This window comes from Hydractinia symbiolongicarpus, chromosome 15 (assembly GCF_029227915.1).
Source record: "Hydractinia symbiolongicarpus strain clone_291-10 chromosome 15, HSymV2.1, whole genome shotgun sequence".
NCBI lineage: Eukaryota > Metazoa > Cnidaria > Hydrozoa > Anthoathecata > Hydractiniidae > Hydractinia > Hydractinia symbiolongicarpus.
In genome coordinates this window covers 61,819-165,019 of record NC_079889.1, presented here as the reverse complement: position 1 = coordinate 165,019, position 103,201 = coordinate 61,819, and the positions used below count along the sequence as shown (strand labels likewise).

The following is a 103,201-nucleotide window of genomic DNA, read 5'->3' as shown; positions in this document are numbered from 1 at the left end:
AGCCCTTGCGTTGTACCAAAAACAGGGAAATGATTTATATTTCACCTATTCTTCCCTTTCTCTATAACGGCTTTGTTATAGTATCAAACAAGTTAAATACGTTACCTGTAACCGTGTTGTCAATCCTAAGAAAACCCTTCTTTATATATGTCGCTGTGTTTTGAAGCTTTTCAACTCGGTTTGTAAACTTTTCTGTTCTCTCCAACAATTTCTTAAATTGTCGATCGAAATCCGATAGATCATCCGAAAAATTAGTAACATTATAATCCGATGGTAAGTATAAAGAACTTCTGTTACTAACAGGTTGACTCCGATAACCCGATACTCTATACCGATCTCTATAAGACATTATTTGATGACTTATCCAGTCTTTCGGTAACAAGTTCTTTCTATGAATTCATATGCAGTAAAGTTTATAATAAAATGTATGGACCACAGTACACCTAATAACAAAATGTCTATGTCAGCAAGAATATAACGAACTATATAAAAGCGAAACAACTTTTATATTGTTTTTGTAAACACGTTGTGACACTGTTTTAATTGGAGATAACACGTGGTCTGTTTATCATGAAAACCTTCAATTCGTCGCATGAAATACCTGAACAGTCTTTTCTCACTACTCACTCGTCAAGTCTTTTATGAAATTTCAAATTTTTAATTCTTACAAGAACTTCTTATTAAAGTCACTAATCGTGTATTAAAAGATCTTTTCGAATTCAATTTTTGAATGTTTTCAATAGCATGATTGGTGGAATAAAAAGACGTGATTATGACGCGGCGTTTATTGCGTTTTAATTCCATTGATCAAAATCACTTGATACGTTCTTTTGTTTGATGGCTTTTAATTAAACTTTTGTTTTATCATTGGAGATGCTATAGCGATTAATTATCTTTTGAATTTCTCAATTAATATGTATACATAAACAAAAAATCAGTTAACATCCATTCGTTTGTTTGAATAAACTTTGATTGATAAACTTTACATATCTAGCAGTTGTTAACGAAATTATGAAAATTAACAAAAGTCTAAGTCTTTTAAACTAGTTCTTAGATCTTATTATTTTTCTGATCAATACACTTATTCTCGTCCCCGGGGCATCTTGTATCTTTTTTTGATATCAGGAAAACAGGAGCTGGGTACGAGGTTGCAACACACTAAGTATTTGGTCGAGCCTATAGTTGGGTAAAATTCTAGCTAATTAATCGAGTATCAAAATGTTTTTGGTTTTTTATAATTTGCCCCTTAATCTATTATAATACCCGTATACGTCTGTCCGTCATGCAAAATGGTAGCTTAGCTGCGCAAGTAACGAGACGCACGCAATGCGTTATAGAAAGGACGGGCGAACCCGTGGATTTTTCCACAGGCTAACGACTAGTATACATCTAATTCAGTACAACATTTTATTTATACTTCATAAAGCAATGGTTTTATTGTGTTTCTCCTGTCTATTCAATGTGTAGTTTTCTTAATGTTGAAGGCTTTCTCCGCCTGCTAAAGTTTCTTTTAAGCCTTTCTGAACCTTAGTTTCCTGATAGACTTGTGTCTGTTATTTTTATGTATAAAAACGTTTAACCAGATTATTTTAACAGACTGACGATGAAGAAAATGAGGAACAACTTTGAGTTTGCACTTAAGTTTACTCTCTCGGGATTTTTAGCATTTTTTCTATGCAAAAAAAGTACTGGACTAAAGTTGCTCATTGCAGACTTTCTATAGACCTCTAAAGGCTCCTTTCCATTTGACTGCATTCTTCGCTAGAGCGGAAAGGGCTTCCCATGTTTTTTATTAGCACTGTGAGCACTTTAACAAAATTATAGATTTGGTCCAAGTAACTTCTTGTTAAGGTTTGTGGAAAATTCACTCACACAAAAAAACAATAGAAAATATAAATTAAAATCAAATTTAAGACGTCAACAGTATTTTAACCCGTTAACGCTTGAAAAATTTACTCACGTCAGCAAAGACGCGTCAATGTGCAATGTTATACCACCCTATGTAGCGCCCAAGCTGATGCTGTTGACAATTAAGAAAGGACAGTATTAAACATATCCATCTTAACCAACACAACTCAGCCGCCTCAAACAGATGCTTTTTGGTAACGTTTTTGGTATGAGGTCATCTTCGGATCAAAAAAGAGTATGGCCAAAACCGCGAAGAACAAAGAAGTCGACGTATACTTAAGCCAAATACACGAATAAGAGATCCTCTATGACTGTATTGCTGAGTAATTGTAGCGCTGATTAAGGACGGGAGTTAATCAAAAACAAGATTATTTTCATCTTATTTTATCACACCCAGTTTGCTTTTCAAATATAAATGCGGTGATGCCGAATGAAATCTGTCTTTTACAATTCCTTCATTGATGTAAAATATACCTGGTTTTTCCCTTTTCGGGAATACATACTTTCCCTTTCGATCAACCATTGAAGACTTCTTTGTCCTTTTAAAGCAAGTTACTGCACCTTTAGCAAAAGTGACTAAAAAGACAACTTCAAGAAAGCAAAACAGTGATAGACAGATGCATTTATAATCGGGTATATCTGTCATGCTTTCCTTCTCTCGTCCAATTGTAAACAATACTAAAAGCCATTGGTAGAAAGAATTACCAAAATTTAAATTCGAACTGGTATAAGTATCAAATGTGGTAACCAAACATGTAAATATGACCAACAACAAAAATGACGTCAGCAGTTCCATCCACTCTGTTTTTCGATAAAAAGGTAGTCCCAGTCTATGAATTTTAGTTGTCATATGATGCAATAGACTAAAAACAAGACTCGATGTCAAATGAAGCGTTGTAGCAAGTACTGGAATTGAAATAAACGTGTAAAAAGCTGTGAATATTTTTTCGCCATCAGTTCTTGGGCGCATCTCATCATTGTAATCTAAAAATAAGAAAGAACTTTGTCATAAAAATGCTGATGCTTCTTGACACATTGGTCTTAAAGTTGCTGGTTCGTTTTTTTAAACTCGACTTGTTATGTGTTTCAGACTATTTGAAGCTGTTGACAAGAGGGTCTAGCTTTGAATTAATGATTGTCATATTTCTCACAAGGAATAAATATTTTTGCAAATGGTCGACGTATGTATGATTTTTTCTTTTATGTATAGCTGCAATGACATTATCCAGTGGAAAATCCCCGGTACTTCTTCCGTCGCTACTAGCAGTTGACAAGATATATCGCATTTGCCATTTGTAACTTAAAGATTTCGTGTATAGTTTAACATGACTCGGTTTTGGCCCACAGACAGACAACAAGTATTATCAAAATAATATTTTTTCATTAATCCATGGAATGGAACACAGAATGAAACTGCATGAAATTATTTTGAATACGCAGATTACGGCTATTATAGAGACTTATCGTTAAACCGTGGAAAAAAACACGGGCTCGTCAGTCAGCAAATTATTTAGAAAAAAAGAAGGAAAAAAAGTTAAAGCTTCTTCATTTTGCAAATATGCCTATCCTAAAGGGATCACAAGAATAAAATTAACCCTACAGCACCAAATCTTATTGGATAGATAAGAAACAAACAAGAAAACAGTGCGGCCTACCTATTGTCAACACGAGGCTAGTAACAAAGTAAATCCACTGAGCAAATGAGTGACGTTTTAAATTGCTTTTTCTCTCGACTACAAAGTTTTCTTTCAGAAGCATTAAAATATCATCTACTTTATCTTTCGATAGATTATACTTTGTATTTTGCAGAATTCTAGATATGGATGTATCTTCTTCTGATTCACTGCTACGTTTTTTCTCCATGCCATGAAAAAATGTTGCACCGAGAATGATAATAATAATAGAAGCAAAGATAAATGCACAACATCTGATGACCGCCATGCTTTTAAAATGCCAAACAGTAAACTTTCCTCCTCACATTTTAAATCCAACAACAACTTTCAACTAGTTTCTCGTACGCAAATTAAGACACTTAATTTAAATATTTTATCTTTAGTTTTATTTATTATTCTTTTCTTTTCCTAAGGGGAACAATAATAATCAAAGCTAGTTGATATAATTTAAATTAATTATGATAAATTATTCAAGCATGCAAGCTATTTGCTTAATGACGCCTTGAAATGTCCAAAAATTTAGCACGTGATCAACCTGGGATAACAACGACCCTAAAAATTAATTATTATTCTTTCCCAGTTATTTTTTGTCTTATGAAGACCATGAGTAAAAGAAACACGTTCTTTTAAAGAAACAAAATTTCAACTTTTCAACAAGTTAGCCTTTATCTCCTAACGCCATTGCCAAGAGACTGTAAAAGCGTAGACAAAAAAAGAAAAAATAGCCTCTCAGGTAAGAAGAAACATAAATCAACGCTCAAATTTTCTGAACACTAAGTATAATTAACGATGAATCAATTTTACCCAACGCTTATACAAAATATATGTCTGCCAACTGTCATCAACTTTTTCTCTAAATTTTTAAGAAGGAATGGAAATATGAACACGTTAATGTTTGTCGAACACTTTTTGTAAGCATAATACTTTTGAGCTCAGCCTGAATGTTTCTTAACTTTAAATTTACAGACCCTGACCCTTATACCTTATGTCTTATACCCATAAACTACTGTTCAACAAAAGTCTTGGGAATTTATCAAATTACATCTCCAAACAAACAAACAAACAAACAAACAAACAAACAAACAAACAAACAAACAAACAAACAAACAAACAAACAAACAAACAAACAAACAAACAAACAATCAAACAAACAATCAAACAAACAAACAAACAAACAAACAAACAAACAAACAGTGCTTTAAATTTTAAGTATACAAACATTCCACATCGAGCCTTTCAATCATTTAAACATCTCACAGTTGATTCCACAAATTTACAACGATTTTGACTACATCTTTACTCAGCACTATTAAAGGGAAACTTAATTTGAATCAACACATCGTTATACTCAAGCAGGAAACTTGACAATTCCTTTTTTACCACGCAAGAAAGTTTAACCACACAAATTGGCACGTCGGTTCGTTTGATGTTGATTTAAATGACATGCTGTGATTTCTAAAAACAAAAACATTTTAGTTCGAAAGAACTAGAGTGCAAGCAGTTGAAGTTGTCGCCGTCGTAGTTGTTGTTTTTTCCGTTGTCGTCACCATCGTTATCTTCGTTGCCGTTATTTTTCCGTTGTCGTCACCATGGTTATCTTCGTCGCCGTTGTTTTTCCGTTGTCGTAACCATCGTCATCGTCGTCGCCGTTGTTTTGCCGTTGTCGTAACCATCGTTATTGTCGTCGCCGTTGTTTTTGCTTTTGTCTTTACCATCGTGATCGTCGTCGCTGTTGTCGTCACAACTTTGTCGTAGTGTTGTTTTTTCCCGATAATGTTATTTCGCACATATTTTATGACAACTCAACTATTACATAAACTTTCCTCAATCATATCTTCTAAATGCTTTTTTCACACAAGTCTCCAATTACCGTTGCGCGCCATAAGACATACTGTTTGTTGTCATGGTTTCGTTAATGTGCAACATCATGGCAGTGCTACACACGTGAATACACTTACAGTTAACCTCTAAACAAGATTTATGAAAGAACTCTCGTTTAGTCTTGTAATCTTACGAGTATATAAATTCATACCAGATCTGGAAAAAAATATGTTCCTAAAAGTCATTTATGCATTGACTACACGCTTTTTTTGTATGTAGGAACATTTCATTATTGTTTCAAACAAAAAACCCATCGTTTCTAACCTCAGATACCAGGCTCATGTTTTTATGAAACATATTCTTATAGAGAAAAGCATTGATATTCCATCTTAACTAAATAATTATGATATGAACCACACTCCGACCTTTGTAAAAAACTAATGTCAAGAAAATATGTCATCAAAATTTGATTTCTTTTCAGCATAATAACAATTCATAACAACGCTTATTTGTAAGAACAATTTTATAAGAACAATGAGGCTGGGAATGTCTGAAAAAAAAGAACCAAGAACAATGGCAAGGATGAGATTTTGTTAATATTTTCTTTTACTGAAAAAAAACACATGGGAACTGAATAGATATCTTTCAAGGTATTGGTTTAATACAACAAAAATATAATACCAGATTTTGAAAACATAATTTTAAAGTACCAAAAATTTTATTAAAATCTAGCACATTTTCAATTAGACATAGGGGACCACACCTTTGGAATACTTTTTTATCTGATGCAATTTAAACAAACAAAACTCTCAAATTTTCAGTCATTTTTTTAATCGATATCGTTACATGATATCTATATTTAATATTATTTTAACCCTCTTACTTTTTGCCTAAAAACGGGGTTTGGTGATAACTCGTGCCTTCTTTTTGCTCCAGCCATTTTTGTATATATTAAATCTTAACCTGTAACATTTATATAACAGCGAAATAACTATATCTATTTATCTAAAAAAAATTAAAAATAAGCTTAAAATAAACGAAAAAAGGAAAAATAATTTTAAACATTCTCGACCCCAGAGATCTTTAAGAAAAACCTCGAAAGTACTTTCGAGTACTTTAAAGACGTCTGGGGACGAGAGTGAATTTTAAACTGAAAATAAAAACGGTTCAGACTAAAGTCAAAGTTTCTTACAGTAAAAAGGGGTTATTGAATAAATAAGCCAATCCAACCACATCAAGCTTTTCTTTTGTGCAATAAGCTAGTAACCTCTTGATTTCAGTGTCTTTTATATCTCTATGTTTAGATCGACACTGTTGTTAAAAAAAGTATTTTAATTTTTAATCTTTCTTTTACAGTTTTATAAATATATTTATATGTTTAAAGTTATTTCGGTAAGAATCATCTAAACTAAAATCTTTTCTTTGAATGTGTTATGCATGCAATTAAGCATACAAATCGTAAACGATATTAAACGCATCCATTTTTTGGACAGATATTCCTTAGACGGTTGCCGTATAATTATGCGACACAGAAGTTTAATAGAATATTTTTATTCCTCTTTACTTTTTATATATGCCTACTTTCTCCAAGATGCATCTACGCACGTGGTATCAACCTCGTTCCCAGCGCCTGTGGTCTTTTTGCGATAACCGGGACGGCGTCCCGATATCAGTAAAGATACAAGATGCCCTGGGGACGAGGTTGACGTCGTATATATTTATTTTTTTTCATCCTTTTTCAACCTCAATTGTTGCTATTTGTGTACTTTAAAACAAAAATGAAAATTTATTTATTTTTTTTAAAAAATGCTCCAACTGAGTAATTTTTTAATATTTTCTTAAATCTGAGTTTCAACATTTTTTATTGCCACACTGTGTCTCAATTTTTTGAACGCAAGCGAATTCAAAATAGTTCCGTGATCGATGAAATAGGCTATTGAATAACAAACTAAACGCATTGATTTGTTCACGAAATCTGGATGTTGTTTTGGGAAGAACAATCATTTTTAGAGGCAGTGAGGTCCCAAATTCCATTTTCAAATTTTGCCTTCATTACCCCCATCACTATCCGATGGTGATAATGAAGGCAGAAAAGCGTAGAAATGAGATCACAACAATAGAATAAGATATATAGCTATAAAAAAAGGTAACCAGAAAAAAAGGTAACCAGAAAAAAGGGAATTGTGTCAACCTCGTCCCCAGGGTTCTTTGCCATTTTGCCGTCCTCTCTCATATCAAACCGGCAAAAACCCTGAGTACGAGTTATGTTTTACTGTTCAGCAAGGTATACATTAACAGTCCCCCTCTTCTTCTTCTACCTCTTCTTCTTCTTCTTATTTTTCTTCTTCTTCCAGACTATGACTTTATATTATATATTATTTAACCAAGTTTTAAAGGGAATTTTTTTCACAATTTTTATATTAACTCATGTGAATCACAATAAATACTTCATTTTGTGTTTGTTTAAGTTCAATAATGTTTACACTTTCTCTCAATTGCAAATAAACTAGTTCTTTACAAATTCAATTTCCATCATGATCAGGCTCCAGTAAAAAACGCTAAGCAAAATGTGACCATGCTGGTCAGTTATATTAAAAATATAATTTTGTTTTTACGTAATTATTGAAAGCTAGAATCAGGTTGGTCAATAACACTAAAAACTGTAACTAGAACCACGCTGATCAATAATACTAAAAACTGTAATTGACATGTGCATGTACATGGTACAACTAAAATTTATTAAAAAAACTTAATTTTTGAAAAAGTTGTCAAGACTCACATTTCATCCTGCTTAGCTTTTTTCTGTAATAAGAATTAAAAAAGAACAACAACTCCAGATCAGCAAAAAATACTTCTCGTGATAATTTTGACTTTTCATACGCTTCAAGTATTTCATCATCTTGATAAATCTTCTGATTTTTTGGATTGTATAAGAATCTAACATTGCTGAAATCTTCACTTAAATCATTTTTCTTTATCTCATGCTTTGCACGCAAAGACAACCTTTAGCCCAAGCTTTCTGACAATACAGTATCATAAGATTTATCTATGTGGCCTGGGTCCTAATTTTGTTTTCTTTGTTCTTTTTAAAGTTTGTTGGGATGTGGCGCTATGTTTTTGTATTCATAATAATATGGATAAAAAAACTAATTAGTAAGTAAATAAAAAATATATAAGAAAATTTCTTCAGCTGTTCGGTTTTTAAATTCGTGCTTAGTCTTCTTAAAAAATTCAAAACTCACCTTTGTTGTTGAAATGAAAAGAGCAAGCTGTAAGGAAGTCAATAAATCATCTTTGGAAATTTCCCAGCGCTCTTCCACGCCTATGATATCTGACGGGACACGAAATAAAAACATTGGCGTAAAAGAGCCCTGGGGATGAGGTTGTTGACTAACATGTTTAAAAGTACATTTTGGGTTTTACTTTTTCGACATGTAATAAATCATCATTTAAGGACCAACTTTGCTCCCAGATTCTTTTACACCGTTCACGATATAAAAAAATCTAGGAGGCGCCGAAAAGGAGTTTGGTCAAACACTGCTAAGTTTTTTCACTTAAGCTTAACAAAACTTTCTATGTTGATTTCCATAATAAGATAGCGAGGCTTAGGTAAAGTTTTGACATCTTTACCATCATCTCTTCTTGCCCAGACTACCTTGTGCAAAATGTCAGGGCACAAAGTTGGTGAGAATTCAACTATTACCGTTCATGAAATCACAGCTTTCATTAAAAGCAAAGATAAAAAAATTTCACAATGTTTATATTACAGGTTTCTTTAAAATCAATGTTGAAATATTAAAACGAAATATAAAGAAAACAAGCTTAATATATTCATATGCTTACGTCACAAAGTATTTCGTCATTTATATATATCAACACGCGTGAAAAAAAGGAAATTAAAATTCTGAAGGAAAATTCACTTCTGCGTTCTAACTGCGCACATCAACGCCTTGCATAAATGTGACGTCATCCCCACCCGCAAAAAACATAACTCTTTTAGTGCATCCATTTTAGCAATTATTCTAAATAAACTGAGAGTCAGCACATGAATCTCCGAAATTTCATTTAAAAACAACAGAAAAAGCCCAGCGTATAAAAAAATACGGATTTTGAAATGATAAGAATTTGAATCCAAACAAAGATTGATTGAAGGAATGGTAAATATAATTAAAAATACGTGCACAAAAATAAAGGTGGGTGTCTTAGTAAACGCAAGCGTTGCATACGAAATGGCGAATTCCGTGAATACGTACATCTATGTGGGCTCCTGTTTTACGCTAAAATGACTGGACTAGCGCTTTTGAACTCAGGAGTTTTGGTGTGACTGCGTGCATATTCTTAGGCCGTGTTTGGAATTTAATTTATGGCAAAAAACATGTCACCAAATGATGACAACCATATTTATAACAAAGAACGAAGGTAAGCAGTTGCAGTGGTATATATTATGACAAGCATAGACAACTTTTCAAGATCTTTCATATCAAATAAACTTGTTTTTTCGGGGGAGGTAAGTGGGAAAAATGCTAAAAAAGAAACTACAAACCACCAAAAAGACAACATTAATTTAACTATATATATTATAACTAAAATACACTAAAAATCAAGCATTGATACGACTCAATACATTTCATAAGCATTGCGCCTAACTCTTTCTTCTTCTGCAGGGTATGAAGAAAAAGTCGACTCCAAATCAACAGTTCGCAAACAAAACATATCAACATGTGTAACAGCACGTATATCGTTCTTCCGAGGGACGTTGATAACAAGAGAATCGTCACCGAAATGTCCACCTTCTATTAATATTTGTGAGCTGTGTTCTTGAACAACTTCCACCTGAAGACATTCATAATAAGCTTCTGCTAATAAGACGAAGTATAGAATTCTTCCCATTAAATTTGGGAAGAATAAAAAATAGACTGTCGTTTTTTCAGCAATTAATCTCTAATCCACGAAACCCTTAAACTACAAATAACAAATGCGAAATATTTCTATTGACTTTTATTGTGACAGGCAAACTCCGGTGAATTCTCCACAGGCTAACGAGATCTCTATATTAATAACCGTTTTCTGTCTGTCGGCAAATAACAAGTCATGCTGACTCAAGCGCGAAATTTTAAGCTAAAGATAACAACTGTGATAAATTTTTATCGACCTTGCTGCAACGTTCGAATTTCGATGAGTCATAAAATAACTCTTGTCAATTTTTTATTCTTGATAATTGAGATCACATTTTTGAACACGTTTTCTTGATCATGCTAACCACGTGAAAATAGTCAGTCAGCACAATTCCACTCAAACCCTTTAAAAAATCACTCGCAGTTCTGAGAAATTCAGAAGTACAAAAAAAGGGTAAAAGGTACCCGACATATCCCCAGATTAAAAAAGGAAACAGTCCAGAACTATGCGTACCTTTCCACGTTTTACAAAATACATTTCATGACCTATATCGCCTTTACACGTGATCAACTCTCCCTTATGGAACTGTATAAGCTCAGCCTTGGTACACAACTGACGTATAAATGGCAGCTCGCAGCCTTGAAACAGCGGTACATTTTTCATGACGTCACCAGTCAGTTCCAAACATAACTCAGCGTGTAAACAGGGCGGCAAATTGTTGAACAAAGCCTCGTTACTTGAGCCGCTAAAATGATAAAAACATATGCAGAATTTAAGTAAGTAACATATTATTTCCTGTTATCAACAGTGTCGCTACAACTCCGGAATAGTATTTGGGAAATTCTCCGTTTTTTAATCCTTTTAAAAATGGGCTAACAGCATCACTTGACTAGTGCTCCGCAACCGACAGGCTGCAAAAGTTTTACATGGAAAGGCCAAATTATAGAACACTCCGCTCCACAAAGGGTCGAATTATTGTGGAAATGGAACAGGGTGAGCCTCTGGAGAAATTAACATTTTTAAAGATTTTAATTCTAAACAAATAACTTAAGATGCTAAATCTGCTGTTTATATTGAAAGGGAAAGTTCGGAGTTGATTGCTTACGGCTGCAGTCATTGAAATCCCCCCTTTTCTTCCAATATATTATGTCGGGGGTTGCAGTAAGATGTTTTCTTTTTGCTGGGATTTCCCTGATTTTAGTGAAAAGTTTTAAAAGATATGACCCACAATCTACACACTGCAAAAAAAAAAACATCCAGTATTTTAGGTTTTGATTCAACAACTCAGCTTAAAGATTATCATACGGACAACAATTATGCCCAATTGCTCTGGACAGTATTTTTCTGCCTAATAGCTCACAAGCCTGTAAGGACTGACGTAGTGTACCCAGAGGCGCATGGAAATTAACTTTTGTTAGTAAGATTTAAGGTCACTTCTTTTTTAGTCAATATTTACATTTAAGTTGCTTGAGGGTTGCTTAATGTTATACAACTAATTTTCGTAATTTGTGTACGGAGGGAAAAGGATAAAAGAAGTCATATTTTTTAGTAAAAAAAAAAAAACGAAAATATACTTATGGACCCGAAATAAACGGTCTAGTCTAAATAAAGTCTTTCCCAAGATCACTTTCTGGCTTGTATGCTGCTTTGGCATTTATTCCTGAATTCTCTGTGTTTTCAAGGTTCTGTGGCAATATTGCATTTGGTCAAAGTTTATATTTTTTGGCTAGGGTCGGTCCAGAAACTAAGATTAACATATAGAAATACTAACTGGTTTCGCCTCCAGATGTATTCAAAGAAGTTAACTACTCGAGCTTGAAGGTTTAAGGGCATTTTCTGTTCTTTCATGTGATGCTGCACAGCCGCAAAGCGTTCTTCAAATTTCACACGCAACGCTTCCGCATTGGCCATGGTGGACGCAACACTTCCCAATACAAAACCGAATACCAGCTTACCAGTCACCATGGTAACAGCTGCAACCACTAGAAGAAAATGGATACGAGTCGAAACTTAACATTTTTACATACAAAACATCCACGTGTAAACGTGTCACGTGTCGCATGGGGTTTTAAAACAACTTTTGTAGCTACCTTTTTCAATGTTGTTTGTCGCATGGATATCACCATAACCGGTTGACGTCATCGTAGCCAACGCCCAGTACAAACATTCAACATAGTTGTCAATATAAGTGTACTTTTCTGCAAAATAAACAATTTTTACTCCGAAAAGAAGATGTAATTGCGAACATTTTATTTTCCCGCATGCGTAGATAAGGTCGCTAATGATCAGACTCGAAGCAAACAAGTAAAAACTGTAGAAAATGCAAAAAAGCATTTTAGGAGTGTGCACAAAAATGAATTCACACGATTTACTGAATGGCCGAGAAGTGTGGGTGGGAGCACCATTTCCTTTTGTTATAGTGAACTTTTTTACGTAAACGCCCCTGCACAAAAATTTACCGAAATTACACTTGCCGTGCGAAATTAATGCGAATGGAGTTAAGCAACAGGTCCATTGAACTGGAATTAATATATGCAATAACTAACACGAATACGAGACTTCTATGGAATATACCTGTGTTTTCTCTATCTCCCACCCAGGAATCTTTACTGCACACAGCGCCTGGACATGCAATACCATACCACACACAAGCCAATGTTTGAAGCGAAACAAAGATTTGCACCAAATTTTCAACCATACGAATCAGCAACACGCTATTGGAAAACAGTATAAATCATAGAAATGTATTAAGGGCTATCTCGCACCTAAATATTACCTGAGTTGCAAATAATATTGATACATATTGTCCCTACACAAATGGCATAATTCTAGCGTAAGTTAAACAAAGTGTAACTGCCAGGCATGGTTAAAAAACACAATATTTGTCTTTCCTATATATGAGCGAGGCCTAGTGGTTATAGAGTTCGCTTCGTAATCAAAAGGTCCTTTGTTCGGTCCACAGCGCAGGCACGTTTAGCGAGTACCTTTATCACAGTTATCAATTTTGACGAATTCGAGATATTACCTATCACATTTAGTAGCTCTTAGAAAAAACTATCAAAAAAAAGAAAAGAAAAAAAAGAAAATAGATTGTTGCCAAGCTATCTCAGAATGCAAATGGTAACAGTATTAGCTGCTTTTGACGCACTACCTGGTCACATTGTCTTAAATGGATCTTGTGTCAATATTTTAGCATGTTTATTTAACTAATCAATCTGGCTACTAAAATCATATATAAACTGGAAAAGTTATTCTCGTAAATTTCAAGAAGTAAATTCAGTGAATGTGGTAAATTGAACTGGTTATATGCAGGCATACTTTTTAGTCAGCTCTATTGCAATATTTACTCAAAAGTAGAAGATATCCCCTAAAAGCCAGAGCTTGGAATAAAGAGCAGGGGGGAAACCATAAATCTTAAATAGCGGGCGTTACATCCCAAGTGAGAATGTCATCAAGCAGATCCCAGGTAACTACCATGGTAAAACCCAGAGGAGAAATGATTTCATTTACTCAGACATTTGGAACAGTGGAATTGAAATAAATTACTTCAATGCAACATCAACTGACAGCAAGTCATTATAGCGTTTTTAAAAAGTTACCAAGTTTTGTATGTTTTATGGGAGTTTGATAGGACAAAACACACATTACAGCTGTTTTTAAAAAAATTTGCTGTATCCTCAAGAAGTAATGACAGGTATTACTGACATTTTATTTCTTCACTCATTCTAGAAGATGGGTTTAACATAATAGACGTGTCAAAGGTAAAATTGCGTATTTAAAAGTTAGATGCGACACCCATTCAACGCCCCCTTAATACACATGTTTAAACTGTTAGGGCGCATATGAAGGGAGGAAATAGCTATCACCATTTGCTCAGACTCACTTGATGTTGAGTTTCTTTAAGTAATCTTCAAACCAGTCTCGGAGTCGCTTGAATCGTAACACGTGCAGAAGATTGAAATAAGAATAGTACTTGAGTCGGTTTGTTGAAGAGGCGAAACAAAACACTTGAAGCGGAAAGTTGGCGACGGCGTCGAAACGGAATTGCCCATGAAGGTAGTTTTTAGTGATTTCGTTGAGCAAAGTAATTTTTTCACCAGTTGGAGTGTAAAAACTCATATGAAACTTCAGGAAGATCTAAAATAAAGGAAATAACGTTTTACATCATAATTGTCAATGTAAGCCACTTGTTGATGACTCTTGTTTGAAATTTGAAAAATCCTAACAATCTATTTATGTCCATATTAATTTTAATTACCAATTACAGTTTTATTGATAAAGATGTTTCCCGAAATTCACGAATATGGACAACACCAGTCAGTAAAATGTTCGAACATTTTGTTTTTATTTATTCACCCAGCTTTATCGAATGGTTCTTCTTTGCCGCTATCATGACTTCACACGTAAAGATGAGACTGGGCATCTCAAGATTTTTCTGTTCAAGCTGACGTTGAAGTATTAAACGTGAAAAGACTTGTTGTTGTGATTTACTTGAAACTCAGTTAAATGAATGGTTGAATTTTGAATTTTTGAAATTGGTTAAAATAAATCATAATTTTCAAGAAACGGACATAAATATTCACGGTTCAGTTATTCTTTTGTCAGTGTGGAAGCTAGTGCTCTTCATTCCAGAGAATAGTTTTTCTGTGACTACAGAGAGATTCACATTGAAGAAGACTTTTATTTAAAATAGGAAAATTATCATATATCTCACATATTTTCTAGATTCTTCACCAACTTATGTATGATTCTGGCGAGAGAACATTTTTTAGGTTTTGTTAGGCGTGACTGAGGTTAGAAATTTAGATTTTAGGAAGTAAAATAAGTTACCTCCACGTAAAAGGAGACTTCAGTAACTAAATTAAACACAATTAAGAACGTTGGGTGGTGTTGGAAGGTAGCCTAAAAACAACAATGGCACATCATGCGTAAAGTGAGATTGTGTAATTCTAAAATCAACAACAGTAAAATATACTCACCATGTAAGTCGAAGTTAGAAAAGTCACGAATATTAAGAAAGCGTTTACTTCCGCAATGTGACGTGCCTTGCTGTCGGTATCTATGACAAACTTCATCATCTCTCTTATTTGTTTCTTCTTTGTTCGAAGCAGCTCAACACATCTTTGAAGTAGAGTAGGTGCGGATTCAACATCGATTTGCTCAATATCCTGTGAAAAATAAACTTGTTACATACTGACTATGATAAGAAAAGTATCACGACACACCTACATTCTACAAGGAAATTTATCTCAGAAAGTTATTTAGCTTTTCTTCACCTTTACCGAGCACGCAGAATCTCCACCCAAAATTTTTTCCTCAGTTACGCATACAAATATATTTCAATGAAAAAAATATTAATTTGTTTTGAAGGCGAAACTTTCAACTTACTTCAGTTAAATCAGATCCTGAAGCAGCGTTGTTTTCTTGATTCTCACTTTCCTCTTTTTTTCGATCTTCTTCTTCTTTTTTCTTGGCCTGTGCAGCCAGCGCACGTTGCTTCACCATGTTTTGGCGTTCTTCTGCTGTTTCGATGATCTGTTTTTTGATTTGTGGATAATAACTCAACACAACGTCCAAATCTTTTTTCTTCAACACAAACACGTCTGCGTTTGTCTGCGCCCTGTACAAACGCAACAGAAGAGCAGTTTTATAAAATTCAGCAAAACCTTTGTCAATAAAGCCGCAATTTCTTAGTCTATTTAGCTCATTACGGGGCAAATACTTTCACTTTAACAAATTTGAAAGCAAACACAAAAAAGGTCAGTACACACCAAAAACAAATAGATCTCACCAAATTTTAATAACAGATTGCCGATTTCTATAAGTAAACCTGCACATTAGCTTCCTTAGCGATGCATAGATGATGAATCGATCTAAACCACTGTCACTTGCCGGGCGATTGCTCTACCGACTGATCGATATCGATCCGATGCTATCTCTCTAGCACATGTAGTAGACGAGACAAGGATACTACCTCCTTGCAAAATACCATAAGGGCAAGACGTAAGTCCTCCTTGCAAAATACCTCTCTACTAACACGTACCCACGAGATATCACAAAGACAGCCGGAGCTGTGCATCAATTTGTGATATCTCGATATCTCCACCATCTTTGCAGCATTTGAGAAGCTAATGTACAGGATAACTATACTAATTAACTTACATATATGCAAGGCTATTTTTATGATTTATCTTTTATGAAGAATTTCCAGGTACAAGAAAAAATATGTTTTATTTAAAAAACGTTTGGTCTCTTTTTGCCTCTATTTCAAATAATCAGAAAACGGAGAAGAAAAAAGGACAGCCAGTATAGTATCTTTTTATTTGATCTCCTTGTCTGTTCAGGTGTCGAAGCCACAAAGTTATACCTAATTGATGCTGTTCTTGGGCAACTGAAAATTGTGCTGATCTCTCCAAAGAATCTTCCAGGAGACATGGTATCGAAAACGATCGGTACTTCATGTTCCGAAACAACTTCCACCACGCCTTTATTGATAAAAAACATCTAAAACAAGGGTAAAGAAAAATTGCATTGATAACTTCTTTTATAAAAATATCCTAAAAATATGCTGCGTCCATAAGAGATGTTAAAAATAAACAACATCATTAAAAGGTGTATTCATAATAAACTTACTTCTTCTCCAATGTCGCCTTTACGCACAATGTATTCACCTTTTGGAACCAGGAGTGGTTGGATATACAAGGATAGCATTTTCGTGAAGCCGAGTTCTGTCCCTTGAAATAGTGGTACCTACATAACAAATACAAAAACAACTAGTCGGAAACAAGTGAAAACTAACATAAGATCGAGAAAATTTTCCAGGATTAAATCGATTTTTTAAGATTGTTTAGGCGTCATCCTGTTGTATAGTTAGTCTTTGTTGTAAGTCATTTTCTTAAACTTTCCATAGTTTCGTTTTTTTGTTAACAATCAGCAATCGCATAGTTAAATTTGATTTGAACGTCTTCGCGACATCACAGCAGGCATTAATTGCGAATAATAACCGAATTGCACAATAATCAAACACAATTCAACCAATAAGACTGCTTACTTTAAATGTTATCGCTTATTGTCTGCTCGCACAGGTAATAACTGTAATATCTACCAGCTGGGGCCGTTTACATAAGAAAAGAAAGTGAACTGAAAGTGGTTTGAGACACTTTAGTCCATATTGTGTTCCTTACGACTCTTTATAAGTTTTACTACTTCGTGCAAAGTGAATCTCACTTTATGCGACATTCGCTTCAACCACATTGAACAAAGTAAAATTTCAAATTAGTGTGAAATTTTCAAGTGCATACTTCCATGCGCATGCTGGTCGTACGAAGGCGAAATATTTTGTTGCACTTTTCTACCGTACTAAGGAATTTCACTTTGCTAGGATATTCCTTCAGTCTCATGCAAACGAATTCTAACGAGTGCTATGGAAGATCAATGAAATGACCTTAACGGAGTTATATTTTGACAGAATGAACATCACGTGGCAGATATAATATAAAACAAAATATCAAAAAAATATTTAGCACGTACAGATTCAATAATATCTTTGTACAGGGAGAGTGTGATATCAGCTTGCAACGAAATGGGTAATCCTTGAAACAAATTTTCCAAGTCGACGCCCTTATTTCTGCTCCATAGAAACTCATAAAACCTAAAATCAATGCGAGGTATAGGTCATTTCAGTTAATTTAAATTCAACAAAACAAATAATAAAAAAAAAAAAAAAACACACAAAAAAACCCAGCCAATAATCAAACAAGTCTCCAACTAAAGCTTTAAAACTAGATTAAAAGGAATTTACAAACTCTATTATCTAACTCAAAGTAACTCAAAAGGTGAAAAAAATGAACTTAAATTAACGACTATACTAAAACACTAAAGAATTACCCTTTTACTCTCTTTTCTAAACTTGGTGTAACATTTTGCTCCTAAAATTTAGTAAACATTAAAACACATTGCTCGCTGCAACTAGACAGAATGTTACGCTCAAGATACAGTGCAAAAACTGGTTTGAATAAAGATTAGGTTCAGATTAAATTGGGCATGTTTAAAAAATCAGTTTTTCGGAAAATAGGCTTCTGCATTAAAGTGTTGTTTGAATAACGCAAATGTAAAAAAGTTTATTTCAAATTCTGCACTGCGAACAAAATTGCTGGTGAACGCATACACAAAGTGTAGCTTTACGTCCCCTCACATGCTAAACTGATCTCCCAGCTTGCAAAATATACTAACTTAAGAGAAAAATTAGATCAAATTTTTATACGCACATGTGGAACCAACCTACCTTTAGAAACCGGTTGATTGTGTCTAACTTCTGTTGGTACCTTGATCTCTGCACGTCAGCATTGGCTAGAGAAGCAGCTGCGCTGGCAACAACGTAACCATAGAAAACAACACCCACAATCATGCAGATCAGGGAGACACCCATCTAAGCAAAGATATCAGTAGAAACACCCATTTACACTCAGACGCCCATAAAAACCCTCTAAACAGAGACACCCATCTCAACAGAGATGCTCGTGGAAACACCCATCGCAACAGAGACACCCATAGAAACACCAATTTTAACAGAGACGCCCATAGAAACATCCATCTAAACACAGATGCCTGTAGAAACGTCTATCTAAACAGAGAAAGCTGTAGAAACAAACGTCTTAAGGCGATGACACACGATCCAATTTTTCGAATTCGACATATCAAAGCCGATTATTCGAATCGTGTATTATCTACAGCCCTTAAACTTAGAGACACCGAGTTAAATGAAAACACTCTTAACACATCCGGTACAATTAGATTAAATTATTGAGATCTTTATATTTTCCATATATATCGACTATATTAAATTGTCGCTAATTTTGTTGTGTGATTGGTTGATGGGTAGAGTTGTGCAGGCGCGCTGAAGTATGCCAATAGCGAATCTTATACGCTAACTACAGAGCCTACATGTGTGCAAACCCTTTTGTCCACGTTAAAAAAATGACTACAAAGCTGCTTTTGTTTCATTAATTGTGTCCATGATTATCCAAGCAAAAAATGTTGTTCTAACTGGCATTTGCCCCCAGACATTTTGGTGGATTTTTTCACATTCTGATTTACTGGCGCGTTACCTTGTGGTTATGGAGTTCGCTTCTTAACCACAAGGTCCGTGGTTCAGTCCACAGCGCGGGCATTTTTAGCAAGTGTATGTAAATTGTGGGGTAAACTCAATACCACGTTCGTCAGTCTAAGGGGCTGTTTATATGAGCCGGTTGGCGGGATGGCTTGTTTACCGAGATCTCGCTTGTTCCTCATATTCCTCATATTTTTGCTCATCTGTTTATATAGTCAAACGGGCTGGCTTGGTAGGCGAGGTCTCGTTTCTGAGAGGCGGGATCCCATTAGGCGAGATGAACATTTTCTTATATAAACAGTGACAAAGCGGGCTAGCCTGCCTAGGCGAAATAGTTTATTATGCTCAACTAATGAAAATCTTTTGTTATGAAAAGTATTTCTTTTGTTCTACATTATTTAATATTTTTATTGTTCAGAGCCAGCCCGCCTAACCGAAGTAGTTTTTTTTACTTCATATAAACGCAAGTTAAAAGCCAGCCCATCCTATTATCTCAGGTATAAAAGATACTCTAAAAAAATCCTTAAAAAATAAAACATTGGATCCTTTGAAATCGCCATTTTGGATTTTTAAGTAGACCACGAAAAATAACACAAGTAGCTGTAGCCTTAACAAAATTACAATTCGAGCTTACTAGAATACTGGATGACTTTCCTTAAGGCTAGTTTACATTTCCTGAAAGTAAAAAACACAAACTACTTTTAGTGTTTACTTTCGTACTTACTTCATTGACAAGGTACGCGTGTATATCTCCGTATCCAACAGAACATGTTGTAGCAGCTGCCCAGTAAATACTTGTGACATACTGGTAGAAAAAATCTTCTCTACCTGAAACATTAAGAGAAAAAAAAAAGGTTTTTAGTTCATTGTCACAGGTAGTTTCCCTTTAAACTAAAACACAACAATGTCAAAGGTAGTAAGTTAAGACTATGAAAATGACACTACTCTCACGTTGTGATCACTTACCAAGATTTCTGCCATTTTCAACAGCCCATGAATTTGCATTACATATGGTGTTGTTATTCGAATCCAGATGTCCCAGAGGCAATTGCTTTGAATGGTCATGGCCGTGCAATACATCCGCTGCACTACTAACTTTGATCTCGCCACGATATGGACATCCCATCAAAAACCAAGTACATGCACATAAATGGGTTAGTAAGATCATGTAGGTTGCAAATTTGATTTTCCTAAACAAGAGGATTTTAGGTCAGGTGCTTTTCAAACATTACAATACAACAGCTAGTGTTATAAAAACAAAACGTTGCAGCTACATGAAATCTCTTACTGCTTTGTCTCTCTTACTTTCTCCCAATGTTTCTTACAAAAAGCTACGTTTTGGTCTCATTTTGTGACAATCTACCTAACAAACGTCACAATCACTGCAAAAAGAGCCTCTGATTAACCCTTTTTTAGATGGCCACAAGTATTTCAGTTATACACACGAATTTTGAGAAATATACAGAATCGTATATACCTGTATAGCGAAGCGTGACCACTTATTGGTTCATTAAGATAATTGAAGTATTGCACCTAATACGAAACGATAAAAGAATTAAAATTCACATTTCACATGAAATGGTTAAGTAACGTAATTACTATGGTAATATTTATATTATTCAATTCAATGCCAATGTCAATGCCAATGCCAATGCCAATGCCAATGACTGAACAATATAATTATATTTTCAAACTGAAATAAGGTTGTAAAAATTGGCGAAGTTTGGTGCTATTGAAAAGTAGCTAATGGCAGTATATTATTACGTTAAAATAACTCTCTGTGCAGCATATGAAAAACATATCTTACCACTCTAATCATATGTAAGACACGATTCAACTTTGTGTAACCAAAAGCCACTAAATGATACAAATCATAATTAAAAGCGCACAGAAAATTATATTTACACCTGAAAGCCAAAAATATAAGGTGTAGTAAAAACAATAAGCATACATAAGAACACACAAAGGACAGTATAATCAAGGCTTTCAATAGGAGGATTGAATACAAGGGATATCCTGTATTTTTAGTTTCGCAATCAGTAAAATTCTTTTTTCCAAAATAACATATTGCACAAACATGCAAGAAATAAACAAGTCCATGGATATATGCAACGTTATATGTCAATAAAACACATTACATTGTTTAGGAGCCCCTACAAAAATTTGCATAAAACTTATGGATGATTTTTAGCTGAAATATTACAACACATAAAAAGAAAACTAAATCAAACCCATAACTTTTAGGCAATAAATTTTTACCTTTATTCCCAGAAGCTAAAACTACCACATCAGCTGGAACACAAGCAATGAAATCCAATATAAAATTTGTTCTAAATGAGAGAAAGTGATGAAGACGAATAAGAAGCCGGAAAAGCATTTGTATTAGCACATGTTTTGATCAACAACTGCATACACTCTTTAAATTGTGCAGTTCCAATGAATGCAGTGGAATGTTAAATAAAAATAGAAAAAAAATTCTTTCTTTTTTTTGTCATATTTGTTGATGGCATTTGTTGTTATGTGTTTCAACATTATTGTTGTAAGGTAATTTTGGCAATCAACTGTTGAGCGAAAATGCCATTGTTATAAGATGCTAAAGTATATTAACAGCTTAAATGTGAAAAAAGAATAAAATAAGACATTGCACCATACTTAAGGTAATTTTTTGCAGTAGCAGTCGGGTGAGTGACCAGTACTCCTTCAGAATTATAAAAACTGACATGAAGCTTGATGTACCTTAAATAAAACATGATCATAATACGTAACTGCCATTACAACTATAGGAGCTGGCGTTATGAGAATATTGATACCTTCATATCTACTTCACAGTAAATCAAAACAAGAACTATTTTTAAAAACAAGGCAAGTGCTGAGCATTTCATTTTAAAAACACAAACAAAGAAATGTCAAATGCTTAACGTTTTAAGCGTAACTGTGAATTTTTTAGTTATTTAAACCCGTGCAGAAATCCATTAAAAAAATATTTAAAATTATTTAAGATTTATTGGGCTTTTGTGATTAAAAAAAATTTAAAAACATTTAAATGAAATAGATAACAACAATAAAGATAACTAATTAACCGTGACTTTTCCCGTACATTAATTTATAACAAAGCAATTACTTTTCTGTGGTTTTAAAACCCGCCAAGGCAAATTAAACCACCATAGCAAAATTTTGAAATTATTTTATTTTTGTCATATGATTTGTTCCAGGCAATTAAAAATATAAACAAAAGTTTTATAAAATATAGAATATAGTTTTTAGAAGATGTTTTATATAATAATGTAACCTATGCCTGCCACAAATAATCAAAACAAGCAACGGTTCTCTCCTCTTATCAAGACTTTCATCAGACAATTTCCTACTAAAAAAACCAATACTCTTAAACAATTTATTGCCTAGTTCCACTAAAAACACATAATAATCGGTCCAAAACTATGTTCTTCCTAATAAGTCTTATTCCATCTCCAAGTAAAATAAATTACATTCTACTGTTTTTCCAACTTAGTAGCCGAAATATATTAAACTTGTCTCCTGCTGATTTTTCCTTTTGGGATATACTCTCGTGCTTCCATCATCTATTTGCCCTGAACCAATTTTGTACAGTATCAACAGTAAAAGAAAATATATTAACATACTGCCTGGTAGTGAACGGTATTCGATTCGCGGTCCCAAGAACTGGGAGCCGCAGACGAACCCACTACGCTATGTGCAGCAATATGATAGTGATGCAAACATGCAGGTAATCCAGATGGTGTGTGTGGTTATTTATCATGGTAAACTCGACCTTTTTTACGACAGTTAAAGCAATTTAGGAGACCATTATCAGCTGAAAAAATATTAACTGAACTGTCTATACATAGTTCCAACATCAATTATAAAGTGAACTAGAAGCAACCGTTTCACTGAAAGCATCTGTTTATATACAACAAGCTCAACACTTTCCTGTTTTCAATTAATACAATATAAACTGTTTTGTCTATCTAGACTTGTATGTAGCTATGTTTTCACGATTCTCTTGCAATGTTATTTGTTTACATTTATAGCTACCATTGTTAAGACGTTTTATCCAATCAGCGCTACGGATTTTCCGTATTAACCGGTTGAAAATAGCTATCAGTTAATAAAACACAGTATTGTTTTCATTTACTGCAAAATAGATATGGAAATACTACAAAAGGATGCCAAAATAAATCAACAATTTGAGAGCTCGCTTTACCTAATAATGTTTTATAAATGAAAACGATCTGTCAGGCCATCCATAGTAGATATAGATACTAAAACAAACTTTTTTCTTTACTTACATATCAATAATAAACATCACATCAAATGTGTAGTTGATTATCCAGAGTATTTCTTGATCTTGCAGAAATGCAACTTGTAGACCCAGTGTAAAGAAATAAATGCAAGATGTTGCAACTGTTAGACCAGTCCACACACGAAAGAAGTAATTGTGAGGATCAAATGTTGTTCTGAAAGTAGAAAATATAAAATAAGCTTGGTGTGTACCATAAGTGATTCTCTTTAGAGAGATGAAAACAATAAAGAATTGTGTTAAGCAGGTGAGCATGAAGATTATATCTCTTCAAGCAAGGAAAACAAAATGTTGACAATTATATTGTTTGTTGACAGTAAATCTGTCGAGCTAAAACTACAACTACTAGAGATGGAAGATTATAACTGACCTTAATAACAAGTACGATAGATAGTACAAAACAGGATGCAACTTTTCATAGGGAGCTTTAAATTCTAAATTAAGTTCTTCATTCACATTCGATTCTTCCTCTGATCTAAAGGTAATAAGTCAAGATTTTATTATAATCATTTGAATAAAACCAGCCATTTTTCTAAAACACAAGAACAAACAAAAGTTAAAATAGATAATCTCTCTTTACATATGCATTTAAAATAACATGTGTACAATACAAAGGGTCCACGAAAATTTGCTCAGACCGAAGCTAAAAAACAAGGATTTTTCAAACACCAAGTGTTATGTAAACATCAATTCCTCAGGATTTTAACACTACCAAGCAAAACCTAGGTTTTAAGTAGTGATGGAGAGCAAAAATTTACTTGCAAATCAATCTTGTTATTAACAGGAGCAATAGGAATAATAATGCTATTTTTAAAAAGTGACAGGAAGCAGAAACTCATTTGTACATGAACAACCAACAAAAATTAATATAATGAAAACGTGTTCTCAAATCGCAAAAACGTAAACAATTTTTTCTTTATTTCTTATTTTTCTTATCTCACCTGAAGAAAATAGTTGATAAATTACACTTTCCTACATACTAAAAATTCCATTCTCTTGCCTTACTTTTAGTCTTCCAACTTAAAATTCAGTATAAAAGAATAAATGGACAAGAACCCTTGTTGTCAACACGATTAATAATAAGAAGAATTCCACTAGAATAGAAACAACATGTCAGCATATTTTGCAAATATAAAATATCATATCGGATGAAAATGACGATATTTTGCGCAGTTAAAGTTAGATAAATAAATTTCATGACAAAGCTAAATGCATTTGATTATCAGCTATGTTGATTTGTCGATCAAAAGTGTCCAACGGCAGTGCAAGTTTGTGGTACTTTCTTCAACATTATGCAGGATAAACTTACAGATGTTTACTTAATGAAATTCGTCGAAAAACAGATTTGCTTCTCAGCTTTCGACTTCTTTCAATAAGATCAATACGCTGGGCTGCTCGTGGTGCACCAGCTACTTTAGCTGCTTCCCTGATTTTCTGCAGAACAATTTTGTTATCACTGGTAGATTGAAGTTGTCTAGGAGAAGTAAACAAAGGTATAAATTAATCAATTTACATTTTTAAAAAATTGTTACTCTTTCATTCCAAATTAAAGGGATCCCAAAGTGAAATAATGTCGAAATAATGCTGTACAACTTAAAATATTGTTTAGCAAGGTTATTTAAAATTATTTGGTAACTTTCCTTGTCAATATGTTTGCATTTAATGATTTAGTTTTCCTGTATAAATCATGTCATACTTGTGTTATAGCAAAGTTTTAACATAACATAAAAATTATAACCTAGTCCCGTTCCTCTTTTGGATGACAAAATCCTATAATTTGTGATCTACACGTTTGTTTTCAATAAACACAACATTTTATTTAATTCTACTGAAAAAGAATAATTTTTTTGCAGGTTTTTTGCAGGTTTTTAAAACAGGGTGGACAAGAAAAGTGTGATAAAAAGAGTATAACAATTGATTCGTTCAAAACATGTGTTTAGGTAGTAAATGAATATTCAACATATTCATGAAATCGGGAATTTAACTGAACTGTGGTTTTGCAAATGAAGACATAAATTACGTGGCCCAAAGTCTTCGAGTTGAACAATGTATATTTAAGTGCTTAAGTTTATATTCAGGGATGCTATATTTATGTTTGTATATTCTATAGGTTTAAAACTCAATTACAAAACCCTATCGTATTTTAATGATTGTGCATTACTTGAATCAATAATAAGCATAAAAAAACTGTATAAAAACATATACTTTACTCGGAGACACTTTCGCGAGAGAAATTTTCGAAATTTTTTGGATAAATTTTCGCGAATCTACAAACTGAAAGATTTTCGCGAGATAAACTTTCGCGACATCTGAAATTGGGTAGTTTTGGTGGCATAAACTTTTGCGATTCGTGATTTTGAACTTATTTTTTATGTTCTTATAAAAAAGTGGCATATATTTCTTATGATAGAAAAAAAAGAAGTTTTTTTTTTAATGATATAATTTTCTTTCTTATGGTATGTAAAAACTTCTATTTACGAATTGGGTTTATCATCAAAATCACAAAACAGATCAACACATTTCCCACGCATAGCCGTAGTCGTCTTCTTCGCCAGTAACTGTTATAAGCATTCCGTTCCTCTTCATCAATTCTTCAAACGGCATCCAGATCTTTGATTGATTTTTTTTAAATACATACGTTTGAAGCATCGCTTTTGTTTATTTCTAAGTTTATTCCAACCTCGTTCCTAGCCTAGCGCCAGTTGTCTCTTTTTTAAATCAGGAGGGCGAACAAAGTGAGGGCGAGTCAAGAAATAACTTTTAAAACCAGCAATTTTTTAAAAAAATTTTAGTAGATAAACTTTAGCGATTGTCCATTTTTGAAAGTTTCACGAGAGTTTCGTGAAAAAAAGCCAAAAAATGCGAAATTCGCGAAAATCTTCTCTCGCGAAAGTTTCCCCGAATAAAGTATATGAATGAAACAAATAATACAACCAGGCTTTATTTACAATCGCATTTCATTTGCACGTATGAATAACAGTACTCTACCGAAAAAATAAGACAAGACAAACCTTTCAATAAGTGGGAAATTTACAAGTACTTGATCTAAATCATTTTTCCGTAACATGGCTACCTCACAGTAGGTTTTTGCTCTGACATCAGCTGTGCGACTCTCACCAAAAATTAAACCAACCTTTACAACAGATTAAAAAGAGCAATCAGAATATTCACTTTGCTATTAGTATACCTTAGTGTGAATAAAATAAACTCCATAAAGACCTGATTTAGTGCTTTGCAATTAATTTTATTAAAAAATCATTTTTTTTTCATACAAAATTTTTAGTTTACCTCACCAAAATAACCACCAGGACCTAACGTAGCTACTACGTAAGATTGATCTTTTGATAATACTTCAACAAGACCTCTTCTCATAATGTACATCTCTCTTCCAACATCACCACTATAAACAATCATGTCTCCTAAAATATAAGACAAGAATGTAAAAAAGTAGGAAGTACTTATAGTTTGAAATTCCATTCGTAACAGTTCGTATGCCAACCATATGTATCAAGACCAATAACAACAGAATAGCTAAGATACCTAGCATCAAACTAGCACTGTACGAACAGGACAGTTTTTAGGTTGACAAAAAAGGCTTCGAAAAAAGCCAAACAAAGGATGATATTACGAATAATGTACAAGCCCAGACCTGGCTTTAAAGTACACTTAAACATTTAAATTAACAAAACAAACCTGGCATAAATACATAGGTGATTAACTTGGCAGACAATTGCTTAATGAAGCTGATATCTGTATTCATGAAAATGGGAACCTGTGAAAAAGTTATTAAAATAACAGAATACTGTTTTAGCGTAATTAACTAGTCAAACTGTGCCTGCTGCAACAATGAAGTATTTTTTTCTTTGCATAAAATAAAGCACAAAGCAAGCCAGAGATATTTAATCAAATTGGGTTAGAAGTATTAGAACAAAAATAATCTACCTTGCAAATTATTTCATTCATTTCTTCAAAAGAAACATCCTGTTGTAGGCGATTTGGTATATCACCCATTAATAATTGCGCACCTGGAATGGCTTCTCCTCTAAAAAATATAAAGTTAAAAGTACTTTTATAAACCAAAAGCTGTTTTTGTTGCCAAAGCAATATTATACAAATTTACAGAACACTAGTTTCATTATAATAAACAAATTTCGTAATAAGTATCTAATTAAGGAAAAAAAACTGGGGTTGAAGTTAGTCAGGGAAAATTAATAGTCGGGAAGAGTCTTTAATACATGTATATAGTCACTTTCCCTGCCTAAAGTTAGGTGACTCACATGAAATCATTATTTTTATTTTTTAATGTTTTCTTTCCTTCTCCTGTCATCACCAATATTCATTACATAGTATAAAAATTAGTTGATTTGACTTAAGCAGGAATACAATTAGAGCATATAGTTGAGTCAAAGTTAAGGACTAAGCTGATATGAGAAAACTTTTAGCTGAAGGAGACTTCAGTCATAAATCCTTAGAATTAGTCACGTTTCTTGGTTCCCGCCACCTCCCCCTATGTATATTAAATCCAGTGAAGTATCACAACAGTACAAATGTTAACTTATGCCTCTACATAGAAAGTGCATCAAAACTTTGTCAAATTGATCTGCAATAAAGACACAAAATACTATTTATAAAATAAAATATTAAAACGGTTATCAATCGAACCTGTGTATCCTCCACACCAGTCCAAGATAACGATCAACTCTTTCAATGAGGTTGTGACTAAGTTTTTGCTCCGTCATGAAAGACAATACAGCATTGATGCGCCCCATAAATTCAACTCTAAAACAACTATGCCTATTCAGTAAAAGCTTAAATAAACTTAATAGTACAAAATTTAGTTTAATGATAGTGTTTACATTATGAACAAAAAAAAGAAACAAACGCAGACCTGCCAGCTCTTGCAATTATTGCAGGATTCAACGGAAGACTCCAGCTTTATGAAGCTTTTATCCCCTGTCCGATTACCAATTAAACCAAATAAAATTCAGATAATCTTGTACTTTGTCCTGAGTACTTGTTATTAATGCTTTTTACCTAACCTCTGACAGAATAACTTATTAAATTGTAACCAAGCGATATCGATACACCTTGTGCAAGCACCATTTAATTCCTGTATGTACAACTGATTGTACAAAATGCTTTGATTCTTTATACAAATCAGTGTCCTAAATTTTTTAAAACCAACCGAATTAACACGGCAGATTTAGAGAAGCTTGGAAAGAGAAGAAAATAGTTAAAAGCAACGATTCTTGCTACATTTTTAGAGCATTTATAAGACTAAATTCTAGATAGGAAATATAAGTCTACCTATTTCCATATTTTCGATGTTGGCATATCTGCTAACAAAAAACAATTACATACTTTGGAGACATCATGTTTGTAAGAATTGCAGCAATCGTACTCAGGCAATATCCATAGAGCAGTAAACCGTTGATCGTAACAAATATAACTATGAATTCACCCAAAGAACTTGTTGCGTATACATCCCCATAGCCAGTTGATGTCATTGTGGCTGCAGCCCAATATAGTGTTAACACATACGTTTCTAATGTATTGCTTTCACCAGTTATGCCTGTATGTACTGCCCAGCTGTTAGGTGAGCATCTAAATAATGTGTTATCAAGTTCATAAAATTTTGCAATAAGTAATCAGACCTTATGCAGGGAAAAACCTTTAATAAGCACAGAATTATAGATTGCAAGTCCCAAATACAACTCAATGTCAGCACCGTATTGGCAAAAAAATAAGGTCTATCCAGCCGGCCAAGAAATTTTAGAGGGGCCACGTAGCAACCCGAGTCTGACCTCCAAAATTATTATTGCTTACAAGATAAATGTGTAGCGAATAATGAACATTCCGGTCTTTGCTAACATATAAAACAGATCCCTAAACGTTTATTGGAGTGTTTCATTGTCCACCATGTAATTTTGTTAGTGTTCATCAAATTTGTCCCACAATCTATACACCAACTTGTGACACAAAGTTTCCTTAAAAATAAATCTCATTATATACATACTCCTCTCCAAAGCAAGCTTGAAAGTACCACACACAAGCACAGATATGAGTGGATGCACTAATGAAGATGGCTAATTTCACAATGCGAATATTTATGATGTCATACACAATGTTCGTTTCAAATTCGTGAATCAATCCAATTGGCTTTAAGAAAAACAGGTTAAATGTATACAATATATCTCACAAAGTAGCATATATTAAACATATCATTCATGTATACTTACGTTTTTACTAATTAACATGAATGTCTGAAGAGAATTGTTTACCTTGTAAAGTTTTAAAATTCTGTTTCCCCGAAGAAAAGTGGCTGCAATCCAGCGAGAGTATGAGCCAGTAAAAGTAAATGCCAGTAATTCCAATGGAAACACTGCTATAACATCCACAATAAATTGTCCAGAATGGAGATACTGTTGCAAGAGCACTTTTTTGTCATTAATAATATCTATATAAAAATACAATAATAGACAAAAGCAGATTCAGAAAATCATCTACAACGGTCTACCACTTTTACGATTTTCATGCAGATTAACTTGGCAAAAGGTTCACGTTCATGAAGGTCCGAAATAGGGGCACGTAATTTTCTTCAAAGCATACAAAAAATACCTTGATTCTTATCTTCAACAGTAGTTCTTGACTTTATAAACATATCTACGAAGTGAATAATGTCAACAACATACAACAATCCAAATAAAAACTTCATCGTACTTGAGCTGCCATATCCGGCATTACCGAAACTTGTTTTGAAAGATGTGATATAAGTGTGGAGAAACGCATGAATGATCACAACAAGTGCCACAAAAATCTTCCAGATTAACAGAAATCGGCTTTTATCATTAAAAAGTAATGTGTTGCTGAAAATAAAACAAAGAAAAATTTGAACAACATGCATACTTTTTAATAGTAGGTTAAAATCATTATAAATAAATTAGTGGGAAGTTTAAAGTTCTTATTATTCATTTCACGGTAAGTCCTCCATATCTAAACTGTAACTAATATTTTTAGTATATTCTACTCTAAAGTAGCATGCTATCTTATTAAGATCATGCATACTTGACAATTCATTTAATGTCATAATAGCTGTCATTAAGCTTCTTATCTTTGGTTTCATATAACTTGTTGCAAGTGTCAAAACATGCTAGTATATACCACCAAAAGGAGTCTTGTGCTTAAAAGAAAGCTGATCTTTCATACAGTATATAAAAGATAAGTAAGTGCATTACTTGGAACCAACAAATGAAACTCGCATTTTGCCATATTGCGACTTCTATAACATAAATAAATTATTTTACCAAAAAATAATATAAAATCCAAAATAATTTTTCTGCTCCTAATTTTCTAGTCGAATGACTATGCTATTGTGGGTAGAAAAATTAGTTATAACCACCTGAACTGAACTGACTCTCAGCACTAAAAACTAAAGTGTTCTAAACAAATGCTTTCAATATTTGATGAAATACCATAGTAGCAATTTTAGGAATTTTTTTTAAAGGCTAAACCTTTTCCTTGGGTAATCCCAGCATCATTCTTCCTAAAGCAGTACAATGTCAATCGTTCTCAATTCTGTAAGTTTTTTAACACACAAAAATTGATTGCCTATTATGTAGAGCTTAAAACACTGTTTAAGAAAATGTACAATTTTAGAGATATTGAGGTTTAAAAGGTTTTCAATGATTTCAATGACAAATTACCACTTTGTTTCAGAACAGGTGGATTGATTATGAATTTTGCCCCATGTGGTCGCCAGTTACCCACACAGGAGAAAAGAAATTATTTGGCCTCAAACTTATAAGAGCACTGCAATTGCTTCACAAACCTTAATAATGTTACTGATAACATTCCTTGTAATAACACCAAAGCTTTGTAAACAACAGGACAGTTTTATAGGTAATATTTTATTTGTGAAAATTACAAAAAGACAGAATTGATTCCAAGAAAGCAGATTTTTTTTTATAATAAGACAATCCAATACCTGTGTGTCATTGTCATTAAGAACATTGGTTTTGATGATAGTATGTGGTTCAGAGCTTTCGTTAGTATTAACTTCCTTGGTTTTAATATAATCTGCAGCTTTCTGACATCGATCTTCAATAGCATCATTTAATTGTTGTGAAACTGGAAGAAACATAACAGTACATTTCTAAGAACACAGAGTAAAACTTTCAGCTATAACATTAAAAACTACCATTTATAATAGTTTTTGCGTTTTAAAATGCTATACAAGTCAGTTTTTATTAAAAGTTGACGCGAAAAGTCAGATTGCAAATGCAATTATTGGAATATAATTCTAGTTGAAAAGACTGAGTTTTATCATTTACAGTAATGTGCAAATGTAAATATTATTACTTTAAATATTACTGTAAATATTATTACTCTGGGTTATATATTAGAAAAGCAACAAGCTTCATTTAAACATTTAATCTGTCAGCATAAGCCAACAACCACACATATGCCTTTAAAGGAATGTAACAATCTACAGGGGCAATTTATATCAGCTTTTACAACTAGAAATTCTCTAATGCAAATCAATTTAACATTATTACCATCTATTATATTTAACTGAAAAAATTAACCAAATCCCTTAAAAAATATTGTGAATAACTCATTTGTATTTCCCTGAACTTTGAAGTTGAAAAAACAAACCATCTGGAAAATGCTTTAACACTTTCATTAAGTCACTTCTGTCCAGCATAAGAAGTTCACAGTAGGTAGCTGCTCGTACTGTTGCACAGCGTGGCAGGTTCAGTAACAATGATACCTAAAAAGGATGGAAGTTTAAAAATTCGTGGTACTTTTTGAACTTCCAAGGGAGAATGTTTTTTAGCAGGAGTTATTTAACAGAGCACACTTATTCAGTCATTTAAGGTACCTTAAAATAGCCCCCGAAATTAACTAAAAAATATGTTGGAATAAAATTCTGACAACAGAGTCATGACGGCAGAGTCATTTACAGCAGCAATTCCAAAAGTGTTGGTAGTTTCATGAAAAAAATATTACAAGAAAAAAAAATATTCCAAGAAGGCAATTAATTTACCTTCTACAATAAAACTATAATCAAAAAATCAATTATCAAATTGTTTGTTTCAAATACATAATTAAAAACATTTTAGAATCAATTGCGGGTAAATTAAATTTGACAAAAAAACGCTAAAATCTAAATTGATACTAATTAATAATATGTTTTTTCCTCTCATGGAAAAATTGAATACTCTTGTACTCTTGTTTAACATTAACATGATGTAATAAATGACACAGACGTAATGAAATTACTCCAAGCTCAAACTTAGTCAAATAATTTAGAGAGATTATTCTTCTATTCATCATTCCACAGACAGGTAACAACAGACACAAGCTTCCTTTCAATGTATATGCTTAATAATAAACTATAATAAACAATACTATCCATTTAAGTCAAATTCCTTACTACTGAATTCTTTGTTATTAAAATATGTTTGGTTTCTTTGTATGGAGGTATTATTGCTGTTAGTAGTGAGGTAAATAATTATATTAAATATTTGCAACAATTTTTTAATCAATTTTTAATCAACATCCTATTTTTCAGACACTTCCCAGATAGTTTAACTAATTCTGACTATTGGCACATACGGCAACCATGCTAAAACATCTTAGTGATACCAATAACTTTACCTCTCCAAAAAAACTCCCTTCTTTTAAAACTGTTACTTCAACATCATTGTCCTCGTCATCAATAACCTTTGAAAAAGGCAAAAAACAAACATAAAAATGTACAAATACAAAAAAAGATTAATGTTAGTGCCCATGTCTGTACGAAATTTAATTATGTCTACCTAAAAATCTTTCTTTGATAAAAAGGTAGCCTGCCAAAAATGTTTATGATTCTTTGATACTTTTTTATAATACAGAAACATGTATTTTTAAGTTTCTACCATAATCACAACAAAAATTGTTTTATATTTAATAGCAATTTAAGGGTAGTTCCGAGTAACAGAAAATATTTAACATTCTAGGTGTAAGAACAAGAAATTTCGCAGGTTGTCAAACAGACAAATAAAAAGCTACAAATTTTACCAAAACATGTCAGAAGAAAGTTCCAGGGGAGCTAAGGTGCTAAGTGTTAAATAGCACTTTTTTAAGATTTCAGTAGAAACCTTTGAATAACATATTTGGTGAGATCAAAACTGAATAACTCTTTAGGTTCAGAAAACTACATTATATATGTATGTATATATATATATATGAATTTTACCCAGTGCATTATAATTTACTATCAAAAATGCCATTAAACAACCCAAGATATTCACGTTTATCCTTACCTCGACCAGTCCACGCTTGACATAAAACAGCGTGTGTCTAATGTCATTTTTCATAAAAATAATCTGCTTGGGGAGATATGTTGCTGGCTTTATAACAAGCGATGTCATTCTCATAAACTCTAGGCTAACATCTTGAAATAATGGTGCCTATGACAAAAAAAAAGTTTAATGCAAATTAATATTCAAACATAATGGTTGAACTGAATTAAAACCTTTGACACTTTACTGGTTCTGAAAATATAATTCCTTTTGCCTTTTTCCTGATTTTACAAAAACCTATGTTTAATTTAAAAATTCTTATACAAAAGTCATGGGTAGTGAGCTTTATTGTTCCCTTGATGCAGTTTCTGTTATCAATATGTGTATGGTCAAAGTTACTGCGTTGTCTATTTTGTTAAAAGCTTTAATTATTTGCGCCTTTTAAAGGAAATTACTAAAAGCAAGTTTTATGATAAGAAGAAGAAAACCACAAATTTTAAGAAGATTTTGTAAGTAAATTTTGTGTTTGTTCTTAACATGAATTCGAATTTTCGTAACTTTTATTTCATCTTTAACAATTTACACGTTTTGGTTGTGTTTTTTTTTTTTTACTGAAATTGTCCTTATTATGTTTAAGCAAAAAGTGTAAGAAAATATCAAAATTAGCTTTTTAAACGCTATTTACAAGAGGAGCCTCTTTCTTAACCGCTAACGGGTCGTAAAAATGCGCAAATTTTGGGTAAATATATGAATTTTACGAGAAAGTGGCGTAACACTACTTTCCATAAACTATGATCTGAAAAAAGAGAAATGTGTAGCTTAGACTGGTTTCTATAAGTGTATTTTTTCAGGGGCTGTCTACCAGTGTAATTTTATAACAGGTTCGCGAAATAATTACGACAGTGAATTCCACCGGTTAACGACTAGTCTATAAAATAATACCGGTATACATCTGTCTGTAACGCAAAATGGTAACCACAGTAGCGAGACACACAAAATACAGTAAATAAAGGGCCGGCCAACACATGGATATTTCCACAGGCCACCAACTAGTATTTCTGACCTACTAAAGTAAAATATACAAAAATTTAACATCATTTTTAACACATATTGTCGAACACTCCAAATTTTTGGAAAGTTTGTGATGGTATTTAGTGCATGAAGAATTTACAGATGAAAAAAATTCCTGAGATTTATAACATTAACAAAATATATATATACCAGTCATTACATGTGTGAAAATCCACAGGGTCGTCTGTATTAACATACACCCTTATGAATAAAAAAGACTTGAAACATGTCCTAACCTTTTCAAGAATGTGTTTGTTTAATACCATTGAAATTTCTGCTTGAAAAGTCATTGGTAACTCTGAAAACATATTGTGCTTTACAACGCCTTGATGATGTGTCCACTAAACAAATAGAAGGGATGTTACATTTGACTTTCTAATTCTCTAAGCAATTGCCCATGCCAATGTTATTATCTGTGATTTATTCCCAACGCGAAAAGAATTGAATAATAAAAGATGTTACATTATGTATAGAAATTTTAGATATCTAGAAAGAAGTTGTGCGTGTTGATTGTCTTTCTTGAAAGTATAAAATATTTTATTAATTTTCAAATGCTTTTACCCCAAACTGAAACATCATGTATCATATAATCCTGTGAATATTTCTCTTTGTGTAAGTATCCAGAATTGTTATCACATACAAATTTTGGTTCAATGTGTTATAAGATTTAACTTTAACTCATTTGCTATAACAGAATACCTTCCTCATAACAAATGAATGGCAAAGGTTTTTTGAATCTTCTTCGCATAATTATGTTGTTGCTATACATAATATTGGGTGAAAAAACTTTTGTAAGTAATTATTGTTAATCAACCTTGTATTTTATCAAAGTTTTTTGTATATACTGATCCGATAATATGCAGCATTTTATAAAAATGCTTCAGCCAAAAGTTTTGAGCTAGAGAAATTTTAGAAAAAGCCTTAAATTTGCTTTTCGAGTAGATTCGTGAAAACCTGAAGTCATACGAAGTGAATTTGAGTTTTTTTTTATCTGAATTCGTCGAAGAACCTAATATGCTTTTGTTGAATTTGTAGAGAAAAACATTGTGGATGTTGTGCAAATCCAAAAAGAAAAATGAAGTTGCTTGAGCAGATGTCACAAAAGATTTACTTTGTTGAAGTATACTCATAAATCTGCCACAGTTTCAAATAAATTACATAGTAAAGGAGTTTATTAAAATCTGAACTTAATAACAACATTAACTGATACTAACATAGCATTACAACTTACCAAGTGGTCATAGTAACCAGTAACCTTTTTTCTTGTTGCCATTGTAACAGATTTATCTTTCTATAAAATACAAGTATTTCATGCTTAACCAAAAGCTGACTTGAAATCTTGACACTTCACTGCAACATACAATAAAAGAAGGTTTTACATAATTACAAACATACCAGATGCTTCTTGATGACATCAATGCGATGAGTGTAACGTGCACGTTTGGAGTCAGCATTGGTTAAATTTGATGCCATATACCCAAGAATGGGGCCAAAGAAAAAGCCAATACCAAGCAACATGCTCACAACAGAGTACAATTTTTCAGATGTATTTACAGCATGAATATCTCCATACCTACGCAAAAACATAACAAATAACAACACTGAACTTGATAATGTTAAAAAAGCAAGTTTAATTATGCAGCCGACTAAACTAGGTGCTTATTTTAAATTGTTGGTGTTAACTTGTTATCCAGCAATTTGTTACTTTAATTCTGAAAAGTGCCCTTTCTGAATAAGCACCAAATATAGTTTAAAAGTAAGTGCTTTAGGTTGCCAGCTTAAGGAAATTGACCAATTTATGTCCCAGGTAGTGACCCTATAGTTACCCACAAGATGATATCATTTTTTTTTACACGTTTTATTTGGCGTCAAAATTAAAAGTGCAGTGTAATAATGGCTTCAGCAATCTTATTTATTGTATTGACGTAATTTTTAGCTGTACAAATTGTTCATGGTAGTAATTTGTATTTTGTGTGGTTAGCGTCCCTAATTTCAATAGATATAGTTTATTGCTTCTAGAAGGAACCACAAAAACTACCATGTTTAAGGCTCCTGCTTGATCTCTGAAATTTCTGTCTAACAAGACAACAACTATGGGGATCAAACTCACAACTAAAATATGAGTCCAGTGCTCTACCAATTGAGCTACCCTATAATAGGTTTTTATGGCATTTTATTCCAATCTTTTTTCAAGAATTCTTTAAGATGGTTTATTTTAAAAGCTTTTGTGAAAAGAATGGTTCTACCCCAAATCATATGAGCTTTTAGAACCTAGTTTCCATCTCCTTTAACAACATCCCTGTTTGACTAACCCATCTAAAAACTAACATGATTACGTTATCCAACATTTCTGACAGTGATGGTATTCCTCTAGTTTACAAGTCTAGCATGAACTTTATAGCCATTAGGCTTCTTGTTCAAGTTAGCATTTAAGTGAAACTCTAAATAAAATGTGACTTACCCAGTCGTTGTAGCAGTAATAGTAGCCCAATATAAACACTTAACATAACGTTGAAGTGTTGACAGGGATTCCATGCCTGTTAAAGTAAAAAGGGCACATAGATAAAGTAATAACAGGTCTCATCAGGACTTTTTAATCATTTTGAGGTGTGCGATGTTCGCACAACATAATTTTCAATGGTGTGCGATGATGTGTGCTCATTTTTGTTCCATTTTTTCTCAAGTTAATCATAGAACTCGCATACAGCAACACTAATTTTGCGATGTTTTGAAAAGCAGGTAATTTGTTGTAGCGAAACAAAAATGTGCAATGCGTTCATTATTCATTATTTTTGAAAAAAAAATTATACAACGTAGCAACAAAACGAAGAAAAATTATAAAACATGCATTTATAGTCATAAAACTCTCTCAGTTAACAACTTTTTTGTAAATATTTTTTTAGATGTAAATATTTTTTATTTTTATATTTTTCAAAAAAAATATATCATTAAACATTAAACTGTTTTTTTATAAAAAAATCCCTCACGTTATTATTGTTGCTTCGATGTTAAAACATCCCCCCCGAAACAAAACAATAACAAGCTTTGTGACGTCATGTTTCTATCGCAATATTTTAAACTTATACAGATTGTTGTCTGAGTTATAAAGCAATGTTTGTTGAAAAATATTCAGAAAGTAAAGTCTGATGTGGCAATTGATCACCAACACTATTCTGTGCTTGAGAAAGAACATGCTGGAAGTGATTTTATATAATGAAAGTAGCGAAAGCATTTAAAAAAGTAAAAGACAAAAAAGTTGAACTTTAAAATTTATTTATTAATTTCAAAAGAGCAACTAAATTAAAAAAAAATTAAATGGTGAATTAAAATTAATGTCTTATGTTTTTCTTTAACATAACTCGCGAGTAACATGATAAATTTTTTGAAAGATTTACTTGCGAGTAGTTTAATTATTGCGTACTCGCGTTATTAAAAAGATTACTCTTATTTATTTTACTCGTACTCTCAAAGATGTGTAGCTTCACTCCCGATCAGCACGGTATATTTTTCCCGTACTCCTTCATTGAACAGAATATTATTTATTTTGGCCTGAGGTATTTAGTGTTTTTTTGGCGTGTGAAGATTGCACGGGAACATTCAAACATGGCGTGTGTGAGCATGTGCGTGTGCGATCGCACGCCATTCTTGACAAGGCCTGAATAAAGTACTTTTGTCTCCAGGATCAATTTTATCATATGGAAATCGTGCTATTAGTTTTTTACATCATTTCATAATTGTACCATGAAACAAATTGAATTTTTCTTTTTTAAAAACAATTTTATACAGAATATAAAAAATTTAATGATTTTGAAAAAATGAGTTTTAGCATGACGTCATCTAAATTTTTCAGAAAAATTGAATCCTGCGTTTTACTATTCATAGGTGGCTAATAAATTATGCCAGATTCTTCATAGATAGATAGATAGATACAGTACAGACCAGATGTAAGCGTACGCGTACGCGTACGCTCAAGTTTCACACCTTTTTCTCGGAGGCGGTAGTTGTTTGTCTTTTGTTCTTATTAATTATCTTGCGAGTCTTGTAAGTAAACAAAAGATTATTGAAGAAAAAATAGCTTATTATAACTGCGTGTAACTATTGTTAAATAGTGTTAACATAACTATTCCCAATAGCATAATTGCAAATGTTATCAACTCTATCAATGTGACACGAAGAGCCATTGTTTAATATTTTTATTAAACAAATGTTTTGCGTGGAAACTAAATAAACTAGCAAGAAGGCATTGTTGGTTGCGCGGGTTAAATGAAGCTTTTAAGCGATAGAAATTATTATATTTTAACAAAGATTGAAACTTTAATTTCAATAGAAATGTTTTTTTAGATTGCATTTTAAAACTTTAAAAACGAAAAATGGCGATAATGTTTTTTTAGATCGCATTTTAAAAGTTTAAAAACGAAAAATGGCGATAGAAATGTTTTTTTAGATCGCATTTTAAAAGTTTAAAAACGAAAAACGGCGATAGAAATGTTTTTTTAGATCGCATTTTTAAAGTTTAAAAAACGAAAAACGGCGATAGAAATGTTTTTTTAGATCGCATTTTAAAAGTTTTAAAACGGAAAACGGCAATAGAAATTTTTTTTAGATTGCATTTTAAAAGTTTTAAAACGAAAAACAGCGATAGAAATGTTTTTTTAGAACGCATTTTGAAAGTTTTAAAACGAAAAACGCTGATAGAAATGTTTTTTTAGATCGCATTTTAAAAGTTTAAAAACGAAAAACGGCGATAGAAATGTTTTTTAGATCGCATTTTAAAAAGTTTAAAAACGAAAAACGGCTACAGAAAAGCTTTTTTAGATCGCATTTTAAAAGTTTAAAAACAAAAAACGGCGATAGAAATGTTTTTTTAGATCGCATTTTGAAAGTAAGAGCTTGTGTTTTTTAAATATATCAGATTAAAATCGCGTTACTATAATTAGTTTCGTTGTTAAAAAAATTAAAATTCAATGGCCTTCGCGTTTAATTTATTCTTGCGCAGAGAATTGTTTTTAAACAATGTTTCTTGCTATGCTTTTGTTTTTAACACGAAGCAATTATTTTCGCGCAATTTGAAAGGAACTTGCTATCCTATTGTTTTTTTTAATGAAAGCAATTGTTTTTGCAAGTTAGGGTACGTACACGTACGCTTACATCTGGACTGTACTGTAGATGTGCATATTTTACATGGCTAACCTTACAAATATTGAGGGATATACGCTGTCCAACCCATGCTAGCATGGAAAACGGACGTTAAGCCGAGAATGATGATGATGATGATGATAAATACTTTTGGAAAAATCCACTTAGGCAGGAGATTAACAGAAAAGAGAACCATCACTTAAATTTTGATGATGTCTGTCAATACCCAAAAAAATCTTGTATAGAATATATAGAATGATGTGCTTTTAATGGACGCCTAGGAAATTTGTATATCCGTTGCCCTCATCATACAGATCTTAAAATGCTGATCACAATAATGTATAGGATCATGTATGGTTGCAGAAATAATGAGGTTCAAAGGTTTTTTGTTGACGTCATCAACCTGTTCATTCTGAATGGGATTCAGGGACCCAAGTTTAAGAAACTTACCCCATTAGGTCCCAGATTGTCTCTAGTTACCTATGTGGTAAAAAAATGACTGACATCACAACCTTTGCAAGTTGTATGGCCTTAAAGCAATGGCTTCACCAATCTTATTAAACACATTGACGTAAGTCTAAATGCACTGACGTTGTGCCGTAAAATCAGAAAGATTAACAAATGAGACATAACTTTTTCGACAACATGAAAGGAAAATAAAGATATTTACTTGGCCTGTTACAGACAGACACATACACACAGTCTCAGTATTATTATATAGATGCTATGGTTTTTATGGTCAATAGTATTATTTTTACTTTTGACCCCTTAACCCAACAAAGTAAGTTATAGGACAATTAGGTAGATTGTATTACGTCCTATTATTCATAAATATGCAGCCAGATTTATTATATTTACAGGTGTATTAATAGAAATTTAAGGCCACCACATTTTAAGAAAGCACCCCGGAAGGTAGTATGTGTTTCAGCAAAACACTTTTTTGAATTTGCAACAATAAGAATTTTGGCAAAAAATTCAGTACAATCACTTGACTAGTAAGATATACCTTAATTTGCCACTGAAACCACAATGATATAAATGTGATAAAATACAGTAAGGGATATGTATAACCCTAACCCTAACAGCTATGTCTCTTTGCATATAATTTTAGACACTGTTAATGTCAAAACATCACAGTTGGGTAGCTTATTATTAAATTTGTTGTTTTGTGTTTAACAGGCATTTTGCCCTTGCATTCCTCAGTTCATTTTTGCAGTTAGGTCCACAAAAATTTCAAGGGTTTATTTTTTCAAGGTCAGGAAATGAATATGTATAAACCTGTTATTTCACCTTGCTTTATTTTGATTAATCATTGTCGTAAAACTTGATTATAAAAATTAAACATACTTTGATTTTTATGTACAGCCCAGCCATGGGAGTAACAATGAAAATGGTTTTTGACTTCTGCTTCATTAGGACAAGCAAATGAATACCATCCACAGGAGATTGTGTGTATAAGGGTGTAAGCCACCAAAACATACTTAAACGAACGAATAGCCTTTGTGTTGAATCCAAGCTGATCTTCATATTTTCCTGTTAAAGAAATTGTTATGAGTAAGAAAATTATTAAGACAAAACAAACTAGCATAGACACAATTAAACATCAAAAATAGAGGCTAATATGAAGGGAATGGAGTATAAAAGATACTCAAGAAGATTAGCCCTTAGCTATACACCTTTTAAAAACAAGCTTTTGTGTGTACATGTGCAGAACACATGGAATTTTAAATGCAGCAATACAGCCCGCCAATTCGGACAAAATAGACGTCGTCACCAGACCCCAGTTCTCGCAAAAAAAACGTCAAAAAAATTTCAGCATCGACGTGTAGAAAACTCCCCCTCACCACTTGATTGTGTGTGAATTAATGTGGGCTGGTACTCACCAAATTTGACCAGCGATGAACAAATAAACCCTAATCAATCAAAGCAGTGATACTTCGTTATAAAGATTGAAGTTTTTTTTATGCGCTGCTTTTCTCATTGGGGTAAATAACACCTTAATCCAGGAACACTCGAAAGAACAGTTCCCAACCCTATTTTCCCGTTTAAACTGGTCATCGCCAACAAAAATACGCTGATTTGATCATTTAACGACACAAAATAAATTCGTTTTTTTAGCTAAATAATATAGACTGCCGCTTTGTTTTTATCCAATCAGGAAAGTTTAGAGAGAGCGAGAGTTAAGCCGAAGGAAGCGCTGGAGGCCTTCTTTTAGAAATTTCAGCTGTATTTTTTTTTTCGATCATTGGGAAATTACAGATTAATCACGCAAATATTTTTAGGGGATAAAACCTTACCGAAAAATGCTGTAGTTGAATAAAATCGTAAAATTCTGTTTAGCTTTCCGATTCTTATAACATATTGCCAACCGTGCACATAATTTCCCTTGGCTGCAACGAAAATTAACTCCAGCGGAAATACAGAAACAATATCTAAAATGAATTCCTTCCTCGCATACTTTCGTTGAATTTCTTTCCTGCTTGTTATCAAATCTCCTTCGCGAATAAAAGCAACAAAGAATTTTACTGCAATGTGAATGAGATAAACACAATCACATGCGTAAGTTATGGCCGTTAAACTTTCCAAATCTGCTTTAAAAGCTGCTTGAAACGAGACGGCCAGTGAACAAAGAAAGCACGATAAAGCAACGAATCCTTCCCAGACTTGGTACGTGATGGAGTTCGGATGAATAAAAAATTCTTTATCTTTTTCGGCAGCAGTAGCACACGACACATCTTCGACTTTGTTGTTCATAATAAATCAAAACACAGAAACTACTACATCGTTTTGTTTACATTTTTTTCTCAGCATCTTATTTGTAAACGTTGTTTTGATGTGCTGTGGAAAATCGAATTAAAAATTCGAAGGCACTGTAACGGCATCTAAGCAACTCCACGAAACTGTCTAAAAGCCACCGGAAGGCATTGAGATGTTAAAAGAGTAATTTAAACAGGAATTTGTAAAGTTTTAGTAAATTTTAGCCTAACGCCATGCTTTGAAGAGACAATGCATGAGCCGAACATGAATAATCGTAATCTGAACGAAAAATTTATTTGGAAATACAACGATGTGACGTTAAAACTTAGGAACCAAAAACGATTTTTTCCCACTTGTGCAAAAATCATAAAAATTCTCTTTATTGAACAACTGTGTATTTTAAAAGTGACTTATGTGTTTCCTCATTCTTAAACAGATCAGCACAAACGAAGCACTGATCCTCCACAGATAGGAAACTTTAGAAAGTGAATCCAACGCCAATGACATAACTTTCAGAAACAAAAAAAAAATGTTATTAGAAAATCATTATTGTTGAGAAAAATTATCCCTTCATATTTTTAGATTCGGATTCATGGCACACAACTAACAATTACTCAAAGATTAACAACATGATTAGCAAATAAAAATTCTTATTGAATAAAACGCACAAAATACAAGTTTCTCGTCTATCTTCTTGTCAATTCGCTAATACGATACACATCACATAAATGCATTCTCTGTAAAAAGACGAACTTGTATTGCTGCGGTCGGCGAAGTTAATTTACAGGTCCTTCTGCGCCCATTCGATGTGGATCTTGTGACGGATAATGCACTGCATGACGAGGAGGCGGCGGCTGTCTTGGCGGTGGAGGCCCGCCCTCTGGCCTACCATGAGAAAATTGTGGATTTGGTCCTCTCTGCATTGGTGGCATTCCTGCTGGGGGTGGAGGAGGATATCGTTGATCACCCATCAGTGGACGAGGTCCACCTAAAGGAGCGCCAGTACTACCCATTAACGGCGGAGGACCATCCATGCTGAGTGGAGGTCCTTGCATGTTAGGCGGGGGACCTTGCATGTTAGGTGGTGGAAACATTGCTTGATATTGATATCCACCCTGTAATGGGATATTTGGCGGAAGATGAGGCGCAGGTGGGTTGGATTGATCTTCCGTAGATTCCGCAAACAGGTTCGGCGGTTCCGGTATCACATCACCACCAGCTCCAATATTTGTGCTGGGCAATGCTAAAAAAAGAAATTAGTAATGTTCCTACTGTGTACGAATGTAACTCCTGAGTTACTGCCGTTAGCGTAATAAAAAATGAATTAAAACACAATCTGCAGAAGTAACGAACGAAAGATAAACAAAGTGAGATAAGTGATACCTAAGGATAGCTTTAAAATGGAGAAAGCAAGGTGCGTTTTAGTTGCGATGCATTCATTCATGAAATTTTTGGTCATATCTAATTTTCGCACAGAGTCGCTGCACCAAAAATTGGTTGCGTGAAAATTTGATTTGATTTTCACTGCGTGAAAATTTGATTTACGTGAAATATTATTTCTTAAAACGTGTTCATAGATCAGATTTCGCGAAACCGAAAGAAGAACTTTTTCCACACAAAATTAATGATGAAATTAACTATCGTCAACAATCACAATATCATCATTGTTGGTCGGCGTAAATACAAGATTGATGCAGCTTTTAAAAGCGAATATGCAATACGTTGATATAGAAACAAAACTTAAAACTTTATAAAATCTTGAAAGAGGTGCAGGACATTTAGGTGTACATAACAAAACGGAAAAAAATGTGCGCTAAACTTGAGTGTGCTAAAAACTGAATACGCACAAAAAAAAAAAAAAAATGCGCAAAATTTAAACTTGCGCAAAAAAATTCATGAATTAAGGTAGTAGTTAGCAAAATTTTGAAATTTCAGATGGGAAAAATTCTCAAGTGGAACATATTCGCCGCATTGGAAATCAAAAAAACAGGATATTTTACATACCTCCAGGCAGGCCGGGAACGGGTTCATAGCGATGTTCATTTTCCGTATGATCTTTGGTTGCGCTTCTCTCTTCCTGCGATTTACCCCATAACACTTTTAAGCGCTTGCCTTTAATGATAACTTTATTGAAGGAGCGTTCGGCAGCAAATTCGGCAGCTACACGAGTAGTGTAACAAACAAAACCACAATTCTTTCCAGCGGCGATGTTTATTGAACGAATCTCACCGAACTGATAGAAAAAATCTCTAAAAGTAACAAGAAAATTTGTGAGTTACGCGGTAAGGTAAAAAACAAGTTAGAGAACACGGTAGAAAAAAGACTCGAATTACTTCAGGTTTTCCTGAAATTTTTGACAAGCTTTTCAAATAAGCTATATGGTAATACTCGCCTGTTTGTGAAAATATCTGAACGGTACTACTTTTAACGGCCATCAATTGTTACGCTTTTCGCGGGTTTTAGACAAATTAGCAAAATTATGTACTCGCGAAAAAATATACTTCAAGACGTTATTTGCGAAAATTAATATCCACGAAAAAATTCTAACCAGTGAAGAAAGAGGCAAACACATAGAACACAAAGTGAAACGATATCGCCCAAACCCTAACTAATTATCATTCAAAGCTTACGCTTTCTTTACAACAACTCATTAAGTAAAAATCAACAAAACAAAAACTAAAAAAAAAAATCACCTTAAATCGTTTTCGGTTATCTTATCGTCCAACCCGCCCACGTACAAAGTCGTAATACTTTTGTCGTCTGGAGGTTCCAACTTCGGCATGGTAGATGCGCGCTTCATCATTTTCTCGGCTACCGGATCATTAACACCGTAAAATCTGTCTTTGATGTTTTGACTAGCAAGTGGATCATCGGGAGCGTTTGGCATTTCATGTCTAAAAAATTTAAGACACATAAAGTTTATTTATTAAAGAGATATATGTAAGAGATTCTAATAAACCCGCCGTGAATGCAAAAATTCCAACACAAAGACGCAACGTCGCTTAAGTTTTTCTTTCATTCAGACTAACTCCGTATAGCCTAGTGTGATAGTCAAATTAAACTTTACGTGTAAGTATTTTTTCGAATAAAAACCACGAAAATTCTTGGAATCTGTAATCCTGGAAATAATATTTGAGAAATTATCCACCTTCAAGCTATTTCTCAAAATGGGAAAACAGCATCACTTGACTGGTGCTCTTTCCACAATGTCTGCTTTATAGAACAACCCGCTCCATGACCCGGAAAGGTTCAAAATATCGTGGAATTGGGGTCTGCTGTCGTCAGCAAAAATTAGTAGCCTACACATACAATAGGTATTAATTATTTTAACGTTAAAGTTTGATAAATTACAGAACAATTTTATGAGTGATGTTTCACAGACTTTATCAAAAAATAGTGAAGAATATAATCCACTTTGCAAAAGCCAGACAGACAGAACTGGCGTATTATTATAGAGATAAACATTTTGGTCCACATACCTGTAGGGACACTCTTCGCCTCGTTTGCATTCACCTTTTACCCAAAACGAACAAATGTGGGGACGATTTCGCTTGTAGTAGGGAGTTGTTCGTGCTAGCTTTAACAAGAGATCACTAGGTGCTTGTGCTTTTCCGACAGCACCTCCGGCTACCGTACCATCGGTATTAGCAAGCTAAACAAAACAGGTTGGTACAGCAAAGAAAAAAAATTCTTACATAAGTTTTCAAAAATTTAAAGAAACTTAGTCGACTCATAATTTTTTATTGATTGAATTCTAACTTTTCCAGACTTTTTTACCAATTTTGTCAAGTTTTTCAACTGAGTAGACACCCTCCTTGAAAATTTTTTGAACATAACAAAAACAAACATACACAGCATCAAAAAAATAATAACAAGACACTTGTCAAAGTTTACAAGAATATAAAGTGGTAATTTCCTACCTCCTTTTCAATGTTTTGAGTAAAGAATTCTCTATTAACATCTGATCTTGGGAGGTTATCTTGGATTGCCAGTGCTTTGTCACGAACCTCAATTGGCAGACCTATGACAACGGCATTAATATTTATTTCATTTCTAAAGTTTAACAGGTCTGCTCGTTATGTTTTTACAATTTTATGCAATTTTATCTATTTAGTAAAAAAGGTTAAAACAAAATAATTGAAGACATTAAAAGATGACATACAGAAAAATGAAAAAAGAATTAAATGAGCATTGTTTTTGTTTTTTTTAATTTTTGAGTTAAATTTCTACCGGTGCCATCTCTAGTAATCACAAGAATCTAAAACGAGTGCACTATTTTATCACAACAACCAAAGGTATAGAATTATTATTTGCACATACCATATTCCAAATCCAGTAAACACGTCTGACAAACATTTTTTAGTTTCGAGCAAGTTTGACATATTTCAGTCTTCTTGTACCTCATTTTGGCGCCAGGACACCATTTGAAGATTGTGAATGGTCGCTGACAAATCTGGATAACAAAAATATTTAAATATTTCAATCGAAGTCTGTTGCAGAACACAATTCACATTATGCCCAATGCGAATAGATATATACAGATTATTGTGCACACAAAAAATAAATTTAGACAAATATTAAAAATTTCTTCTTTCCCTAAAATTTTTTACAGTACAGGAAAACTTTCACAATCATTGTCTTGAAAGTAAAAATAATAATTTAAAACAAAATAGTGTACCTTGCATTCTTTTCCATATTTGTCTTTTAACTAAACATAATAATGCAGATTAGCCTGACTTGCACCCTTACATTTTTCAGCAATTTTTCAATCACTTTTACAAAGTCTAAACATTGACTAATATCACCAATATGACCATGAGCATATGTTAATATAATACTCAGTTATAACTGTATTTTGGGTATCAAATATCTTCCCAGAAGGTGGTTTTACCTACCTCAAGACCATGGTGAGTCAATTGGCTGACATCAGTTATCTCAACACATTTTCTTTCTTCTTGAAACACTTACTTTTCTTTTAGGACAATTCACAAGGTGAGTAAGAACAATGCTCAAAAATCAAATTTTTTTGTTCTAACACATTTCGCAACACGGTGGATATATACCTCAGTAGCGTTATAAGTTTATATACAAATATTTATGTTGTGTTTATACTCCATACTAATGAACATTTAACAATGGTTGCCATGACAACTCAAAAATAGGATTTTAGAAAACTTAAATGGAAAGTTGCTAAATAGAAAAACATGAAAAACAACCAAGTATAGGTCTATTGAAAAATCAATTGGCAGTAGTATCTCGATAGGATTAAATCAGACTCTTAGACTAAAATGCAAAATGAACTACAATTGCATATGAAACTCAAGTATGTACTGATCAGATCATAGATGTATATATAATGTCTGGTTAAACAGTATGCTTCCATGATGACACATTTGAATCTGTTCGCAAGACATTATTGACAGCGACAAAGATTAACAAACTTACCATTCGTATGTAGGGGTTATCACCAAGACATGTTTGGCAAAGAATTGGAAAGTCCTGCAAGTAGAAAATAATTTATTGAATTCAAACATCACATACATAATTAATGTCAAATACAAACAAACTAAATAAACAACAGTATCATTTTTTCTAAAACAACTGCTTATTTACAAAGTTGTCTGCATTCACCCTTATCCATGCAGGCATTTGTGGCGTATTATGTATGAATTAGGGGTCGTCTACAAATTTCGTATGGTATTTAATTTCTAAAATTGTTGTCCGTTGGACCTGAAACTTACCACAAGTGTTGCCCAGGTATTAATAAACAATTTGATGAAAAAGGACGACGACGTCATCAAATTCAGTGACATGGAGAAAAAAAGCTCTAACTTTGAATTTTGTTAATTGTTGCATAATTGCGATGAATTTAGTAACAATAATAATAGAAACACAAAGTAATATAACAATATGAACTAAGAAGTGACATAAAACTTTTAAAAACATGTAAAAAAAATTTTAGTACAAAAATTTTTACTCAACATAAAAATGTGCCTAGGGAATAAAAGCATTTAAAATATAACACAGCATAGTTACGCTCTAATACACTTATGTAAAGCTATATTATTGGACGTTTAATTTGAAGGTTACATACCAAATTTTATACAATAACAGCATATTCAAAAGTATTCCCTGTCCGACAGTCGCCAATAAAGTCAGCATGTTTTCTGTTTACTTATTTTACTTTGCTCACCCAAATTAATAAACAAGACCCATGGGTGCAGGTTCAGGATAGCAGTATTTTAATGATAACTTTAATAAAAATGGCAGAAAAATAAAGCGAAAACTGTTCGCTACTACTCAGGATTAAATCCTCTGTAGTGTATCAATTTGCTATGGTCATAACGTCAACACCCTCCACCCCCCAATACGACGTTATGCATGGCAACATGAGTATGAAAGGCACCGTAAGTAAGTATATACCTTAATTAAGGGAAATACACCTTTACGATAATTCAGGAAAACTATCACTCCATCACAGCTTATTTTGCAATCGGAGGAGGTAAACATCACACTTTTAAAAAAGTTTATTAAGGAGAAAACACCTTCTTTTGGACAACTTTTCTTGCCGCATTTTGTTTTTATTGAAAAGTACACATAAGTTGTATCTTATTATTAGCTGAAGGAAGTCGTACATCAGTTTACTGTCGGCCGCCCGCATGTATATTTACCACCGCATGAAAAATTTCATTATTTAAAAAAAATTCTTTGTTGTCTAATATTGTATAATAATCCCCTCTGACATGCTTCGCACACCACCACACCATCATCACTGAGGATTTCCAACAACAACCCGAATCCCCGCACATGTCGTCATGCCTTATATATGCGGGCGTTTGCGGCTTATCGGCACCCTCTTTCTCCAGAGGTTGTCTTTCAGTGCTGTAGTTCTGGTTCAGGCTCCAAGGGTTTCGAGTTCAAGCTAGCTAGGCAGAGGGGCAAAATAGTGAATAATGAAAATTTCCCGCATAGTACACCTGAGATGCAGACTTTGGCCTTATTAGCGTTTCCTGAACATTTGAAAGAAATTGATACAAAGGAACTGGAGAAAACACGCTTTCGTCTCTAACAAACTCTTATAAAAACACGTTTTTCACTCCCTTTCTTCCAATTTTGTAAAGTAGGAACGCATGTACAACTGAATTATTGTAAAGGTGTATTGGAAATATGCACAACAATCCTGTTGCACAACATAGAGATGTTAATGGAAACCAAGCTTAAAATTAAAGTTTCAAAATAAAGGATAAATTAAACTATGGTATGCGCTAAAACATGTTATATTAATTAATGTCCTAGTTAAAATAATTAAACATATTTTACCGCCTGTTCCCAATTTTGTCTGTTATATGTATTCGCTCCCTTCGAGGTCGCCATTTTCTTTTAAGTAATATTGCATATGTCAGCATATACTTCAAGTTGGCTTTTATTCCGACGATTAATAAGTTGGTCAAAACCGATATTGCTAACCTGGCGCAAACAGGGCTTTCTTTTTTCCCTCTCTGAATCCTGCGCCGTGCTTTGGCTTGGCTTGGTTTGCTTGTTGTTGTTCTGTTTGCCCTCAAAGAAACTTATTTTCGCCTTATAGCTACTTCTTTGGTAAGATTTTACTTGGAGATTAATTTTGACAGATCTGTTTGACATGAAGTATATAGTTAACTGTTTCTTTTTCTTGGAACAAAATAGCTAGCTAGCTAGCTAACCACACAACCAACTATTTTTTTCAGTTCTTTATTTCATCGTAGAAATTAAAAGGTAAATATTCTCAATGCATGGAAATCGTTTTACGTCAGGCTTAAATTCATTCAGTGGCCCCAGTAAAATATATATTATCATTTATTTGTGCTGTCAGAAAGAAAGAGAGAGATTGATGTGTGTTACACTGCTCCTTTTTGTACAGCCATTCACCAAAAACGCTGTATATGTAAGGGAGGCCTCAGTCATTCTTTCGGGTTTTTTTTAAGGTTTTCGTATGGGTCCACCCGAATTGGGCCCAGAATGCAATGCGCGCAAGCTCATTGTTCTCATTTAAATTTTGTCGAGAAGAACGAAGGTGCTATTTTGTTGTTTTACTCTATGTTTATTTTTTGTGGGATTTTATTACAGCTATTTATCAAATAAATGATATAAAAAACAGTTTTTTCAGAACTTTTTTTACTACCACTGTAGTGGCGCCGTAGATTAGTGGTTATAGCTCTCGTACTCTGTGCGGGAGACCGGGGTTCGATTCCTCTTGACGGCGATTTAACATGGGCGAGTGAATGTTACCATAGCCCAGGGTTAACCCAAGCCATGTGAGGGAAATTAGGGAGATGGCTCCATGTGCGGGCCGTTTGATGTTGCCGGGAGTTGTCTAGTAGAGCACGGCCCTAATTGGGTCTGCGTAGCTCAAAACGAGCATTAAATACTCTAGAACTCTCCATCTAAGCCATGGCCCTTCCTGGAAATAATAGATAGGGTACATCCCTCGATATTAGTGAATTTTAAATATTTATTATTATTATTATTATTTACTTGTTACTGTTTCTATGCACGCCGCATACAGGTCAGGAAACTATTTCAGATGTAAAATATGGTAACGAAGTCGCGAGAAGAAAAATATATAATTTAGTGGCCCCCAGTGGAGACAATCCACTAACTATAGGTTTTTGTGATTTTCTGGGCTAGCCACTTTAAATATTTATTATTATTATTATTAGGCTAGCCATGTAAAATATGCACATCTATCTATGTATCTACCACTGCTCGGCATTAAAAGAATAAATTATATATACATGGTAATAAATGTTTAAAAAAATGTTGTTTCAGGTTGATTCAGGTTTCTCCAGGCAAAATTTTAATTGTTTTTTTCAAACGCCAGAAGTCGTCCGTTTTTTGCAAAATTTCCAGTGAACCGGCACCCTCGTAGCCACGGTTGATTCCAGAAAACAGCAAAGGGCCTGCGATTTGCACAAATGTTTTGCCGTTGCGCATTAAAACATGTATTTTTACAGCATAGTAAAAGTTTCATAACTGTTAACATCGCTTCGTGACTTCGCCGCAGCAATGAAGCCATCATGCAGCACTGTTGCGCTAAATTTTTTTATTAGTTATTTCATTTTTGCGCTGAAGATTAAATAATTTTTTAAAGAGTTATTTACAGCGCTTCTCAACTTCGGTGCAGCGGTGAAACTGTTGCGCAGCGTAACGTTGCCCTAAAAACTAAATACATTTTTTGATACTTCTTTACAGTGCTTTGTGACTTTGTTAGGGTTAGGGTTAGGTTGCGAAACATTGCGCAGAGCATTAGCTTTCCCCACTGCACCGAAGTCGCAAAGACCATTTTCAGAGGTATATTATCTACGAAATGTCAAAGGACTATGACTGCGAAACATTGCGCTGCACATTACCTTTCGGCACTGCGTCGAATTTGCAAAGGCCATTTTCAAAGGTATGTTATCCAATATAAAACATATGAATATACAAACGTGAAACACTTTGTATAGGCGTGCTGCAGCGAAAGAAATCACCGCCCTCCTCGCAAGCAACTAAATTTTCTATAGAACTTTCCCAACATGGCTGCGAGTGTGAGATACATATATTAGTTGTAAAACCTTGTTCCACTTTCTTGTAGCTGGATACCATTTTGTTTTGGGTTAAGTCTACACCAGTTGAGTCTGGTATCCAGCTTTCCCCAGTTCCTATCAAGTGCATTTCAGTATACTGTGCCTAATTGAGCTCACATCTGGGAGGCTAGGCCCAAGTAAGGAAACCTATAAGTAGAGGTACAGTAAACAGTGCAGGCTGGTTGGTTGTAACAAAGAAATATGTGTTAAAAAAGTATAGATGACAAGAAAGTAGTCTTTTATTTGGACCCACCCTGTAACACGAGCATAGCCTTAATAGTCAATCCTTGCCAAATAAACTGATCTAAAACTTTTGACATATATATAATTTTTATTCCTGCAAAGCAAACTATACAAAATTTTAGATAGATGCATATTTTACATGGTTAGCCTCACAAATATTGAGGGATATATCCTGTCTATTATGTCCAATTTTAGCAGTAAGTAAACGTTGACTAGCTGTTATTTTAAGCCCTGTGGCATTCAGACCGAGGATGGTAGACAAAGATGTATAAATCACTTAAGAATCTCTCACACTTTCTTTTAGATACTAAAATGGGTGAAACATTTGTGATAAAAGCTCGAGGTTTGCCATGGTCAGCTACAGCAGAAGAGGTGGTAAAGTTTTTTTCAGGTAAATCATATTGTGGATTGTCTGAGTGGAAGATCAACTTGGTTGCATTTTCTGCTATAGCGCAAAAGGCTTGAGCTTTTAGAACATGTGACAAAACTGTTGCTGGTTGAGAAATTCTTTAGCTTAGTGACAACAAAGTAGGAATCTCAAATTATGCAACATATAGCTTTTGTAATTTAACATTTGTATGAAAAGTACTTGTTGTCACCAAACGATAAGAAACACAGAGTATTTGTGAAGGATCTTTTGCTTACAGCTTCATTAAATGCTTCATGCATGGGTGTAGGGTGCAACTTAACTACACTTAGAAAAAAAGTCTATATTATTCTTTGTTAGATTTGTGGCTTCTTTATCATGTGTGCAATCACACTCTCTCATTTGTGTGTAAAAATAAGGGCTTTAGTCTTCTCAAATTTTCCTTCTGTCATTATTGTAGGAACAACAGTGCATGTGAGATTAGACACTAACAATATTATTTTAAAGATATTCTTTTGGTTTGTCTGTTCATTTATCATTATTAGTGAAGGTTTAGCATTTTGAGAGATCCTTCATTCATCATTAGGCAAAATGATGTTAGACATCTATTTATATAATTGCAGAAGATTGAAATTCTTAAGAATTAATCAATTAGAAACATGCTGCCAATTATTGTTAATTACTGTAATTATCATTTTTCGGTCAGGATTCAATGACTACTTTTTTCATAGAGTTGGTAAGCAAATCTGGCGAAGTTAATGCGAGATGCTGTTTATATGTTTCTTACGATTACACTGTTGATTGCATCCTTTAACTTCCTAGCAGGTTCTTTGTCAATGTTTTTCTTCTCATTCCAGTTGAACTGGTGAATTGTGCTCTTGCCTCAAAGTTTAATAGTGTTTTGTTGGCACAATTCAATTATAAAAAGATGATAATTTCTTTAGTCAGATATCTGAAGGTTTGATTGGTAGTTCGGGTACTCATCAGCGTTAATAACTCTATGAACACTGTAACTGAAATTGTACCATTTTTAACGTCTGATCAAGGTTGTAAGGAACACGATGCTGTCATCTGGTTTAACCTAAATTTGATTTTGATTTGTCATCAGGTCGTTGAGGTGCTCATAAAATTCTCACTAAGATCTTTTAACTGGGGCAAATATGTCGTCAATAAATATTTTTTAAATCTTTAGAAGTCTGTGTGATGTCAGCAATGCTGTTGCCTCATGGGCTGGCATTACTGACAATGCAGAGTCTCCCATGGCATCTTTTGTTTGAGTGTAGAAGTAGTTTATTTTCGTCAACACAAGTTCCACCAAACTGTGGAAATGTGGTGATGATGTTTAAGGTATCCTTTATGGAAACATTTGTATAGAGTTATATTACATAAAATGACACTAACTTTGAGAATTCTTTTTAGTTCTTCCTATAGTTACTTGCTGTAAATTTGCTGAGAATAGAGAAAAAACAAACTTTGACAGGTTTTATAAACTTGTCATTATTATTAATTATTATCTTTTAGATGTTGATATTATAAACAGAGAGGAAGGTGTACATTTTACATACAACAACGAGGGAAGACCTTCTGGCGAATGTTTTATTGAAGTAACCTCCCCTAGTGATGTTGAAAGGTAAAATTTCACCAACAAAATTTTTTTTAGTCTTTGTTGTTCACAGCTTTGCATCTAAAACTGATGGAAACCATTGTTAATAAAATAGTGATGGATAGGTCACTTGACATTTGTAACAAAAACCTAAAACTCCAGGAAGCATGTTGGTCAAGTGCACACTATTATGCATAACCAAATAAACAAAATTTTATCATCTCCCAGTAAACTTTTATTTTAGCAGTGATGATTAGGTCATCCTTTAAAACTTACTTGTTCGCTGTTTTTTCACCATTCAAGTTTCTTGTCAGGATTCTTCACTAATGATTTAGCCAGCCTTTACATAAAGTTTTCTTTTAAAAAAATTATCTTGGTCCTAAGCTAGTTTAAAATGTTTAAATATATTTTTTACATAGTTTCAGGTGAAATAAAACTCCATTGGACCAAAAAAATTGCATTTCACCATCAAATTGGTCATGTTATAAAAATTCACATAAGACGAAGCTATTATGCATGTTTACAAAGCTTTGTGTACCAACTTATATAGCAAGTGTGTAAACCTAATGAAATTTCATTGCATTTTAAATCTTATTTCGAGTTAAGTTTTATATCAATTTTTGTTTTTTTACTATAAATATAAGAAAGAGAACATTGATTTCCATGTAGGATGAATTGATATTACTCAGCTAGAAATTTTTTTTTTGGAATTGGAGGAGCAATTAATGGCTCAGGTAGTTTCTTATTTAAAAGAATTGGGCGAGCCTTTGCGTGAGCAAGAGCAATTGCTCTCCCCTTATTAATAGGCCTGTACTGTCATATTTGTTTATAATATATCAGTACTGTATTATTTGTGGGTATCAAAAGAGTTTATGCTTACTGTAAAGCTTGCGAAACAACTAACTTTAATACATTTTAAAAATAACTTACCGTACATGGCATTTAATTAAAATTTTTATTTTGACAGGGGTTGTTAATTCAGCAGGGGCACAAGAGGGGGGGTCCTATTAGAGCAGGGGAAACGGAAAACAACAATCTTTAGAGTAACTGACTGTGCAATAAACTACAAGGCGAACAGCAAACAAAGAATGTATTACAGAGTACAAATTCCTATTCATTTGTTTTTAATAAAGTTAAAGCGGAATACAAATGTTGGTAGCAGTCATCCACTTATGGTAAATAGTCTTTCCAACATTTAGGTCTTCTGTGTAATAATTTAATTTTCTCCAACGTTTTTATAGAAGCAGTTAATAAATACTTAATTAGCCTAGCACATGCTGATATGACTATCAAGTTTATACCTTAAATAATTACTTATTTTTGTGTTCTTGTATTTGTAAATTGTGACTAAATATGCAACAAATGATATCTAAGAAAATTAACTTGAAGACATAATTTGTTAAATAAATACATACAAAATTAATCAGAATGAACTATTTTTAGAGCACTTGCACATGACAACGAGCATATGGGAAGGAGATACATTGAAGTAAAAGAAGCAAAACACTCTGAGATGGAGTGGGTTGTAAATCGCATGTCAAATTCTGATAGTGAAGTCACATCAAGTGATGGTGTCATTAGACTGCGTGGCCTACCGTATGGGTGTAGCAAACAAGACATAGCAGATTTTTTTGCAGGTATGTCTCAAAGTTCTGGTTGTTAAATCTGTGTTATCTTTGTTTCTTATTGTCTCGCCTACCCAGAAATTAAAAATTTGTAAAAATGATTGTGGCACCATCAATAAGCAGTAGATTATCTGAATACACGACTATGTCACCAGGATTTTAAATTTGATTTTACAAATATTAGTATTGGTTCAGAAATTTTGAAAATCTAAAAAAATATTATTGAAATTAAAGCATTGTTTTAAGTATTTTGTTTTTGGTACCATTCCAGAGTCCAGGTTTAAAAGATTTTAATATTTTTCGTAAGTACAAAGTCTGTGTATAATTTTGGCTCCCTTGGCTTTAAGCAAATTGAGAACTATATGTGAACAAGCCTTTTTAATTCCAACAAATTCACTCTACAACTGTTAGTATGTGAGCATGTAATCCATGTTTATGTGTGTATAATTGTTAACATTGTTCTTCTTTGGGTTGGTTTTAAGGGTTGCAGATTTGTCCTTACGGGATAACCATAACTATGGACCAGGATGGAAGGCCTTCGGGGGACGCTTACGTAGAGTTTGCTACACCAGAGGATGCAGAGAAGGCTATGGGAAAACATAAAGAAAAAATCGGGCACAGGTGGGATATAAAAATGGTTGGACGGTTTCGTTTGGTTCGTTGTCTTCTTATTCTGATTTTCCATCCCTCGTACAGTTTGTTCTAGGGTTGCTTTGCCTAACGGGTGAGTAAGGGTTAACCCATATGTAAGTGTGATAATACAGGGTGGCTACTCCTAAAATATCCTAATGAACGTAAAATTTGGACTCAAAATATTGATTTCTGCTAAAATCTCTTAAAATTGACTAATGGTAACATCCGTCTTTTTTTTTAAACATTAACTTTTTGTTACCACATTTTATGTGAGAAAAAAATTCGCATATGTTCTGGTAACAGGACTAATAAACTATATTTACATAATTACTGCACTTAAAAAAACCCAGCTCCTCTGACATCCAAAAAAGAAAAGACTTTATTATTAGTAACCTCATTTCCTTCTAAAATGGTTTGTACACGTTTATTTGTGTTTTCTCTTAAATCTGACCCAAAAACCTCCTAAATTCTTCTACAATCTCCTGAAATTACTCTGTAATAGACAGGGCTAAATTTTTCGCATTGAGTGGTGAAGAAACAACACTGTAGTCTGTGGTCCAGGCAGAATAAATCGTCGTTAGCCTGAAAACATTTCATATAAACTCTTTATTTGATGTTTAAATCAGCCATTTTATTCCATTCTGTTTCTTAGAATATATTTTTTATTTTTTAACATTGGGTACATTGTATTGTTTATTAAACTTTCGCAACGAGAACTACAAATTTTTTGGTTAGTTTATTTTGTTAGTAAAGTGATATTCGAATTTGCTCACACTCAAACGTCTTAAATAATTCTTTTTTTTCGATTAAGAGCCACCATGAATGTATCAATTTTTTTAAACAAAAACAAAGTTAAATTGGGAGCAACGCAAAAAATATAACAGTATAAATTTTTTTAATACAACGTGGTTTCTGTAACCATATGGTGTGAAAAGTATTACTCATTTTACAATTAAATCAAAAGATATTTGTTTGTTTGTTTCACCCCCTAAGAACAATATCCATCATGTGAGTTCAGTTTTTATTTATAATTTTAATTTTTTGTCAAGCTGCTTTGCCGAGGTGTGAGTATCTCTTTGATTTTCTTCTCGATACGTTTTCATCTGCCGTTATAAAAACACTAAAACACGTATTTTTTTGAGTGCCCCACAACCGCTTTTATAACCCTTTATTTGTGCTTGTATTGCCTGCCTCTGCGACGTTGACGCCACTGGGCACTCGCATCATGAGGCAATATTGATCTCAGTTGTTTAAGTAGTGTTGTTATTTTGTGCATGCGAATGATTGTGCTGCATTAATTGCTATGTTTCTCCAAGTTGTGAAAGTTAATTGAGAAACTATGTAGTGGCTACTTTATCATATGTTATATAATTGATAGCCTAAACTAACAGAAGTTGAAATACGATAACTGTGGAATATACTGAGCGTTACACTCTGATACACGCTGTTTTTACTTGCATTTTTCTATTGTATTCACACGCGTTGTCTTTATTTTGCAGATACATAGAAGTGTTCCGAAGTTCTAAATCAGATATAAAATACGTAGTGGGCAGACCGAACAATTTTAAACCGCAGTTAAATTTAAGACCAAGTCCGTATGACAGACCGCAGCACTTCGGCGGAGGTTCGAGGCAAGTGTTAAAAACTTCTTTTTCGACAAAGTGTAACGTTTAGAAAAATCTATTTTTGACTTGTTTGTTCTGTCAATCATAAGGTAAGCCTTGCTAAGCCAATTTTAAAAAAGAGTTAAATCAAGCTGGTTAAAGAAGACGTGCAAAAGAAAAAAATTATAACAAAACTATTAAACTGTGAATCGAAAAAGAAAAAAAGAAAATTTTTCGTCTCTGTATACATTCGTTTCATAATTTTGATTGGCTAGTAATTTAATCGTGCTTGGTTTTAATTGGGTAATTATTTAATTATGGCAACGGAAGAGTTATGTTTAATTTGTTGGTAAGTATAAAAATGTGGGAACTTTACTGTTTATTTATTTCTGCGCAATGTTGTGCTTGTTTGTGTAGAGTAGAGACAGGAACAGTTTGGTGTAGTTGTGTTTCTTTTTTTCTGACCACGTCCACAAATGGTACCAGTAGCGGATCTTGTGAAAAAGTTACTTGTAGAGTATTTCATCAAAATTCAACTAACTTTTATTGGCCATACGGAACAGATTTGAAAGCGTATCTAAAAAGTACAGTAAAATACTCTCAAAGATAACCGAAGGCAAGGCTTTAGAGCATTATTAAGAACATCTAAAATTTTAAGGTAGTTTGAACTCTAGACAAATCTAATAAGAATTGTCCATGAAATCGTCTCGTTTGGCAGGATCAAAATAGGAGGCTTAGTAAGTTACAACTCGCATTTGAAACTCTCATTGTTCAATATTTGCGAACATGGGCTTTAATCTACTAAATTTGCATTTGTTTATAGTGATACTTTCGACATCTTTCAGTGAATATAAAAATACTAAATACTAGAGAATATATCTGGTATGTCCAGGTTTTCATCAGCGATATGGTAGTTATTTTGTGTTCATGTAAAATTGAAGTTAATTTTTTTCTCTTTCATAGGGCTCGAGGTCGAGGCGGAATGGGCCTTGGTCCCAGTGGTTTCAGTTCAAGCAATAATTTCGGTTCGAATTACGATGGTGGTTCACGCAGTTCACGAGGTGGTAGGGGTGGACCCATGCGTGGCGGTAGATCGGGCGGGATGGGCGGCATGGGTAAGACAGACGTGATTAACAGCAAAACCGGTCACAGCGTTCACATGAGAGGTTTACCTTTCGAAGCGACCACCGCTGACGTGTTGAAATTTTTTGCGCCCTTAAATGTCGTGGATGTCCGCATACTCTACGAGCCGAGTGGTCGCGCGAAAGGAGAGTGTGACGTGGATTTCGCTTCGCATGAAGACGCAGAGATGGCGATGAATAAGGATAAACAGAATATGGGTAAGAAAAGGATTTTTACTGACGGATCTTGTAAATGCAGTTTAAATTATACCATTTGTTTAGGATTAACCTTTCGAGGACATCTTTAGGTCAATTCATTGGTTGACTAACAAAAATGAAGGTCTCTTTATGTATTTTTCCATCTTAAATAATTTCCACAAAATTGGCGAGATGGATCTTGTGGCTAGCAAGCCCTCTGGTTAGCCCACGTTTAACTGCGCGGGTGTAGATAAGATGAAGGGAGGAGGGTTAGTTGTGATGAAAAAAAACACCCCTCTAGCCTGCTGTTAGAAAAACACGACGTTTCACTATCTTGTTTACTTTAGGTCGTCGCTACATCGAGTTGTTTTTGAAGTCCACGTTCAATGGTATGGGAGGCGGTGGCGGTGGCGGCGGCGGTTGGTCCAATAATAACAACGACATGCAAAGAGGTGACTTATCACTTTGAAGTCTCATTTCCACAGAGCGTACCTCTTTTTAGCAGCTGTTATATCCTTGTTCCGTTTGTAATATAACTGATTCGTGTTGCAACTTCCCATGTGCACTCGTGGCTAAACCCTGGTTTCTGTATTAACCCTAAAAACATTTCACTCCGATTTTCTCCCAACAACTAAAATTATGGATCCTTTACTTTGTTTTTATTTAATTTAATTCATAACCCTGTCTTTGTTTTAGGTGGAGCACCAATGCCCTTAATGGGTCGCAGAGGTAATATGGGAGGCGGTGGCTATGGCGGTGGTTATAACGCAGGTAGAATGCAGGGCGGTGGAAGTAACGCATATTCCAGCCAACCGGATAACTACGGTGGACAAAATGATGCATATGGAGGAAATTACCAATCTTTCAGTGATAATGTTATGTACCCCAATGTGCCATCAGCTGGAGGAAACTTCTATAACGTGTAAATAAAAAAATCGTTGTTTTAGAACATAGACTCGAGTACCACTGGAGCAAATTAGAAGTACAATTCCGATACGTCTGTGTATATATTTAACGCTTTAAAACAGCATTTGTAAGGGAGATGTTTTTAGTTTATGAAGGGGCGAAATGTTCATATGTTGGGTTTGTTTATCAACTTTACAGTATTTTAAATTGTGCGAAGAACTATTACCCACGGATGAGCGCAGCTACGGCGGTAAATATTTAGCTAGCGTGCTCTTCTACTCAGAGGTTTTGGTTTTTATTTTAAGATCTGTTTTATGACTAAAAGGTGTGCTAACAACAGAGGGTGAACATATTTTGTTTGTAGTTTTTTAAGTTCTTCATCGCGTTTTTTAAAAAGAAATATCAAGAAAAATATTTGACTAGCGTTTTTAAGCAGACGATACACGGTTTATTTTTTCGAATCTAATTTGTCGAATTCGACAAGTTTGTGTTAGTCTTTTGTGATTCAAATTGTCGAATCCAAATTGCTTTCAGTTTTGAAAGGTTGTACATGTTCAAGATTGCAACCAATCAAACTCGAAGCAAATAAAAAAGGGTGATATACGATTAAATTTATCGAAATATGATAAATAGAATTGGACAAAGTGCATCTTGTATCGCCTCATTACTTTTATCTGCAAAGTTAGCATTTGACAAATTGGATTCGACAAAATAAATCGTGTGTTACTTCGCAATGACGGCTTGAGCAGTGGATGTTAATTTTTATCAGATAATCCTGACAGTGAATCGTACGAATTGCCAGACTGAATTTTATCGTGTGGCAATCTATATCCAAAATTCTTATAACGAAAAGTTGCATCTTTCTGCGGAATTTTTTGTGCGATTTAACGTTTAACTCCTGCTAAATTACGTACATAGTCCAACCTTTTATAGAAGACATCCTTTATAGCATATACCTCTCTACAAGCACTTCACAGACCTCGTGTGGCAGACACTTTATAGCGGCCACTTTTTAATAGCGTACGTCATTTCGAGGTCGAACTGACATTTCTGTAGGGCCTGGCCTATTTGTATAAAATATTTTTGGTAAGGGGACTGATTTTCGCAAGAACTAAGGAAGGCGAAGTAAGTCCTCGTTACTTCGCGAAAGTTAAATTTTCGCGAAAAAATGGATTATATATTTTTCTCTTTATATCGTTCGCCCGTATGTACGTGTTATAAACAAAGACTGAAAAATTTATATCTATTAGACATAGCACCAGGTATATCGACACTAATTAGTATTTAAGAAAAGGAAGAATAAAATCCAAACTTTCGCGAATGTCATAACTAACATTTTTCGCATTTTTAGGTATTTTAAGTGTCTGTATTTTCGTTCAAGGATTCATTGACTTTCGTTTTGTTTAGTTTCAAGCTTTTTCTGCACTGTAAATGAAACAGAAAGATCAGATAATTTCAGCTATAGGTAGGATTCAATGCAGTCTAGTAATGTAATGCATGTCTTCCCAATATCTGTATATGTCAACCTTGTCCCCAGGTCTCTTATTGCTATATGATGTTCTGATTGGATGGCTCTGTATCTTAACCTCATTAATTCCATAGAACTGGAAATTGTATTAATTTCATAGAATTGTAAAAATGATAAAAATTTGCGAGATCTAAAGCTCGCAAATAGTAATCTCTAAATTTCAAGCTCTGCAATTTTTCTCGCAAAACTTTGAGAAACTGCAAAAGTTATTTCTTACGAAAATGTATTTCCGTAAGACAGATTATGAAAAAATAATGCTTCTAACAAAACAAAAACGTAGGCAATCTAGCTTCGTCACTTTTACGTCCTATCATATCACACAGTTGAGAAAGCGCCCTGTTGTAGAAATTCAAAAAAAAATTTTAATACACTTCGTTTTGTTTACATTTGGGCACCTTATGCTGCAGTGCTTGTACATACTAATGTATTTCTCCCTTTGTTACTAGGTCTCGTTCCAGGAGGTGTCATTTATCTCTAAAACACAGTTTTTTCGTCTACTGTAAAATGAAGACAGCACGTAACTGTTGTTTTTAAACCCGTTGTGCAATGTAGTATGTAATTGATCAACAATCTTATCTAAGCGATGGAGATTGTTTGGATCGTAATTGAGCGTAAACAACTCCCTCCACTGTAGGTATTTTTCGTATTCTTTTTTATCATTAGCAGCATATTTAATGTACTCTGCAAGAGACTTTGCGCTATGGAAAGATCGTGCTTGTATAAACGATCCAGGGATTACAACTTTCTCGTCGTACTTTCGACCACCCAAAACAATCGGGACATTCCCTCTGAAAATGGCGTCCCAATACTTCTCAGTGATGTAATCGTCACAGAAGCTGTTTTCAAACGCAATCACAAATTTATACTTTTGTAACTCAGCCTCGCATTGGTAGCTGTCTCTCTCGCATCTTTTGGCTTGATTGAACTTCACTGAGCATCTTCCATAGATGTCTATTGGTAAATATTTTAAAAGAGCTGTGATGAAATTATCTCGACGATGTCCGCAATTACTCACAACCCATGCCACTAACAGAGGTTTACTTTCGAAAGGTATATTAATACCATGTTGTATTTGCCTCACTTTCAATTTCATTACATCAGTTTTGTGGACACGTTCTTCTTTTCGCTCATAATACCCATAAGGAGCAAAAATATCCGAGTTTCGCAGTGGAGTGATGGTTAAGTTAAACAAATGGTCAAACTTCCCATTTATTAAGTTTATTGTATTATAAGGACTTTCTTTGTTATAGTACGCCCTTAACTGACCGTGGGGCCGTGACAAACTAACCTCACGTAACAGTCTGGGTCCGGGCATATCTTTTACATGAAATATTATCACACGATACGTCCTTATCCAACGAATGAGGTAATATTTTTTCATCCGAAACCTTTCTTTTTTGTTTTTTCCTTTTCCTGCATAAATTCCACCGAAATGTTTCTGATGGAGTATACAACAAGCTTGTCGAAGCGAAGAAACATTAACGGATGAAGTGAAAAACAAAATTTTCAATTTTTCGTCATCTTTGTAATTCGTTTTAAACTTTTCTCGACACGTAGCACAACTTTCTTTAGAATATACACGTAAGACATACGCCGTAAAAATATTCACGACTAATCTGTACATAATAACGACGCCGATTGCGACAATGAAGATATAAATATGGCGTCCATGCAGTATACCAATTCGCCGTGTCATTTTGCGGAAGTAAAACCAAGTTTCACACAAATTTGATAATAATTTTTGTATGATTTTCTGATTGTGAACCTTTTACTAATTAATATTTGACCGCAGAGTTGAATAATACTGTATTCATATACAGTTTTCTGTATCCACACATTCAATCACTCTTGTTTTTTATTTGAATATAAAAATCAAGCTACGTGGATGTATAATTGACGTAACAGTGCACATCAGCGATATTATTTTTCGCGAAGATAAGTAATACGCATATTTTCGCTAAGACACATTTTCTAATTATTGAAAATAAATATAAAAAAATGTTAAAGGGATTTGTCATATACAAATTACAAATTTTGGAATTTGCAAATAGTGGAATTACTCATAGAATTTTCTGGAAGATTTATCATCGCCAACATTTGTCCATTGTCATTTTTCGCAAAGACTTAGTTTTACGAAATTGGTTAAAAATCGCGAAGGTGATCTAATTGCAATAGACTCACAAATGAACAGTTTCTGTACTTTGTATCACACATTGCTATACGAAGAGCGCTGGGTACAAGGTTGGGCGTCTACACAAATTTAACCATTTTTTTTTTTATAAAATATATTTATTCCCATTTTCAATTCAAACATATTATACATCTCAGTAAAATGATTACAACAAAAATGGCAAAAAGCACAAAAGTAAAGATAAAGTAGAAATATGATTAATCAACCTTCTTCATCAAAGACCAAAAATCCTCGTCCCCATACTCCCCAGAAATAAATGATAAAAAACTAGTACCAGTCTTCCTTCCTTAGTTCCCTAATTAATTCTGAAAATCAGAGTACATACACTAAACAGTCACCGAAAAATACAAATAATTAAAAACTAAAAAAAAATCACTTCGTTGGACATGATTATCATTGTTAGTGTTGAATTTTTTTTATTTTTTTTTATTTTAATGTTGTCTTTTGTAGAATACTACTCTACCGTTACAGACTTTGCTAAATTCCTCGGGAAGTCCACCTAAAAGTAATGAAAAATAATTTGAACCAACACAACAGTATTTTTTAAATTTCTAGCTAGTATAAAAAGCAGTTTTGGGTAATTTCCCCAAATAATAAAAGTAATAAATAAATAAAATACATTTATATCGCCTAATTAAGCATACTTATTACAAGCCGCGCCTAACTTAATAAAATCTTAACAGTGTTTTTTCAGAAACACGTATTGGTCTATTGATTATTGATTAGAATTTATATGTGCCCGTGTCAATATGGCGTAAAAATTGAAATATTGAAATCATGTTAACAAGAAAACAAAAACAAACAGGAGCTTACGTCGTATCCTCTTAAAACAGCTAAGTGAAAGGAAAGAAGTTGAAGCGGGATGACTGTAAGAACACCAGCTAAACAATCTGGTACTGTTGGAATCTCCAAACTAGCGTAGCCATGTTTTTTTGTTTCTTCGTCCCCTTTCGAACAAATGATGATAGGTCGACCTTTCCGAGCAAGCACTTGCTGCAATGCGTTCATACATTTCTAGAAAATAATTTACGCACAAGTCACAACTTAGCAAGGATTGTCTGGGAATAAGAAGGGTCACTACCATACACACACTACATGCTACCTACAAAAGATAAGACGACATTTAAAAACTTCCTGCGCAAATTTTTTTCTAAATGTTAATTTCCAATTATTTGTTGTTGTCTTTTTAAATAAAGGAAAAGCTAAGTTCAAAACACAAAAATACTTTGCTGACAATGGTTATGGTTGCACCAAAGTGTACCTTTGTAATGTAAAGTTGTAATGCAACAACAGATTGCGGAATGCTGTTGACAAATGTGTATTCTAGCGCATGACGGCAGACAATTAACTGACAAACAAGGACAAATACAAGGTAAGCTCACGTCATAAGTTTTATCCCTTAATGCTATCATCAACACTGGCATGTCTTTATCAACCAAAGCTAGCGGACCGTGTTTTAATTCTCCAGCTAGAATCCCCTCTGAATGCATGTACGTTATTTCTTTAACTTTCTAAACAACAAAAAATGAGATACTTAACGTATCAGTATTAAATCATTGATTTGGCTGAAAATCAAAATCTGAAGAAGGAAAAGACACTTACCAACGCGCCTTCTAAACAGGTTGCAAACTGGTAACCACGACCCATCATTAGCAAGCTCTTTTGGTTACAAATGCGTTCAGCAATTTTGTGAATTTCCTCGTCTAACTTTAAGACCTCAGATACTTTTTCTGCAATAAAGATTAAAAAAATTGTTTCTACCCAGGATAGCCTCTTCAGTTGAAGACCGTTGCTGGTAAAGACTGATATCTGAAGGCTACCAATTTTATATACAAGATAAAAGAGCTCCAAAGACAGGTGAAATTCTGTATTACCTGGGAACGTTTTCAAAGCTTGTATGATATCTCGAACACGGTCTTGTTTAGAGATTCTATCTTCAGCCATCATCACTCCGAACATGACAAGAGCAAGAAACTGACTGGTATAGGCTTTCGTACTGGCCACACCGATCTCTGGTCCAGCGTTGATGTGAACACCACACATGGTTTCACGAGATATGCTGCTCCCTACTGTGTTAGTGATACCAACAAGAAGCGCGCCACGAGATTTACAGTATCGAAGAGCCATCAGGGTATCAGCTGTTTCGCCTGTACACAGAAAATAGCAATTGAGAAATAGAAAAGTCACAAAAAAGTTGTTATAAGAGATCTAAGTGAAAGGAAAGCCCTTCAAACTTATTGTGCTACGTCCATAAATCCTTAACACGACATGTAAAGGTGAACGCACACTTTAAATTAACACAAACATGACCCTGCGATGTAACCCCCTGCCCTGATTCTTCAAACTATTAAATTTCACACCTGACTGACTTATGAAGAAGCATACATCATCACGAAAAATGGGCGTATTTCTGTCTAGGAAATCACTGGCAAGTTCCACCATAACTGGCAACTCAGTTAGTTCTTCCAAAAGTTGTCTGGTCTAAAAAAATAAAAAATGATATTTAGTTCAAATTCAAAGTTTAGCATAGGCTGCTTGGTGCTTAACACTTTCATGGGAAACCGTGATAAACGCAGAAAATTAAAAACAAGATTCCAGGAAATTTCAAGACATTTCCTTTTTTTTTCAGGACAAAAGCTATTGACTCTTTATGCCATTTCAGGAACAAAACTTCAACCCTGCTAAATGTCCAGGAATTTCAGTATTTAAAAAAAATATTTGATTACTTATCAGAGAAATTATTTATGTAGTTGTAAGCATTTCGAATTGCAAAAATCAAATTACTTTCCAGAAAAAATTCAGGACGTCTTCAACACTTCGTCAAAATTCCAGAAATTTCTGGAGTTTTCTAGAAAGAATTTACTTTTCTAAAACTGATAACCATGGAAACGATAAAGCAAAAGTGTGAACGAGAAAAAAACATCCACAGTTAGCTACTATCTCAGATTCTCAAATTCTGCAATTTAAATAAAAATGTACTATTCGGAATCTCCCATACCATTTGCAAACGTCAATTCTGCAACGAATTTTTTGCAACTTTCGCAAAATTAAATTTTCACAAAGAGGTTTTTGTTTAATCCGTGAGAATAAACTTCTACGGACTTTCTAATGAGGTGATTCCCACAAAATAAACCTACATTTAAACAACAGTTTATCCGACAAGTAATTGCGAACTAAGCATATTAACTTACCTATGCGATTCACTGAGGTATATTATCGCGAAAAAAATTATCGCGAATTTTATAAAATTTTGCGACAAAAAGTCCTGCTATTAAAGTATTTTCTAGAAGTTATAACCAGATAACATACCGCAACAGCACTGTGGTAGCTTGTTCCACATGCTATGAAGATTAACCGACGACACCGCTTGATATAATCCATGTGAGACACCAACCCTCCAAGAATAACTTTATTTTGTTCAAAGTTAACTCTTCCACGCATCGTATTGTAGACACTTTCTGGTTGTTCCATGATCTCCTTTTGCATAAACGTACTATAGCTTCCTGTGAAAAAAGAGAGAATAACTGTTAAGTTAACAACACCATTATGTAATCAACACCTATACACGTTTTAGCTATTATGTATGGAGTTCACTTCGCAATCACAAGGTCCGTGGTTCAGTCTACAGAGCAGGCATGTTTAGCAAGTGTCTTTACCACAGCTACGGGTCAACCATGCCATGTGAGGGAAATTGGGTAGGTATTACCGGTGTATACTTAATGTATACATCCCAAACACAGGACCCACATTAATAACAGTGTTTCCAACACTGAAGTGCCTATATCCTGTATTAATATTTGGAATAATAATAGTCTCAAACCATAACGACAATTTATTACGGTTGCATTTTAGTATACTAGTCGTTAACCCGTGGATTTATCCACGGGTTCGCCCATCCTTAATAGTGTGTCTTGCTACTGTGGTTACCATTTTGCTGGACAGACAGACGCATACAGGTATTATAATATAGACTAGCCGTTAACCCGTGGAAAAATCCACGGGGTCGCCCGTCTTTTATATATCGCGGACAGACAGACAAAATACGGCTATTATTAAAGAGATTAGACAAAAGTATCGAAAGTTTCGACCAATCAAACTTGTACATTATCATCATTTTATCCTTAACTAACCCTTCATGAGTTCTTGAATTTCAATCTGCAATGTTTGCACATCACGTGTAGGTGGTGTCGAGTTGTTCATGCGTGCAATTTGAAGATCTGTTGAGGATAAAAAGTATAGCATAAAAATTAATACAACAATGTTGAATTGATTGGTGTTAAGGTAAAAAAAATTTCAGTGTAAGGTAAGAATTATTTAAAAAAAAAATGCAATTGTAAACTTGAAAAACTAAAATTAAACTTAGTAAAAACTTACTTCCATTTTTAACCCATGCAAGATCACCATCTTCAAGAAATATAACTCTCTTTGTATGCTCTACAATGGCACTAAATAAAAGAAACCATGTCTAATTTTATACTACAAGTCTCAGGGGAGACTTCCTACTTCCTTACAAAAAAGGAAACATGCCAAAAAAGTTTTATGATTCGATTAATATCGCCTTGAGAACATTTTCAAGACTTTGTCAGAGAAGGAAGGAACAACTAACAGCATTTCAACAGATAAAATTGTACCTTGCATCTGAAGCAAAGAAATATTCCATGCCAGATTCGTCATCGGCAACACAAAAGTTTTGAGTAGTGGAAGAATATTCAATTGTTGATCTTTCATCTGATGCAAGTTCTAAATTAGCCAAGAGTTTAAACTTGTAAAATAATATGGATGATTTATAAAGCGGGTATAGCAATATTTTTCACTATAGTGAAATAATTTTAAAATATTGTAATAATGCTGGGTAAATTCCATACACTACGCATTGTTCGTCTTGTATGTTTAATGACATCAAAACACAAAAAGATATTTGAAATAATGTTGTCTATACCTGTGGGACATTTTTGACTTGACAGTACGGGTATTTGGTCAACAGTTATAGGCTTGTCACTTTTTACACCAATCAACAATGGACTTCCTCTTCTTGTAGCTACACATTGATTTGGAAATTGGCAGCTCTTAAACACAAGTGCAAAAGCACCTTCCTAAATATAGAAAATGGGGCACAATAATTCATAGTGTGGTACAAGTTGTATATAAGTAAGTAACAGGAAGTTTTATGTCCTTGGGGACTCCATTCTAACAGTTAATTCTTCCTCCACTTTAACTATAACTATGTTACATTCCTGCCTGAAATGCAAACAGCATTGCTATAACTTAAGATGAGTTGATAACCATCAAAACATCACCGATATTAAATAGGTTAATTTAAAGTGTCATTAAAAACTTACTGGAAGACATTTTAAGATTATAACACTGGGTTTAAAAAGATCGCTCTCAAGTTCAGGATTAGGAAAAAGAGTTTTAAATAAAAATAATGTGCAAAATTATATCAATTAAAATAAAAGCAAACAAAAAGCCCTGCGGTTTAAAAATTTTCGCCATTAGCAAGAATCTGAAAAATTACTGAACTTTGAAGAGGACTGAGTAATATTGGGGAACAAAATCATTGAATATTCTAAAATTTTAAAATTTAATTTTTGATTATTATTGAAACTGTAAATCATAGCTAACTTAACTTACATAAAATTCATTTCTCTATAAGAACAATTTTAAAGGAAAAATAATAAACCTGAAAATTGATGAACAATAAAAACAAAATAAGCAATGAATAAGCAATTGCACAGAAGAAACAGACCTCAAAGAAGAATTGAATTATATACAAAAAACTATGCAATTAAATGAGTTTGACAAGAACATCGTAACAAAAACGATAAAAGAAACATTAAACAAAGAATGTAATGGAAGAAACCAGACAGATGACGACACAAATTCAATTCGATTGTTTTTACCCTATGAAAAAGGCATCTCAGAACAAATCGCCAGAGTATGCAAGAAATTTAATGTAAAATTAACACATACGAAAAACAAAGCGCTAAAAAATGTTGTAAAAGGCAACAAAATATTGAAAAACGGAAACCAAGACAATGAATCAGGTGTTGTATATAAGTAACGTGTGGAGATTGTGGAAAATATTACATAGAAGAAACAGGAAGGAAGTTGACAACACGAATAAAAGAACACAAAAATGGCGCAAAAAACGATAAAGAAAACGTCTCTGGAATGTCCAAACACATAAAAGAAACAAAACACGAAATGAACTTTGAGAAAATAGAAATTCTCTATAGGGAAAACAATTTTAATAAAAGAAAATTTAAAGAGGCATTAGCGATTAAACAACACAAATCGGATTTATTGAACAAAAAAGATGAAATAAGACGATTATCTGAAATTTGGGAAAACATACTATAATTTTTAACGACTTTTATTGTTAATAAACGATTTTTATACATTTTATTTTATCAAGAGAATTTTTTAACATTTTGTACATGCATTTTGAAAGACGTTTTTAGTTATGATCTGAAGATGCTCTGACAAAGATCAGGGAGAAAATTTATCAAACTTAATTTGTTATTTATTGCCTTAAACCCAAGAAATATTTGCTAAAATAAGCAAGCCTGAAAATTTTTTTTTACATAATCAATTATGAAAGGTCTTTTTCAGACTACATATTCAAATTTTTTTTATAACACACTTGTCACGATTTTATAGGGATTTTATAGCTATAATACATTATCTATCACCTAAAATAATCAGCCTCAACAATTCCTTGTTAAATTAAAATTCATGAATCATTAATTAGTTCTGCTGAGTATAGCTTTAGTCTACATGCTTACAAAATTGTAGTACAGAAGAAAATGATGTAATTATTAAAGGGAAGAGTTAATAACATCAAATATGGCGCATTATAAGATGATCTTCATTATGCTACACTGAACAAATTTTTGATAGCATATAAACTTTAAAATAAAGTATTGTTTAATGGATAATAAAACAATTTGTTGCACTCTTAGGATTTTTATTAGCTTTAAACTCATTTTAGCAGCGTTTTTAAAAAAAACTGTCAAAATAAGGATAAGTTTTGGGCATCCAGCCTACCTGCACTGTCTCAATCTATCTCTCTATCCCCTTCAGCCCATTTTATAGATTCCGCCTTCGCTGGCGGAAATCAACAAGTTTATGAAAGTTTTTTTTTAAGCTGATTTTATTTTTCATATGCTTGCGCCTATAACATTTCGTTTTGCACAGCTTTCTATAATTTTTCATATAGAGATAAAATAGAATAGAAAAAAATATTTTTCTGTTCTTCCTTGCATGAAAATGTTTAATTAACTTTCACTGTACACACAAGAAGAAAAACTTATTGCACGAATGAGTTTCAGTTTTCAGTTTTCAGTTTTCTATTTGGTTGTGCAAATACACCAGGTTTTACGATGCTAAAAAAAGATAATTGGCTAAAAACGTACCAGTTGCCGAATAACTTGCTCCACTAATTCTTGAAAAGTAAGTTTATTTTTGTTATCACTTTTTATATCCCGGTCATAAAGAAATTTTAGTAGTTTCGCAATGACTTCAGTATCTGTTTCTGATTCGGTGAAATAACCTTTCTTTGCCTAAAGATAAAAATGAAACAATATGGAAACATTACAGAAGATTAAATTTCACAGCTCTAACAAGTTGAACAATTGTTATTCTATACAATTCCCTTATCTCATACAAAAGAGTCCTAAAACCTTTTTGTTTAGCACACTATGATGAATTGGTTAAGTACCAGTCTGCTTATGAATTTTTTTCTTGAGTACTTATTTTTCAAAGGGTAATCTTGTGACAAAATTGCTTAAAATGAGAGGTAAATAATCAGGTTTTTTAGGAACATTTCGGAACATGAGCTACATTGGTCAACCTTAAAATTTGGCATTTTGTATGTGTTATGAATAGCATGCCTCAATCAATTTGCGGGTGTGGAATGTGTGTGCATCGACTATCGCACACCTTCCTGAGAAAGCCTGATTGTAAGAAATAACTCTTTAACCATGATAAACATCATTTTTCTGTTCTGTACACACACTTTCCTTCCTTCCTTTTTCCTTGTTTTCAGTACGCTAGAAGATCTCATTATCTTAAGAATTACATTTAAAAGAATAAAAATAAACATTGCTAGATTTTATAAAATATTAATTTCCAAATATTCAAAGGTTCAGGACTTTACAAAATATTAAAAATAAAATATTCCCATCGCTGTTTCTCTACCTAAGGTGAAATTCTCCACCAGACTTACCAAGTATTGTTTAATGTCTTTGTAATTTGTTATGATACCATTGTGAACAACAACAAATTCTATGAAAAAGATTTCAATGATTTTTTAAAAAACTTTGCAGATGTTATGTGCCATGTGTGGTTGTTTAACAACTGCTCATCAAGTCCTGCTCACTACCACACCAGGGCTTGAAATTCAACCCATTTCGGGGAAGTCTTTTCAGACTCGCTTCAAATACATTGCGCATGTCCACCTAGTTTTTATAGACTCCCATAAAAATAAGTAACAAGGGTTTAATTTTATTTAATGTTATTTTTTTACTTCATGCTTAAAAAAATGACATGATTAAACATATTTAAAATAATTTTAAAGTAAAAAAAAAAAAATTTAATTTGCGGAACATGTTTGGATTGTAATACAACAATCATTTTCAACTAAATAAAATATACAATTTTTATGGATGATATATATACAAAAATCAGCAATCAAATACAAGGCTTTATTAATAATACAATAAAAGTAGTGTAAGTGCAAAAACAGTTGTAATGAATCTTCTTTTTCTATTATAGACTATGTGCCAACCAAATATCAATTAAATGTGAAGGAAGGTTTGTATATAGGTTGGCAACAACCCCTTCTTAACAAGCAGGTCTTGCACCTAAGTTGAACTTTATCTATTTAGTTATGATTATTAATAAAGCCTTGTATTTGATTGCTGATTAATCATCCATAAAAAAATTGTATATTTTATTCAGTTGAAAATGATTGATGTATTACAATCGTAACATGTTCTGCATATTAAAAAATTTATTGTTGGTTTTGTGCTAATAAGATCATTTAAAATAATATTATCTCTACTAATTTTTTTTATAAACTTAATACTTTTTACACATGGAAATACAGTATTTAACCTAAATAAGTTTAGTTCAAGGAATAACTAAAACATTTGTAAATAAAGTAAATTAAAAATGCACAATAAAATATCCTTGAAAAAATCTAATTAGCTAAGCTTCATCCTAAACCTTTTGCGAGAGTCCCTTTGGACTCCCATGACCCTGACTTAAGCGAGTCTCAGCGCGAGTTGGACTCGAATTCCAAGCCCTCCACACAGAATGTAAACAACACAATCAGTACTGCTCCTTAGTATTCTTTTAAGAGTTTGATGAAGATAATTTTTTAAATCAGCATTAGCTTGATGTGTACTGTAATGCATATGTGAAAATTGTCAAAAAACTGTCTACTGTAATATAACTTTTTCTCACAATTTTTGTATTGCAAACCAATGCACAAAATTATTTGGGCACCAAATGTAAGTCTTAAAAATTATTAATTATTTATTTATCTTTATGATTATAATCGCAAATAAATAATTCATGATTATAGCATTAAATCAGTAAACTAAATAATTATATGACAGGACACCCTCTATAGCAAAACAACAAGAATGGTGTCTAACAAATTAAATATATATAGTTGGATTCTTTTATTTTGTTTTTTGGACTTAACAAGGAAAATAACAGTTGGATAGTTAGTTGAAGGAACTAATCAATACTCTCTGGGAAACTGTTAGAAAATTAGCTTGGTACATCAAAAACACCTGGAAAACAAACATTATGCAAATTACAAAAAGTTCATTTTAGCTGTAGAAAGCTATTTTGGTAAAAAGAATGAAATTTTCAGTGACATGTGCAAACAATATTTTGGAGAAGCACCTTAATCATTTTTGTTTGTTCTTTTTGTTATTATTGTTTTGGTTTAAAATTAATTGAAATTACTTTTAAAACACTTGAATAAATCACTTTTCACACTCCAAAGTTTAAGGAGTTTTTCAACTATAGCAGATTATATAACATCTTGCTATAATAACTATGGTGATAAATCAAATGTGTGAAAGTTTTTTTGATCAAATAGAAACATGTTGTGCTAACCACATCAATAACAAATGTTTATTTTTTTCTAGTTGGGAGTAATTTATACACGATTATACTTTACTTTCTTTTTCATTCTATTCTTTTTAGTTAATCTAAACCTCAATCTGTTAACCAACAATGGTACTGTAACTCACCATTTTTGTCATCTGATCTTTGAGGATGAGCATTCAAAGCACTTGGTTCTCCATGAGTAGCCCATCGTGTGTGTGATATTCCCAAATGGACATTAAACTCCTTTTCAAATACAATATCTTTTTGCGCTGTATAAGCAAAAAAGAAAATGTTTGATACCCACTTCCAGCTTGGTATTACAGTCACAAAGAATGCTTATTATTAGCAATAGAGCTATCAAGTTCTTTTGTCAATAAGGAGCATGAATAAACTCTGTTGCTGTCTTATGACACAACCTCCAAAAGAAAAAAAATAAATGATGTAGATTGAAACTATCTCACATGAGTGATATGGCACTTTTAATCACATGACTTAAAAAGACTGCTAAAATACAGCTAAAAATATTTAAGAACTTTTTATATGCACTAGTTGGTATTGGACAGTAAAGGACTCATTTAAAGACAAGGTTGTTTCTTGACCCTAATAAATATTTTTGCACAATAGAGAGTAATAATTTAAAACATTAGTTTTGATAACAAAATTGCATTGTAATTTCTTAAGCAATTTGACATTTCTTTTGTAATTTCTTAAGCAATTTAACCACTCAACAAAACATTTAATTATACACAAGGCATAAAATGAATGTTTGTAATGATGTCTGTTACTAAATCAGATTTTGTTTAAACAATATGTCATGTTTAAAATAAAGATAGTTACATTCCCTTCTTATTATCCAGTTATGCTTTAAGATAAATATTTTTAATAATAGCATATCAAAGTTGACATTTTCTATGGATAACACTTTAGTTATAATTACCCAGTATAAACAGGAAACAACAACATGGTTATAAATCATCAATTATTACAGAAAAAAACTGAGAAAAATAGCACAAACATCCTTACCTAAAATTTTATCATTAAGGCATTTGACTTTTCCTTTATTTTTGATTATACTAAAAATATAAGCAAACAAAAACACAACTCAATTATTATGTTTTTATTTGGAACCTAAATATATATCAAATAATTATACCAGCTCTTCTAAAATTTACTAACAAAAAGGTGAACCTTATTTGTAAAGAATCAACTCCAACTTGGTCATCAGAGTCAACAGCTAAGCCTAAAAGTAAACAAAGTAAATGATTGTCTTTCATAATCCTCTTTCATTTAGCCTCGCAAAACAAATAATGTATATATTATATGATTTTTTAATAAGGTCTTACCAGCAGAATCATAACCTCTGTATTCAAGTCTCTGTAAGCCATTCACTAATGTGTCTAGTATATGTTTTCGACTACGAGGTATTCCATAGTTTAAGTAAGCAAAGATTCCTAGTAAGATTTTAAAAGTGCAGAAAATACACAATTTCCATCTTTTCAAATATATATCATATACTGCACAAAATAGACATGACTTCAACTCACAAATTTCGTAATGTGTGTGCATGTTTAAAGCAGAAAAAGCCAGGTTGCATAGGAAAACATTGGTTAATTATTCAGGTATACAAAACAAAAAAGTCACTGTTAAAGGAAAAAAAGGTTTCTTTGTTTAATTAAATAACCTTGATCATAGTGGTCATTTGTTTAATTTTTGTTGCCCCTTTGAACTACATATCTATTGTATGTTCCAACTACACAGAATTTATCTTTGCACTTGTAGGATAAAATATATCTATAGCCATATAGCTATATAGCTAGCTAGCTATAAGCTACACTTCAAACCACCAGCCCAGCTAAATTTGCTTGACATTTTAGCTAGCAATATCTTAGATTTGGAGAAAAACATTATAAGTTCGTGTAAGATAACCGTCAAATTTGAAGCTATAGCCGTCTAGCTAGCTATTAGCTACTCTTACTAGCTAGCTAGCAGCTAGCTACAGAATATTTTCAACAAACAAAGGTTAAGATGTTAGCTAGCTAATAGTTACACTAAATAATATTGAGTTTAACACCAAAGGCCTGAATATCTAATAATACTAATAAGAAACAATAATTAATCAATTTAGAGAAAAATAAATATTTACCACACATTTCTTCTTGCTGAAGTTACCAAGGACGAGAGAAAAGGAAAGCGAAGTATTTTGTTGACGCATTTGTCTGCCATTTTTAACAAACCACATGAAGGGGATTCCCATACTATTATGATTTTATTGCTGCTAATGTTTTTTAACATTATGTTATTAGGTTCCTGTCCTCTCAAATTCCATAAAATGTTATTTAAACACAATATGTGTGGAATGCACAGTGTTTACCACCTTTTCCACAGATGGCAGATAAGCAATGTTTCTCTTCCAGGGAATCGTGTAAGAAATCGGTGCCCGGTCCCGGTATTTTAAAACGCAGGCTACTTCAAGGGAATCTTTAGCAGCCATTTCTTTTCGTTTCTTCCACAGACAGTACACTGCCTCAAAAAAAGGTAATTTTTTTTATTTTAATCCTCTCATATCTATGTAATAAATGTTTTTTATAGGTCCTTGAAATATAATTTTATCCAATAGTTACTACTTCTTCTTTCCACTGATATTTTGTAATGCGTCCGATTGATGAGCAAAAAGTGATTTCCGTTCTACTGAATTGTCTTCTATGATGGTTTTCTACATGATCTGACGGACGTTTTACAAGACCTAGCTGTATTCTTGTTAGCATTTCAGCCTAAGCATACAGAATCATATTTTTTTACTTTGCTTTTTGTGAAGCTTTTATCTCTATAATAATACGCTAAGCGTGTCTGTCTGTCTGTCTGTCTGTGACTGGCGAAGTGGATGTCTTTATTTTCCTTTGATGTTGCTGAAAAATGCATGTCTAATATGTTAAAATTTCTGACGTTACGGCAGGACGTCAACAACACTACTTTAACGCCAATATCCTATATTAAATTAATAAAGCCATTACAATGCACCTAAACTTTAAGGCGAAATAACTTGGAAACAACGTGGTGACGTCAATGATTTTTCACCCCGTGGGTAACTAGGGACCACTTAGGACCAATTTGGGTAAGTTTCCCAAACCTGGGTCCGCAAATCCATTTCACAATGGACGGGTTAATGACTTTGTCAAAAGTACATGATCCTATACATTCTCTTGATCAGCGTTAAGATCTATAACATGAAAGCAACAGATATGCAAATTTCCAAAAAAAAATTTAGCTTTTGACGGGCTATTGCTGAATCGTCAAATTTTTAAGCCCTTATATCTCATTAACCACTCATCAAAATCACATGATCATATACATTTTCTTGATCGGCAGTTTAAGCTCTACACAATAGAGGCAACGTGGAAACAAGGTCAAATTTTTTTGGAGATGGATTGCTGACGTTATCAAAATTCAAATGACACTTCTTTTTCATTTTTATCCTGCCTAAGTGGATTTCTCCACGGGCCTTATCAACTAGTCTATATTATAATACCCGTATACGTCTGTCTGTCCGTCTGTCTGTCTGTCTGTCACGCAAAATGGTAGCTTAGCTGCGCAGGTAGCAAGACGCACGCAATACAGTATAAAAAGGACGGGCGAACCCGTGGATTTTTCCACGAGCTAACAACTATTCGTGTATTTTGCTATCGTTTTGGTAGGCAAAACAATCAACCTCTTCTTTACCCTGGTTAAATAAGCTATAAAAAAATTCTGAGTACAGATCTTTCCCAGATCCTGGTAAATTCCTGATCGAATGAGTGCAACATGTCATTGCGTATTATCATTTGACCTTTTTAAAGGGGGTATGGAACGGCTGTGGGTTTTCCACTTTCAGTGACTTACACGAAAGTTCTCACTGATGGCAGCGAGAAACAAAAATTGCTATTTTTCCAGCATGTATGTAATTTACAGTAGCATATAGATATAACTAGAATTTTTATCTTCTCCAGCATTGGTCATGTTTTCATCCAGAATGAGTCTTGCTGAAATATTTCTTTGTAATATATATATACTTTTCGAGAAAAATATTGAACCAGCGAGCAAAGTGCGTCTGTCTGTTCATTGCGCAAAACGCGTTTGCCGGATTTTTAATATGTGTGTGATTGCGGAATGTGAGCATTTTAACCTCCTCGGAACCGTAAAGACTTGGGGTTTTATATATATACAACCTCGTCCGCAGGGTCTTGCATCCCCTGAGCCCTTATTATGGAATTTGGTTCTCATAGCAGAGTCGATGGAAGAAATACATTTGAGAAGTGGAGGAAAGGACTAGAAGAGAAAGGGCTAAGGGTGAACACAGCAAAGTCTAAAGTCATGATTAGTAGCATTGCAGCCAAGTGTGACCTTGTAGTTGGAAAGTGTGGAGTTTGCAGGAAGGGGGTTGGTAGTAACTCAATTTTTTGTCAGACTTGCAAGCATTGGGTACATAAGAAGTGCATTAGTATTGGTGGAAGGTGCTTGTATGCATAAGTTTGTATGCAAGCGTTACAAAGGTGAGATTATAGAGAATGAAGTATTTCCAGCTTTTCTGATGTACAACAGTGGCTCGTTAGACATGGTTGATAACTTCCGTTACTTGTGATGGGGGTGTTTGAAGAAGTATTATTGCAGGATAGCTTCTGCTTGGAAAAAGTTCAGAGAGTTACTTCCTTTGTTGACTAGAGTCTTTGCAATTGAGGTAAAAGTTAGTTGAATGAGGCCTGTGTAAGAAGTGTTATGTTGTATGGTAGTGAGACATAAGCAATGAACCAGGAAGATCTTGACTGTTTAGAAAGGAATGATATGAGAATGGCTAGGTGGTTGTGTAATGCCAGTCTGAAAGACAGAAAGAGTTCAGATGAGCTAAGAAGCAGGCTAATTATCTGTAGAATTAAAGATGTTATCTGAATAAGAAGATTGAATTAGCTGGGGCACTTGGAAAGAATGGAGGAGGATAATTGGGTAAGAAGTGTAGAGACTTAATAGTTTCCTGGGGCAAAGCCCAGAGCCGACTGAGAAAGACTTGGTAGGAGGTTAAAGGACAGACTTGGTAGGAGGTTAAAGGACAGACTTGATACAGAGGAAGTTAAGTTTAGATCTAACACAGTCTAGATCAGATTGGAAGTGGGTCATTAATATACCCCGTCCATTCCATGCTAGCATGGAAAACAGACGTTAAGCCGAGAATGATGATGATAATAACATTTTGTAATGCTAAACTTCCGATTGATGAGCAAAAAGTGATTTCCGTTCTACTGAATTGTCTTTCATGATGGTTTTCTACATGATCTGACGGACATTTTACAAGACCCAGCTTTATCCTTGTTAGCACTTCAGCCTTAATCATACATTTCTTTACTTTGCTTTTTGAAAAGCTTTCACATCCTTGTATTTTGCTATCGTTTTGTTAGCCAAGCCAATCAACCTCTTCTTTAGCCTGGTTAAATGAGCTTAAAGATATTATATTTCAGTTTTTCCCATACAAAAGCTTAAAGGGGCACTCCAGTGAAAAAAAAATATTTGAAAAAAATGTTATTTTTATAAGACAATACATAAATATGTCAAAATAAACCTTTTACAATCGTTAAAAATCTTTATTTATACCTTAATCGCGTCCGTAAACATCTTCAATTTCAAATAAATCTGCAAGGTCGCGTAAAGTCGAGAGGACTAGGTCCGAATAAATTAGCATACGTCACATCGTGCAAAAAGTCCGTGAGCTCAGCAGCACGCCTTCTAAAAGTTTTGTTTACTTACTGTTTACATTGTTCGTTGATAAGATGTCTTGTAATAATGACGAAGAATATAACTTGAAAGCTCAGAATCGGATAATTCTCTTCATGAAAAAGACTTTACAAAGCTACAGCCATACGAATTTGAACCTCTTGTGTCTGACGAGGAAGAAGTTAGTAACGGTGTAGAAAATGACGAGGTTTCTTTTACTGATGCAGAGCCACGTACGGGTAATGCAAATTGGTGTGAATGTGGAAATTGTAGAGCAATGGAAACCGATACTGAAAGCGTGTGCTGTGTCGAGTCAAACGAAATTCCTGATGAGTTTTTCCAAGGTAGGTAGGATATATACTGCAAATATAATTTTTTTCTAAGCGAAATTTTCCTTTTTAAACAAATAAAAAATATATTTCATCGCTTTTCTTTTACATTCTTTTCGTCAAAAACTTTATCTTTTGCTTCAATAAAATAATCTTTCATCACTTTTTTTTTACTTCACAAGCCAATTTATTTTTATTTCACGGTTCAACAATCTAATTCCTCCGCATGCGCTTTTTTTTGCACACAAATGCAAAGAAATCTTATGTAATGTTACATTTTCTCCGTGATGGAGAACATTGAAATGCGTGATCGAAAGATCGAATAAGGTTCGTGTGGAAATGATAAGTTAGTAAAACGGGGGTATAAATATTGTATAATTGAAAATCACTCTTATCATAGGTCATAAATGCGTTACAGAAGCTGCTGATTTTCAAGTGGTTGTTTTGACAAAAGCTGTTTTAGAAACTGCGTTATCTGCATTGCATGATTTGAGAGGAGACACTTTAGAATTAAAAAATGAGTAAGTAGCTCAACCTCGTTTCCAAGCCCTTCTTTTGTCCGAGAAAAAGAAGGTAAAAAACTGACAATAATGCCTCCCTTATTTTTCTATATAGATCTTATCGTTACGCTGGTTATAAACAGTTCACTTGGTGGATACACAGTCGATTGGGAAAAGGGGTGAGAAGAGTGATTCCTTCTTGTGTAGTATGGGCAATTCGAAGAAAATATCCGGCAGAAGATGAAAAATATGTTTTATTCAAAGAAAGTTGAATAAAAATAAAAAAATAAAAAAGTCACGTTTTAAATCTTGTCCTGATGGCTTTAATGGCATCGCTTTTGTTGGGTTTTTCAACCTCTGTTATTCTTTCAGCAATTTCTCCTGTTTGTGGTAACTTATCTTTTTCGTTGTCGATTGGTTCCAAAGTAGCCGTCATTAATTCTGCTAAATACGCCTTTTCTTTCTTCTCGGTAATTTTTTTTACGACCCAGGATTGTGTTACTCGTGAAAAGACTTGTTTATAGCGGAGTACTCCTTTTTTGGTAACAGCCTGTTCACAATTAGTCCCCGAGATAAACTGAAGCCTCAAAATACTCATCATTTCGGCAATGCGGGCGTATGTGTTTCCGGAATACAATATGGCTGCAGAAAGTAATAAGTTCCCTGCTGCTCTTCCATTTACGATAGGTTGAGACTGCCAGCTGAAAACATGTTTATTTGGACAAATACTAGTAACAATGATAAGAGTTCCACGTTTTACCACACGAGTAATGCACGTTTTTTGTAAACACGTGAAACAAACTTGAAATAATGTCAACAGACAAGACCAGAAAACAAGAAATTGTGCGTCGCTTTTGAGCCCTGGATTACATTCAGCAGTGTCAAAAGACTCTTCTTCGCTGATATTTTCATCATAACTGTCGTCGATGTGAATTTGTAATTGCGGTGAGTATAAAGAATCATCAGAAGGGCACTCATCACCAGAGACGATATCATGATCACTTTCCATATTTGCATTCAGCAAGAATGTCACGTCAGCTTGCGGAGGAAAGGATAGGTCGGTGTTAGTAGACTTACATCGTCCGTGCGGAAGAGTAAATTTCACTTTTAAAACATCCTTCGTTGGTTGTATCTCAGGATGAATTGCCTCTAAGGGATCACATTGTGTTCTAACGGACCTGGTAAAAGTATTGGCACCAACCGATTTCTCTACCGTTTCCACAATTGCACTAACGCCTTGTTCCTTAACCAATGAAATTATTTCTTGTTCAGCGTATACTTCAAGGTCAACATCATCCTCCACACTTAAAGCCTTTGCAACACACTAGAAAAAAAATGATCAGAATAACTTCCAAGAAAAAAGACAGGCACAACTCACATTTTGGCAATAGCATAAATTTTAAAAACACACTTGTTTTTTAGCGAAAGTTTCCAATCTTTTTGATGTCGATTCTCTTGAATTTTCAGGCTTACTAAAAGAAAAAATTGTTGGAACAGCATCCTCGGTCAGCTGTCTCTTTCTTTTGATACCAGTAAGTTCAGCCTAAATAAACAAAGATTAGAAGTAGCGCCGATGAAATGATGCTAATAAAATGGGCACATTTACCCCCTGAAAATATTCGGCAGGTCCTTCCATCAAAAAGCTTCTTTTTTGAAAAACAAAGAATAGAAACTTACGAGCGCTACGAAAGATACATGTCTAACTAGATAACTTTGTATTGGAAATTGGTATAATGTTCTTTTATAATATAAATATGTAGAAAACGTTATTTGGTTGTGTTGTGGATATAAGTACAAATAATGAAATGAAGAAGAAATAAGAAACTTTGATCGCGTTGACTAGCTAAAATGGCATTTTTACGAAGTGGCAATATTTTAATATGGAAGATTATTACCTGGAGATCCCTTTTAAAAGAACTATCTGTGAAGTGCGACGAACAAATATAAAAACTTCGATCGCTTGGTAGATCACCTGTACGACGTATTTTGTTTAGCCATTTTTGTCTGAGTTCTTTCTTTTTCACAGACGGGATTCTGTGAAAACTGACTTCTTTACACTTTTCTGATCGATTGGTACATCCAAACGCAGAGCAACTAACCATTTTTTAAAGATTTAAACGTAATTTACATACAAAAAGCGATTTAAATGTAAGCCAGAGGTCTTAACATGAACGTTCTCTGCGCTCGCTTAAACTTTCTGCACGATGTGATGTCATTGTTTATAATCGGGTCCAGTCCTAAATGAAATCGCGCCTGTCTGTTTTTTTATAAGAAAAAAATTGAATATGCGAAGGCTAGTACAACGATTTTAAATAAGGAAAACAAGTGAAGTAAGTTTTTTTTGATTTCTTATGCTTTTCTGAGTACGTATAAAACAAAAAAGAAAAAAGTGATTTTTACTGGAGTTCCCCTTTAATGCAGTACAGGTCTTTCCCAGATTCTGGAAAATAACATGATTGAGTGAATGTGCAACCTTTCATTGCGTATAATCATTTGCCCTTTTAAATGTTTAATATTGCACAAATTTTAAAAAGATGTTTTATACACAAAAATAAAAAGTTTCATACATGTATAAATAAAATTAGTTTCAGACAATCAAAAGTGACATACTACAGTTTTTATTTATTAATCATTCCCATAAGAAACAATTAAGTCGAACTTGTTATCAACTGTATTTAACTGATTTGCGTCGGCAATATTTTTTGTAGTAAAATTTTTATTAGGGCTAGACCTTTCAATTCGATGCATTGATCTCCTAAGACGATGACAAGTAGAAATAGAAGTCTTTTTACATACCTTACAGATGGTGAACTTCGTTAGGTTAATAGTTCACTGCCAACTTTTTATGTTTTAAGATAAATTCATTAGGTTAGGGCATCATTAGGTTGTATATCACAGAAGTCGCCAGTGGCATGCTTTAAAAATGCTTGTCACTGGCACAGTTTAACGTAAAGCAAAACTGTACAGGAGACCCAATTGCCACTCTCCTTACAAAACCGAGGGCAGGGCTGACTTATTGCCTGCTGTGTTGTGTGGAAGAAATAACTTCTGGACTTCATTTCTGTAGACTGAATGATTTTAGTTAGTGATAATGGCCTAACTTACTGGAAATCGAATGTCATTATCTTGTAGTCGCAAGGAGTGGGAGCAGCTTAAAAATTTCACAACAAAATTACGTCAGCAGTTTTTTTGCCGACGCAACTACGGTATCTTAGTATTTTACATCAATTACGTCGGCAGTGCCAAATGCGGACGCTAATTTGGAAGGTTGCTTTAAGTATTCAGGTTTCCTGCTGGTAGAAAAAATATATACTGGCTACCTCATCTTTACCTAAAGAATTTTATGTTTTCACATAAATTTATTTCGTATTTCAACAGGCTATTTTGTAATTATGATACCATCTTGATTTTTTTATCATTGTGCAGCAACCCTTTTCACCATAACGGAGTATACAGAAAATACGAAAATGGAGAGGCTCTAGTGGGATTTACAGCTTTCGTGGAGTGTTTTTGCACTTTTAGCAGGAGGCCAGGGTTCCGTTCCCTTCACCGCCATTCAAATTGACAAGTGAACCATAGCCTGAGATTAGATAGTTGAAATTCTAGCGAGTTGTCTACAAAGATAGCCACGACCCTTAACAGGGTTGTGTGTTGTGAGATAAAAGTGCTTATTTTACATGGCTAGCTTCATAAATATTGAGGGTATACAACATATTTCCAGGAGGGCGATGAATTGGGTAGTCCTAGAGTATTTATTACTCACAGACCCAATTAGGGGTCTGCACTATACCAGACTGCTCCCTGCAACATCCAAAGGCTTTAAACTGTCTCCCCAATTATCCTCACATGGCTTGGTTTAACATTATTGCTATTTGCAAACTTTGCAAAAATTAATTCTCACAAATTTAGGTTTTAGTGAAAATGTTTTTAAAATTGGGAAAACCCAGGGAAAAGTTAAACAGTAACAACATATATAAAAAAATAAGGATGGGCAATGGTAATTAATCCAAAGTAAAAGTGAACTATCAAAATTTTTAGTTTGTTATTTAAAAGTAAACCCTTTGTAAAATAAAGTTACCTCTTTCTTTCAGGTGCGATGGGTGCTTACAAATACTTGGAAGAGCTTTATAAAAAGAAACAGAGTGATTTGCTCAGGTTTTTGTTCCGAATTAGATGTTGGCAACTCCGCCACTTAAGTGCAATTCACAGAGCTTCACGACCAACACGTCCAGACAAGGCTCGCAGATTAGGTTATAAAGCCAAACAAGGATATGTTATTTACCGTATCCGTGTCAGACGTGGAGGACGCAAGAAGCCAGTCCCAAAAGGTATCACTTATGGTAAGCCAAAGGGAGAGGGTGTTAACCAAATTAAATTCCAACGCAGCATTAGATCCGTGGCTGAGGTAAATCTTTTTTTTTGTGTGTGTGTGTGTGTGTGTGTGTGTTTTTATATACAGTGATACACATCTGAAAAAATGTTTCAAAGACCAAATCAAAGTGTTAGCAGTTTTCACGGAATTTGCAAAAGTAAGGTCAGTCGTTAACTACAAAAATTCCCCATTTAAAATGGTATCAGAATCTTGCCACAAAAATCTCTTGTGCAAACATTTCTCGTTAGCAAATGTTTAGATTAACAAATTCAAATTTTGGTGGATATGTAACTGGTATTCATAAAAATTAGGTCTTAAGAAATATGGATTGATATTTGTCCAAATGATGAACAAAAAGTGATTTCCGTTCTACTGAAATGCAATCAGTGATGTTTTTTCTACATGATCTGATGGACAATGAAAAATTAAAAGTTCGGTTGTTCCAGTGCAAGTATTGTTAATTTTGCTAATTCATTTATTTTGCGTTTAGGAGCGTGCAGGTCGTCACTGCGGTGGGTTACGAGTATTAAATTCATACTGGATTGCGCAAGATTCGACATACAAGTATTTTGAGGTCATCATGGTTGATCCACATCATAAAGCAATTAGAAGAGATCCTCGCATCAATTGGATATGTCGTGCTGTCCATAAACACCGTGAATTACGCGGCCTTACTGCTGCTGGTAAGAAGAACAGAGGAATGGCTAAAGGACATGGCTTTAATAAGGTCATTGGCTCCTCTCGACGTGCCAACTGGAAAAAGCATAATATTGTATCGCTAAGACGCTACAGATAATTGTACTGGTCACAGTGAGAAGAAGAAAAATAAAATATTTTGTTGCGTTCTTTGATCGTAGTTATGTTTTTTAACTCGGGAATCCAGAGGATCTACTGTATCAGGTAGTGAGAAATTGTTGAAATTTTTTAAATATTGTCGGTCGGGGATACGTCTGAAGCAACGTGCTTTGTATGTACATGGGGGATAAAGTGCTATGATTTCTGATAGTTATACTTCAGACAAAGCTTAGCAAATCGTGAACATCAAAGAAAACGGGTTTAACAGCAAATTTTTCGAAGAAAGTTACAATCTAAAAGCGGGAGCATACAAAAGTTCACCTTCCTAGTCTAACGTGAGTAAAATTAAGATATAAATTCTTACAACTTTTCCAGCTCTTCATATGAAATTAAGTTATTTTTTCAAAGAAGGGAGGTAGACTTTAATTAGAGATCTGAAAGATAAGGGTGCAATAACTAACGTACTGGTCACCCGCTGTCACACCAGCTTCTTGGATATTAAAATAGGTTTTTAATATCCCAAAAGATAATTTAATAAATGGGGATGGTATTACCGTAATTTCTTTTTTCAACCCACTCCTTGTATTTAGCCCCTTTCCCGTCTAAATAATGTCTGTTGATTCTTTGGAAGAGAACTTTTTCAGTTAGATGGTGACGAAACATGTAAAAAAGTTAATAACTTATTCCAGAAATTTTTGCGCAGAAATGCTGATTTTTTGCGCATTTAAGTGTACACAATATTTCTGTTTAAAAGGTCCTCAAAATTGGTAAAAAAATGACGAGACTTTTTCTGCACAAAATTTTCATAAAATTAATTATCAATGTCAAACTTTTATTAAGTGCTATTTCCTATCTCGTTTTATTTTTTTCTGGTGTAACTTCTGCATCTTGTTTCGCATATCAATTTCTTTAGAAGGAAAGAACTCACTATCACTGAATTTTTCTTTATCGCTTTCATCGCGTTTTCTTATAACGTTTTATCTCGGTACAACAATATTTTAAAAACATCTTCAATTTTAAAAATACCTCGCTGTTAGCGTAACTTTTGCTTTTTGTCTCTCACAAACGAGCTTCCCAAAATCCCACCTTATAATTCATAAAATAGACCCACGAGCGTGATGTGTCCAACTGTTATCAGTATGTTTCTATAGTTTGTCTTTTGTATGACCATTGCGCGAAAAGATCAATTTTTCCTTCCTCGTGTTTCACATGTAATTATTGACCAATTTTCGGCTTCTGCGTTATTCTGTAGACGTAAAATCTACGCGATGCACATTTAATTTTGAAGCGCTCTAGAGCCTGGTACTCATTGCGTAGCCTTAACAGGGTCTGTGTTAAGCTGGTGCCTATTTCGTTAAGCGTTAACGCCATGGTGTCTAGAATGAAATCGATTTCCAATGTCAAGCTGCGCTAAGAGTATTTCGAACTTCTTTATACAGCCTTTGACTGGCGGCGTGGAGAAAACCTTTTTTTCTTTTACTTGTAAATCATTTCTGTGTTATTTTTTACAAGGCTAACCCTCAACATTTCAAAAGTCACAAGAAGTGAAAAATGGAAGAAAAGTGACAAACCCGTAAATCAACAAATTGATAAGTCGTTAGAAGAAAAAGAACTAGAGTTATCAAATTCAGTTACAAAAATAAAAGGTGAAGAAACAAAAGTTCGAAATGCTGACGTAGCTTTATAACTACGTAGTTTATAACTTCGAATTGTAACTTTCTGATGATATATATGTGGAGTCATGTACTGGACAAAAATCGCTCTACAGTTGCGGAAAAGAGTGTCGAGGTACAGTATACATTAAGAACTAAAATTTGCGGCGGAAAACTTTCGGACACAATTTTTTATTTCAGCGGAAAAATATCGGACAAGATTTATAAAGTCAAAAAATGTATGAGTACGTCCTTTGAACAAATTTTAATCAAATTTCAAAAGTAATGATTACGGGAAATGACAAAAAAAGAAGGCTAGACTCATTTATAGTGTACTTATATTCAATTAAGATCTAAGAAAGGGTCTTCAGGATCCAACCTTATTGATAAAGCCTCAGCCAAATGTGAAAATAACAAAAATAAAAGTTCAAAAATTGCAGTTTTTATTGATTTTCTGATTACCTTATATATAATTTCTATGCACTGTTCCTATTTAAAAAAATTTTGAAAAACCGATATTTTCGGACAAAAAAACTTTTGGCAGACACAAATTTCGGCCGGAACAATTTTCGGACAAAAACAAATCCGAACGTTTTTCCGTCCGTCTGTAGATGGCGTCGGTACAGCAGAGACGCGTGGCGGAATAAAAGGACACGAGGCGTAATAGAGAGGAAGAAAAACGATGCTAGCGACAGAAATCAATACGAAAGTTGTGCACATGGTTCGAAGTATGCGTAGCGCAGGTGCAGTGATTAATTTCCATACCATTGTCGGCTTAGCCACTTGTATAGTTATTGCTAACGAAAAAATTGTTTTGAAAGAAAACGGGAGTAGTGTCAAATTCACTATCAAAGGGTGCCAGAGTATCTTCAAAAGATTAAACGCTGTAAGACGTAAATCAACATCTCTAAAGCCTTTAAAAGCCCCTGGCTTGATTGAAATCAGATTTTCATTTTACAAGAAAATTAACGATCAAACGGTCAAAAGCAAGAATGGTTCCATTTCAGTTTCAGTGTATCGTAAACCAACACACAATGACCAGTACCTGAACTTCGAATCAAACCATCAGAAATCTTGCAAAGAAAGTGTCATATCTTCATTACTGAATCGTGCCAACAGCGTAGTCAGTGAAAAACAGGAGAGGAAAGAAGAATTTCGACATGTAAGAAATGCATTAATCGCAAATGGATACAGTCAAAAAGTCATCACGCAAGTAGAAAATAAAATGAAGAGAAGATGCAACGGAGACAACAAGAAAACATCAGAGGAATTTATCGCATCACCTACCCTTCGTACCAGGTACCAGCGAGATCCTTCGTCGAGTTTTAAGACAACACATCTCCCGAAACGTCGCCTGCTAAACTATCATGTTCAAGAAATGATAAACTTTCCACAGTAATATGAATACTGAACAGACAAACCGAAATAATATCTTCAAAAATTAACGATCTCGTTGGGTGGTTCAAAGTTACCAAAAGAATTGGTAGTTAACATCGACCAAGCTTCCCTTTCTTTTGTGCTTATCAGCTCATACACCTTGGAGAAAAAAGGCAACCAATATGTTCCTGTATCTGGTACAAATGACTATGTGCAGAATTTATGTCACTCAAACCAAAAAACATTTGGCAAAGGAAGGTACCAGTATTGAGTTGCTAAAAAAAATCCTGTTTCTTTATATTTAAAAGACAGGAGAAAAACAAATGATAATTATTATTTTGTAAACTTTTAAATTTAAAATCATCAATAATACATTGATGTGTTCATTAAGCCTCTCTTTTATATAATAAAAGTAAGGGGTGCGCAAAAATTAAGTGTGCGTGAAACCTAAGTGCGCGAAAAAAAAGCGCGAAAATGTCTTTTCAAAATGTCCCGTATTTCATATTTGTGCAGAAACACGTGTCGTTATCTACTACTTCAACTTTTACTACAGTATTGCATTTTATAAGTCGCAAAAAATTGCAAATATATTAGCACAAGCTTCGCCACTGTTGTCATACACGCTGCCTCCAAGAAATGCTTCACTGTAGTGCAATTTCAGCTCTTCTCCTTCGTGAAAAATGTAAGTAGTGTCATTGAAAATCAGATAAGGTGAGTTGGAGTCGTATCCTGGCATGGAAAAAAAATAAGTTGTGTTAAGGGATTTCATGGACGGGTAAAGTATGTTCCGTTGATTATCTGTAACGAGCACACCAATATTATTCTGGCATCCCCATCTTGTTAGTGGGTGAGCCTCTTCACATGTGACGCCGATTCCACCAGCATAGAGCAGTTTTATACCAGCTAACACTGCATCGTGTTGAATATAGAAGCTTCCAGATTGGTTTGCACGTGCTCCGAAGCAAACGTTCTGTTTTAATAACTCCCATTTTTCTATAAAAAATATTAAATAGTATTTATGATTAAAAAAATGTAGTATGTTGAAGTGTAAGATAAAAATACCGCTCCTTATCTTTTTTTCATTATATTTATAATTGTTTCATTTATAAAAAAAACACTTTTTATGGCAAAATTTTTTAATACATTATGTCTCAAGACGTTTCTTTCTGATTTTTTTTTTTCGGTACATAGAGAATAAAAAATGGAAAAAGAATGTTTATCCTCTGCCTTTTTTGATCTGTTAACTCATTATAATGTTTTGCCAATTTGAAAAGAACGTAAAACGTAATATTAAATACTAATATCTAAACTAAGCGTCGCGCATCAGGTAGACAACGTAGGTAAACAGTACTGCGAACGAAATGAATTGATATTTAACGCAATGTACTCTTTCACTAGCATTCCCTAACTTCACATTGATTGTTTTAAACTTTGACTCAGTTAATGCTACATGCCAGCCATCAGTAGGTGCTTCAGTATAATTCTTGTATTTTGTATTGGTGTCAACCAATGGTGGTTGGTGTCCATTGGTGTCAACCAACCAAATAAAAAATTCTATTGTCGCAAACAAATTAGCTGTAGGCGATCTCAGAAGACCTCGCCTATAGAGCTCTTCTACATGATATACTAATGGCATGATTATACAGGTCTGGTGCAGGCGTTAGATTTAAATAAATGGCAAAACAACATAATTGTAACATTACGTGTAGCGGAGCCATTGTTTTTCGTAAAGCCGAGTCGTTTTTTCGTGTGACAGAGTCGTTGGTTTTCGTGAAGCAAAGTCGTTTTTTTAGTGAATGCTTTTTTTTCGCGTAGCAGAGTTTGTGGGAAAAGAACCTACCTTTGCACACACATTTCCTGGCGTCGTCTACAACCACACATTCACCAAAATAACATCCAAGACATGGAGGTAAAATCTAAAAATGTAGACTTCTACATTACATGTTAAGTTCAAAAAAGAAAGAAAATTAAAGAAGTTTGAAGTCCAATTATTCTGGGTGTCTTACAATTATTATCAGGTTGCAGAAAAGAAGCACGCCATCACGCCAACACTGTATCACTCCCAAAATATTTGATGAATTGTCTGGCCTTTTTTATTTTATTTTCATTTTTTGAGTTTTGCGGAACATCATCTGGTTAATTTTATAACATATTTTGCTGAGGAAAAAAGTTAATATTTTAATAACAAACTTTTTATTTTTTGTGTTTTTATTTTTTTTTCTGCAAAAGTTGTTGCATAGCTTATGTATATGACATTAGGATTTTAATTTTTGTTAATGTGAAAGTAATCCAAAAAAAAAAAGTTTCTGATTTTTACGAAGAAATCTTCCATATTACCCATATGGGGTAACTTGATGAACAATGAATTTACCCGCAGGTGTTCTCAAATATGTGTAATACAATTTTAAAAACTGTGATGTAATTTTCCTCTTAAGTTTTGACTTTTAACCTAGCTAAAAAGCTCAGCCTTGTCCTTTCATACTTAGTCTAGCTAGCTATAGCGAAAAAGTTTATTATTCAAACTTGACTTATTTTACTGAGTATTAAGTAATAAATGCTAGTTTAATCCTAAATCTAGCTATAGGGTAGCTAAGCTACCTGTAAGAACAACATCAAACAACGTCGAGGTTAAACAAAGCCAGTGGTATTTTTGTAATAAGTACCAAATTTTATGTGTGCATTTCTTGCGCTTATGAGTGTACCCAAAGTGCCCTGTACGTAAATCCTGAAAATTTTTGTCATTGGCTCACTCTTTACGAATGACACCACGTAACAAATAAACCGTGCTTTGCTATTTCCCGTACCTATACCGAGATTTAGTTGTGATGTATATCAGAATTAATTGTCTTTAGTATGTTTTTCTGTTTGGCTGTAGAATTTCTAAACAAAGTCAGGGAATTTGACCTCAAAAAGTCAGAAAATGTCAGGAAATTTGATATCATATTTTCGTTGGAAACCCTGTATAAGAAAAATTGTATTTAGTTCGGAAACTTAAATCTTCGGGCAACAAAATTTTTCAAACGTTAAAATTTTCGAACGTCTGCAAATGTCTAAAAAATCGGTCATGTGACCATTTTTTGGACGTTAATAATTTAAAATGCATAATTTAAAAATTAGTTGGCATTCCTACCGAAATCTGTCAAAAAAACAACAAAAACAATTTAAAAACAATTTTTAGCGCTTACCTTCTTATAGGTTTTAATAGATTTATCTTCTTTTAGTTTCTCCATCTCTTCTTGTCCATTAGGAAAATCCTTTTTAACAAACCAGCATTCTCCACTTCTCTTTTGCTTATTATCCATTTTAAACATGGCTTCATCACATCGTCCATCCAGTTTACAATGCAACAGACAGCTCATTTCAGATTTTCCCTTTAAATATTTTGTTATAACGCCATCTAATAGTTTACTATCAGATTTATACAGACTGCAACCAGCATAGACCAACGAAAATGCAGCAACTGCAATCGTTAGCAAATTCAACATTCTCTATTTTCCAACAAAGTGGTGACCGCTGCAAAGAAGTCTCTTTATCGACTCTTGTTATTCACATCTGTATTGTGGTAATATTTAAGTTTAGAACCGTGATATGCGTTCATACATATGGTTTGTTTACACGTAGTAAAATTCGCTCATACATCATGGTTTGTTTACAAGTAATATTCTCTCATCCATATTATGTTTTGTTTACACGTAGTAAAATTCGCTTTTACACGTATTGACATGTAAGAAAAACATGCGTGCTGTGTTATTCCAAGAAGAAATTGCAACGTGGGTATTTAAATAAGAAAAATTTCAGAATCGTTATATTCTTTCTTTCTTTAAAATTTTGACCCCAAATGGTCTCACACTACTTTCACTATTGTTCAAGAGGTTTACATGTGCATGCGCCGGATTTGTGCTCACTGGTTCATTTTAAGTCAGGGATTTCTCTGAGAAATTATGTTGTGTTTATTGGTAAATTTGAATTGGGATTTGCTCTCATACATTCGTTTGTGTCTCTGTTTTCGTATAAGAGAAACTGAATTTTCATACGTCGAAGCTTGGTTAATTATAAATAATTTGTTGTTTTCCTTATTAAACTTTAAACAACCTCGTCCCCAGGGCATCTTGTATCGTTTCTGAATCAGGACGGCCTCGCCGTACCAGTTTTAGAAAGGAGACAACAGGCGCTGGGAAAGTGGTTGAACTTTAACAGCTTTTAGCAAAGTCTGATCTCTAAGGAAAAATTAAATAAATACATAAAAAAACATTAATATATATATTATATTTTTACTGCCTCAACCACCAATAATGTTTAATAAATGAATATTTTAACTGGGTATGTTAAGACACAGTCCACGTACACTTTTGCTTTGTCACGTGACCAAAAAAATAAGAGACCGGAATAAGCGGGGAAATATCACACATCGTTAGTTAGTTTTGCAGACCCACCTACCAGCCCCCCCCCCCCCCACAGTGACAGTCTTCGTATAAAATAATTATGTATTTTTTGTTATGCTAGACTTATATTGATTGCATACTATCTAGTCTGATTTATGACACTTGTATCGCATATACGAACGTTGTAAAGAGTTAATAAATCAAGTTATTTTCCATTGAATGCAATGAATTAGAAAATAATACTTGAATTGTTTATAAGATCTAAGCAGTACATTTTACGAAGTTTTCTTTCCTTGGGTTTAACCAAGGGATACAATTTGGAGATTTTTCACGAACTCTCTCTATATGTGGCGCTGTTGATTAATAATTACAGCTCTTGTACTCTGTGCGGGAGACTGGGGTTCGATTTCTCTTCACGGCGTTTTAACATGGGCGAGTGAACGCGGGCCCTAATTGGGTCTGCGGAGCTTAAAATCAGCATTGAATACTCCAGGACTTTCCATCAAAGCCATGGCTCCTCCTGGAAATAATAGACAGCCCTCCATATTTGTGAGGCTAGCCATGTAAAATATGCACATCTATATATATTTTTCACGTGCTAACACTTCTAAATCGTTGAATGTGTCAAAAATTAGGGAATTGTTTAAGTCAAACATGGTTATTATTTCACTTTTGATTTTTATGATTATTGATAAAAAGAAAACAGGTATATTTTAACATTTTTATTGGTTATTATAAGTCTCTTCTTCTCTGTGTGCGTGTGTGTGTGCAAGAAAAAGTCATGCTACGGGAACACTAAATATCAAATGCGATATATTTTTATCCACTTTGTTGAGACCGGCAAATGTCCGTGGAATTTTCGAATTGTTTATATTCTCTCTATCCTTCAGTAAATGTTTTCATTTAGCTAAAACCAATGTTTCGCCTTTGAGGTTTTTGTTTGGCGCAAATAGTAAAATTTTAATCAATAACAAGATATATTTTCAGACCTTTTAAATTATTAAGAGTAACTGTCTTGAACACGAAGACACGAAGCATCACATGTCCTTAACAATGCGTGCACTCGTTTTTTTTAAAACACGATATTTTTCTTATCATGAGTAAGCTTTTACAAACACAAAGTATTTTTCTCTAATAATTGACCGCCTAAAGGCGGTCCGTCATCAGTCTGTTAGTGCGCGATATTTCACCGATTTTTTGTATGGAGTTGAAATTTGGTGCACAGCTTCGGTGCCATTTTATATATTGTTTCTGCAAGGTTAAAACAGCGGTTCCCTTACTCGTAAATACCAAGCTCTTGAAGCATCAGCAAGGCCATATACTAGAATGGAAGAATGGAAGATTAACAGCCTGGATTATTTTATGGGTTAATGACTAGTTTATATACTATTACACCCCTACCCTGTCTCCCGCGTTGTTATAGTCGTGCTACGGACACAAAAGTTATATAAGGGACAGACGAACCAGTCAATTTATCCAACGGCTGTCGACTGAACTTTACAATTTATGCGGTAATAACACCTAAAGTTAAGCAAACTTGATATTTGTAATAAAAAAGTTAAGAATTTATTTTTGAAACATGCCAGATCAATCTTGCTACTTAACCACACCATGTCTTATAATATTTTCCAACCGTTATTTTCAGGATATAATGTAGGAATAAGATTCTTGTTGTTGTGGCGGAGTTTCGATTTGATTTAGTTAATGTGGAACTATAAACACGTGTTTTATAAAATTAATAAAAATATTTGAGAAGATAGGGTGTAACAAATAGCAAAGGAGTAGTTTAAAAAATGAAAAAGCAACATTCTATAATCTTTTTTTTAACGGAAATGTGATCAGTTCATTAAGAAATCCCAGGACACATTTTTTATTTGAAAAATTTATTGCATGAACAAAGCTACAATCATAACGTACCAAGATGTAGGTTAATAAAACACAATAACAACTATCTAGAGAAAAATTATCTATTTTCAAGATTAGCTAAATGAAAGAAATGATTGCGCAGCGTAACCATAAGTCGAACTAAAAGAAAAAGACGAACCAACAGAATAACATGGTATAAGTTTTGTGGGAGACTCACTTTAGAAAAAGCACAGCAAAAAAGAGTATATAAATTTACATGGGGTTTCCACGCTCCATAAACTTGATGTCGGATGAAAGAGAAGAGGATCGTGTACAAGGTTTGATAATCCATGTTTCTAAAATATTAGGAAATTAAAATCTTCCGACATTTATTTCGAACCATTTAATGAAAGACGAGTATAAATTTTTTTCTGTTCGGGGTATATTATTTTTAACAAAATTGTAAAATAAAAATCCCAAAACCGACTAAACAACTTAGTATAATTCTTGTCAGATTGTTTGTGTTTTAGCCGAAGTAGATCCGATTAGTCGAAGTTTCTTTGCACCCGCTGTGACTATTACTCATTGCTTTAAGTATCAACCCTGACCAGCCTTCCCCAAATATGACGATGTAACTTTAAAACTCAAGAGTGTAGTCACCACTTTCTCTTTTTTTAACTTCCTTTTTTTTGAGTTTATTTAATTTTGCTTATGTTTTTCATTCCATGGAACTTTTTTTGAAAGCTAATAACATATTAATAAACTTCATATTTTCCACAGGATGTTGCACATGGCATTGTCAGTGAACTGCCCCGTTGTTGTTTATTTGAATGATGAAGAGAAATGATTGGTGAATCAAATCAATCAATCAAAGTGGTATGAAAATTTGGTTATAGTATTTTTTTATTAACATTATTTAATGTGCGCGTCAGGTATTGTCATTTTATTGACTGATTCATAGTTGAATTAAAAACGAATTAAATTAAGAAACAAGATAGCTGCACTATGAAGCTGTGGAACCAATGTTATAACGAAGCTGGTTTTTTTTGTTACTCGAGAATACACGAAGCCTATTTCCAATCATCGAAGTAGCCAAAAAAAAACTCACTCTTCGCTTGCCTAGCATTGTAACAGGCGATGCCAGGCTAATTACTAAAAATCTTTTTTTTGTATCACTTTTCACAAACGCTCAGAGGTTTTGGGTTTCCAGTAATAGCTAATATAGCTATTACTGGAAACTACACCTAAAAATCTGTATGAAATCCTTTTAATCCAGAAAATATAAAAACTCTTGTTAGGGTTATCCTTAAAACCTGAAACTTACAACAAATATTTGTTTCATCAAGTAGAAGTTTTTGTATGTTTTAGACACCTGATTAATCCATTTTCCCGTTTTTTTTGGATTTTACCATAAAAGCAAAAACCGGACTTTCGGGCAATTCTTTGTTTTTTTTGATGAACTATGCAAAAACTGGAATATGGAATGTTAAATAACTTTTATTTGGCTTTCAAAAACTTTAAACAGAATGTGAAAATTCGCTGTAGAACTAATACAACTGAATTGCCAATAGTATTTTGATTTGCAAGCCTTCAATAACATCATAGAAAAAGTTGTGACATAAAAAATATATTGCTATCATTTTGTTCCTTTTGTGACGTACTATAAGTGTGATAACTTTGATTCAATTTTGACTAGCTTATGAAAAGTTATTCAGGAATCCCCCCCACCCCCCATCCTGCCCCCGTTCCCTAGCCATAATATTTTAAAAAAAACCAGACCGAATAGGGTTAAAGCATTAAGAAATGCATTAAAGCAACAGAAGGTTTGCATTGCAATTTAATTGCAACTTAGTCCAGGTAAACCAACTTAGTCCAGTTAAACCTTTTGGACAACCAGTGCAGAGTGCTTCCAGTGAAACTCTTACAAAGGCCTGTTATAGCAAAATCTGTCAGATGACATATTTTATTTTACTTAATCTGTTTCCCTATAAAGGTTGCAAAATTAATGATAAACAATAACCCTAACCCTAACCACACGGTCAATACAATAAACCAAATTGACCATCAGGATACAGGTACATGTGTTACACATCCAATAAAAAGCCATTTTAGAAATGCTACTTTAAAGAAAAACAACCACTTCAGCTCAAATAAAATAATAAATAGGCTGTCTGTCGTTTACCATGCAAGTTACTTACCTCTCTCGGTTAAGCACACAAGATTGAATATATATATACAGTATCACAAAAAACAGGCTCTATTTGATCTTGAATTGTAAATACTTTATTTAAAGCATAACTAATAAAAAATGAGCTTTTGGTGCTTAATCGAAAACTACCTTGAGAAACTGGGTGCTTATTAAAATTACTGTTGTCCTTAAGTTGTGCAAAGTAGGAAAAATTTAATTTTGTAAGTGCCCACCTCGGTTAAGCGTCCATGCAAAAATCCTTGTTCGGATCAATACGATATGCGTATTTTATTCAAACTAATAGCCGAATTGGCATTTTGTGTCGAGGACGCCCAAAAAAGGAATGACAAGGAGATATATATGGATGAAAATCTAAAAATATTTGCGATCGTCAACCCTTGTTTTATGGGTTAAAGGCTAGTCCAAAAGAAGGCTTTTTTAGACATGGTCTGCAGAAATTTCTACCAATCTAAATAATTTCAGACTAGTTTCATTGTATGTTCTGCCCGGATTATGAATGCTGCCCAGATTATGTGCGGCAACTTGCCCCATTTACAAGCAGAGCAAAATTACGTAATCGGGTAACATAATTAGGACAAGCCGGCTTATATACGACAGTTAAAAATATTATTTGGTACTTATAAACAAACATAATCGGGGCAGGCCGGCTTATGTACGACACTTTTTATATTATTTGTCACTTACCACAGTTAAAAATATCATTTGGCACTTATAGAACAAACATATAAAAAAGAAGAAATAATATGTGTGAGAATATATGAGAAGGTAGCTATTTCCTGTTTAACGTTATAAACAAGTTTATTAACAACAATCAATATAGCTATGTATAAATAACAAAAGTATACTGAAGTTAAAAAAATAAAAATGAAATTAAAATTAAGGAAAAAGAATTCAAATTAGAAGAAAGACGTTTTGCTTTCTAATCCAAATAAAAGTAGATTTTTCAATTTACATCGAAATATGTTCTCCGAAGTAGATACAAAAATTGGCTTCTTAATTTTGTTAAAGCTATTCCAAATGTGTGGTCTGCGGTACGAAATTGAAAATTGACTGTTTTTAGTTTTCCTAAATGGTGGATAATATTGATCTGCAGATCTTGTTGTGTATTTGTTATGAGAAATGTGAAAGGTGTTAGAAAATACTTCAGGTGTGTTATTATTTTTAGGATTTTTAGTTGAAATACATCAAATACATTACAGTATTTCAGTTTTATTATTGCTACCCCAAACTATGTTAGCGTAATTAATATTGTCATATTAATTACGCTAACATAGTATAAAAGAGTAATACAATTGTATTAGAGATTATCTGTTTTACGTGATTTGTAAAGGATGCCAATAGATTTTGAAACTTTTAATTTTACCATAGATATGTGTTGATGCCACTTTTCATCAAGTATCACACCTAAGAATTTAGTGGATATCTCCCTTAAAATTTGATTTCCTTCTGTTTCCAGTTTAGGTAGGGCAATAGGCAAGTCCTTTCTTCTTTGTGGTGTGTGGAATAACGTATACTTTGTTTTTTTTATATTTAGTGATAATTTATTAGCAGAGAACCAGTTCAATAATTTGTTTAACTCAGCATTTACAGTTTTAAAAAGAGTATTAATACATTTATGGGAGTAAAACAAATTAGTGTCATCTGCAAACATAATAGAATTTAGGATTTCAGAACAACTGATTAGATCATTAATGTATAGTAGCCGGGTAAACCCGGGGTAAACCACAAGTCGTGAGCCGGCAGTGAACGCTCTGTAGAGCGCCTAATAACAGCCGTAAACTGCGCCACACGATCAGGTGGAACACTTTGGTACAGGTATGCAGTATGTTATAAATCAAATAAAGCGCATACACCGTTATAGTGTTGCGACTGAAATGTATTTTTCAGAAAATAACTTTCCTGCAACGTTAGCTAAAATAAAAACAGAGTTTACAAACCGTTGATACTCCACCATAGCAAACAGTCTATATTATTTTATTTTGCGGAATAAGTTTTTGTGAAAGTTAAAAAAATGAATCATGACACCGAGCTGAGCACTTAGTACAGTTAAACAGTGTTGCACAGGCGTATAGGGATAATACCCTTTTGAAAAAGACTTTCTCGCAGACTCTGTTTAAAAAAAAACATAAGAAACAGTCCATTGCTAAAACAGGGATGAGCGGTTAGTCCAGGTAAACAGTGTTGCACATTCGTACAGGCGTAATTCCCAAGAAAGTTTAAAAATTGATTGTCACAATTGGCTGCCCATTTATTACAGGTAAACCATGTCGCACATGCGCATAGTCATCACAGCTTTTTCAAAAAACAGTCCATTTATAACAGTGGGCAAAGCGCTTAGCACAATTAAGCAGAGTTGAACAGGCGTATAGGCGTAGTATATACCCCTTTCCAAAAAAACTTCACTGCAACTTCGGTGCAAATAAAAACACAGGGAACAGCCTGTCAGTTACCCAGTCAGCTACAACTATTGTTCCGCCATTTTAGTTCATAAAAAGTTTTCAGGAAAATAATAAAAGATGTAACTACCAAGCTGACTGCATTTAGCATAAGAATTATTGCTTGACAATATTGTTGTAACCAAACTGCATTTTATACTTTCACTTTTTAAGGAGCTAGCTAAATAGCCACAGCCTCAACATAAAAATAAATGTTGGCTAGGATAAAAAGGTCTAATAACAAACAGAATAACAATAAGTGAGGCTCTAGCTAAGCTAGCTAACCTTCAAAGTCTTCGTTCCTAGCCAAACATCCTAAAACTGGTGCGTTTAAGATCTGTATATAGCTAAAAAACGTGACTATATTTATCCTAACATTGAAAACAAACAAAAAACAAATATTACAACAATATAAAGCTTTCAGAAGATGAAAAAGTCGAACGAATCTTATAACGACCATTTTTAAAATCAAAATGGCCTTCGTTCATTCAGCTGCGAAAATATATTGAATTGTTTTGCAAGCGAAAATCTTGGATTCTTTCTGGTCGCGAAAATCTTGGATTGTTTTTTTAAAGAACAGGTGTCGTGATTAGTATACCACGCGTGAGCGGTGAAAACAAAGTCGGCAAAAATATATCGCATTTGGTATTGGTGCGCATTTTAAAAATTTCCCGTTTCCGTTATGGGGCGCGGTTTTCGCGGACAGACAGACAAAATACGACTATTATTATAGAGATTAAAAATAAGAATGGCCCAAGAATTAAACCTTGTGAAACACCACATTTAATTGTTTACTTTTAGTTCTTTTGTCACAGGCCAATATCTATGTATTGAGTTCGTTCACTCAGATAACTTTTAAACCATGTTAATGTTACTTATCCCATACGCATTCAGTTTACCTAATAATATGTTGTGATCAACGGTATCAAGAGCTCTATAAAAATAATCAAAGTAAATTTTCCATCACTAAAAGATTGATGAATGTCCTCCACAAGTTGCACTATCACATGTTCTGTGGAGTGTCCATTTCTAAATCCAAATTTTGAACGCATATTGTAACTCTTTTTTGTTGACAAATCGAGTTTCGCATTTGGAAATTACAGTGTGGTAAATAATTTTTTATAATCTACATTTGTTTATAATCTACATTTGTTTTAATTTTTGCTGAAAGCTGTGATCCTACCTTCACAAAAAAATTGTTAAATGCGGCACCAATTTCTCTATCACCACACAGCAGTTCACCATTTACAAACAACTTGGAAAACACTTATTGCGTTGTTGTTTTTTGCCTATAATTTCTTAGATCTATCATAGACCATGTGTTTTTAATGTCATTTCTGTATTTTATTTGAACGTTATTTGAACGCCCTGATAAAGTGGTTATTGAATGTGCAAGCGGGACGTTATTTGAAAGTTTATTGAACCAACGGAATAACGTTTTTTAAACTTTTATTTTGAACGTCATTTGAACGTCACATGCGGAATGTTAAATAAACGTCCTGAAAAAAGTACGCTATTTGACCGTTAATTAAACGATCAAAATGACGTCTTTTGAATGTTAAAAAACGTTCTTGTGCCCACTGGGTACGTACGCTGAGATCCCGAATTCATCAAAACTTTCACTGACATATTATTACGACTGCGCTCCAGTGAGTGAACGATACAACTAGCGGTTTGCAACAATACAAAATTTTTTGAATGGATCATCGGGTTGGTTGAACTTTCTAACTCGTTTTTTTCACCTGCAACTCCGAACTCCTTCCGACTATCTTTCGACTTATCACTTTCAGATGTATTGCACAGGGCGGTCTGGTGACGTAACGATTTGCATAAAAAACAAGAATTCTTACTGCGACAATCTTGTATTTGATGCCCCGGTTGTAAACATTTGAAACAAAGTTTATTTTTCCTTGCGATATCACGTTTGATTTGTAGGTCAGTAACAACTGTACATTTGTTGTGAAAGTGATCTCGTTCACAAAATGCACAACGTAAAACTCTGTTTCCGATAAACAAACGTTTGTGTACTGAACTTCGGTACATTTTCATATTGATCTCCATCGTTGAGGTTATTTTTAACAAAGGCACACTTTCTCTGGCTGTTATCTCAATTTTAAAAATTTCCATAAAGTCGGTTATTTTGCAATTTTCTTTTCCCAACTTCCGACTAATCTCTAAACGGATATCATTTGGCAATTTTTCTATGACCATTGGACTTGACATCGGCCCGCAGCGCTCTGAATTTATACCCAAAGCGAGGAGAGATCGCACATGACTTTCAATAATTATTTATTTATTTATTTATTTATTTATTTAAGAATATTTATACAGGATGTGCACTTCAATATAAAAATATTGCTATTAATATGCATCCTGTTTAAAAGTTAAAATGTAAGAATAATCAATTAAAATTAGTTAAATATATTATACAATAAAATAAAATGAAAAACGTCGTTGGTAAAAAGCATGACAAAAATTTAAAATAAAAGAGACGGTTCGACGAAAACACTACGTAAAGAGATGTCACGAGCGTGGTAAGGCAAACAAACGAGCCACCAAGTACCATATATTCAAGAAACATTTGCCAACGTGATGAACATAGGCCACTAAAAAAAGACTCCTGGAAAGTAATGTAAAGTATGTCTATTACAGACAAAAGTTACAATGCAAGCACCAACCTCGTTTCGAAGAATAATAGTGTAGATCCTGGAAACGAGGTTGATCAAGCATGATAGTGCTCGGAAACAAGTTTCTTAAAAACCAAAAAACTCTCCTCTTGCCTTATTTTTATAGGCAAGGAATTGTATAATTTCACTCCCATGGAGAAAAAACCAGACGTAGCGAACTT

General features: G+C 33.6%; 10 protein-coding genes across 11 annotated transcripts in view; 4 read left to right on the top strand and 6 right to left on the bottom strand.

Moving 5' to 3' along the window:
* LOC130629052 (uncharacterized) overlaps positions 1–741 on the bottom strand; it is a 6,826-nt gene extending 6,085 nt beyond the window's left edge. Inside the window, exon 1 of the mRNA XM_057442148.1 lies at positions 106–741. Coding sequence (XP_057298131.1) covers positions 106–349 — 244 coding nt within the window. The 5' untranslated portion in view covers positions 350–741. The remainder of the gene's footprint in view (positions 1–105) is intronic.
* Positions 742–2,276: 1,535 nt separating this feature from the next.
* LOC130629058 (potassium channel subfamily K member 3-like) lies at positions 2,277–3,988 on the bottom strand. The gene is made up of 2 exons (XM_057442156.1): positions 3,564–3,988; positions 2,277–2,892 (listed from the first exon to the last, which is right to left on the bottom strand). The coding sequence occupies exons 1-2, from the start codon at positions 3,847–3,849 to the stop codon at positions 2,288–2,290; spliced, it is 891 nt and encodes a 296-aa protein (XP_057298139.1). The 5' UTR covers positions 3,850–3,988; the 3' UTR covers positions 2,277–2,287.
* A 5,975-nt stretch (positions 3,989–9,963) lies between these two features.
* Positions 9,964–43,024, bottom strand: LOC130629051 (uncharacterized). The gene is made up of 43 exons (XM_057442147.1): positions 42,513–43,024; positions 41,563–41,748; positions 37,541–37,616; positions 36,475–36,652; positions 36,311–36,370; positions 35,316–35,420; positions 34,030–34,176; positions 33,383–33,448; positions 32,378–32,492; positions 31,707–31,849; positions 30,958–31,001; positions 30,341–30,588; positions 30,004–30,179; positions 29,739–29,881; positions 29,084–29,326; positions 28,385–28,501; positions 27,665–27,764; positions 27,416–27,494; positions 27,011–27,141; positions 26,734–26,855; positions 25,032–25,196; positions 24,093–24,197; positions 23,712–23,879; positions 22,060–22,143; positions 21,667–21,737; positions 21,215–21,264; positions 20,885–20,940; positions 20,374–20,597; positions 20,132–20,235; positions 18,583–18,726; positions 18,186–18,226; positions 17,829–17,949; positions 16,932–17,048; positions 16,666–16,802; positions 15,687–15,918; positions 15,278–15,466; positions 15,129–15,200; positions 14,182–14,435; positions 12,873–13,012; positions 12,389–12,496; positions 12,070–12,280; positions 10,812–11,043; positions 9,964–10,235 (listed from the first exon to the last, which is right to left on the bottom strand). The coding sequence occupies exons 1-43, from the start codon at positions 42,967–42,969 to the stop codon at positions 10,020–10,022; spliced, it is 6,177 nt and encodes a 2,058-aa protein (XP_057298130.1). The 5' UTR covers positions 42,970–43,024; the 3' UTR covers positions 9,964–10,019.
* Positions 43,025–43,605: 581 nt separating this feature from the next.
* On the bottom strand, positions 43,606–50,392 carry LOC130629055 (pre-mRNA-splicing factor RBM22-like). Its single transcript, XM_057442153.1, has 9 exons — positions 50,293–50,392; positions 48,418–48,471; positions 47,651–47,680; positions 47,293–47,425; positions 46,893–46,993; positions 46,452–46,624; positions 45,666–45,866; positions 44,977–45,221; positions 43,606–44,215 (listed from the first exon to the last, which is right to left on the bottom strand). The coding sequence occupies exons 1-9, from the start codon at positions 50,344–50,346 to the stop codon at positions 43,749–43,751; spliced, it is 1,458 nt and encodes a 485-aa protein (XP_057298136.1). The 5' UTR covers positions 50,347–50,392; the 3' UTR covers positions 43,606–43,748.
* Positions 50,393–50,421: 29 nt separating this feature from the next.
* Positions 50,422–61,064, top strand: LOC130629056 (heterogeneous nuclear ribonucleoprotein H3-like). Its single transcript, XM_057442154.1, has 9 exons — positions 50,422–50,568; positions 53,122–53,208; positions 54,706–54,814; positions 56,231–56,424; positions 56,895–57,033; positions 58,545–58,676; positions 59,613–59,989; positions 60,316–60,420; positions 60,665–61,064. Exons 2-9 carry the CDS (start codon positions 53,130–53,132, stop codon positions 60,892–60,894), a joined length of 1,365 nt encoding a protein of 454 aa, XP_057298137.1. The 5' UTR covers positions 50,422–50,568; positions 53,122–53,129; the 3' UTR covers positions 60,895–61,064.
* A 1,544-nt stretch (positions 61,065–62,608) lies between these two features.
* On the bottom strand, positions 62,609–64,129 carry LOC130629057 (alpha-(1,3)-fucosyltransferase C-like). Its single transcript, XM_057442155.1, has one exon. It carries the CDS (start codon positions 64,096–64,098, stop codon positions 62,845–62,847), a length of 1,254 nt encoding a protein of 417 aa, XP_057298138.1. The 5' UTR covers positions 64,099–64,129; the 3' UTR covers positions 62,609–62,844.
* A 540-nt stretch (positions 64,130–64,669) lies between these two features.
* Positions 64,670–77,008, bottom strand: LOC130629054 (glutamine--fructose-6-phosphate aminotransferase [isomerizing] 2-like). The gene is made up of 18 exons (XM_057442152.1): positions 76,865–77,008; positions 76,065–76,172; positions 75,910–75,961; positions 75,745–75,794; positions 74,865–74,990; positions 72,821–72,879; positions 72,009–72,155; positions 69,533–69,686; positions 69,225–69,333; positions 68,968–69,038; positions 68,724–68,810; positions 67,903–68,096; positions 66,954–67,074; positions 66,468–66,740; positions 66,196–66,323; positions 65,976–66,104; positions 65,407–65,607; positions 64,670–65,092 (listed from the first exon to the last, which is right to left on the bottom strand). The coding sequence occupies exons 1-18, from the start codon at positions 76,869–76,871 to the stop codon at positions 65,048–65,050; spliced, it is 2,061 nt and encodes a 686-aa protein (XP_057298135.1). The 5' UTR covers positions 76,872–77,008; the 3' UTR covers positions 64,670–65,047.
* Positions 77,009–77,112: 104 nt separating this feature from the next.
* LOC130629063 (60S ribosomal protein L15-like) lies at positions 77,113–86,491 on the top strand. The gene is made up of 3 exons (XM_057442160.1): positions 77,113–77,256; positions 85,378–85,691; positions 86,149–86,491. The coding sequence occupies exons 2-3, from the start codon at positions 85,383–85,385 to the stop codon at positions 86,452–86,454; spliced, it is 615 nt and encodes a 204-aa protein (XP_057298143.1). The 5' UTR covers positions 77,113–77,256; positions 85,378–85,382; the 3' UTR covers positions 86,455–86,491.
* On the top strand, positions 80,668–82,319 carry LOC130629067 (P2X purinoceptor 7-like). 2 transcript variants are annotated; one of them, XM_057442166.1, is made up of 4 exons: positions 80,668–80,801; positions 81,187–81,307; positions 81,402–81,463; positions 82,186–82,319. In XM_057442166.1, the coding sequence occupies exons 1-4, from the start codon at positions 80,735–80,737 to the stop codon at positions 82,224–82,226; spliced, it is 291 nt and encodes a 96-aa protein (XP_057298149.1). In that variant the 5' UTR covers positions 80,668–80,734; the 3' UTR covers positions 82,227–82,319. The 2 variants fall into 2 exon arrangements, with proteins under 2 accessions (XP_057298149.1, XP_057298148.1); XM_057442165.1 differs by lacking the exon at positions 82,186–82,319 and having other exon boundaries at positions 81,402–81,558.
* A 1,477-nt stretch (positions 86,492–87,968) lies between the features above and the next one.
* On the top strand, positions 87,969–89,951 carry LOC130629062 (uncharacterized). Its single transcript, XM_057442159.1, has 2 exons — positions 87,969–88,241; positions 88,717–89,951. Exon 2 carries the CDS (start codon positions 88,788–88,790, stop codon positions 89,502–89,504), a length of 717 nt encoding a protein of 238 aa, XP_057298142.1. The 5' UTR covers positions 87,969–88,241; positions 88,717–88,787; the 3' UTR covers positions 89,505–89,951.
* Positions 89,952–103,201: the final 13,250 nt, after the last annotated feature.

What these genes read in the sequence shown, in the direction of transcription:
- LOC130629058 (XM_057442156.1), bottom strand. Translation starts at nt 3,849, where the DNA reads ATGGCGGTCATCAGATGTTGTGCATTTATCTTTGCTTCTATTATTATT. An exon ending in TAGCCTCGTGTTGACAATAG is followed by an intron (nt 2,893 to 3,563) that starts GTAGGCCGCACT and finishes TCTTATTTTTAG; the next exon opens with ATTACAATGATGAGATGCGC.
- LOC130629051 (XM_057442147.1), bottom strand. Translation starts at nt 42,969, where the DNA reads ATGAACAACAAAGTCGAAGATGTGTCGTGTGCTACTGCTGCCGAAAAA. An exon ending in CAAGCTTGCTTTGGAGAGGA is followed by an intron (nt 29,327 to 29,738) that starts GTATGTATATAA and finishes CACATTATTTAG; the next exon opens with ATGCTCACCTAACAGCTGGG. An exon ending in TGAATGAAATAATTTGCAAG is followed by an intron (nt 27,495 to 27,664) that starts GTAGATTATTTT and finishes ACTTTTTCACAG; the next exon opens with GTTCCCATTTTCATGAATAC.
- LOC130629055 (XM_057442153.1), bottom strand. Translation starts at nt 50,346, where the DNA reads ATGGCGACCTCGAAGGGAGCGAATACATATAACAGACAAAATTGGGAA. An exon ending in ATAACCGAAAACGATTTAAG is followed by an intron (nt 45,222 to 45,665) that starts GTGATTTTTTTT and finishes TGTTACTTTTAG; the next exon opens with AGATTTTTTCTATCAGTTCG. An exon ending in CGTTCCCGGCCTGCCTGGAG is followed by an intron (nt 44,216 to 44,976) that starts GTATGTAAAATA and finishes TTCTTTTTTTAG; the next exon opens with CATTGCCCAGCACAAATATT.
- LOC130629056 (XM_057442154.1), top strand. Translation starts at nt 53,130, where the DNA reads ATGGGTGAAACATTTGTGATAAAAGCTCGAGGTTTGCCATGGTCAGCT. An exon ending in TCCCCTAGTGATGTTGAAAG is followed by an intron (nt 54,815 to 56,230) that starts GTAAAATTTCAC and finishes AACTATTTTTAG; the next exon opens with AGCACTTGCACATGACAACG. An exon ending in CATAGCAGATTTTTTTGCAG is followed by an intron (nt 56,425 to 56,894) that starts GTATGTCTCAAA and finishes GTTGGTTTTAAG; the next exon opens with GGTTGCAGATTTGTCCTTAC.
- LOC130629057 (XM_057442155.1), bottom strand. Translation starts at nt 64,098, where the DNA reads ATGACACGGCGAATTGGTATACTGCATGGACGCCATATTTATATCTTC.
- LOC130629054 (XM_057442152.1), bottom strand. An exon ending in CAGAGGTTATGATTCTGCTG is followed by an intron (nt 75,962 to 76,064) that starts GTAAGACCTTAT and finishes GTTTACTTTTAG; the next exon opens with GCTTAGCTGTTGACTCTGAT. An exon ending in AAGACATTAAACAATACTTG is followed by an intron (nt 72,156 to 72,820) that starts GTAAGTCTGGTG and finishes TTTTATCTTTAG; the next exon opens with GCAAAGAAAGGTTATTTCAC.
- LOC130629067 (XM_057442165.1), top strand. Translation starts at nt 80,735, where the DNA reads ATGGAAACCGATACTGAAAGCGTGTGCTGTGTCGAGTCAAACGAAATT. An exon ending in TCCTGATGAGTTTTTCCAAG is followed by an intron (nt 80,802 to 81,186) that starts GTAGGTAGGATA and finishes CTCTTATCATAG; the next exon opens with GTCATAAATGCGTTACAGAA. An exon ending in ACTTTAGAATTAAAAAATGA is followed by an intron (nt 81,308 to 81,401) that starts GTAAGTAGCTCA and finishes TTTTCTATATAG; the next exon opens with ATCTTATCGTTACGCTGGTT.
- LOC130629063 (XM_057442160.1), top strand. Translation starts at nt 85,383, where the DNA reads ATGGGTGCTTACAAATACTTGGAAGAGCTTTATAAAAAGAAACAGAGT. An exon ending in GCATTAGATCCGTGGCTGAG is followed by an intron (nt 85,692 to 86,148) that starts GTAAATCTTTTT and finishes TTTTGCGTTTAG; the next exon opens with GAGCGTGCAGGTCGTCACTG.
- LOC130629062 (XM_057442159.1), top strand. Translation starts at nt 88,788, where the DNA reads ATGCTAGCGACAGAAATCAATACGAAAGTTGTGCACATGGTTCGAAGT.